General features: G+C 59.4%; 1 protein-coding gene and 1 long non-coding RNA gene across 8 annotated transcripts; one reads left to right on the forward strand and one right to left on the reverse strand.

The window, feature by feature from the left end:
* Positions 1-28,288: 28,288 nt before the first annotated feature.
* Positions 28,289-114,550, reverse strand: TSNARE1 (t-SNARE domain containing 1). Of its 7 annotated transcripts, none has more exons than XM_072949827.1 (13): positions 114,398-114,441; positions 97,475-97,577; positions 81,404-81,529; positions 73,158-73,649; positions 67,224-67,301; positions 66,440-66,509; positions 58,434-58,524; positions 56,288-56,362; positions 55,733-55,792; positions 48,569-48,730; positions 37,552-37,624; positions 35,838-36,296; positions 28,289-29,449 (listed from the first exon to the last, which is right to left on the reverse strand). In XM_072949827.1, the coding sequence occupies exons 3-13, from the start codon at positions 81,489-81,491 to the stop codon at positions 28,869-28,871; spliced, it is 2,229 nt and encodes a 742-aa protein (XP_072805928.1). In that variant the 5' UTR covers positions 81,492-81,529; positions 97,475-97,577; positions 114,398-114,441; the 3' UTR covers positions 28,289-28,868. The 7 variants fall into 7 exon arrangements, with proteins under 7 accessions (XP_072805928.1, XP_072805930.1, XP_072805929.1 ...); XM_072949832.1 differs by lacking the exon at positions 97,475-97,577 and adding an exon at positions 32,328-32,410 and having other exon boundaries at positions 29,108-29,449; positions 48,569-48,727; positions 114,398-114,550; XM_072949831.1 differs by lacking the exon at positions 97,475-97,577 and adding an exon at positions 32,328-32,410 and having other exon boundaries at positions 29,108-29,449; positions 114,398-114,550.
* A 98-nt stretch (positions 114,551-114,648) lies between these two features.
* Positions 114,649-116,924, forward strand: LOC140689330 (uncharacterized). Its single transcript, XR_012064256.1, has 2 exons — positions 114,649-115,774; positions 116,156-116,924. It is a non-coding gene; the product is annotated as an uncharacterized lncRNA (long non-coding RNA).
* The last annotated feature ends 4,972 nt before the right edge of the window (positions 116,925-121,896 follow it).

The following is a 121,896-nucleotide window of genomic DNA, read 5'->3' on the forward strand; positions in this document are numbered from 1 at the left end:
CTCCCCTCCCTGGCTCCAGCACGAGTCCATTACACAACCCAACACGGCTGCTCACAGCTGTCCCGGAGGGAGTGCCAGTTAGACTGCCGTAGCCCCAGAGGCGGCCAGGCCTGTGTGTGGTTCCCAGTCTGCCCTCCTCAAGCTGGGGAGCTTAGCCACATCCCTTCTCGACACCTCGGACTCTTCTGTAAGCACAGGATGAGGCCATGGTCTCCAGGGGGCACCTGAAAGCCTTTATCAAGACGATTCCTGCAAAGCATGTAGCCTGGGGTCTGCAAATACCAGACATGAAGTCCTCACCAGATGTTCTTACTCCGTATGTCACTGTGGTTATTGTTAACACCTTGTGGGCCCACCATCAAAGGCCTCAAGGAGGAGAAGACGTGCAGATCTGCCCCGGGGAGCTCATTAGGGAGGGTTTGGTGTCTTCATGAAGAAGTGGCCCCTCATCCAGGTCTTGAGGGGAGGGGGTGTGACTCCCCAGGCCAGCCAGGAAGCGGGCAGCAAGGGGCCAAAGGAGAACTTGGGGCAAACACGGGTTTAAAATAATCTGCTGGGTAATCAAGTGGCCTTCATGGGGTGGGGAGGAGGAAGGGGAAGAAAGATGGATGGGGCAGGCCTGCAGACCACAGAGGGGTTTGAACAGCACCCCTGAGATAGCACTTAAAACAACAGGAAAGTGCTCTCTGGGTCAACTCCCAGGAAAGACAGTGAGGGCTTTTAAGCAGGGGAGTGACATGTTCAAGAGAGTTACTGAAGAGGCCACTTAAAAAGCAAACAGGAGGGTCCCTAGTATCCCCATTAATACACAAATAAACCTAATTACCACCCTCGCTGCCCAAAAAAAGCAAACAGTAGGATGGGTGGGGAAGGGGGGGGAAACAAGCAGAAACGGGGGGGCCAGAGGAGGTGGAGGCAAGGCTGGGAGGGGAACCCTCAGAACCTGGTTTAGCCAGATATTTGAGGGAAGCGAAGTAGAAAGCCCAGGGATGCGTCCCCAGGTTGCCAGCCTGAGTCGTCGGGTGGCTGTCGGGGCTGCTCATCCGTTCAGCTACTCATTGTTCCATTCAGCCATCCATCCGCTCACCCACACACCCTCCTGAAGACCAGCCGTCAGCAGAAGAGCCCTGCCCCCCAGGCCTGGGAACAGGTATGGCCACCCTGTGTTCTGGGCCTGGGCGCTGGGCTCAGAGAGGTTAACCGACTGGCGCCAGGCTTCACAGATGGTGTGGGGCAGATCTGAGGTTCAGGCTTCCATGACCTCCTCCCCAGCTATTGTCACAAGTCACGCTGCTGCCCAGACGTGCCAGGAGTGTATGGGCGTGGGTAGGGAGGCCCCGAGTGAGTCAGGCACAGCCCTCAGGGAATTCACAGCTTGGGGTGGGAGGGAGGTCAGAAATCCACGGCCCTCCTGGCAGGGAGAAGTCTCAGGGTGCAGCTACAGGGAAGGGCCTCGGAGCCAGGGGGCACTTCAGGACCCTGGACAGCACCCGCAGTCCGCGTCCTGGGCTTCGCGGCTCAGCACAGCCTCACCGCCCGTCCCGCTCAGCGGGACAGCAGCCCTCCCCGGCCCTTGTGGGGAGCCAGGGGTCACACTCGGGCTGTGTGGATTGGCTCATGTGACCCTCGCCCAGACCTGACAGCAGGTCCTGTCAACACCCAGTTCTGCAGATGAGGAGGTGGCTCAAGGAGCCAAAGTGACCACCCAAAGCTGCCAGCTCGTGAGCTGGATTCAGCAGGATTTGAACCTGGCACCAGGCAGAAGAGCCCACGCGGAACGCTCCACACTCTCCCAGAAGGGCCGGCGCAGCCGAGCAAGACGTGCCCTGAGTGAGCTCTGCCCTCCTTGCACACCCAGGTCCCCACACGAAGACCAGTGGGGACTGAGTCCCGGCGAACCATCTGCAGAGATCTGGGCCCGTGAGGAACACAGTGGCTGGGGTCAGGCAGGGCTGGCTTCAAATCCATCCTCATGCCACAGCCTGACCATGGGACCTGGGGCACATCGCTGGCCTCCCAGGCTCCGGGTGCTCTCCCAGCAGTACAGCCCAGTGACGGGACCCAGCACTGACCTCGTGCTGGCCGCCTGCCTGGGTGTGCCCATGCCCGCCCAGCCCAGCCCAGATCAAACTTCCTGGGACCCTCAAGATGGCCACGTGCTGGACGGTGGCCAAGTGCCTTTGGGGTGTGATCTGCACTCAGTTCCGTCCCTCCCTGGTCCCCTCACATCTACCCTCCGCCACCTCATCCCACCTCCAGGTTGAACAGAGGATGGGAGGGGAGGCAGGGGAAGCTGAGAGCCACAGAGGCAGCCAAAGGGACCTGACTGAGGCGGAGAATGATCCCAAGAGAAGTAGGAGAGGGCACCTGAAGAGGAAGGGGGGAGGCAGGGGATGTCCTGGACCCTCCAGGAAGGGCCACACCCCGTCTCTGACAAGCCTGGCTCCTTCTCGTCCCTTCTCTCCCCCCAGCAAAATGCGCTGGGCCTCTCAGCTGACTTCAAGGGGAAGAGGCAGGCGGGTGATGACAGGCAGGTCCCAGGGACCAGGAGATGCTCGGGCTAGGACATATGGTGGAGACAGAGGCAGGCCTTTGATGAGGCACTCTCCAGCCCTGGCGCCCAGCTCCCCTCCTGGCACAAGACAGAGTTCCCCCCACCAACCTGTCTGCTTCAGCCCCCAGCATCTGCAGCCTCCCCCACAGGTGGGAGCGCCCCTGCAGAGGAAGCAGTTCCTGAGGGGGCTGGGCTGCCCAGAGCTACCGGCCTCATCCCAGCTCACCCAGCAGTGAGAGCTGGAGTCAGGGAGCAGCCCAGGTCCCTCGGCTGGGCCTGGATGGGGGGCGCAGAGGCCACGCCTCCCTCCAACAGGAGCAGCCAGTGAGGCAGGAGCCCCACCCCGAGCTCCCCAGCAGGCAGCTGTCCCAGCCAGGGCCTGACTGATGGGCTGACCTTTCTGGCTCCCCGATGAAAATGTATCGACCACCTCCATGACCTTCTGGTGAAGCGTGGAGGAGACTTCCTGAAGGAGGCAGGATGGGTTTTCCTGTTAACATTACTGCGTCCGACAAGGGGGAGGGTCCTGAAAAGGCCCCTTGAGGTGCTAAGAGCTGGCACCACTTTTAAAGGCAGGAGGGGCCCAGAGATGTCGGCAGGGGCTGCTGGATGGACGGTCAGGGCCTCGGGCCCCTTGAACCCCCTAATCCCAGAGCTGGGGAGATGCCCTTGTCCACATTAAGGTCTCATGACCCCACACTGGGGGCACTGCCCTGTCCCAGCCAGTGGTCAGAGGGAGAGAGAGCTCTGGAGGACACCAGGACACCAACGTGGGACATCCAGTGGGACATTCACAGACTGAACCGTGTCCCCAGAACCGGTATGTTGACGTCCTCAGCCCAGGACCTCAGAGTGGGGCCTTACTGGAGATGGGGCCTATACAGAGGCCGTCAACTTAAAGCCATCTGACTGGGGCCTTAAAAGACAGGCGGATTTGGACGCAGCTCCACAGGGAGAATGCCGTGTGAACACGCAGGCAGCCGTCTACACGCCGAGGAGAGAGGCCTGGGGCAGATTCTCCCTCACGGCCTCAGAAGGAGCAGCCCTGCCGATCTCAGACGTTCCAGGGCTGGGAGACAGTAAATATTGGCTGTTTGGGCCATGCGCTCTTTGGCGTCGGTTACAGCAGCCCCAGCTAACAGGCCAGGCCCCAGCCCATCCGCCCATCTGGCCCTCGGGAGCAGGGATGCCCAGGGTGCCAGGGTCCTTCTACCGAGAGCTTGTGGGCCAAGCAGAGTCTCGTCCAATCCAGCCCTGGGCGCCCCTCTCCCAACAAGAGCACAGCAGCCCATTCCCCCTCCACCCTGCTCACCCAATGCGCTCTCCGCCCTGGGCACCCTCGTGCCCTGCCCCTGCTCTCCCAGAGCCGGGCACAGGACTCAAGGGCCCAAAGCCAGTGGGGCTGCAGGCCCGTGAGGCCATCACGTCCTACAGTGGAGGCGGTGACCTCACCAAGGATGCTGTGGGGGCTGCAGACGCCTCTGGAGGCGGTGAGCCTGGGCACTGGTCCAGGCAGCAAGGGGCTGTGGGTCACTCTCCGGGCCAAGGCTGAGTAGACGGCCCAGAGTCCTCCTACCCTCTGCCCAGTCCTGCTACCATGGGGCCATCACAGGGTGCCCAGAGACCCTGCTCCGCACAGGGGTTCCTCAGACCCATCTCAGGGGCTGCCCAGCTCAGTCCCTTTGGGGAAGGGCTGAGTACTACATGCTGCCCACAGCCCTAGGTCAGCCCTGTGAGGGACCCAAGTACACTCATTTCAGAGGTGCGAACAGTGAGGCTTGGAAAGGGCAGCTCGCCTGCAGCCCCTTAGTAGTGGCGTCGGGGACCAGACAGGAGGGAACGCACGGCAGAGGACATGGGAACAGGGTGGGCAAGGCCAGTAGGGGGACCAAGCCCTGCCTCCCCACCCAGGAGGGGTCTCCCACCTGCCCCCACACCTGCCGCCCCCTCTCCAGGTCCCCCCAGCTGTCAGCCATCAGCTGGCTAATCAGTCTTAAACGACAGCCCCACGAGGCTGATGGGGGCTGACGGCGGGGAGCCAATTAACCTGAATTACACTCTTGATTGGGGCCCAGTTAGTGTCAGCTGTGTGGGGTCGGAAGCCGTGCCGGTGCAGCAGGCGCTGAATTCACTCGCTGGCTGGGAAGAGCTGTACCCTCCCGGCCCAGGATGGGAGGCCAGCCGGCCCCCTCCCGGCCTGGTCTGCCCCAGCCCCGCTGTGGGAAGAGATGCCTATGGTACGGTTTGGGAAGGGGCTTTGCTCAGCACCTCCTGGCCCGAGGGCCTTCCCACGGGCCCCTCCCCCTGCCCTCCACAGCTCTTCACTTGCAGAACTCCTGCTCACCCTTTAAAACCCAACTCCAGCACCCCCACTGGCAGGACGCCTTCCCAGAGGCTGCCTGGCTGCACCAGAGGCTGTCTCTGGGGGCCTCAGCCCCTGCTTCCCTCTGCATAGAACTTACCTCCTTCCTGCTGCAACTGTTAAAGTTAGGGGGCAGCTGCCCAATTGCTGCCCTGAGCTCGGCAGGGCTTAGAGAAGCAGGGTGACCAAGAGGAGTGACCAGCTGGACTCCAGCTGTGGGTCCAGGGACGAGCCCTACAGACACCACCCTCAGGCGTCCACAGGCTCCATGTCCACAGCGAGAATGGACGGACACTGGCTGGGCAGCCCAATAGGAGCCCACAGGTGCTGCCCTCTGTCTGCTGCCCCTTCCGCTGAGATGAGGGCAAAACAGAAAGTGTGAGGTGGGGGGCTGGAGATTGCTGGGCGTGGGCCAGACTGTGCTGAGCAAGGAGGGGACCCCCGGGGCCTGCAGAGGGGCACGTCCATGGTGAGAAGCAAGGCCCTGACTCCCGCAGCCCAGCACAGCCAGGGTCAGACGCAGGGCAAGGGCAGGAGGGGCTGAGGACGAATGAGGGCACTTGGGCACATTGGGTGCAGGCTTGGGACTCAGCAGGTACCAAGCCCGATGCTCCACTCCCCGCACCACCATCTGCAGGACCCTGGGCGCTGGCCCCGCGGTCCCCGGGAGCACGATGCCCGGGGCTCTCGGTGAGGAGACTCCTGGTGCCGGACGCCTGGGGCCACGCGGCCTCTGTCTTGGCCCCTCTGCGCCCCCAGCCCCTTCCCTCAGCCCACTGCACCCTCGTCCCCTCCTCAGAAGCGGTCCAGCTCCCACCGCATTCCTCAGAAACCGCTTCTCATGCAAATGTATTCAAAATACATGACATTTCAGAAACATCTATTTGTATATATTTAGACTCCATTTCAAAAGAATTATTCAAAATCGGAGCCATTTGGATGGATGGGTGTGGAACGGATTGTTTCTTAAGTGTAGCGTCAAAAATACCACGTTTTCTAAGTGGATTACAAATGCTGTCGTTACTGAGACGGGCACATTCTGCTGGGGATGAAACTTCAGAATAATGACTTGATTTAGGGATTCTGTGTCCTAGGACAGGGGCTCAGGGCGGCCGGGAGCTCTCGGCCTGTCAGCTCCATAGCGAAGCTAATGTCCCCGGGGCCTGCTTGTGCGGGCCGGGCAGGGTTCTGCTCCAGACACGAGCCTGTCCCTCCGGGGGCCTGAGTTGTCCTCGCCACTCTCCGGCTGGCTCAAGTCCCAGCCTGAAGGCTGGGTCCCGCACCTCGGGGGACAGGGCATCACCCCGGGCCTGCCACCCTCCTTGACTGGGACAGGCAAGCTTGTCCTCTCCCATCTCCCAGAACACGACTTGCGGCCTCAGGCTGTGGTCGTGCCAGGCCCGGTATCCCATCATGGGCCGTGTTGCTGGTGGGGACAAAGGAGGGCCAGGGAGCCAGACCCTACGCACTGCAGCCCCCACTCACTGGCTGTAAAACAGGCCAGATGACCATCCTCCATGCCGCCCTCTCCGGGTGCCCAGGGGCCCAGTATTTGCCACATCCAGGCCCGAGTCGGGAGCCCTACTGGTCAGCCCCTCAAACGAAGGTCTTGCTGGTGAATTAAGGCCGGACTGTGTCCTCCTGCGGCGTCCACACAGCCAGTCAGCTCGGCTGCAATACAAAAGCGGCGGAAGGAAGCCAGCTGGGCTGGGCGGGGCACTTCCTGCCACGTCAGGGGAGGAGTCCACTGGTGGGACCTCCTCAGGGTTTGAGGGTGCATGACAACAGCCAGAAGTCTCCAAACAGGCTCTTCAGCCCAGCGATCCCTTTCGGGGCTACACGGGAGCTGACGGGCCCTCGCGGCCACGCTTCACACACGTGGAACCGGAGATGCTCCCGAGGCTGCTAAGCAGGTGCTGGGTACGTCTGCCAGGGCACAGCCAATGGCAGAGCCTCCTGCTGCCAGGAGGGCGGCCCGGGGAGTGAAAGGCCAGGGCAGCCGTCCCCGCCGGCAGCTCTCGTCTGTGTAAGCAGACGTGCACATGCGTGTGCGTGATGATCGAATCACTGGAAACATCACGATCATTATGTTGTCAGCAATGTTTCCTCTGGAGGTGGAATCGTGGGGAACATTCTTTCTGTTTGATTTTTGTTTCTGTGCTTTGGCTGCAATGAGCTTCTGTAACAAAGACAAAAGCCCAAACTGGGGAGCCTTTGAAGAGCCCGTTCCTGTGTCTCCAGGCTGCCCTGGGAGGCGGGATGTGAACCCCATGGGAGGGGCTAGAGGAGGCAGGGGTGGGGGTGTCCCGGGCTGGGATTCAAGCCCCAAGAAGGTCGTGGCCAGGATGGCCTCCAGCCCTCCGGCCTCCAGCCTCCAGCACTGACCCCCATTCCCTTGTTCAGAGCTCTCTGGGTGAACTCCCCTAACTCCAACTGAAGACAAGCCATGGACTCGTAACCAAACATCGTCAAAGTAGCCACGTCCAGAAACAGACGAGACCAGCAAAGACTGTAAGAACAGAGGGGGACATGCGGGTAAAATGTCTCAAGAATGAAGAATACGGTCCTAAAGAGGCAGCAGGGGACTGCTGAGAACAAGCAGATGATCTGCAGAAGAAATGAACTTTCAGAAATGAAAACCACAAGGCCCCAAGTGAAAGGCTCGGCTGACAAGTTGGCGGGAGATTTGACCCACCTTTAAGCCGCAAGGCACATCCAAATGAGTCACCGTTATCCCCTCAGACGGACTGGGGCTAGGAGACATTACAACCTCCGGGGACGGGGGACTCTCATGCACGTCCAGTGAGGGCCCCAGGGTGGCAGGGAACGTGGGAGGCAGGGCACAGGCACCCCATAAAGCGGCGACAGCTGTGGTTTTCGAGGACTTATTCACACAGGCACCCACTGACCCAAATAGCACACAAAGCAGAAGAGAAAGACATCCATACCCAGATGCACCTCGGGAAAGCCGTGGAATTCTAAATGCAAAGCCTAGATCTGGAGTCAGCCAGAGGAGAAGAGAGCCCCAACAGCAGGGCAGGTGGACAGTCGCAGACCCCCCAGTGGCAGCAGGGGAGCCAGCCAGCCCTGGAGGGAACTGCGCTCCAGCCAGAGGCCTGCAACATGCAACGCCCCACGTGAGAGACGTGGCAAATGGCATTAAAGACCAACAAAAAGTGTCAACATGATCAGAGGGACTTGTCCCCAAGGATGACCTCCAGGAAGGAGGAAGAGCCCAGAAGATCTAAGGTAAAAGGCGACTAGGGACCGATGACATGACACAGGCTGTGTGGGCCCTCACTGCACCAGCTGCACAACGTCACAGCATCCCCTGTGTGGGGCCCACAAGGACAGCGGCGGGCGGGGGAAGGGAGCGCGGGGAAGGCAGCGATCTGAGCGCGAATGTTCCGAGGCCCCGGAGTTGGTCAGGAAGGGAGGTGATGATGTCTGACTTTAGACTTTGTGGCAACATTTCGAGGGTTGAAATACAGCACAAGGAAAAAATGAACTAAATTTTGAAAGACTCAAGTGGTTAAAGAGACATGACTAAACACAACAAGGGAAACTGGGTTAGAATCCTGGGCGTTAAAGAACGTTCTCGAAACAAGAAGTAGCACCTGAACGGGGTCTGTGAGGCAACAGTCATGTCCGATGGCTGGTAATTTACTGGCTGGATGCGTGCGGGAGAGCATCCTGGCTCTCGGCAAACACGCTGAGGTCGCAAGGAGCGACGGCCAGCATGGCTGTAAGTGACTCCGGGGAGCGTGGCTGAAGAGAGACAGGAACTCGAGTTCTACTTCTGCAACTTTCTGAAAATTTGAAAGTATTTTTCAGTATAAAAAGTTAAAAACTCTAGTACTAAAAAAGGCAGCTTTCAAAAATAAAGATAGGTACAAATCAAAAACTCAGGTGGAATAAACAAATTCCAACATATCCCCAATGTCTGGGGCTCAGCTGGAGGAAGAGTGGAACGGTCACAATCGAGGTCCGAGTCCAGCGCTCTGTTATTTACGAGAGACATGTCGAAAGCATAAAGGCGCAGAAATGCTGGAAATGGCCGAGTAGGAAAAGACACTGTGAAAGCGTTCATCAAAAGAAGGCCGGCACCGGCCCGCTGACAGCAGGACTGGGTTTTAAGACACAAAGCATCACGTGACAAGCGGGGCAGGAAAGGTCGCTTTGTAGCACTGAAAGTTTCAATTTACCAAGATGATACATCCATTCTAAACTTGTATGCAACCTAGAAGAAAACAGTCATTGAATACATACAGCAAACATTTATAGAGCTCCGGGGGGGCATCTGCAAATCCAGCAGGGCAGTAAAAGATTTCAACCTATTTCTCTCAATTTACAACGGGTCAGGGAGACCCCAAGAGGGAAAGATACAGAACATCTGAATCACAAAGTTAACCGGTTGACTTCGTGGGCACTAATAGGACTTTCCATGCATGTGCATTTAAAGAGCGCACATCCTTGTCAAGCACACGTGGAACATTTACAGAAACGGAGAGCTCTAGGCCACAGAGCAAGCCGTAACAAACTTCACGTAAAAGAAATTCTCTAAACAAAATGCAACTGTTAGAAGGTAACCAGAAAGGGTAAATTTAAAATCCCCATGCATTTAGAAACTGTACCATCCATTTCTAAATAACTCCTGGGTCAAATCAGAAACTCAGACTAGACAGATTATTTTAATTGAACACTAATGGAAATATGCCACGTCACACTGCGGGGTGCAGTCAACGTGGGGGCCCTTGAAGGGGGCTCAGAGACTAAGTGCTGGTGTTTAGAAGAGAGAAAGGCTGACATTCCAGGGGCTGAGTTTCCAAGCACTTCAGGGGAAAGGACTACCCTGTAACTCAAAGAAAAAGCGAGGCGATGATAAAAAGAAGAAACCAATCAAAAACCGAAACTAGCATAGAACAGAACAAAGCCAAAGATGCTAATTAAAAGGACAAGCCCCTGGAGAGGCTGACCAAGGCGAAAGGGAGCTGGACGGACAACGTTCACGACGAGCGGTGCAGACAGTGGCTGGAGCAGAGTGGGCAGTGATAACGGACAAGCCACAGCCTGGCCCACATCCCCAGCCGAGGCAAACGTGTGCACTCCTAGAACGCATGGCTTTACCAGAACAGATTCCAGAACAGAGCAGACCCTGAATGTGAGCTCTGAGAATTTACAATGTAGAACAGAGGACGCCGAGGAGAGACTGATCCCTAACTCTATGAGGCCGATAGAAACTTGTTGTCAAGATCAGGGGGGATCGGGGAAAAGTACGGAAGCGTGGAGGCCCCCATAGAAGCAAGAATCCTAGATGAAATATTATCAAGTTGGAACCTTCGGTGAAAATGAATCACCATCATTAGTTATCATTATTTGCTCCGGCGCAAGTAGTTTCACGTGAGAAAATCTAGACACGCCATGCAGCACATTAACAGAGTAAAAGAAAAAAAACTAAACAATTATCTTAAGAGATAAAAAAATACAGATTTGATGTAACTGAACACCCATCCAGGATTTAAAAAAAAAAGAAGCTCCTATCAAACCCTTAGCAAATTTCCTTCACCCGACAGAGTACGATCAACCTAAAACTAACATTCTTAACCGGGTAAGGCTGGCAGCTTCCCTTTCAAAATCAGGAGCCAAACTAGGATGCCCACTGCCCCTCCTTCCAAGTCAGCACCAGGTGCGCTGCCCACACAGCGATCAGGAAAGGAAATTAAAGGCGGAAGTATCTGCGTGGAAGAAACGAAGCTGTTATTGTGGGTAATAACAGGATTATCTTCAAAGGAAACCTAACAGAATTCATAGGCAACGTATGAGAATTAATGAGACATTAACACTGTCTGACTCTACACTCAGTTTATAGAAGTCACACACATTGCTACATGCCAGCAACATGCTTCGTACATACACAACGTATAGAAGCAAATTATGTTTAGGAGTAGATCTTTAAGAAGATACGAGATATATGTGGAGACAGTCGTTGTTTAAATGTATTTAAACCCATTTAAAGACATAAATAAATAGATAAACTACGTCCACAGACGGGAAGTCCCAATATCGTAAGGATGTCAGTTCTTACCAACTTGAGCCATAGAGTCCATGAGATTCCAACCAGAAGCGCTCACAGGGCTGCATATGGAACCCGACCAGGGGATTCTGAAGTACACACAGGCGTACAGGGCCAGGAAGACCCAAGGTGCTGCAGGAAATAACAGGGGGCGGGGCTTCCACCTGCCAGACGGCACCATTCAGCATGAAGGCACAGTGATGCCCACAGGGAAATAACGATGGGGTGGGGGCTCAGCAGGACTGGAAGGGGACCGCGTGTGGAAGCTGCCAGGGGACAGAGGAGCAGGGCAGATGGAAGAGGGGGGTTTTCAGACGCGGCGAGGGTGACTGACCGCCCCACAGAGGAACGTAAGCGGCAAAGTCCGTAGACGAAAACAAAGGAGAATGTCTTCTAGACTTGGGATGTGGGGTGCTCACAAGTGGGCAGCGAGCCTCGGAGTCGTCAGGAGACCCCGCGAGGGGCGGGAGGGAAAGCACCCTCGCCGGGTGCCGTTCGCAGCAGGAGGGGGGTGCCCAGAGCCAGGGCATCTAGATTAGAATGTATGCACGTGTGTGTATGTACCACACGTCATCAAGGAGGAAAAACAAACAATCCAATGTTTTAAACGGGCAAAAGGCATGAACAGACTTTTCATGGCTAGGAAACACAAGCATAAACATGAAAAATTCCAACTGTGTTAGTAATCAGAGAAATGCAAATGAAGACCACAATTAGACACTGACTGGCACTCCCGCCAGGCTGGCAAAGATTAATAAATCTGACGGCATCAAAATGGGACAGGCAGAGCCACATGTCACTGGGTGGGGACGTGGCCACCGACGCCCACTTTGGAAGATAGCCTGGTCTCATTTGGTCAAGTGGCGCCAGCCCTGTGCCCACGACCCCGGAGCCCCAGGGCCAGCTCTAGATCGTGAGAGCCCTCCCGCGCCAGGAGCAGACACAGCGGAGGGGAGGGCGGTGGGCTGGGACACGGGCCGTGCTGTGTGACGCTGTGTATTAGGGAAGGGTGACGCACAGCTGGGCACAGGCACGTGGGCAAGCCTTGGACATGACGCTGGGTTAAAAAAACAAAAAAAACAAACAAATAAAAAACCCAGCAAGTCTTGGGGACGTATGAAGAGCGTAGCTTGATTTTTATGGAGATAAAAAATAAGCACAACTGAACACTCTTGTCCAGCGATCGGCACGTTTTACAAACATCATCTGTATAAAAACCCCGAACTGTCTAGAACCGTGTGAAAGCAAGGGCTTCACAGACACGAAGTCCAGGGCAGAGGCTGCCCGGGGTGACAGCGGGGCCGGGAGGGGGCTGGCCCCTGCAGGGGCTCAGGGACAGCACCGGCTGTCGGGTTAGGAGGCGGCTTGTGGAAGTTCGCTGTGTCGTTACGTGTTGTGTCACGGGTTTGTGATGCGCACAGTCCTCCATAAGACCAAGCGCCGTACCAGCCAAAGACATAAAAACGGCACTATTGAGACTAGCTAGGGCCTATGGATACGCACCTTCAGCCAATAAAGCGACCTTCACTGTCCGTGAGCACAAGTCTAACCCCTCGGCTCTGAGATGCTAACATGCCAGCTCCATGGTTCTCATCCTCCAACGACATGCATCACGGCGCCCAGCGGTCAGGTCCTGGCAGCCCCACGTGACACCCCCCCACCTCAGGCCCCAAGCCCCTGTCCCATACAGGGCCCGGAAGGGTGTGTCTACCTGCCAAGGCCACCCGGGGCCCATCCTTGCTGGCCGGCACTGAGAGGACAGGGCCCTGACTCGCTCACCCACAGCTCACACACCTCTGAGAAGGTGGCCCCCAAAGAGCTGGGCACATGGCCCACGGTCCCCTTTCCACCTCATGCCAGGTCCCACCTCTTGGGTCAAGCCAAAGGTGGCCCAGCTGCTGGGTCCCCCACCCCAGCCCCGGCCTGTCCACAGGGTGGGAGTCAAGAGCCAGCCTCTAAACCTTTGTCCACCAGCTGCCCGTAGGCCCCCCCCCCAGCCCTCCCCAGCTGTGTCCAGAAGTCCTGGCCTCTGTACTCATCCTCAGAGGAGGAAGGCAGCCTGACCAGGCCTCAGCTCAGGCCCAGCAGACGGGGCTCCTGTCAAGCGTAGCCACACCGAGCTTCGGCCCTGTCTTCCACGTGGGGTGGGTGAACCCGCGCTTCTAAGGAGGAGGCGGCGGCGATGCGGCCAGGCTGGAACCTCCCCAGGCAGAGGACGAGGAGGGCCAGGGGGAGGCGGCCTGGGTGCTCCCAACCCCAGGGACTGGCGGCCCTAGGCCAGGGACGCCCTTGCTCGGGGGTGGACTCAGCCGCTGGGAAGAACGGGCCCTGGTGCGGGGAGGAGAGAAAGTCCACACCCAGGGGGGCCACTGAGGTCAGTGTGTGTGTGCTGGGGGCGCTGGGGCAGGGGGAGCCCTGCCAGGAGCAGGCTGCCCCAAGGGATGAGTCTGGGGTGATCCCCCAGACCTCACAGGAGGGCAGGGCCTGGGCAGAGGCCAAAGAGGAGGGGATGATGCAAGTCCAGGTGGAGGGAGCAGCTGGAGATAGGGGTGCAATTCCAAGCAAGAGGCAAGTTGAACGGTCGTTCAAAGATGCCATGGCCCTTATCATGGTGCCTCTGCCTCCCTCTCTCCCTGCAGGACAGAGCGCAGCAGCCCCGCGGCCCCAGGCCTGGCTTGTGAAATGCTTGGTGGGTTCACTGCAGCAGAAAGTCACTTGCTGCTTCCAAGCAGACACTTTCAAAGCAACTGTGAGGTTTTCCACTGCTCTGATCTCTAGCAGGAACCTGGCAATGTCTGGGCAGGGCTGCCCCGTCATTCTGGGCCCCATAGTCAAAGCACAGGAGCTAAAGCACCTCCAACCTGGTATGGGCACATTACACAAGCGAGAACCAGACCTGGACTTGGGCTCACTTGTTACTGCAGCCAAATAGCCTGAGCTGACTGATACAGGGAGGAAGAGGATGATCTCCGCTTAACAGAAGGGTGTGAAATCTTGCTACTAACCTGCTATGGGATCCTTGGTGGCCCTTGTGGCCTCTAGGCCTCTTACTCTCTTCTCCAAAGTGGACGGCAAGGCTCCAGTGGCCACTACCACAGGGGACCGCTGGTGCAGAGGCCAGCAGCTCGGTGGGGAGTGAACACTAATCACTAACGCAGGCAGGCCCCGAGTTAACAAAACCCACACGGAACCGCTCATGCTTACAGCCACGTGCTCCTCTCAGATTTTCACATCTCCTCTCCTGCCAGCGGCAAAAGCATTTTGAAGGAAAAATGCAAATTTGGGGGGCACGGGGGAGCTCTTCACCAGGCTAAAAATGGTGCTGTAATGAGGCCTCCCTCCCCCAGAGCAGAAGCAAGTCGAAATTCCTCGTGTTGCTAATGTTTTGAGTTGGGGAGCAGCAAGGCGTAACCCCCAGACCACTTTCCCAGCGGAGAGCAATGGAGGCTGGCCCAGCGGGTAGGGAAACAGCCATGAAGTCGCAGCCGTCAGCGTGGCAGTGACAGCTTCGAGGACGGCTTAACGACCCCAGGACCACAGCCGTCCCCTTGCTTCTGTTTTCCTTTCAGAGCCTTTTCATCTGCCCTGTTGACAGTGTCATAAGGAGCCGACATCAGGAGTTCCTGGAGCAGCAGTGAAATACCGGGAAGGGGGGAACACGGGGTCAGGGTGCCCCAGAAGCTCACCGATGTCGGAGGGAGGCAAGGTCACGGTTAATGGGCCACCAGGCGCTCATGGTGCGGGGGCCTGACCACCGCCCCCGCTTCTGCACTCAGCTCCTACCCTGGGGCTGCAGGAAGTCTCACCTGGGAAATAGGCAAAGCCTTGCAAGGGGAGGGACGATGCTTGGTGGCTGTCCTTTCCCTCTCAAGCCCACTGCAGAGTGACGAGGGTGAACCACTGGCCCCCAGGTTTGAGGTCTGAGCCTGGCAGCTGAAGGCACCAGGGATTCTGATGGGTCAGCATCCAGCCACCCAGCCGCTGCCTGCGGGCCTGTCCATGGTGCTGACACTCAGCGCCTCGGCTCCTCGCATGGGCCAGAGGGCCCACTGACAGGCCGGAAATGCCGAGGCCCAGGAGCACCCAGATGGCAAGTGATGAGTCGAGCCCAAGGCACCTGGAATCAGCCCGACTCCCCACCCACTCCTTGGTCAGTTCTCCAGGTTCTGGCCCTGGTCACAGGGACTCATCCGACAGTACCCGCTTGGGGCTTCTCGGAGCTTGGGGTTCCCACCGGCTGGCGCTGATGAGGAGAGGCCAACCCCCCCAAAAACCGCAGTCAGAGAGCCGGGCCACCCTAACTCTGAGGGACAAGGAGGTTGAGGGGGCAGAGTGTGGGGAGCGTGGGTCCTGTTCCCACCCCTCCCTGCCCCTGGCCCACGCGTCCCGTGGGCAGCCGCGAGCAGCTCCGGGCAGCCAGGGTTCTTCAGCTGGGGTGCGGCACACACCTGCCCATCTCGCGCCCCTGCCTCCCGAAAGCATCAATTAGGCCCCGAGCGCTCCCGCCCTGGAAACAGGCTTGCGGTTCGCTGGAGCGATTACATCCTTCAGTCACTCGGCCGCCACACCCCGCCCGGCCGCGTTCTTCTATCTGCAAGGCACGCGTTTTTGAGAGAGAGCTTGTTTGATGTCTGGGCGGTTTGTTTGGTTTAATTTTGTTGTTTCCCCTCTCTGCTGTCAAGAGGTAAACAGACACGCTGCTTGTCTCCCAGGGAGGGCAGATTAATCACGCATTGGCAGCAGGGGGAGGGGGCCAGCCAGCACCGGGGCACCGGGGTTTTCATCCAGGCTGGGCCGCCGACTGGCTGTGTGACCCAGACCAATTCTCTGAGCCTCTCTGGGCCTCTTCCCCTCATGTACAAATTGGGGCTGGGACCCTGTCCAACCCTGAAGTCCGACGTGGTGCTGGGTCACAGTGCCCAGTGCCAGAAGGGGCACCTGCACGTGCTGGGCTTCCGAAAGGCAGTCACCCACACAGTTTCTTAACCCCCCAGCCCTGGGGAAGGGGACATTCCTAGACAGGAAAAGTGTGGCTCAGAGACAGCACGTAACTTCAGCAAAGTCTCACAGCAAGTTCTAATGCACCCAGGACTCAGGCTGGAACATTTCCAAGCTCCTTCCCCGGCCGGGAGCTAGTCAGGACCAGACAGCCCTGTGAGGCACCGTGTTTGCTTACTGCCATCACTACTGTCAACTCTCCCACGTGCAACACTTTGAAAGCAGCCCCGGGGGGTGACCTCAGCACTGAGTCCCCATCCTGGCTCCTCCTTGCACTGGGGGTCCCCCAACCACCCCACACTTCGGCCGTTTCATCTGCACGGACACTTACTGCCCTGCCCCTGGTGACGTGTGGGCACTCAGGGCTGGGGTGCAGGCCCCTTCCATCCTGCCCTGCGCCCTCCCACCCTGATCCCTTCTGCAGACAAGGAGCCGCAGACCAGATGCAGCCCCTCCCAGGGCAGGTGGGGTTTTAGGGGGACTGGACAGTCAGGCAGTGCTGACTCTGGAGGAGCAGCCTCGGTGGAAGCCGGACAACTGGGCGCCCGCCCAACCACTACCGGCTATGACCTTGCTCGTGTCACGGGCCAGGGATGGCAGCAGTGACATGAGCAACAGGGATGGTAACCGGACAGGGGGCAAGGGAGGGAGGGGTCTCAGGTCCGGCCACCCTTCATTCGTGTGGCCCCCAGTCTCCTTCAGATCTGAGGCCGGACCAGGGCAGTGGGGCGGCAACAAGACCTGAGCCTTTTCCTGAATCAGAAACCAGTCTCATGCAGATAGCCCTGGCTCCCCGCTGAGCGGGCTAGAAAACGGTCTCTCCCCTTCTCTCTTGGCAGAAAGCACACAGTGGGTCCCAGGCCTGTGGCCCTGGCAGCGCGGAGGTTTTTCAATGAAACCAATCTCTGTATCTGTGTGCAGAAGGCAGGGCTCAGCCAGCCGGATTCCGCTGATTCCAAGCCTCAGGGCTGCAGCTGGTTTCCCAACACCCTGTGTGTTGTGCGTCCTGGCCCAGAGGCCCTCTCCTTCATCCCGGCCTTTCCCCGGCCCACAGTGAGAAGCTGCCCTGCCCAGCCAAGCCCACCACCCTTCTCCAGACTGCCTTCACCAGCTCGAGGCGACAGACAGACCAAATAACCCCTAAGCTTCCAGAGAGCTCAGAATCCCGGTACTGTGCACCATGGGTGGGGTGGGGCTGTCCTGTGGGACCCTCTGCACCACTCTCCTCAGGCTCCTCCCACTGCCGGTCCTTCCAGTAGAACACCTGCCTTTTCCTGACTTCCTGGCTCCATCAGAAACTCTGGGTTGCACAGGAAAGCCTGGGCATCAGAGACCTGGGTTCAAATCCTGGCTCCGCCCCTTGCCAGCGGCAGGATTAGGGGTAAGTAAGTGCTAGCCTTTCTTGAGTTTCAGTCTGGCATCCACAAAATGGGCAGACAATGTCACGAGAGAGGGACAGGGGACCAGCCGCACTCTGGGGCTCTGGGTGCCATAGCTCTGTGCCCCCCGCCCTCCGTCACCCGCACTGCCCCCTGGGGAGTTCCAAGATCACGAGCGGGCCCTCTGGCAGGTCCTGGACACTCACCGTCCACTCAGCCCTGTGCCGATTGGAAGGATGGCAAGGAGAGGCAGGCTTATGCCCCACCTGCCACAGGGGGAGCTGGAGGCCAGGCCCCAAGGCGGTGGGAGGGGCTCTGCTGTAAAGAGCAAGGTGTGGAACCCTGCGGGGCTGCTGTTCAACTGGAAGACAGAGTGCGGCCCTGTGGGGTGGGAGGGCGAGGCCACAGGGGGATGGAGGCTCCTCAAGAGCCCAGACCACGCCTCATCCTCCCGGGGCTCCCCACTTCCACGTGCCTGGTCGCGCAGGGCCTCCAGGAAGGAAGGTCCGGAGACCAATGCCCGAGGCAGGCACACTGTCAGTACTGCCGGGAGGGGTGCCAGCGGAGGGTGTGTGGAACCTGGAGCTCTTAGGGACCCAGGCTTCCAGTGGTTGGAGGGTAAAGAAACAAGTTAGGACACTGGCCCCACCCTGGGAAGACCTCTGAAGAAGACCTGAGGATCTCAAAGACAGAGATAATTTTTCTTCTCTATTCTCCCAGGGCCTTGTACCACCAAGCCTGTTACGGGGAACTCACTCTTCCCATCATGATCACCACTACATCATGATACCCCCACCACCACCACCACCATCACCACCATCACCACCATCACCACCGTCACCATCACCACCGTCACCATCAGCACCGTCACCACCATCACCATCAGCACCATCACCACCATCACCATCAGCACCATCAGCACCATCACCACCATCACCTTCAGCACCATCAGCACCGTCACCACCGTCACCACCAGCACCATCACCACCATCAGAACCAGTCACTGTGCTAAGTGCTTCCCATGCAACCCTCTGAGGTGTCACTGTTATGTATTTCACAGAAAGGGAAGTGAGGAGCAGAGATAAAGCAAAGTGCTCAGTCACACACAGCAGTCACTGGCGGAGCTGGGATTAGAACCCAGTCTGTCTGACTCCAGGGACCATCCTCATCTGTTAAATAAACAGCAGTGACCTCCCCTACTCAGCACAGCTTCTGAAGAAGCGGATTTTTGCTGTGAATGAAGACAAGATGCTGGGCTGACTCTGGTCCCCCAGAACACTGTTTCTCTGGGCTGCTCACTGGTACTGGAAGGAAAACAGGTTCATTTGCATGCAATTTGCATACAGCTGCTGAAAATGAGCCCAAATTCCCTACCACTTCAAAACTGCATTGTTTCTGCCTTGAAAGGGACCTTCCCACGCACACAGCCATCCCCCAGTCACCCTGCTTTGGGGTGGTGTCCCCTCGTCACCTCTGGCGGAGGCAGTTCCCTGCTCCCAGCCCAGCCCTCACACGGGGGTGACCTCAGCCAGGGAACCTCCTTTCTCTGAAGTAGCCAGGGGTTCCTGCAGCTCTCCCAGCCGAAACCTGTGGAGCAGGGCAGGTTGGGAGGATGAGTCCTGCATGGGAGACACGGAGGAGGGCCACCGCACACAGGCAGGTGCTCTCTGTGAGCCCCGGCACCCTGGACAGCTGGCACGCTCAGTCTTAACATCGGGACTGGGCCAGATGCCAGGTGCTGCTTCTGGGAGCCTCTCCCACTCCCCTCCTCCAGGCCACTGTCCTCCAGCAGGACCCCCAGCCCACTCTCCCACCTACCTGCCCTTTGCCCAGGGCTCAGGAATTCTGGGCAGCTCCCCTGCTGGTACAGCGCTCCGAAGCTCAGTCTGGGACTGCAGCCCAGGACGGGCACCTGGAGGCGGGCCCCACAGGAGCATTCAGGAGCACTGAGAAGGGGGCCTGAGCTCGTTGCAGACCCATCCTGGGGAGGGGCCCATCTGATCAGTGGCCTGGGTAATTGTGAGGTGCAGCGAGATACCTCTTCCTCCTCTAGTGGTGGGGTGGACGGCTGGGGCTGGGGGCCTGGCCCTGACATGTTGCCCTGCCTCTGCCCCGTGCCTGGCTCCCTCACCCTGTCAGTCCTCACCGCCTCCCAGACACGCTCTTCTGCCCACATCGCAACACACCCAGGAAGCGGACCAATCCCAACACTGGCCAGCGGGCAAGCAGGAGCTCAGGTCCACACATGCCCGCACACACGCACACAACACACCCATGCACACACAGAAACTTCATGCACAGCAGGGCAACCTGCCCGAGCACACGCATCATGTGCACACGCGCACACTTCATGCGTACACACATGCACGTGTGCGTGCGCCTCCCCTGAGAGCCTGCCCAAGCCTGTGCCCCCCGGGCTGTGAGCCGTGCTGGCTGCGTGTCCTGGGGTCTTGGCTGAGTCTTCACTGTCCGGCCTCACGTGTCCCATCTGCACCGGGGGACATTCCTCTCACCGCGGGGGCTCGAGGCCCCCGCGGAGGGCAGCGCTTCTGTGTAAGGCGGCCCTATCACCCCTGGCGCCAGGTCCCCTCCCTTCCTTGGGGGCCTTTCCAGATCCATCTGGGCCATGTTGCTTTATCCTCCGCCCTGGTCTGGTCCACGGGGCTGGCATTTAATTACCCACCTCTGTGGCAGTCTCTCCCGGGCCTCAAGGACACCCCGACCCTGGTCTATAAACAGGCAGGTGTGCCAGGCAGCTGGCCACCCCAGCTGCCCCCTCGTCCGGCCACCAGCACCCGGCTGGACCCCCACGCCCACCGTGAGCCCCATGTGCTCGAACAGCACAGCGTGAAGAACCCAGGAGGGGCCAGCAGACAGGGCTGCCGCCCGCTCCCAGGGGTGGGCCTTTCTCCCTCTCAGCACAGGCCTCTTCCCAGGTCAAGGAAGGGCGATGAGGCCTCTGCTGGGAGGGCCAGGGGCGCGCGGGTCTACAACCCTTTCCTCACTCAGCCTCAGTAGGAGCAGCCCGCAGGAGCTCAGGGCTGTGCTCTGCCTGCCTGGGGCCCCGGGGCAGCTCCGGCACAGCCCCACCGGGTCTGCTCTCCCCACCAGCCAGAGAGCAGGCATGTTGTCCCCCGTCGCCCAGGCTTAGCCCAGGGGGCAGCCCGCAGAGTCACGCTGAGGCTGGACCTCAGCTGCACCGGCTCCAAGCAAGATCCCCTGATCTGAAGCTGCTCCAAGTAGCCAAGGACACTGGGGCAGGTGGGGCGCCAAGCGGGGTGCAGGGACCCCAGTCCCTCTGTCACACACCTGTGATCCCTGCCGTCTAAGCTCGGGGCAGAGAGGAGGCCCGCTGTTCAGCCACCGGGACACGGCAAGCCCTGCGTATGTTAACTGAGCGGATTAACTTAAACCTCTGCCCAGGGTGGTTTTCCTGCTGACATCCGCTCCGAGCAGCACTGGCGGAGCACGAGGGCTGCAGTGGGCAGGAAAGGGCACGGCCTGGGGCCCGGGGCTGGGGCCCGAGTGCACACAGGGTCACCCTCCCCGCCCCACCACGTCCCACCAGCTGTCCCTCATGGCGCCCGCAACCCAATTCCCATTTACATTTCTCAGCAGATGGTGGGGAGAATCTGTAACAATCTGATAGTGAAAATGAGATTCTCCGGTGTTCTCTGTACCGGGGACTCCGCTCACTCAGGCCTCAGCAAATCCAATTGCTGCTCATTTACCCAGCTCGGCTCCAAATTAAAAGGCAGCCTCCCCTCCCCCACAAGCAGGTTCCAACATGGCCCCAGTATGGCCGGGACAGCAGGCCCCATGGCCCAAGCAGCCTGGGGTGCGGCCTCTCATGATTAAAACACCCTGTCACTGAGAACGTGGCTGAGGACTCTGACCAGAGAGCCCCACAGCCTGGCGGGGCTGGGCCAGAGCCACCAGCTGGGCACTTAGCTAGTCCAGCCCTTTGCTGGACTCGGATGAGCTCAGAAGCGCAAGCTCCTCAGACCGTCTGACCCTGGGCCCGGCCCTGCTGGAGACCTTCCTTCTTTCCGCAGCTCCGAACCTCCCCTGCCCAGGGCACCGAGCCCCAGTCTTGCGTCCCGGGCGCTTCCGGCGTCCCAGCCTCACCAGCGCCTGGGCAGAGCTGTGCAGGGGCACGGAGCCGTCCAGGGTGTGCTTCCAGAGCACGTACTGCACGCTGCGGGCCCGGCCCTGTGGAGGCAGACGTGTCCAGGAAGACAGGTACTAACGGGGCGCGCGGGCAGGTGCGGAGGGGGCTCAGAGCGGTCAGGGAATCCTCTCTGATGAGCACATACCTGAGTAAAGACCTCGGGGGAAGGAGCAGATGGGATGCAAACAGGATGCAGGAAACGGGGAGGAAAGGAAGCCGGCCTTGGCGGAGCACGTGAGTGGCCCGAGTGGGCACTCACTGCTTTCTGCTGCCTCTTGAAGACAACGACTGTACAGTCCCCTCCACCCAGGGTGTGCCTGCGCGAAAGGGTCTGGACGAGCCCAGCCTGCGCCTGCAAAGCTCAGCGTCCTCCTCATCGCCCCGGCAGCTCCATGGGGGGGAGGGGCATTATTTCCCCCAAAGCCAGTGGTTTTCCGGGCTTCCTGCTAAACCACCAGCTCCCAAAGGCCACGGGTCTCAGCGTGGCTCGCTCGCACTGCGCTAGGGTTACCACCTCTGTGTCCAAGAGACCGAGGGACCGCGATGTCCCCTTCCCACACGTCGTCTGATTTTACCTTGAATTACGTGTTTAGGAACGCCCCCCTTCTCTGGTCTACAGGGGGGCTTGTACAAGACTGGCTTTCTTGCCTGAACGTTGGGCAGAACACACTTAAAAGAACAACAGGGCTCAGTGTTTCTACGGCGGAAGGGTCTGCCCTACCGACGCAGTTCCTTCCGTGGTCGCAGAACCACTGACCTATTCAGTCCTCAGTCAACGCTGGCAAATTGTACTTTTCTAGGAATCTGTCCATTTTTTTTCTAAGTTTCCCAACTTGTTGGCATAAGATGGTTCACAGAATTCTCTTATTATTTGGGAATTTCTGCTCTTTCACTGCTGAATCCATCTTGCTAACGGTTAGTCTGCTTTCATGGTCTTTCCACAGAACCAGCTCTTGCTTCATGCAGACGCTGTTGTAACTTAATCAGTTCTGCTTTGTCTCTATAATCCTCTTCCTTCTAATTTCTCAGGGTTTATTCTATCGTCCTTTTGCTTTTAATTAATGTCTTTTTAATATCTTAATTCATTAATTTCCAGCCTTTCTTCTTTTGTTGTATAAGCATTTAAGGCTGTTAATTTCCTTTGAAGTACCCCACAGATTTTGATATGCAGCATTTTCATTATTATTCGATCATGTCTTTTTTGCATAGCCATTAATGATTTCTTCTTCGACCTCTGAGTTATTTAGAACAGCTTTTAAATTTCCTGACACACAAGGAATTTTTTCTTTTTGTGCCATTGATACCTAATGATTGCATTTTCCTAATGGCATGTTCTAGTAGCTGCAGCTTCTTACAAATTCCTGATTCTCTGAAGTCTAGCGACACTTGCTTCACGACCTAATACGCAATCAAAGTCTGTAGCCGTCCCAGGTGTCCTGGAGAAGATGGTGTCCTTCCCGCGCTCAGCGCAGGGTTCCGTTTTGCTGTCCAGCAAGTCAGGTGCTGATGTTTACTGAGTCTGCGCTGCCTTCATGAATTCCTTACCTGTGTGCCCTGCGCTGAAACCTCCCGCTACAGTGACGGAGCGCCCCTGCAGGTGGGAGGTTTATTTACGTGTTGACGTAGAGCTCTCTCATTGGGTGTGTACAGATTGAGGATTTTCCATCTTCCTGATGAGCTGAACCGGTCACGAAGTAATTCTTGTTATCCTAGTGTATGTTCTTGTATGATTAATACTGGTTTTATATGTATATGTATAATTTGTCTTACTGTCCATCTTGTGCACAGCTGGCCTTGCTGGCCACGCCCTCTCACAGACTCTCTGACTCGAACTTCTGTCTTTACACCTTCACGCTCACCTTCTCCACGTCCTTCTGTTTCACCGAATGTCTTGTAAACGGCAAAGAGAGGTTTTTGCTTGCAGCCTGACGGCCCCTGACGTTTAAGGGGCTCTTTCAATCCGTCCACGTTGATTCGCGTACTAGACAGGATTCCGGAGGTTTGCCTCGGTTTTCTGCTGGTCCTAGTTTTTCCTTCTACATTATTTTAGTGTCTCTCTCTCCCTTTCCTTTTCCTTTTGCTCAGTAAGGGCTTCTGTTGGTTTCCTCATGCTCCTGTCCCACTCTTCCTGGTCTGGAAGTCACAGAGGTCACTGCCGCCTTCTGTTTCACTGTGTTTTCCACTGGAGCCTCGTGCGTGCGTGTAGGTCGTGATAAGTCATCACACAGGCAGGTCTGTGTGCTCACCCTGGCGATCAGACACAGAGTGGGCCCAGCACTTCAGGGGTCCTTCCTGCTGCCCTGGGGTTGCATCCTCCCAGCCCGCCCCCCAAGCCCTGTTTCCATCTCCACCATCATGTCCCTTAGAGGATGTCGCACCCGTGGAATCCCACAGCATGGGACCTGCGAGACAGGCTTCACACTGAGCAGAAATGCCCTCAGAACCTTCCACGCTGTTCGTCCGTTTTGTTGCTGAGTAGTAAGCATTGCATGATGTGGACACACCATAGTTTACCCCCAGAAGACATCTGGATTATTTCTGACTTGCGCTGTTACAAATAAAGATACCCTGAACATTTGTGCACAGGTGTTTGTGTAAACACAACTGTTTATTTCTCTAGGGTAAATGCACAGGAGTGTGACTGCTGAGAAATATGGCTGGTGCAGAGTTAGTTTTTAAGAAACCACCGAAGTGTCTTCAGAGTAGCTGCACCACTTTGCATCCCTGCCAGCAGTATGTGAACGGCCCGCTTTACCTGTGTCGTTGTAGCTCTTATTTCAGCCATTCGAGCAGGTGTGCGGTTGCCTCTCATTATGGTTTTAATTGGCATTTCTCTAATGGCTTTTAAGATACTTATTTGCTATTCATATACCTTCTTCGGTGAAGGGTCTGCTCAAATCTTTTGCCAAATTTCTAATTGCAATGTTTGTTTTCTTTTTTGTTGGATTTAGAGAGCTCTTTATATATTCAGGATACAAGTCCTCTGTCAGACACAGGATATATAAACATTTTCTCCCCATGAGTAGCTTATCTTTTTATTCTCATTTGCAGAGCGTGAGTTTTTAATTTTGATGAAGGAACCCTTGAGTTTTTACCATACATAGTTATAAACAGATGCCAAAATTTATGAGTATTTCATTTCCCTGCAAATAATGAGCTCAGAGTAATTTAATCACTCTTTGCAACTAATAGACTATCATTGTCCAGTTGTTCTCGCCTTTCTACAAACTGAACGTCACAAGTTACAGTCACAGTCATTGTTCAATATGGAATGATTATCTCACACAGTCATTTGCTGGATTTGTCTCCCATCTACCTGTTCCTTGAGCGCTACACTGCAGACCTGGCTTTGAGGATTATTCTCCACCCCGAGTCCATCCTTCAGAAGCTCCTTTAGTGAAAGTCTCTTGGTGGCAACCCGCCAAGCTTTCACTTGTATAAAAACGTCTGTATTTTGTCTTAGCTCTTGAGATGGTTTTGCTGGGGGTCAACTGCAGGGTGACAGTTCCTCTCTCTCGCCCTTGGTATCATCTGACCATTTCCTGGCATCCACTGCTGCTGCTGGGACTGAGCTGGGAGCAGGGCTGTCACCCTCCCTCCCCCAGGGCCCAGGTTTCCCGGGATGCACGTCGCTGCTCCGTGTCAGCCCTGCCTCCCAGGCCAGGCGGGACCTCCTCACGCGCTGCCTGGGACTCCACTCAGACCTGCGAGGATTTCTGACTCTATTCCCCCTACCTCTTCACTGCTGTCCCTGTCTCCACTTTCTCACCTCCCCACAGCACTGTAATGTCTTCAGATACACCTCCTACCCTGCTGCCTCTCACGTCACCTGTGACCAATTGTGTGCCTGGCCCTCCATGGAGTTCCATCACTGATCTTTTCCAGACACACTGGGTCACTTTTGATCATCTCTTATTATTACTAATTTCTGTGATTTCATCTTATTCTAAAAGTATTTCTTAGAAACTCTCTTAGGTGATGCTATCTGGTTAGTTCCTTGGGGGCGGGCATGAGTCAGCTGCAGCTGCCGTAACAGGCAGCACGGGCCGGGCGGCCCACACGTGGAGAAGCCTTCTCCCCCGTCCTGGAGGCCGAAGTCCGAGACGGAGGTGTCGGCAGGGCTGGCTCCTCCCGAGGCCTCTCCTGGGCAGTGGACCACCATTTGCTCCCTGCGTCCTCAATGTGCTCACCCCCCGTGGGAGTCTGCATCCTGATCCCACTGAATCAGGGCACCAGTCACGCTGAATGAGAGTCCACCCCAGAGACACTTCACCTTAATCACCTCTTTGAAGGCCCCATCGTCAAACAGTCACCTTCTGAAGTCCTGGGGTGAGACTTCCAACACACAAATCTGAGGGGAACAGAATTTAGTGGGTGTCGGGCCTCGGGCTGTGGGTTTGTGACTTCTGGGACTGCCGGCTCCCCCCCTGCATCCCACTCAGCGGCCGCCCACTACGGACCGAGTGGCTGCTAGCTGGGCTTACGTGATGCTTCTTACTCTGCGGGTCCCGCAAAGGCCTACACGACTCTCCCACAGAAAGGACCTCCTGCCGGGACCGGGGGTCTCAGGGCCAGCCTCCCACTGCAGCGCTCTTGACCAGGGTGGTAAGGCGGGTGGTGTTGAGGGGACACGCCCGGCTGCTCTGCCTATCCTCTGCAAGCCTGTAAAGCAGCTAACGTGACGGTTTTTTCCACGTTAAGCTGTTTCCTGGCAGGGGAGCCCCCTGGGCTGCCTGCCCCGCTGTTCACCAAGAGCAGATCTGCCCGAATCCTTGTCTGCGGCTCCTCCAGGCCAGGGACCTGGTCTTGCTCATCTGGGCTCAGACGGACGAGGCTCTGGCACTTGGTAAGGCAGCTTGATCTTGGAATCCTGAAACCGGGCCCCAAGCCCACCCCCAGCGCTCTCCACGATCCTGGCCATCACTCACTGCTGTCGCCCCAATGCCACCAGCTCTCGGGTCTGCCACTGGTACAAGGGTATGGTGGGTGGCCTGGGGTCTCTTCTGGCTCTGATGGAAGGCATCAACCCCCCTCCAGCCTGTCCCTCTGGAACACAGAGGACTTGTGAGCAACAAGGCAGGCCAGAGAAAGGTGGTCACTGACGCCTTCCAGATGCCCCAAGTAGCACCCTTGACGTCGCCCCCCTGGGCCCTTCTGCACACAGGTCACTGCTGCCCTGCCCCCTCCCCCTAAGCCCTCCCGGGACCCTGTCACTCAGCCTCCACAGGCTCTCCTCACTGCTGCCCTGTCCTGACTCTCACACTGGAGTCCTCAGAGCCCAGTCCTATGTCCCCTGCCCTCCTGAGGCACACAGCCCCCAGAGCAATGTGGCCCCACACCGCCTTTTGACCCCCAGGCTGCCGGAGCCCCACTGGGCCCCCGGACCTCGCACAGGACAGCAACTGCCCTCACTACCCTCCCCTTCCCACATCCACCATCCTCCAGTCACCCGGCTCAGACTCTGGGCAGAGAGCACGGCCGTGCAGTGGCCAGGGAGGGAAGTCCAGCTGGACCCCACTCAAAACTCAGACATCCTCCCCGCCGCCTTACCTCACATGCTCACTGGGAACCTTCCACCCTCAGAAGCTCTGATTCTGACCGGCTCCTGTTTAAACCAAGAGCACAGCCTCCTTCTTAATGGGTCTCCAGGCCCCTTACCCCACAGCCAGGAGAAGGAGCTTCCAGAACCCCAGGTTGGCCAGCAGCAGAGCTGACCTCTGCCCTCGCTGCCGCCCCCTGCCCCGAGCTCCCTGTTGCACCCTCGGCCCAGCGGCCTGACTGCAGGCACCCCATCCCAGTCACGCTCCTGCCACCCTCCGCACTGGAAGCACAGGACTCTGGCCTCCAAGGGCAAAGGGCGCCGGGGCTGCGGAGGCAGACAATCCCCTGCACCCTCCGTTCTCAGCACAGGCCCAGCCCGGAGGAGACCCCCAATAGGTATTACGGAGCCGTCCAGGGTCAGGGCTCAGAGTGGGACCAGGGTCAGAGGTCAGGGCTCAGCGTGGGACCCCAGTAGGTGCTGACCAGGGTTAGCCTGTAACACAGGAAAGCAGCGTTCACTGCCGGGAGAGAGGTGAGTGTCCACTGCAGCGGCATCTTTAGTGGACGAGCAGGGTCCATCCCTTCCACCTGGAGCAAAGGCCTAGGAAGACTTCTCAGAGGCGGCACCGAGACGGACCTGGGCTTTGCTGGGCAGAAGGACAGGCCACCATGGTGAACACATGGTGCCACATGGACCACAGGGGCAAGGAGGCTGGAAGGGAGCTGGCCGGGCAGCTAATGAGTTCGGGCTTTCTTTTGTGGACAAAGAGTTACTGACAGGCTGCCGGCTCCGTGGTAAACAGCGAAACCAGGAAGCGCCCCTCTCGCCGCGTCAGGCCCACGCTGAGCTCGGCCCCCACAGTGCTGGGCTGCCCCGGGAGCCCTAGACCATCACGCTGCCCAGTTCTTTGGCCTCCCACTTCTGGAAAAGGCTTTTAACATGAGTTCGGAGAAGGAGGCAGAGGGGAGGCGGAGACCCAGGGCGAGGAGGACCTCGAGGGCCGCCCGAGCCGTGTGGCTGCAGGCCTAACGGGGCAGGGTTGGGGCTGGCCCCAAGGGACCGTTCAGGGCCAGGAGGCCACAGGCGGGCGGATCTGAAAACCCAGGGAGGGCCCAGGGCTCTGCGCGGGGCTGAAGGCAGAGGCCCTGCCCACAAGAACAACATGGTTCTGTTTCATCCGCTCGTCAGCATCGCCCTCGTTACCAGCACTGCTGTTTTGTTGTTATTTTATGCTTATATAAGAAAAATACTTTTTTGAAGAAAATCAACAGGTACAAAACGGCATCCTGCCCTGTCCACTACCAAGGAGCAGACGCACACGCGTGTGGGTGTGTGTCCAACTGCAGATACAAAACCAAGAGCCATGACTCCAGCCCAGCCCCCGAGTCCATACACCCATGGAGAAGGAGAGGCTTCCAGGAGTCACTTCAGGGCACACGCTGGGGCCCAGCCAGCCACATTTCCAGGGTCCCAGCACCCAAGGCAGACGTTTGGGGGTGCTGCACCCCACGTGCATCTTCCCGCAGCAACACTAGCGGGCATCTGCGGAGTGGGCCGTGCTCTGTGCTCCAGGGCGCTCGCCCCGCGGGTCAGAGAGCAGCCCAGGAGTAGAGGTGCGCTCTGCCCTGTCCAACCCACCATCCCTGCTGTCCCTGAGCAGACTTCGGCCCGGGCCCCCACACGCTGGCTCTCAGAGGCCCTTCCACGCGCGTGTAGTGAGCCCCACAGACAGGGGCAGCATTGGAAGGGGCTGTCCTGTGTCCTCTCTGGCTGCATGGAGGTGCAGACTCTAGACCTCCTCCTCCACCTTCAGGATCATCCCTGAGAAGACTTCCAGGCCCGTGGGGGTGCCCTGGGGGGCTCCATCCGGCCCACAGGCTGTTCCGCCCCCAAGGGGGCCGTCAGGGATGGGGGGCGAGGCACCCAGGGCCGGGCGGGCCTCCACCAGCCTCTCCAGCGTTCGGTTGAGGGCCTCGACGCCGTCGGCCAGCCTCTGGCTCTGCTCGGCCAGCCTCTGCAGCAGTGCATTCTGCTGGGCCATCAGCGTGCTCTGCTGCTGGGACCAGGAGCGCAGCACGGCACCCTGTCGCCGCTGGGAGTCCAGGAGCCTCCGCTCAAACTCTGAGGCCTCGGCCACCGCGGGCTTCCCCAAGGGCTGGGGTGTTACAGAGGTGGGTGGCGAGGGCCGGGAAGCCCCAGGGAATGCGGCCGCCGGGGGCGCTGAGGCTGGGGAGGCGGGTGGAGAGGGTGAGGAAGTGGCAGCAGGGTAGGCTCCTCGGAGGTCCAGGGGGTCGGCTTCGGGCAGGCTCGGCCCATCCAGTGTCCGCAGGGGCAGCCACAGGCAGCTGGGGGCCTCGTCCTCCTCGTCTGCTAGCAGGGGGAGACAGGAAACGTGAGCCCCACGGCCCAGGACTGGGAGGGCCAGGAGGGGCCACTCGCAGACGGTCCTGCACGTGCAGATATGGGGGTCTCGAGGGGCCCCTCTGTGGTGGCCAGCTGCACCCTCACCAGGACACCAAAGAGAGGGCGAAAGACTTCCTCCAGTAACGCCGAGACTGAAACTCAACCTGGCGGCTCCCAAGCCGGAATGCTACCACCATGCTGCCATCTGTCTGTCCACCAGCCCACCTACACACGTCCACATGCTCATCCGTCCCCTCAGCTCGCTGCCCATCCGTTTGTTCACCAAGCATCCATCCAACCTACCCATCCCCTCCTTCCTTTCATCCTTCCTTACATCCATCCGTCCATCCATCTGTTCATCTCTCAGCCAACCATCCTCAATCCATTCATCCTCATCCACTGTCTATCCATCCTTGATCCACCCATCCATCATTCACCTCTGTCCATCCAGCCACGCGCCCATCCACCTACTTGTGTATATACCTCCCAGCCCTCAGTCCCCCCACCCACCACCCAGCGGACGTCCTGGAGGGATGAGTGGGTGCACATGGAAGCAGAACTTCCCTGGGGCGGCAGGAAGAGCCAGGATTTGTAGTCCGACAAACTGGGCCCCAACGCCAGGCTGTGACCTGGGAAAGCCCTTCTCTTCTCGGGGCCTCAATCCCCTAATCTGCAAATGGACAGTCTGGCTGAGGGGCTGCTAACCTTCCAACTGTCTGCGGGTGAAGGGTAAGCCAGCCCAGGACCGAGGGAGACCTCGCCAGGCCTGAGACACGGGCTGCGCTGGCACCCCATCTCACTAGGCATTTCCCGACGTGCTGCATGGAAGTGGAGGCAGGTCGAGGACTTCACACTGTGGCAGTAACTTTGACTGTACATCCTGGGTCTGAGCCCCCACCCAGCTCATCTATGGCACAGGGGTTCCTGCTTTGGACAGGAAAGGGGTGATGACAGCATCACCCCAGAGGACGGGGCCACAGGCCCCCGGGGAAGCGGGCCAGGGTTCTGAGCCCAATGTGTCCAAGGGCGCAGGTGGCTGCCGGTGCTGCCTCCTCCTCCTTCTCCTCCTCTTCCTCCTCCTGTTCCTCTTCCTCCTCCTCCTCATGGTCACACCCTCCTCTGTGGTCCAGGAATCTGCGGTCCAGGCACCCGCTGATCCTTCGGACTTGGCGGCCCTGGTGCTCTTGGAAGGAGCCACCCAGCCAGTACGTTGCTCCTTCTCGAGGTGAGATGAAGCTTTCTGGAGGTGAGGGCCCTTGGCAGGCACCACCGTTCGGAGAGTTCCCATTAGAGAGGCCGGGCCCTGGGCTTCCCATGAGTCTACCTCGTTCGTCAGTTGCAACCTGTACCTTCACGCTGGGCGGCCCTAGAGGGACCACGCCTGACGCCCTCACATGCTGGCAGGTGGGGGCTGTGGCTAGGGCAGAGAGCCTGCAGCGGGCGTGAACAGACATCCTCCAGCCCTGCTTCTGCCCGATCCTGCAGGCAGGTCCCGCTTCCCCACTGGTGTGGCGTTCACCAGCTGCCAGTGAGGCCAGCCCCTGCCTCAGAAGTCTGATGGCCACCGACAGACAAAAGGGGAGGCCAACAGTGGGCCTAGCCTCCAACCTCAGACGGTCTCGCAGAGTCTTGCGGCTGCCGGTCCCGCGTGCGCACTGCCCACCTGGCTCCCTGAGGGAGGGGAGGTGTGGGAAGGGAGCAGACGCGGTGCCAGGAGGGGGCCTGCCCTTTCCCACTGTTTGCCCCACCTACAGACCCTGCACGGTCCAGACCACCGCCCTGAGACCTCTCCTCCCCCCAGGGCAACTACAGTCCCCTTTGCCAGCACAGCTCTGATGTCCTGAAGCCCCCACAGAACGAGGACCTGGTCCACATCTCTCCCCAGTCTCCACGCCACTCCCAACGGCACAGCCCCCACACTCTGCACTCCAGCCTGCGGTGTCCCGAGCTCACCTGGGCTGCCCCTCCTTTGGCCTCTGTCCTCTCCACCAGGACAACTCCTGCTTGGCGCTCCCCCAGGAAGCCTGCCCTGCCTCAGCCGGGCCAGGGCCCTCGTGTCACTGGACTGGACTGTCCACCCACCCCACCCCTAGGACACACGCTCCCAGAGGAACAGGCTCTGCGGGGTCCATCTCTGCATGTCAGGGCGCAGCACAGAGCAGAGGGCCAGTGAGCAGTAGGGAGCCAGCAGAGGGCGGTTGCTGACCCCTCGATGGACGTAGGCCTGAGCCCACCAGGGGTTCCGGTACTGAACGTGGGTCAAGAGGCCCGTCATCGATCCCTGAGGCTGCCCTTGGCCTCGTATCAAACAAATAAAGGTCTGATCTTGTCCTCACTGAGCCAACTTGTCCCAAGTCAAGTTCTGCCTGCTCCAACCTGGCGGGGAGGCCCCCCCAGCTCCAGCCCAGGGCCAGACCACGGGCAGACATGGAGCCACACCTGGCCCAGTGGCAGGTGGAGGCGCAGGAGGCCAGGCGGCCCTCTCTGCGGCCCTCTCCTCCAGGAAGGCAGCAGACGAGGGTAGACCCACCCAGCCTTCTGAGAAAAACGAGAGAAGCCATGGAACGTCCTGCAGGGGCAGCTTGGGGATGCGGCACAATCCTGGGAGCCCCGGCCACTCCCACAGCTGGCCACGCACCCCTGTCCTCTCGCTTGGCAGAGCCAGCAGGCAGAGACCCCAGGCCGCCCCCTCGGTGGGGGTGCAAACCAGACGGGAGGCGGTGCTGACCGTCCTGGGCCCGCAGCCCCTTCCTGTCCGCTCCCCATAGCAGTCCGCCTGGGCTCAGAGAAGACCCTGCAGACCTGCCCCTCCCGGGCCACGGGCTGTCCCCTCACACTGACTTACTTGGTGCCGGCTGGCTCCGGCCAGGAGCTCGCTGGCCGCCTCTGTGTGTGAGGACACAGCCTCAAGGCCGGCTTCAATACTATCTGCAAATCAAGACAACAGAAGCAGTTACAGAGTGGGGACCCTGGGGTCACCCGAGGGCGAGCCTGGGGAGCCCAGCCTGGGGCCGCGGGGGGCGGAAGCAGACAGCATCTGACCCCCTGGTGGTCACTCGGAGGCCCAGGCAGGAAGCCCAGCCTTCAGAGAAGCAGAGGCGGCAAGGATAGAGCACCGGCTGGGCCGAGCTGTAGGGCAGGGAGCCTGGAAGCGCCCCCTCGGGGCAGCAGCAGCCCACTCAAGACAGGGTGCGGGCCTGGCTCTGCTACAACTCTGCACCCTGGGGGCGACTGCACAGGCTCACAGAGCGGCTGTGAAGACAGCGTGACGGGGTCTGCGAACACCCTCCTCTGCGCGCTGGCCACGGGTGTCCGGGCCCTGATCAGCCGGTTCTGACTACCGTGCGGGGCTGAGTGGGGGACCAGGGAATTCGCCTGGTAGGTGTGTCAACACAGCCCCCAAGATGTCACACCAGCAGCACACCTGAGCTGCTGACGAGGTCCAGGGGCTGCCCGCGGAAACCTGAAGATTTCGCTCAGCGATGCCAGCGGTTAAAAGGCAGCATCATGTAAACCATGCACCAGACCCGTCCCCACCCCACCGCCGAGGGGCATGCAGGGCAGTGGGGAGTTAGGGCTGCGGCACTCGACCCTGCGAGGAACCGGGTTTGAATCCAGGTGAGGACCCCCCTGCGCAGTGTCTTCTGCCAATGAATGGGAAAGAGCCCCGTGCCCGCAGATGAGCAGCTGAGAGCCCGCAGCCAGGGGCGCCGCCCTCAGCACAGACCAGCTGCTGCCGCTGCACCGGACACAGTAACACGTGAAATGAACTCTTCCAGGAAGAGCAGACACGCCTCCAAATTCACACATTTTCAGAGCTCTGGAGGCAGAAATGGCTGGATTCCAATCACTCCTCTTCCTGCAGCTGTGCACCTGGGCGCCGCCCGAGGCCTGAGGCCGGCAAGGTCCCCTCAAAGGCGGGAACCGCCCCGGCTCGGCGTCCTGAGGCCCCGTGGGTGTGCTCCCCACCAGGAGAGGGTGTGGGCGGGCCCTCCTGGAGCTGGGGCCTGCAGGGTGCCTTTGCCGCCTGCCAGGGGCGCAGGCCTCCCGTGGTGCCTCTCCAGCCAGCCTAGATGAGGAAGAAGGAACGCAGCTGCCCCGAGGCAGGACCAGCCCTGCGGGGGGTCGGGGGAGGGCGCCCACCCAGGCCCCCGCCCCTGCCACCACCAACTACTGTGATTAGGAGCTACCTTGTGCTCCAGACTCTGTCGGCAACAACCTGGCGGAGCCCCGACACAGAGAGAGGTGGCTGTGCCTGGCGGGCAGCAGTGTCTGGGCCAGCCGTGAGCTGGGGTCACACTCCTAGCTGGCTTTTTGCTCTGACCTGCAACCACACACGCTCTGGGCTGCGCGGGGACCTGCCCTCAGACTGCCCAGCCCTGGTCTGCACCGAGTCGGCGCCCCGCGGCAGGGAGCCTGACTCTGATGGTAGCGTACATCCCAGAGGCAAGCGCCCCCGGCGGCCAGGGTGCACGCAGCCCAGAGAACAAACGTCCTGTGGCCCCCGGGCTGGATCGCAGATCTGCTCAGCCCCCAGATCACACACGGCTCCACCCTGGGACACCGTACAAGCAGACCCCTGGCTCGTGGCCAGCGACCCTCTCCTGGGCCCTGGGGGCTGCCAGGCAAGCGGGGGCACCCCACCACACGGCCTATGGTGCTGACGCCTCATTGGCCGCGGGCCACCCCCTTCACCTCGTCATAAAGATTCCAGGTTGACCGGGGACAGCCCTGCAAAGCCCAGTCCAAGTGGGGGGAACCCAGGCACAGGCACCCCTGGGGGGCCCTACACGCGGCCAGCGGGCTTTCCTCAGCCCTACAGCCGGGAGATGCCCGTACGCCGGGATCGTGCCTCAGCCCCAGGCCAGTGCCGACCCAGAGGGCAGCGCTGGCGGGGCTGGGCCTCCAGCTGTGGTCTCCACCATCACCCCCAAAACCAGGCGCTGCAGCCACTTCCCTGCTTGGCCTCAGCCTCACCCCACGTTGCTCTCACACATTTAACAAATCTCAGGACCCGTCGGCACGGTGTCGGCCACTCCCCGCAGAGCTCACAGCACTAAGGGACCAGCCGGTTGGCTGCCCTGATGGAGGAGAGCCCGGGAGGGGAGCCATGGGGTCTGGCGGAGGGGGCACTGGCCCACCAGGGTGGACAGGAAGCCTTCCGAGCCAAGCACCACACCCAGGGGACAAGCGCAGTCGCAAGCTCCCACCTCACTCCAGGGCTGGGGGCTCATGGGAAGGTCGGAGCACCCAGGGCCACACCCATGCTGCCCGCTGCCCGCCCTTCAGCACCCCAAAACCAGGTCTGGCTATGCCTGTAGGAGAGCGGGTGGCCTCCCCAGGACTATCAGGCGGGCCCCACCCCACCCCATCATTCAGGCCCACGACCAAGCCCAGCCCAGGGCACGGCCACGTCGGGGTCTGCCTGCATCTCTGACTGGCCCAGGCTTGCTCTGCACAGACCCCCCACTAGAAGGTCTGCTGGGGCCTCTGTTGGTGGCATCTGGGGCCTCTGCTTGTCCCCACGAGGCTGAGTCCTGCTGTCCACTCTGCAGCCCTCAAGAGGGAGGTGGTCCTGCTTCTGGCTTCATCCTCAGTCTTCCCAGCAGCTCCCCAGGAAGGGGTGGGGAAGGGTCCAGCAGGACTCAGCTCTGAGCTGTGGGCGGAGCCGCTGCATGCAGACAGCAGGGGAAGGGCGCTCCTGACGAGGTTCAGAGGTGTCTTGAGGAGGAGGACGAGGAGCAGGCGGAGCGGGCAGGAGGAGGCGCTGCAGGCGGCAGGAGTGAGCCAGCCCTGCCCCGGAGTCAGAGGCACTGTGCCACCCGCGTCTTCTTCACCAGGTACAGACCCTTCTGAAAAGGTGGGCCCTGGAGGTGGGCCCACGGGCTCCGAGGGGATCAGCCTGCCCTAGGAAGCTAAGAGCCTCCAGATAGCGCTCGGGCCTGGCCTGGTCTGGGGGCTGCGACCCGGGGAGAGGGGCCCCCACAATGAGGGGGTCAGAGGGAGGGTGCGGTCACCCCTACTCCCTCCCCTACACCCAAGATAGGGCACACAGCGGGCAGGGAGCTGAGCTGAGCTGGGCTGGTGACGGCTTTCCACGAGCAGTCCAGCGGTTCACCTGCACCTCAGCTCCTGTGGGTTTCTGGAGGCTGGTGGCCGCACTGTCACATGGGACAACCCCAGATGCCCCCAAGCCCGGGCCAGGGCCGACCTGACTCAGCCTCAGCTCCTGCACTCCCTGGTTTTGAGCCTCCATGCCCCCATCTAGATGCCAAGGGGCCTCCGCTCTCCCCTAATCTTGCTCTCGGCGGTCATGCGCTGGAAGCCCCTTGCAGGCGGTGAAGGGGCCACTTACTTGGCAGCAGCTCTGCGGCCTGGCCCTCGCCCGGGGGGCCCGGGACTGCGAAGGTCTCGGCCACCATGCGCTCGACGGGCGTGAGCACAGGGCCAGGGGCCCGGGGCCGCTCGGCCAGCTTCCGGCGCACCACGCCGCGCAGGTCCCGCCACTTGTGCTTGACGTCGCCCAGGTCCCGGCGGCAGTAGCCCAGTGCGTTCACCGCCTGCAGGATGCGGCTCCACACGCGATGCTTCCGGGCGGGCGGGCCCCGCAGCGCCCCGAACAGCAGCGGGTAGTGGCGCGTGACCCTCTGCACCAGCACCTCTGTCTCCTGGGGGCTGAAGTTGGGCTTCCGGGTCTTGGTGCGGGAGTGGGAGCTCGGCCGCAGGGGCACGCAGCCCGGCCCGGACAGCAGGGCCGCCATGGCCGGCTCGGGGCTGGAGCTCCGCTGGCATGTGGCTTGGCTGCTTCTGGACCCTGGAAAGGCACCAGAGGCTGAGTGGGCAGCAGATGGGACGGGCCATGGAGAGCAGGGAACCCCCAGAATCCTGGTCCCAGGCCCCCACTGCTCCCTGGAGAGGGTACAGTGGCCCCAGCCCAACGTCCATCACCCTAGAAACACCCACATCAGGGGGCAGTGGGGTCCTGGCTCCTGGCTACTCTGGTCCCCAGGTGCCCACCCCTCCGCCGGGCCCCTACACGGTTGCAGCAGGTCAGCCCTCTCCACCTCCCCACCGGGAGACGATCCCTTCCTGATCGTCCAGGAGCAGGACTGAGTGACCATCTGTAGACACCGGGGCATCCATCTGGAGTGTACAAAGCATTTTGCATACACCGCCCCAAGACAGCCAGCCAGAGGTGGAGGTGGGGGTCCTGCAAGAGGTGCTGTGAAGGGGTGACGGGGCGGCCCCACTGGAGCTGCCCAGGCTGAGGAGCGGGATCCCGTGGGAGCGAGGACAAGCCTGCCAGCGTCACGGCCCAACCCTGTCCAGTCGCCCTCCTAGGGCAGGGGGGCGGCTGGGCTGCCCGCCAGGGAACAGCACATGCCTGGACCTCAGAAGCTCCACGGCACCCAGGCTGAGAGGCGAGAGGCTTATTCACAGCCGCGGGGCCCCTGGTGAGGCAACAGCTCAGCCGGGGAACAGGTAGAGAGGCTGGGTGGGTGAGCCCTGGGGTCCTGGCCGGGAGCTGACTGTTGGCAAGTGGCTCTGGGGACCAGGAGCCACTCTTCTAGGCCAGAGGGTGGTGAGTTCCTGCTCGGGCGCCCAGGGCGCTCAGGAGAAGCCATATGGCCGCAGGGTGTGGGCACCGGGCTGGTGGGGCGGAGGCTCTCACGTGGAAGGAACAGCAGGGACAACGGCTCGTCCTGCACAGCCCTGTCCCCACCACCCACGTTTCCTGAGAAGTGGCTGACGTGGTGAATCAGCAGCAGGATCGGCACTCCACGGTGGTGCCACGTCCAGCGCCCTCCGCTGGGGCACCCACTGCAGTCTGACGCCCCCCAGACAGCTGGTCCTCACCCTGGGGAGCCCCTGGCTGAGGAGGAAGGCCCAGGGCAGGGGCACACAGGCCAGCGCTCCTCAGTGAGGAGAAGGGGCGGGCCAACCTCTGGCCTGGGTCTCCCTTGCCCGGCCTTCCTGAGGGGCTGGGGAGACACTCAGACCCCAGAAGCCGCCCCAGCCCCACACCGGGGGGAGGGGCAGGTGGCCTGACAGATGGCGTGGGTACCCACCGATGGCGTCTCCTTGCTCTGACACCATGGAGGCCAAGTCCTTGATGATCTGGTTCACATCCAGCAGGTCGCTCTGTGGAAACAAGATAGCAGACATTAGACACCTGGGGTCGGCAGGTACAGAGGTCAAGGGCACGGCCAGCAAGAGTGCTGAGAACCAAGGACCAGAAACGAGCCAGGGTCACCCCACAAGTCAGAGGTAAGGCTAGGGTCTGAAATACTGTCTTCTGACTCCAAGACCAAACCCCACGCTGAGCATCCTGGGGTCATGAGCTCCCTCCCTGGGTACAGAGGACCCAGAGCCGGCCCCCAAGAAGGCTGCAGACCAGAGCAGCGCTGTGTCCCCAACACTGTCCTGCAGGCCTGACTAGAGGAGGGGAGAGGCTGTCCGGAGCAGAGCCCTCAGTCTGCACCCCTACAGGCCCATCGGGCCTGGAGATACCTCACTCCCCTTCCCTCCTGGGACTCCTTGACCTTTTCCTCTCTGAACACCGAGCACTGAGCAGGGGCCAGCACACTGGGGTGGGTGACTGGTGAGGGGTGGATGGATGGCAGCCCCACTGCTGTCTGAACACTGAGTAACTGTGAAGCTAGTGAACGTGCTAAGGAGCAGAAGCTGGATCCAGAGGCCCTGGGGACCCCCCACTCGCACACCACACTGGCGTCTTGCCTCCTCCAAACTGCCCACCCCCATCTTCACTCTACTTGCCCAGCAAAATAGCAGTGATGCTCATGAGGGACATGGCCACCCCACTCACAGATCACACGCCTGGGTCTGGGCTGTGGGCACATCACACGTGGCTGCCTTCACACCTGGTAGCACCCGAGGGGCAGCCAGAGCACCCACCTGGCAGCGGGGGCTGTGGGGCTCCAGAAGATGTGTTACCTCTGCGACCTCTCAGAGAGGCAGGGCTGGGGCTGGCACCAGGGCCCACTGCCTAAAGCCCCCTCCCTTCCTGACTGCCACCCTGCGGGGACGGCTCCGACAGCCAGCCAGGTGGCCCTGGGCAAAGAACCTTGGAGCAGGTTCCCCCACCCACCACTGAGCAGATCCACACCGCCTCCCTCAGCGCCCTGCACGTGGCCTGGGTCGAGCCAGGAGGGAGGCTCCCTCACGCCTGTGAGACGGCGGGTGGGGTGCACCCTGCCCCAGCGCCCTCCACCCTGCAGCCCATCGGGAGCCTGGACTGATTTCCACAAGGGTCACTTCACCCCACTGCAAAATGTTACAGGGAGATTCATTTTCTTTTTAGGAGTGTTCTGGGAAATGAAGCAATTAGCGTGATCTTAAACCGACATGTACTATCAATTTCAATTCAATTACTGGGCTCACTCACGGCCCAGGCGGGCGGCTCTCTGCGGGAACAGGGCCCACGGCCGGGAAGGTGGTGATGGGGGTGGGGCCTTGAGTGGGTGCTGGGTGGCCTCAGCCTGAGGCCCATTTCTGGGATTCCTGTCCCCACAAGCCTTCCCTGGGTGAGGCCACTGGTAGGGAGGCCAAGCTGAGGCTCCACCCGAAGGGCGAGACATCAAGGTCACAGACGCCAGGCCTTGGGCAGACAGGCCCCACCTCCTCCAACTTCCAGATTGAGGCCGGTCAAGCTGAGCACTGGCCAGCCACACACCCACCCTGACTCCGGCCACTGTGCAGGTCCGGGCCTACCGTGGACAGAAGCCTCTCACACGGGGCTTGCCGAGAGTGGGCGCACTGCTGGTGCCCCTTCCCACACAGGGCAGGCAGGGAATTCGAGTCACCAGAGGTTAAGGCTGGTCAGTGCTGGCACCAACATCCACGCTGCCTGGCCCCCCCGACCCTGGGCACCCCCTGACCCTGGGCTCCCCCGGGAGCCACAATGCCGTGCACCCCAGGGAGGTCATGTCTGCAGCCGGCGCTGACACTGACGGGCTTAACACGTGCGCGCTGTTCCCCTTCCCGCGGGCACACAGACACAGCCTCGGCGAAGGGGGGAGGGAGGGAGTTGCTGAGCAGGGGCCATGAGCCCAGTGCCCCTGGGGGCCCGAGACCCCCGGCTGCCTGCTGGGGTAGGGTGGGTGCAGGAGCCGCTGGACGTCACTGTGGCCTGGCCTTGGTGGGGACACATGGCTACTGCAGTAGGTGTTTCTGGTCTGGAGCAGCACTGACCCCAATAACCCAGGACAGCTTGGGATGGAACACGAGGCCCCCAGTCCAGCTCACACTCCGGGCTTTCAGGGGAGGCCCCCGGGGAGACGCAGCGGCCAAGGCAATTCTCCAACTGCTGCAAACACACTGGTGTGTGGCTGCCGACCAGCTTTACAAACTGCTTCCCCCGCCAGCGCCTGGCTCCTCCCCAGTGATGCTTCTGTAGGAAGCAGCCCTCCGAACACAGTCAGGGCTGTGGCCGAGGACGGCCGCCAGGAGCCATTGCTGGCCTGACATCTCGGGCTGGGGGTGTCCACCCAGGGCCTGGCTGCCCTCCCAGCACACAGCAGCGCCTGCCAGGATGAACAGAGAGTGTCGGGAGTGGGACAGACAGAGCCAGGTGGGCCGCAGCGGATGCTGTCCACTTCCGGCTGGCCCAGCAAAGCGGTGACCAGGATCGGCAACGACTCAGTCCAGCTGCCTGAGCTGAGAGACTCGGACGCCCCTCGTGCCCTGGCTCCCAGAGCACTGGGTACACAGTGAAGCAGCACAGAGGAGGCAGGCCCTTACGTGGGTGACCCACCCTGGACGGCGCTCCAAGGGCACCCCCGTCCTAGCTTCCGAAAGCTCCCCTCAGGGCTGCCCCCAGGTCTCCGCTCACTGACCTCTCGGGAGTTCACATAACCTTTGACACGGACCCCATTCTTCACTTCCAGCCTCCCCCTTTTTAAGATGCCTGAGACTCTGACCACTGACCTTCACCGACCTCTCTGCAGATGGTTCAGCTGACTTCCAGGAGCAAGGCCAGCCCCACGCCCCCAGCTGACCATCCTGAGGCCCTGCTTCGCCCGGGGACCCGTGACCACGAGTTGCTCAGTGGTGAACAGATCTCCCTGGTCTGGAACAGACACTCAGGCTGGGCGCCTGGAACCCGGCCCCAACTCCACACACTGCGTTCCAGGAAACATTTTCTGCAGGGGCCCTTTCCCCGTGTGATGAAAGCAAGACTCACCAGGACCAGGCCAAACCCAGGGCCGAGCTCCCGTCCGGTGCCTCACACACGATGAGCCGAACCGCTCATCCCACTGACCAGACAGGACAAAAGGCGAGGTGACCAAATCTGAGCTCAGCCCCCACCCTCACCCTGGGCCCCCTGCAGACAGCCCAAGCCAGTGCCCTTTCGGCCCATTTCTTCCAGTTTTGTTTGCTCTGCAGAAGAGAACCCATGTCCCCGATTCTCAAGCTGCTAGGACAGCTTACGTCACAGTGGTCTCCTTACTCAAGAGCCCCCCACCTCCTGAAACAAGCCCTTGGAATAAAGACTCTCTCTGCCCCAAAAGCAAGGGAGCTGTGTTGGGAGAACAAGGGCCGTGAGGGTGTCCCAGGGCCCCACATGCTCCAGCTGGTCTCCGCCAGGTCTGGTGGCTGGCGGAGTGAGGGCTGGAGGAGGACGATGCTGCTGGGCGCCAGGCTGACACACGGACTTTTGTGGGGCCTAACCCTGACCTCTGGCCACCACGAGGGTGTCAGCAGGGGGCGCCCTCCACCCAGAGCAGACAAGAAGTAGGTGGCAAGCCTGGGGCGGCAAACCCCTCCTGGACCCTCAGACAGCAGCTGCCTGTGATCTCAGGGAACGGACCAGACTGGCTCGGAGGGGCTGCTCAGACCATGGGGACCCCAGGATTCCAGCTCCCAGCCAGATCATCAGCCTGTGGGCTCACAGCCTCTGGCCTGGGGCAGGGAGCCCCACCCAGACTTTCCTAGTAGAGAGAGCAGGCGTGGCCTTGGATGTGGGGTGGGGGAATGTGCGGTACCCACCCCCAGCCCCTGGCCACCTGCCCGTGAACGAGTTTCTGGGCTTGTGCCTCCTCCTCCAAGATCCCTCACGGATGCTGGGACTGGGCTGTGGGGAGACTTGATGGGCCGGGGGCGGGAGGGGCCGGGGGAGGGGGCGCAGAGGGCAGCCTCATTAGCAGGGACAGTGGGCAGAGGAGGAGTGTCTGGGTGCAGGCAACAGCGTGGCCAGGTGTCCTTCTGGTCACCACGCTGGGCATCGAGGCCGGCCTCGGCTCCTGATGGAGGATGCCAAGGGCAGGTGGGGCTTAGGTCCCAGCTCTTCTGGGGGGCTGCACCAGAGACCTGGATCCCACCAGGAGCCAGGGTGGGGACCAAGCTCCGGGCAGAAGTCCAGGCCTTAGTCCCAGGGTGCAGGCTGCAGGCCAGGCTGGTCACTGGGAGGGTGGAGGGGCTGAGAGCCCAGAAGCCCCCCAGAGCTGCCCTGGGATGGAGCTCCCAGGGGCGTCGAGCAGCCCCAGCTGTGGTGCATGAGGGCGGCAGGCATTGGGAGCCGTGTGCCCAGGCGTGGGCACCAGAGAGCGGAGAGACTATAAAAACACCTTCAGTTACTAAATGTTTAAATCATGCAATTATTTTCCTGATTGCTTCTAAAACTAGAACTCATTAAAAGCGCTCACGGAATCTTCTTTCTCTCCTCTACTGGCACTGCAGAATAGCAGCCCTGCGCAAGACACCATAAGCCTCGGTGTGTGTGTGCGCGTGTGCGTCTGCGTTCCCCCCACTTCGAAGAACGGAGGGAAAGAAAGCACCACTGTGCTTTTCTCTATCGTGCAGTCTCTTCTCAAGCTCAGGACCTCGGCAGCCGTCCTCCCACAGAGATGACTCCTCCAGTTCGCGGAACAGCCAAACTTCATCTACTGATGTGTTCACATATTTAGAGCTAAGTATTAACCATAACCACCTCCCCTCTGCATTCCAGCTGCAGGACGCCAGCTGCGGAGAGGGTGGCTGGGACCCGACAGGCTCTGCTCAGCCTGGAGGCCCTTCCTGGCCCCTCCTCACCCCAGCCTCTTCCTTCCCGACCTGCCAGGTAGCCATGGTAACAGGGCAGCTGAGCGCGCACCTGGGTCAGGTGACACACCAGCTCAGGAAGGGAGCGGAGCGCCAGGCCTCACAGGTGAGATCAGGTGAGTCAGGCTGGCGCAGACACGGCCGCCCAGGCCGGTGGGCAGATGCAGCTGGGCAGTGCCAGGCAAGCCCCCTACGTGCTGGCAGCGGCTGGGGGCACGTGCCCATCTCGTTCCACCTCCCCCCAAACCCCTGGGGTGGGCCCTGCCCTGCCCTGCCCTGCCCTGCCCTCCAGGAAGGAAGAGCACACCTCACCCAGGGCTCAGTGGCTGCCCGTGGCTGAATGGAGCTGGGCCTCACGGGCTGGCTCCTGGGCTCCGCCACCGACAGCCTCGTGGGGCGACCTCAGTGACCTGCCATACCCTCACCTCAGGAAGAGGCAGGTGTCAGAGCACCGCCGTCAGAACAGCCCTGCTCTCGAGTCAGGCAGCCTGGGCTCGAGGCCCAGCTCCGCCACAGCCAAGTGATGCGACTCCTCTGAGACGCCACTGCATCTCTGATAAAACTGGAACATGGGGGCGCTCCCTCTCACAGGGCTGCTGTGGGGGCGGATGAGAAGACGCACACAAACAAAGGCGGCAGAGCCCTTTTCTCAAAACACAAGTCTGCGGAGTCCCAACACGTGCCGCTTGTGGTCCATTCACCTGCCATCCCCCAGTGCCCCCCACCCATCCCCACACCCCCACCATCCCTCCATCCGTCCGTCCCCCCCACCATCTGTTTGTCCTAGAGACAGTCACTGAGTGCCCTCTGGGGTGCTAGGAACACTGCAGTGACTAAAACAAAAATCCCTGCCTCCGGAGGGGTTACATTCTCCTGGAGGAAGAGAAGCAACAAGATAACTAATTAAACAGCATGCTAGACGACACAGTGGGGAAACTGAAATTTTAGGCCGCAGAGGTCCCGGGAGGCCGTGGACCCAGAGCTGGCAGGAGGGAAAGCAGGGCAGCGGGAGCGCAGGGAGCACGTGGTGCCCGGCAGAGCTGAGGGGCAGCCTTGCAGCGACGAAAGAGGGGTCAGCTGTGAGCATCTGAAGCCAGACACAGCTGGGGGGACCCCGGGCAAGCCAGCGGCCAGGGGGAGAACATGGGCTCTGAGGGCGGCCTTGTCCCTGGGGAAGGAAGCAACGGAGGCCTCGCCTCCCGCCCCTGGGGAGGACGGGTCTCCCAGGAAGGGGGCCTCGCTGGAGTGTCGTGTGGACCGGCAGGCACCCTTCCTGCCCCTCCAGAGAGGCCACCCCCTGTCACCCAGCCCAGGTCGGCCTGCAGCCCCAGGGGGTCGCCGCAGTGGCACCCAGGGGCGCTCCACTTTCCAGCCTGCCAGGCACCCTGCCGCCCACTGGCTGAGGGCCCCGCCCTTTTGGCCACCCCATGGGGCCACGAGACAGACTCACAGAGGGGCCCTGAGACCATGAGGGGTGCGAGGGGGCGAAGCCAGGGGAGCTGGCTCTGCCCAGGCCGGCCACGGCCTTGCTGTGTGCCCGAAGGGACCCCAGCTTCTTCCTGGGGCCCCACGTGCTCAGCTGCAGAAGGAATAGGGTGGAGGGTACACGGCCAGTGGATGTGGGCAGTGGGCACCCTGCCCTGCGGGCCAGACTCTCAGGGGAGGGCCAAGGCCGAGGAGGAGGTGGGGCCGGTTGGCGGCACCTGAACCGGCCCTGGCACAGCTGGGATGGACGGAGAGACCGCCGAGGGCAGCAGACAGGCCTAGGGACAGAGCTGCCAGTGCCTGGTCACCCAGTGGTCCATGGTGGGGAGGGCAGCACCTCCTGGACACGACTTAACTGGGGGCGCGGACCACTCCTGATGCTGCATCCATGCTGCCCTTCCCACCCGCACCCAGCCTCACGCCGCTGCTCAAACCCGACTAAAGCTCCCGTTCTCGGCAGCGGGAAGGACATGGGCTTTCCCTCCTCTCTGCTCCAGAAGGGCTCCTAGGAGTGCGGGGGCCCTGTGGGCCTGGCCCACCTGGGACCTGTGTCAGGGAACTGCCCTCGGCTGGGAGGCCAGAGACCAGCCACCTCAAATAGGGGAGAAGGAGCCCAGAAAGGAGCGCCAGGCTCGGCGGAGGGGGCCGGTGCCACGAGCACCCCGTCAGGGGGACCTGCCCACAGGCCCGGGTCCTGCACGCGCGGAGCTCACCTCTGCCCGGCACAGTCCCCCTGACACGCCTCACCCGGTGGAGCCAGGGCTGCCTGCAGTGCTAGGATCAGGGTTCAGACCCCGAGAGGCCAGCCATGTGCCCTGCCCGGCGGGAAGTGGGTGCCACGCCGTGGCTCCACGTGAGTGCGTCCTGGGGCTGCGTGCTCCCCCTCATGACTGGCCACTCTGCCCTCTGCAGTCTCCCTGCTCCTCCGGCTGGAGGGGGTGTCTAGAGGGGTCTCCTGCACCCTGGGAGCCTGCAGGCCAAGTACTGCCATCCTCGGGGCAGGGAGCCAGCTCCTGAAACACCAGGGACACAGCCCTCCGTCACCTGGGCCGCCTCTGCAGCTCCAGGCAGATAGCAGGGGAGGCCAGCAGCCAGCAACGTCCAGACCCGGGAGGGCTTCCAGGAGGCAGCAGCCATGGCAGCAGCAGGTGAGGCTCATTCTGGGCATCTCGAGAGCAAGGGGGTGGTATCGTGGGGCAATGGGGATGGGGGCAGGGGCCATCTCAGGGGTCCAGGCCAGGGGAGGGACATGGGATGTCATGCCTACAAGTGGGAAGCCCCGCAAGGGTCTGAAAGGACACTCTGTGCTCAGAGAGGACAGGCTGCCCAGGGAGGCTGGGTGGAGGTGTTCATACCTTCATCTGGAACCTAACTGGGCAGGTTAGGTGGGCCCACTGAGCCTGGGAAGCGCCCAGAATCACAGGCTGGGGCACCCCTCGGTCTCCTGCCCACTCACCGCCTGATCCCTTGCCAGCAAGCCAAGTTGCCCGTTGGCCCCTGAGAGCACCTCATGGGCCATCTGAAATGTCAGGGCCTCGAGAGGATGGCCACCCCTCATCCAGCCCATTTCCCAGATGAAACAACTGAGGTGGGTGGTGGGTTCAAGGTCACCCAGCCAGTTAGGAGAGAGCTGGGCCTGAAGCCAGAACAAGGCACCCTAGTCTGGTACTTTGTTTTGTCCAGTAAGATGAGTCAGGAGGGGGTAGGGGGAAGGGACGGGGACACCGAGTGGACCCATCAGCCCTGCACCCTCAGCACGGGGCTGTGCGGGGCCCAGCACGCACCCCACAAACGCCCATCACCGGCCAGGAAGCAGGAAGGAGAGAGAAGTACGAGGGAATCAGACACGACTCACCTGTCGCTGTGACTTTAATGCCACTTTTGGGGCCTCGGTCTCCCCCTCTGTCCACTCCCCCCACCCCACAGTAGGCAAGTCCTTGAGGGCAGACCAGGGCCTCAAAGGGGCTCCCCGGGACCCCATGTCTCACCCGGTGACACTCTGAATGCATATATCCACACAAGTCCAAAAGGCCTCTGGGCATGTGGGGGACAGTAGGGAGAATGAGACGGGGGGTGCGGTGGGGAACAGTGACGTGTTTCCACATGGAAACACTGCCACTGGCCCAGGTGAGAAACATGTGTCTCCCTGGGGCTGTTCCCAGCCCCCTCCCCAGAACACCTGCCCACTCACCGCAGCCCAGCCCCCGCAGGCCCTGCAGCTCTGGACCCACAACCCCCGAAACCTGAGCAGCCAGGCTCAGGCTGTCCCCGGAGGAACCTGGGGATGCCCACCAGCCCTCGGACTGGGTTTCTGCTGCTGTCACTTGCACGAGCTCCTGGCTGGGCGCCGGTGCCCCTCCCACACCAGTCCTGTTTGAGATGCCTGGTTACCAGGACAGCTGCAAACCTGGGGGAGGGCTTTTTAAAGGCTAATGACAGTTTGCATTTGTTTTTCCCATTTCCAAAGATTGTAAGAGGGAGGGAGGGAGGCGCAGTGCTCACGGCAGGCTGCCTCCCAAGACCATGATGCTGACTCCGGCTCCCACGCCACCGCCCTCTGGCCGGCACCTGCCCGCCCACATCACCCCACACTGCAGATGAAACAGGTGAACAGTGAGGCTGGCCTCGGGTCCTGCCCACGGCCCCCCACAAACCCCCAGCCCGCTGAGGGCCACAGACAAGACTGAATTCAGGCTGGCCCCGTGTTAACCGAGGTCCTAGGTCGGCGCAGAGCCCTGCCCCTCTCTTGCCAGCCCAGGCTCCTCCACCTCAGCTGAGCTAACCCCGGCAGAGCCGCCCTCCCCCGCCGCCCCACCTGCATTCACCGCTCACACGAGGACCAGGACGAGCTGGCAGTGCCTGGGTCTCAGTTCCTCCGAACCCCATCCTGAAGGCCTCTGTACCCGCAGAGCTGTGCGTCTGGCACCTCCCTCAGCCTGTCAGCTGCAGCAGGCTGTCCCAGGCCCCCGCCAGACCCCCAGCACACCCTCAGAGCTGAGCCCCCGGCCTCTCCTGGGGGCTCCCCTGGCCCCCCGCGCCTCGCACCCAGGCAGTCACGAGCAGCCGCTCACCCACCACGCACTCGGCCAGGCCCGGGCGAGCCCGCGCGGTTCTCGGGGGCCCTTCCTGAGAGGGTTTTGGTTCTCGAGCTGAAGGCAGATGCGGGTCCCTCTGCCTCCAGGGCCTCCCAGCCCCCGGGTCACTGGGGCAACATCTCCTGATCTGTTCTCGACTTTCCAGGGAAAGCAGGTCTCCCGTGCCCTCTCTGTGTGTCTGGTCCTGCTCTGGACCATCTCAGCAACAGGAGGGGCCTCCTGCCAGGGCCGGCCAGACGGCCGCCTTCCTCTCTGGGGAGCGAGGTTGGGTGTGAGGAGAGCGGGGGCTCTGCTGAGGCAGAGTCCTCTGACAGGGGCTGGGGAAACAAGCCCTCCCCACCCCCAGGCCCCAGGGGTAAAGCGGTGGGATGCCACCTCCTCACAGGGCTTCAAGAGTCCAGGACCTGCTGGTCAGAGCCACGGCGAGCCAGGGACTCGGTTCACCATCTCGCCAGTTCCCTGATCCTCTAAGAGCAGCTGCTTTTAGGGGACTTTGTTCCAGAAACCCAGCCCCTGGGAGCTTCGGGCGATGAGACAGAGGCACAGAGAGAGGAGGGACACCTGCCTCCCCGGAGGCTCAGGCCCACCGCCCACAGCCACACCCGGGGGCAGGACCCCAACACCCACAGAGCTAGCACGTCTCCACCGGGCGGCCCACCTGCTACAACCTGCGGGCACTTCCAGCGTCAGGAGCGAGAGGCCACTCGCACACTCACTCACCGGCTCGCACACTCACCCGCACCCCTGCTCCCACACCTACACGGCCACCCACGTGCTCACACACACATTCATGCACCCAGCTCAAGGGACTGCAGGCCGCTGGCCGGAGTCACAGACTGTCCGCGGCCAGAGGAGCATTTGGCGGGACGTGTTGCACACGCGCAAGCTTGAGAAGAACAAAGAGCAAGCAGCCCTCACCCAGGCCCCCTCCCCACCCCCGCGCCTCCAACAACATCGCCACCTGCTGGCAGACCGCTTAATTACAGGTTCAGTCTCCTGGCAGTTCATTCCACCACTCAAAACACATCTAATGGGAACTGCCCAAGGTGCTGAACGGCCTCATCAGCGAAACAGCCTCCCGGAAATCCAGGTGTGCAGAGAAGGAAGTGGCCGGGGGATTCCAGGCCAGAGGGCTGAGCCCTGTTAGGAAAATGCCAGGTGGTGGGCATGAGACACAGAGTGCAACCGTCGGGGTCCCTGGACTCTGCTCTCCCCCCCTGGTGGCCAGATGGCCAAGGGGAGGCCGACAGCTCAGGCAAGGCCCTAGGAGCCCAGCTCCAGCCCCCCCAGCCTCAGACGGGGGACGGGTCACGGCCTACTGGTCAGCCTGCAGGGCTGACCGAGCCACCACTCAGAGAGCCAACAGCCACACAGCCAGGAGTCCGAGCACACCGGGCGCCCTCACACACACGCACACACACTGGCACACACCCACAGCCACCCTCACCTCGATCTGCAGGACTGCCTCCTCGCGCAGCCGGATGGCCTCCAGGTCCTCCTCGGTGATCTCCGGAAGCAGCACCTGCTCCTGGCCCTGCCACACGCTGTCGCCCCCATTAAAGATCTTCTCGTCCTCGGCGAGCTCGGCAAGAGGGGTCTGGGAGCTCTGCTGAAGACACGGACCTATGGTTGCCTGAACACAGCTCACCGCCACCAGGAGGGGCTGCATCTTCCTCCGGGCTCCCAGCAGGCAGCTTCAGCCGTGGCTCAGGCACCCAGGAGCCCCATCCCCGGCCCGGACTCTACAGCCCTGAAAGGGTGGGGGCCTGGGACCTCCACCCTGTCACTGGGGGACATCCCCACGGGGCCATGGGGAGCTGGGGCTGCTATGAATGGTGCACAGGGACCAGGGATGGGCAGATGCCAGGCCCCTGCCCTTCAGCTCACGTGCCCACCTCTAGCCATCCCAGGCCTGGCTGCGGGGACCCCACATCCACTTCCCAAGCTAGGGCCACATGGAAGGCCCTGCAGAGCACAGCTGCCATGTTCCCAGCTCTTGGGGGTCACCAGCCTCTTTTGAGAACCCCCAGAAAATGCCCCTACATGCACAAACACAAACCCCAGCTTCTCATCTGGGGGCTGTGAACTCCCCAAAAGCCCATCCTAGAGCGGGTTACAGACTGGGGAGCAGCTGCCAGGCAAGGGCTGTGGAAACCGAGCCATGGATGTCACAAGGCAGGACACAATCCTCCACCACCACCCCGCCCCCAGCTGGGGCGGGACCACGGGGAAGGGAAGCCTGAGGGGGGTTTTCAAGTTGTTTCATTCTTTACTCATTTTTTCAACTTACCAAAATTTAAAGTTCAGTAGTGGCATCTCCCCTGAATAAGCCCTATTCGCTCCCTCATGGGACAGTCTGGGTACAAGCGAGCTGACACCCTTCTGAGGGTCCAGGTCCGAGTTGGGTGCGGGGTGCCTGTGGGGGGCTGCACTGACCCCGGCCCCCTCCAGAGGTGAGCAGGACATGGGGACAGGCCCCCCCAGAGCCGTGACTTCACACACACAACACATTCAAGTTAACCACAAATGTGCAACAACAAAGCCACTGATCTGCACGCCCTCCCCCTCCTCCCGCCAGGCAGCAGGTGACGGCCCCCACACTGCCCCCTCCCAGTCGGGGCGTTTCCTCATGCTGAGTCTGTGTGCACGATCACAGGTGCGTGACCGTGTGTGTTACCACGTGTACATGTATGAGATGACAGGGGCAACGGGAGGGCAGCCCGGCAGCTAGTGCTTCCCACCTCCTGCGTGTCCCTGACGCTCCCGAAAACCTCGTAGGGAGCAGCCAGGAGCCCGTATCACAGACGTGAAGCCGGGACTCCGGGCTCCCACGCAGCCCAGAGGAGCTCCAGGGCGGGAGCCCCAAGCCAGGAGAGAGGACAGTGCCTGGGCAGCGCTGACCATAGTGCCCCCCTCCCAGCCCAGGGGCAGTGCTGTCCTAGAGGCAGAGGTCAGTGCTGGGCACACAGCTGGCGGGCACCCGCAAGTCTAGAACTCCCTTCAGCCCCTCCTACAGTGTCGGGCAACGGGACGGGGCTGAACACAGGGCTGGCATCATCCACAGGACCACCCTCTGCTGGCTCCACATCCCGGGACTCGGCATCAGTCCCCCTGGAGGCGGCTGCAGAGGCCATGACCTGCCTCTCTTCTGCTTTCCTCTTTGTCCCCGGCCCCTGATGTTTGCCTGCGAGGAAGACTAGCTTCCAACCTTCCTGTGCCGCTCAGGCCACAGGGCCACACTGATGCCAGCAGAAGTGACACGTGGGACTCGGGGTGGAAGGGGGGCCTCCAGGTCCCCCCGGCTGGGGCTGTCTCATGGGTGGCAGCTCCAGGACCACGCTTGTTCTTCCAGCAGACCCTGCCTCCTGTGGGCCCGCCACAACCCAGCTCTGGCCCCGCCGTGCCCCCAGGAGGTGCCCCTTGGGTCAGCAGGAGGAGGGCACACATCCACGTTCTGTCCTGCATGTCAGGCCCACAACGGCCCTCCCGGGCCAGGTCTGGGGATGGAGCAGACAGAGCGGGAGAGCCCCGGGCAGACACACTCACCTGCGCGTCGAAAGCAACGAACAGCACCAGCTTGACAGACGCCAGCACAGGACGGCACGTGACACCGTGAAAGCATGTGCTGACTGCATCCAGGGTGGGGGACAGCGGGCACCCTGAGTGGCCCTGCCCATGGGAGGCCCTGGTGGTTAACAGGACCACCACCACCACTGGGGCTGCAGAGGGACACAGTGGGATGCCTGGTGCCTCCTTTTCCTCCAGCTCCGCTCACAGCCCCACAGGATGGGCACGCTGCCCCGTCACAGGGTGACACATCCGCACTCACCCCATCCTCCTCCCAAAGCCACATCCTCCCCACAGACCTCTTCCCCGGGAGTCAGCAGAGGCCTTTAAATAAGTAAATATGTGGATAGATGAATATAAAATAAAAGATCTGAAAAACCTGTTGACAAGCGCTGCTCGTCCAAGGCGGCAATTACCACCTCCCCTTTCCGTGTGGGCGGGAGGAAGTGAGCAGTGCCAGGCGGGCAGGAGCGGGTGGGGGCTGGCCCCACGCCAGGCCCCGCGCCCCCCGCCTCCCCTTCTGCGGCTCCCAGCTCCCCCGCCCCACGCTGCAGCCGGAGCTGAATCAGCCTCTGGCCCAGCACTGGCACCACTGGGAGGCCCGGGCCGGCAGACACCCGCTCAGGGCTCAGTGCTCCCCAGGGAACGGGAACGGTGACCCCCACCCAAGGCCCCTGCTCAGCACACACCAGCTGCGCTGCCTGCCCCATCCCGACCCATCTCCTGTCCACGCGGTGCCGGGCACAACCCTCACTCCCAGCAGCAGTGACGGCGTCTCGTCCCCCTCACTGACCGCACACCCTCGGCAAGGGCAGCGAGCAAACAGGAAAAGCTTGGCTCCATGGCTTCCTAGCTGTGTGGTCCTGGCAAGTCTCTTAACTGCTCCAAGCCTCCACCTTCACCTCCATAAGGCAGGGCTGACACCACCATGTCCCAGAGTCACGGAAAGGGGTGAATGAGACGAAGGTAAAGTCCCAACCAGGAAGCAACGTGAGAACCAGACGCGGCCCGAAAGCCCAGGTGTGACGCTGGGTGCCCCAGCCGCCCATGCAGGCGGAGTCACGGGGCGCCAGGTGCGCACGCCTGCATGGTCGCCAGTGGCACACCCCTCCCAGCAGGTGCAACCCCGGATGCCCCAGCCGCCCGTGCAGGCGGAGTCACGGGGCGCCAGCGGCGCACCCCTCCCAGCAGTGGCTGCTCCATAACAGGGCACCCGGCCCCCCACCTGCCCAATTCCATTGGCCTGAGGGCACCGCCTGAGCAGGGGCTTCTGCAAGTTTCCCCGGTCAATCCAGTAACCTGAGTGGGAAGAGCCCCGGCCGTGCACCTCAGGGCCTAGATGCAGGAGCGCCCCCCACAGCAGTGCTGTGGCAGCACAACGTGGCCAGCAGGACATGGATGGGGCACCAGGGCACAGCCCGTGGTGAGCACCATGGACCAGCTGACCCAGGGAGTCAATAAGCCGGTGAGGAAGTGCATGGGGTGTCACGTTCAGCCTCTGGGAGCCTGGCTTTCAGTGGGAGCCCCGGAAAGCTGAAGCAAAGGGTGCAGGCCTCCCTGCAGACACGGGCGTGCGGCCTGGCCTCCCCAGGTACTGGGCACCCTCCTTGAGCAGCTCCGGACAAGGGACCAGGGAGGGAGAAACGGCTGAGATGCCTAGTCCCAAAACAGCCCTCCTCCTGAAAGGATCAGAAAGCGCCCTTTATCCTCCTCACAAAGGCTCAGCTTGGGTCTCGAGCTCCAAAGCCAGGATTAGGATTTGCTGGCAAGGCCCTGGGGCCAGAGAGAGGGGACAGCCGTGTGATGGTCTTCCAGCTTGCGGGGCCGCCAACAAAGGCAGCTTTCTCTTCCCTCTGAGGCCAAGGGCTTGGGTCCCATCCTGACACGTAGGTTAGAGGCTCCGAATCCAACGTGACTGCGGGAGGGCAGGGCCGAGCGGTTTCCCGTGAGAAGAGATGGAGCCCAGTGGAGGCTCAGGGAGGCCGGGGGTCACGCTGGGGGTGCTCAGCATGGCCCCCACCCGGGGCCAACAAGTAGGGAAGTGGGACCCAGGGCTCTCGGGGCCTCTGGGAACAGGTCACCTCCTCGTGGACTCCGACCCGGGGCTCCACGTGGGAACATCCGTGACCCAGCGGCAGGGCAGGGGTCAGGGCGAGGGCCAGTCACAGGCCTGGGAAACACAGCTTGTCTAGGAGCCTGCGGCTGCTCACTGATTTCTCCAAACAGTGAACGGCCCTGCTTGTCCACAAATGGAAGCCTCTGGAGGCTTGGCAAACCCCGGAACACAGGTGTGGCGCGACGTTCAGTCCTGCCCGGCCGCACATTAAATAAAGAAGCCACGACGGGGCAGGGCCGACCGCCGGTGCCTGGGAACTGCCCGGCAGGCGTGAGGCTGCCTGAGGCGGCGCAGACTGCCGCCCACTCCCCGCGCTGCACAGCGCGGCCCGGCCCCGGGGCAGGAGCCCGGCGCAGCAGCACTGCCCGCGGCTGGGCCTGACCGGGCGGGAGACAGACCCGGCTCCTGGCCGGGACTGTGGCCGACCTGCTGGCAGCCACATCCAGAGCTCAGCTCGGAGGAGAGCCGGTGGGCAGCGGGCACCCCCACTCCTGCCAGGACCCTCTGCCTGCAGACGGTGGCCCCAAAGTCTGGGGCATCGACACAGCTACACCCCGGGGTTGAACCCTGCAGTGTGTCAGCTCGTGGACGTCAGCCCACAACGTTCCCGGAAATGACCTAATCTTTCTCAGTCTCTCAGGGGCACCGGTGGCCACCCTCCTCCTCTAAGAAACATCCAACCGAAACAGAGCACCAACAGTCCAATGTACACATCACAAATGCACAGGCACGTCAGCCAGAGCAAGGGAAAGACTCTCGGGTCAGGTATGGACACTCCAGGACCCCAGAAGTGGCCCTCCAGACCCCCACTCATTACACTGTCCCCATCCAAGGAAAACCATCTGGCTTCTAACTCTGCCTGTTAGTTTGGCCCAGTTTCGACCTCCGTCCTCTTCAGTCTTGCTCCTTGGGCTCAGCACGTGTCCAAGCTGCCACCGGGACCTTGCTGGCCACAGAGCAAGGAGTGTCTTCCACTTACGGACTTGGCACAAGTGCCTGTCCATCCTGCTGCATGTCCCACGGTGCCGAGTGCTTCCATGACACGTGTGTGCGTTCCTACAGGGTACACACCTCGGGTGGAGCTGCAAGGTCACAGGTAGGAAGATGACACCCTCTGGCCAATATCACCAGGGTTCCCATCAAGTGAGCGAGATCTCTGGGTGCCCTGTGGCCTCGCTGACATGTGGCATTCCCCCGCGCTTCTATCTGCAGTTTTAGCTGTTTTGGCAGCTGTGAGGTGTGCAGTGATGAGGCGTGGTGGTTCACCCTGCCTTGTGATGTTCACCCTTGTGTGTTTTTGAATTGAGTTGCCTGCCTGTTCCTATTGATTTGTAGGAGATCTTTATATATCACGGACATAACTGTTTTCAGAGATGTGTTGTGCAAACGCCTTCTCTCACTGTGGGGTGTCTCTTCATTCTCTTATGGGTGTACAGATTTTACAAAGTCAAGTCTACCATCTCTTTCTAGTCAGTACATTTTCATCTGTGTAAGGAATGTCTGCTCACCATGTAGATGTGAAGACAGCCTCCCATGGTGGCTTCTAGAAGCTTCGTTGCCTTTCCGATCACAATATGGGTCAAGGATCCAGTGAAGTGACCTGTGGGTGGGCTAGCTGAGGTAAAGAGTCTGCTGGGAGCGGCAGTGTTGTGCCCCAGCCCTCAGCGCCCCCAGCCACGCGGCCGGCACCGGGCCTGGGCCAGGTCCTCACTGAGTCTCCAACTGCTACACTTTCGTCTTTGTTCAGTTCAAGATGATTTCTAATTTCCACTGCGGTTTCTTCTTTGATCCGTGGGTTATTTCAAATTGTGTTCTTTAAATTCTCAGCCCCCCAGTGACTTCTTTGTTAGCAGATTCTCCTTTAATTGCACTCTGGTTAGAGAACACACTCAACCCTTTAGAATCTGCTGAGACTGGCTTTAATGTCCGGTGTACACATACGTGCGCTTGAAAGGAACACACGGTCTCTCGCGGTGGAACAGTGTCATAAATACCAATTAGGTCAGGTTATTATTTGAATCTCTCATAACCTCGCTGAATCTTTCTGGTCTATTTTATTACTCACTTAGGGAAGTGTGTCCCAATTCCCAACTGTGATTGTAGATTTACGAGTTTTCCCTTTTACTACTGTCAGTTTTGCTTTGTATTTATATTATTTGATGCTCAATTATTACGCACATACAGTTACACGTAAATTTAGACGCCTTTTGTCCCTGCACAACGCACCTCCGTGTCGCCACCACCCCCTCCACGTACCGCCTACCTATTCAGATGCTGATACGGCCATGCCCGTTTTCTTTTGCTTTATGGTTGCGTAATGTATCTTTCTTCCATCCTTTTACTTTCAACACTTTTCTAGATTCACATTTCAGGTTCACCTCTTGTAAGCACTACATAGTATTTTCCTTCTAACCGAGGCTGACAGTCTGCTCCCTGTAGCTGGAGGGATTCGCTCGTTTTAACTCAACGTAAGTAGTGTTAAGTCCACCATCTCACAACTTGTTGCCTATTTTTCCTGTTTTTTGCTTATTTCTCTTTTGTTGCTTTTAAATTAATCCAGGTTTGTTCTATTCCGCATGTTCCCCTCTGTTAACTCATCTTACAGGGACGCTCTTGTGCCCTCAGTGTCGCCCACAGCGTAACACGCAGCCTTGCTTTACTGCAGTTTATCTTAAGTTAGTTCTTTCTGTCACTTCTCTGATGATCTAGGGACATTTCAACACATCAACACCATCGACCTTCCTCATCAAGCCCGCGCTAGAGCCTTGAGGGAAAAACGCCAATTTCCTCAAAGGTCATTTGTCAAGGTGACGTCCTCAGACAGAGGCCCCTGTCCTTGGTACCCCTTGCTCTTCCCTGCAGCCCAGTGGCACCGGACTCTATGCTGTCCCCGAACAGCCACTGACCATGGTCAACCTCAGTACCCACCTGCCGTCTGCCACCCCTCTGTGCCGTGGGAAGCAGGGCTCTGGACTTCTCTGCAATTTTCTGTTGGACAAAGTACAAGAAGAGGGAGAGAGGAAGAACAGAAAAGGTGAGGAAGAGAGCAGCAGCGTCAGATAAACACGACGTACTGGACCACGGCCGACGGCAGAGCACAGCTCCAGCCCCAAGAAGAGAGCCGCCCCACGTGTCAGGAAAGCTGGGAGCCGGGCCGGGCTCGGCAGGCGCTCTGCTAGACGGCCTCCTCCACACACCCGGGCTCTCTGGGGCTGTTTCCTCACCTGTCAGGACGAGGGATACCTGCTGTCCCCCCTCCCAAGAGGCCGTCGCAAGGACTGTCCTGGGCCGTGCTCCAGAAGTCAAAGAGCCCTCGCTGCATGCGCCGCGGCCGCACCAGCGGGACCCCGGCGGCTGCTATGCGTCTGCAGGGCTGCCCGTCCTCTGCTTCAGGGGATGGGACCATGCCAGGCTGACCGAGCGAGTGCTCAGGGGACCAAGCCCACCCCACCTGCCCGGCAACCTCACCTGCAGGTGCCTCACCTTCTGCACCACTCCATAGCGCTGGACGGCATCTAAGAGCTGAGTTTTCAGGCAGTCCAGCTGCAGGCGCTCCTGCTGCAGAGAGAGGACGGCTTCCACAGGTCTGAGGCCTCGTCCTGCCTCTGCAGCCCCTCTGTCCTCGGGCACTTCAGTCCCTACACTCCTGCGCCCTCCTGCCACTCCTGGCAGCGCCCGCCCCACAGCCCCCGGTCCACCCACCACCAGTCCCACGGCCATCATCACCCCCACATTAGAACCGGGCCCGTCCATGTCTACTGCACCTGCTTCATCCCCTCAAACACCAGCAGGGCTCCGTGAGCACAGACAGCATCGCCCGACGCCAGCCCCGCCCAGCCCCAACACGCAGTCAGCACTGACCGCGGAGCCAGCCGCCCTGGCACAGCATGCCTGTGTGGTCTCCAGTACGACTCAGGTGAGTTCGGAGCCCCTCTGACAGCTCAGGAGATCCTGGGCCCGAGTTCTCAGAGGCCTGTTCCAGTCCACACAGGTGGTGGAGCCAGGCCGCTGGCCCCAGAGCACATGTGCCCAACCACACACGAGGCTGCATCTTGTCCCCGGCATCAGAGCTGCAGTCACCAAGCCGTCCATCAAGCCAGCACCAGCCCCTTGGCTCCCCTCCGTGACCACTGTCCTCCGGCTGGAATGGGACCTCGTCCCCTGTTGGTCTCTGCACCCCACTGTCCAGAATGATGCCTGCACAGAGCCGGCACTCAAGACATACTGTCAAACCAGGGGACGGACAAGCAGGCCCTGGACCCTGGCACCACCCGCTCAGGTGCGTGTGAGCACCACCGGCCATCAGGAGCCCTAAGCCCTCCTCTCTCACCTCGCAGCCTGGCACCGACAGACCACGCCTGTCCCAGTGTCCTTGGACCAGGACGCAGACATGGGCTCCCAGTCCCCTCCTGCCCCCAGCACTTCCCGCCAGCTCCCGGGAGGGCCCCGGCCTCTTCCCAGACCCTGCGTTTCAAGTCACAAAACCCACCCCTCACTGCCACCGTGCACCCCGTGCAAGCCCATGGGTGAGGGCGAGCTGCAGGTGCACCGGTGGGCCGGCCGCGTCTCAGCAAGACCGGCTCTCCAACACAGGCCCCTCAGGCGCACTGGGCAGCACCTGGGCCTCCCAGTCCCTGTGTGGCTGCAGCTCTGTGGCACCTGCTTCAGTGTCCAGGTGAGGCTCTTGTAATTAGCACCATACGTATGCCCCAGGACAGACCTAAGAGCCCAGGGAGTTATTTAGTGCTTTATGGCAGAACCCCTCTAGCTCCAGCTCCAGCCCACATGGTCCACCCTCAGCTCCAGGTGATGGCACAGCCTCACCTCCCTGAGAGAGCAGTGACCCCTTGGCAGTCCGCCCGGACAGCACGTCCTCCCACGGGACTATGAGAGCCGTAATGGGGGACCTCATCTGTATCCCTCTCCCAGCATCTGGCAGAGCAGGTGTTCAGTAAATGTTTGTTGGGTTCTTAGATGATGGATGGGTGGGTAAGTCAGCAGACAGGCAGGTAAGTGGATGGATGGACGGACAGACGAACAAACAGCGAGCTGGTGGATGGGAGGACTGAAAGAAGGAAGGATGTATTCTGCTTTTATAAAAGGGATCCCTCTGAATTCCCAAGGGGCTCAACTCTGCTTTCCTGCCCTGGTGACATACAGCTCTGGACCCAGAAAGACCAGAGCTCAAATCTAGTGCCTCCGCCCTGCCCTCCGTGATGCCTCAGGCAGGCATAAGTGCAAGAATAAAGCACAAAGCCACAGACAAAAAGGTCCCCGAACGCCAAGGCCACGGAACCGCGGCAGACGCTGCCCGGTGCGGTGTGACCCTGGGTGAAAGGCCAGGCCAGGCAGCTGCCTCTGGTCCCACACCCAAGCCATGATGGTTAAATCGCGGGCATGTGGAGCAGCGGAGGGGTCTCAGGCCGGCCGGACGGAGGCACTCCTGTCCAGGAGGGCTGGGAGCCCACAGCACCCACACCACTGCCTGGCCTGTGACACTGCCCAGTGGACGGCTGAACACGCAACCTCTGCCCCAAGCAGCCACGTGGGCCATCCTTTCCCCACGCTGCACCGCCCCCTGGCGCCCCCCCCCCCCCCCCGCCACCGCCCCAGTCCCCAGGGAACATACCCGGGAGCAGCCCCGCAGGAGCTCGGCCATCTGCTTCAGGGCGCTGGTGCTGGCTGCAACGGTTTGGTTGGTCTCCTGCTGTGCCGCATGCCTGGGGCAAGCGTGCGGGGCGGAGGGGAGAGAAGGTGGGGGGGTGGGGTTGGTGGGAGCAGCAGAGCGGGCACGGGTGTGCGAAGAGGACACGGGAGAGGGAAGCCAGCAGGAAGGAAGAAGCAGGCAGAGGAAAGAGGGCCAGATGGGAGTAAGGACACACAGGCAGGCCCAGGGAGGGAGACAGGAGAGGATGCAGGGGTGGGCGGGTGAGGCAGGAGGGAGGGAAGTGCACAGTGAGCTCGAGTCCCTGTCACCACACCCCTCACCCTGTGGACCCCACGGACCCACACACAAGCCATGGGGTTGGCACCTGCACCACCGGCGCCCAGCCCTGAGCCCTCCCGCAGAGGCCCCAGGGGGCAGCACCAGTCAGGCCCAGGGAGCAGGGTGGCCGCAGAGATGGCCCTGGGACCACCGCTGAGGAAACCTTAGCCTGCTGGGCAGGCCTCTGGGGCTGCGGGTGAGACGCCCATCTCCAGACCCAGGCTGGGGGTCTCTCCCAGCACCCTGCTGGTGTGAGGTTGACTGCCGCCCCTGTGGACAGAGTGGTGGGGGACAACCCTGCCCTCAGGCCTCCTGTGGGCTCACACGGCCAAGCCAGGGAAGGACCCTGGCCTGGCTCCAGGCTGCAGACACCAGGGAACCTCCTGGCCTTCCAGCTGCAGCTCAGATGCCCCTCTTTACTCCCCGCAGGACCCCCACACAGCAGCAGAGGGGGTGGGCACCGGGCTGGCCTGGGCTGAACGTGGGAAGCTCCTGAGAGCTTATGAATCACGTGTCAATAAATTTGACAACTAAGATGAAACAGAAATTCCTTGAAAGACAAGAATGATCAAAACTGACTCAAGAAGAAACAGAAAACCTAAATAGCTCTGTATCTATTGACGGGATTAAATTTGTTCTTAAAAAACGTTCCCAAAATACAGATGACTTCACTATCAAATATTTAAAGAAGCAGTAACATCGATACCACAAACTCCTCCAGAAAACAGACAAGAAGGGACACTTCCATTTCACAGCCAGCATCACCCTGACACCAAAATCTAACTGAAGAACCTGAAAGAAAAGAGCAGCACAGGTCGCCCAGGAGCGCAGCGCAAGGCCCCTAACAGGGCGTTAGGGGTGCACGTCCAACCGCCCACAACCAGGGTAACATCCTGCGACCAAGAGGCGTTCCTCCGAGGAAGGCAAGGCTGGTCTGACATCCAAAAACCAGTGACTGTAATCCTCGTGTTAACAGAACAGATTGGAAAGGGGGAATCACCTCAATAAAACCACGCAGAAAAAGCATCCGGCCAAACTCAACGCCCACTCGTGCAAAAGCTAAGAAACTAGGAGAGAAAAGGGAGACGATCAGCTGGAGGGAAAGAGCCTGTGAGGCCCGCCCAGCCCGGGCCCTGCGGGGCGCCCAGCGTCCTGCCTCCACGCCGCGCTTTACGGGTTATGACGTTCTGACTGTGAAAGGACACGCTTACAACAGTGTCACATGGAAAAGAGGTGAGCAGCATGGGCACTGAAAACAAAGACATGAAACTGCCTCTGTCACGGAAGACAGGTTCCCAGACGTGGAAAATCCTAGGGAAGCTGGAATCTAACGAGGGCACAGGGCGCGGCAACCAGCAGGACCCGTCATCTACACGCACAGGCATCTACAAAGGAAAATGAAACTTAAACAATGACACCTCTTATCCTAGAATAAACAGCATGAAAACACGGCCATAAGTTTAACAAAATCCACTGAAGGCCAGTGCACTAAAACCCGCAAGGAACTGCTGAAAGAAATAAAAACAGAAATGAGAGAAGGGCCGGCCACTTTCCCAGCTAGGAAGGCCCAGGCTCCTTCAGACATCAGTCCTCAAATTGATTTGCAGAGTCAAGGTAACCCCAAATAAAATTGTAAAAGGCTTAAGATTATAAAATTATAAATTTTTAAACTACAGATTTAAAATTACAAAATTATCAAAGGCTTTTAAAAAGCAGAAATTGACAAGCAGATTCTAAAATTGATACTGAAATACAACTGCCCAGGAGCATCCCTAACAATTTCAAACAAAGGTGAACAGAGCTGGTGGTCAGACACAACGGATTTCAAGGCTCCGCACGAAACTGTAATTAAGACAACACGGCACCGTCCTGAGAACAGAGAGCAGTGACACAGAATAACCCCGAGGTGCCCCTGTATGTAGACGTTCAAGTAATCACTGAAGAAGGTGCTGAGGTGTTCAAGGCATTCAAAGGACAGTCTTTTCAACAAATGGAGTTGCAGCAACTAGGTAACCATGTTTAAGGAACATCAGGCTGGACTCCCACCTCATACCACCCTCTGTGCCGGACACGTAGGCAGCCCCCAAGCCCTGGCGCCCCCAGCCTGGCAAGTCTGCAGGAGGAGGGGCTGCCCGGCTGAGGCTGGAGGGTGCCTGGGGTCAGCAGGCTGGGCAAGGGGCAGCGTCGCACACAAACGGTCACCAGGGCAGGTGACGGACAGAGGCGGCCGTGGAGGCCCAGCTGGAGGCTCGGGCACAGGAGCTGACCCTGACCTGGAAGGCGAGGGGGACCAGCAGTGGGGAGGCCCAGCCAGGCTGCACTGAGGAGGAACAGGTGGGGACCTGGAGCGTGGCCAGATGTGGTCCAGAGAAGAGGTGGAGTGGCCAGGAGCTGGGGAAGGGAGACACGTTTCAGCAGCACCAGCCGGGCTAGGTGAAGGTGTGGGGTGCCAAGGCCACCCCTCAAGTCTCTGCAGTGGACAACGGGCCCCGGGAGGGCTCTGCTGACGCCTGATCCCCCAGCATGGAGGAAGCAGGAGAAGACACTGGAAGGAGGAGCTGGCGAAGGAGGCCGACAGGTGGCCCAAACCAGGGAGGGCAGAAGCCCAGGAGAGGGCGAGCAGCAGAGCCTGGAAGAAGCTTCCGGAAGGAGGAAGCAAATCAACAATAAAAAGACAAGTAACCTCATTCAAACACGGGCGGAGAACCAAACAGTCCTCACAGAAAACATACCAACGTCAGTAACTCTCCACATGACCGGGCATCGGGATGTGCAGGTCCAATCCACCCTGAGACGCCACTGCGCCCGTGGGAGGACGGCTGGGGTCACAGGCAGCTGACGAGGGTCGGGAGGAGTGGGGAAATCGTAGCCCTCACACTCTGCTGGGGGGGTACAGGTGCAGCCCCTGGGAAACAGTCTGGCGGCTACTCAAAATGTTCAACAGAGTCACCATCTGACCAGCAAGGCCACTCCTAGGGACCCACCCAAGAGAAGGGACAACAAGGGTCCACACAGACGCTCAGAGCATCAGTACACACAGTCGCCAAAGAGAAACCACCAAACCTCCGTGAGCTGATGAGCAGGGCTGGCTTCGTCCGCGCCTGCCACTCTGGCACTGCACCGCACACCGGGGCCCAGGAGCAGGGGGCGCGGTTTCTCACTGTCTGGAGGCTGGATGTCCAAGATCAGTGCGCCAGCGGGTCAAGGTCTGCTGAGAGCCCTCCCTGTTCAGCCGGCCTCAGAGCCCGGCCACGGCGAGGAGTGCATGAATAGGGCTCCGTCCCCAGAATCCCTGGTCTCCAGTCCCCTCATTGTGCCACACCCTTCCAGAGCCTTCCACTGGCTTCCTACTGCTGGGGAATGAAGCCCAAACAATCTACCAGGCCTCCAAGGGCTGGTGTGGTCTGGCCCAGGCCCACCTGACCAACAGACTTGGCCGTAGCCGCCCACTTCTGGCTCCTCAAAGATGCCACGTCTACTGCTGCTTCAGGACTGTGGCAGCTTGAAAAAACTGGCCAAAAAATTCTGCAACATTTCTCCCACCACATGCATGGTGGGTCAAGGTCCCTTGCATCTGGCCACGCTCAGGACCGCCTTAGCCACAGGGGTCGGCAGAGGTGTGGCTACGTGACTTCTGAGCTGGTCATAAGAGGCAATGTCATGTGGTTCGTGACTTCTTTGTCAGAACATTCACCCAAGAGCCCTGAGCCGACACAGAAGTCCAGCTCCCAAGAGGCCCACGCCCCGAGAGCCCAAGCTACCCGAGTGACCCCCACTGAGATCAGTGTCACCCACCCGCAATCACGTGTGAGGGAGGACGCCTCCTGGTGCTTCAGCCCCAGCTGAGAGCGGACAGGCAATGAGGTGAGACACAGCCACACAGGAAAAGACAAGAATGGAGGCAGAGACGAAGGAAAGGCCTCGCAGGGGCTGAGGTGGGGAGAGGGCCAAGCTGAGGACATGCATGGTTGGGGGGAGTGGGAGACAGTGTCTGAGGACACGCGTGGTGGAGGGAACACAGCAGACGATGTCCAGACGGAACTCGTGAGCCCGCCCCCCCACCCCTGCTTGGGTATTTGCCCTTTGGTCTGCCAGGGAGCACCACGCAGCTCTGATGCTACTTCCACAGCCACGTAGGTCCCACCCGGGAGAGGAGGCCATTGGAGTGGTCCCTACCAGTGTAGGGTCACGCTGGAGGCAGGGTCCACTGAGACCTGGGCCAGCACAGACCTCAGCCTGGATGGAAGCTGCAGTCCAGCTCCCTGCATGGTGTCTGCCTTCCCCTGTGCCTCCCTCCACACCGCCAGCTCCCCTTGAGTCCAACCATCACTGGTGACCCCAGCATGTTGTGAGGGGCCAGCAGCATGGGCCAGGGCCCCAGCCTTGCACGCGAGCCCACACACTTGCTCAGAGGAGCTGGGACGACAGAACATCAGGGCCTGCAGGCCCAGTGCAAGGGTCCCCGCTTTGTCCTGGAAAGAGACTCCCCCCCTGACATGGACACAGGCTACGAGAGCTGGGTGTGGGCTCAGCCACGGTTCAGGCCCAGCATCAAGCTACACCATCATCACTGACCCACGCTGGGCCCTGGCCCTATGGATTCAGAGTTGGGCTCCCCGGAGCCTGGTGACAGAGCCCCCACCCACAGGCAGACGTCCTGCCGGGGGCTCCTAAATGACCATCCACTCCTTCAGCTACCATCCCAAGGGGCTCCAGCAGTGCCCCAGGCTGATGCCGACAAGCACGGTCCTGCTGCCGCTAAGTGTCACCTCCATGGACTGGGCCACCTCAGCCAGTCTGGGAGCGTGTGCTGAGAGGGCCGGGACAGGGTCCACTCTCGGGGGCTGAGAGAAATGCAAAGCCCACACCTATCTCACGCAAGATGAGCAAAGCAGGCTGCGCCTTCCCAGGTTCTTAGGAAGCTAAATTCATTCCATTTGAAGGGCTGTCTTCTCTGGAGACTGGATCCCGCCCACCGCAGGGGTACTGAGATGTCTTTTTTTAATAAAATGATAGTAATGATGGATGGCAGTGTACTTTTTTTTATGTCTTTACTTGACAAAATAAAAAAGGAACTGGGAACTATCAACGTGGAGAAAACACAAACTTGGTGACCTTACGGTGGTCTCAAGCTATTTTAAAATGCTGAAGGTCCATGACGTGCAAATTCCCCCAGGGCATGGGGTCGTGGAAGGCTCCAGAAGGCCAGGCAAGCAGGCTAGGCAGCCTGGGCAGCAGCCACCCCGCAGCGAGGAAGGGTAAGAGGGTTGGGGGGCCCTGCGGGGGTTGGGGGAGGCTCTGTGTCGGACGGACAGGAGGGTCCAGAGCCAGCCATCCTCTCCAGACCCGCGCAGGGGACGTCATCCTCCAGCCACCAGGGCCACCGGGCGAGGCAGCCCACCGATTGGCCCTGGGGACGCCACAACAGAGGCTCCCCCCAGACACAGGCGGCACCACAGAGATCGACTGCACAGCCCGGGAGCTGCTCCTAAGGCTGAAGACGGGGCCCGCTGGAGAGCGGCCAGCGTCTCCGCTCAATGATCTCACAGGCTCAGCAGTGTGTCCGCACCTCTGAAGGGCATGTTTTCCACGTGTGAGGGGGGCACATACACCCCCAATCCTAAGTGTAAAAAGCGGGATCCAGAACATGATTCACTTCAATCCAATTCTGCAGAACGCCCGTGGGTCTGAGAAGAGGCTGGCAGGAAACACCGAAACGTTCACGGCGCTGCCTCAGACATCCTGTGTGCCCAACTTCCTACAACAGCGTATGTTACTTTCACAATCAGAAAACAATACACGTTACTTTTAAAAAGAAACATAAAGGCTAATTAAAAATAGAGTTGCACATAAAATCTGCCCAGGGCCCGCTGTTGCCTCGAGCACTGGACCCTGAGACTTCGCAGGGGTGGTCCCAGCCTGCCTGGGATGGACAGAAGGAAACACAGGTGGGCGGGTGGATGGACAGGTGGGTGGGTGGGTTTTGGCTGGACTGTCATTTCAGAGGTGCAGCTTCAGCCACACAGCAACCTCTCTCGGAGCCTCAGGGTCTCCATCAATAAAGCTGGAATCACATTACCTGCCCTCCTTCCCAGGTTGCAGGCAGGACGCCAGGGGCTGAGGGCAGGGTGGAGGCCCGACGAGGAGCCCCATTCTGTTCTGGGCGTGATTCTGTCACAATCTCTAATTCCAAAGCATCAAGAATCATCAGAGTAGAAAACGTTAAGCCCAAAAGTGAACGGCCCAGACCTCAGAGGTGCAGCCGGGTGCCTGGCCTGGGTTTCCAAACCATAAGGCTCCCTGTCGGGGAGGCCGGCCAGGTGCTGCGTTGACAAGGGCTGGGAGGCACGGCTGCTGATGGCCGGGCACTTACTGAGGTCTGACGAGAGACAAGGTGCTGGCCTGACATTGGCAAGCACTGGACCCCCGGGGATTCGGGCCCTGGGGCTCGCCATCAGACTTGTTACCGCAGGACAGCTTCTCTCCTGGGGGCCGCCAACTGCTCCACTTGCCCAGAGCAAAGCTGGGGGTTAGGGACCCACTAGGCCCCCTACCACCTGCTGCACGCTGTGGGCTGTCCCCATCCCAGAAGCACTGCAGTTTACCAAGGACGGGGGTAGGAGAGGGGGCAGCCAGGCTGGGAAGCCCCGACAGGGGACTGGGAAAATCCTAGGGTCCAGGCACAGCACTTGGGGTGGCTCCATGCGGGACACTGGGTTCAATTCTGCCCAGTACCCTGGCGTCCCAGGGAACCCAGTTGCCCCCAGGGTTTCCTCTGGGCTGGATGGTCTAAGGATGGGGGCCGCCTGGGAGAGGAGCCCCAAACTCTCCAATGAACATTTATGCCAGGAAGAGATAGGGACCTTGGCGGCAGCCTGCGCCACCCCCAGAGCATGTGCGGTCCACCACCCACATTACCCCCTTTCCAGGCATAATGGCTCAGGATGAGAGGGCCCCCTCAGGGAGGTGGCAAAGGCGACAGGGGCTCTCAGATGCAGGCCTCGGGCTCCCTCTTGGTGCCCTCCACTCCACACTGTGCTGGGATCGCAGCTGGAAGGGCTGGGGTTCACTGGGGCACCCTGAGAAAGGCCTGGCAGCCTTGGCCTGAACACAGAGCTCCTGCCCCACGCCAGACAGGCTAGGCTCCTGCAGCACCTGCTTTCTCCTCCTGGGGACCCAGCACCTGAGGGGCCTTTCTGTCAGGAGCTGACCTCACCGCAGACCAGCTGCCTTACCCAGCCCGACCCCCGGCAGGCCTCGGGACAACCCTGACACAAGACCCAGTGGGACCCCACGGGGCAGAAGCAAAAGCCCAAAGGCCTGCTCCTGCCCAGCCTGCACGTCCACCGCTGCACACCGGCCGTGCAGACGGCACAGCTGTATTGTGCAGTGTCCCAGAGGTGCACTGCAAGTGCGCAGGCCCTCTGTGAGCTCTGGTGTGTGGCAGGCACATTTGGGGACAGTCAGTGGGGCAGAAAGTGTGCAAGCAGTTGCATGTCCTGCCACCTGAGTGCACTGCATGCAGGTGTCTACAGGAGTGTTACAGGTGCACCTCCGCGCACACCTATGTGCCCTGTGGAGGGCCTCACCCATGTGCAACTGGGGGCAGGGCACACCCCACACACACATGGCACTGCATACATACTCACAGGCTGTCCCGCAGCTCTTGCGTGTCACTCGGCATCCCCAGGGACCGGAGGCTCTGCTCCAAAGAGGTCACTGCCAAGAGAAGGGGGACAGGAGTGAGGAGCAGACGGGGCTCCGCCAGGCAACCCCCCACCCCCAGCAGAGGCCCCGGCCAGGGCCTGTCTCCCCAGCAGTCCTGGGAAAAGCACCCAGGACCATATCGGATCCAAGGACTCTCGGGAGCCACCTCCAGCAGGCTTCACCCTGGGTCTGGGGAGGGGGCGTCTCTCTTCCCCCAGTCATCGCTTTTACTGACCTAGGAGAGCTCAGGGTTCAGGGCATCACCAACCCCTGCCCACTCTGTGTCCCCGTGTCCTGCAGGAGCCGAGGATGAGCCCCGGCCTTACGGGGTGTGGCTCCCACCCCGACCCCCAGCCTCAAGGACCCGTGAGTCTGCCAGCCTTGCCAACCTGAGGAAGGCTCTTACCCGCTCCTCCCCCAGGGCCCGTCCAGGTCACAGGGGTGTGACGGGAGAGAGAGGAATCGAGCTGAAGAGGGTGCCTGCTGGAGCCGGGTGACGTGGGCGGGGAGAGCACCGGGGACACTGCCCGGCCTGAGACAGCAGGCTCATGCCAACCTGGCCCACCTCCCTCACCCCCGCTGTCCTGAGACGCCTGGGCCTGGGCCGCAGGGCACTCGAGTCGGGGAAGGCCACAAGCATCACCCCATTTCACCCTGACGCTGCAATGCGCTCAGCAGCCAGGGTCAGCCAGCTCAGGGAGGGGCAAGGCTGGGGCACAGACTCACCATTGGAGTTGATCCTGAAGACGTTGGCTGACGTCTCCTGGAACAGCTCCTGGAGGTCACTCGGGTCCATCTGGGTGGCTGCGAGGAGACGGGAGGGGGAGGACACACTTTCACTGTGTGGCCTGCAGCAGCCTGGGTCCTCCACCCTTGGACAAAGTCACCCCCCCCAGCTCTGCCCACCAGGGTCGGATGGAGCCTCAGAGATGGAACAGGAACCACCTGCCCCAAGGCGCTCGGCTGGAGAAGGAGAGAAAGGCACAAAGATGGGGGTCCTTGGGCCAAGCCTGGTGCCACCCGCCCTGCTCCCCACAGCCGGGCACAGCCAGGGTACAAGATTGAACACACGTGTTCAAGAGTCACAGGCAGGACCACCCGACGTCCACCAGCTGATGAGGAAGCATGGTCCAGGGAGAGGAAGGACCATGGACATGCCACCACGTGGCTGAGTCTGGAAAACGCTCCTTGGTTAAAAGCCAGATACCGAGGCCTCTGATTCCACTTACATGAAATGTCCACACCCAGAGGCAGGTCCATGGGACAGAAAGCAGACCCGTGGTGGCCAGGGCAGGGGGTGGGGGTGGGCTGACTGCTAACGGGTGTGGGGTCTCCCTTTGGGGTGATGGAATGTTCTGGAATTAGACAGTGGTGATGGTTGCACAACGTGAATATACTAAAAACCACTGAGCCAAACACTTCAGAGCGGTTAAAATGGTGAATTTTATCTCCATTAAACAAACACCTTGAACACGGCGCGGGCACCACCAAGCCCTAGCAAGGAGGGGACGCTTATGATGGCACAGCCACGACGGAGAGGCCTGCTGTCCCACAGAAGGCGGTCCTCGGCCCCCTGGCCCAGAGATGCCACCCTGGTGTTCAGAGAGAGATGCAGGTGCACGCAGGAGAAGCTTCACTCCTGAGCCTGGGGAGGGTCTCGGGGAGACGCAGGGGCACAGCACCCTGCCAGGACGGGGCCACGGACCCCTGGCAGGCGGAGACCAGCTGTCAGTCAGCGCGGCCATCAACCGGGCCAGGGCGACATGTGCAGGACACGCCACCCGAGAGGAGTCGAGCACACGTTCGTGCCAAGCGCACCAGGAGCCCAGAGGACGCCCCGCCTCCGGCCACAGAGCAGGTCTCAAGCTCATAAAAGCTGAAAGTCAAGCAAGACACACCCTCTGGGCACGAGAGGATTAAACCGGAGACCAGCAGCAGGAAGGCACCTGGGGACAGAGAAGTGCTCGGAAGGCAGCCACACGCCTCCGAACAGCCACCAGTGGGACAGCAAGATCACGGAGAAACTTAGAGAGCACTGAACTGAGTGAAACCGCAGCGCACGGACGCGTGTAGGCAGAGCAGTGCGCCGCGGGAAAGCTGCCGTGGCTGCGCCCAGGGACGAGAGGGTCTCAGGTCGGCGACCGACACAGACGGCCCCAAACAGGCCGGAGGAAGGGGCGCAGCGGCCAGCAGAGCGCAACTGACTCGGCAGGGGAAGCAGAGCACGAATGAAACCAGGACCTGGTCCTTTAAAACCGACAGACTAGCAGCCAGACCAGCGGAGAACCAAACGGAAAACACAAACTGGCAACATCAGGAAGGAGAGAGGCGCTCTCGCTACGGACCCCACAGGCGTTCGGACGTTAGCGACACTTCGTGCCAGTCACTCTGATGACTCTGATGAAACATGCAAGTTCCCTGAAGACACCAAACAGCAGCAAAGCTCACTGGAGAAGAATGGGCAGCGCGGGCGGCTCAGAACAGAGACTGGGCGACGGGCCTCCCCAGAGAGAACGCCGGCTCGGGCGGCTGCCTTGGTGACGCCGCCACGTCCGTAAGGGAAGGACAGTGCCGATTCCACACAGACCCTCGCAGAAAACAGGAGGAGGAAGTGCTTCCACGCTCACTCCAAGACTCACCCCACAGCTGCCGCCCCGCACAGCGCGTGCCGCGTAAGCAGGACACAGACGGGCAGACGCGCGTGGCCAGAAGTGCCCAGGCCACTCGGCACGCAACCGCCGGTGTGAACAGCTGCCGTCCACCGAACCGTGACCCCAAATCCGCCAAGCTCAAAAATGCACCCAGCGTGGGCCATGGACTTGAAACTATAAAACTATTTTAAAATACACACAACCCACAGCTCTGGGACCTTGCAGCCCCGGGGCAGAGGTTTACTGGGTCGGGTATGGAGGGCACAGGCTGGACAAGGACGCGCGGGCGTCAAAACGCCCTGCTCTGACCTTCAGGAAGACAGTGAAGGAACACAAGCCGCCAGAGCCCGAGAGACTCGCGGGGGTCTGACGGGTCCCTTATATCCAGAACCAAGACCGAGCTCATGTGACAGGACAGGCCAGCAGCCCAACAGGGGACGGGCGTGGACTGAGCACCAAGGAAGATGGACAAGCGGACAGGAAGCACGGGACAAGAGTCTGGGCACGGGTGGCGGCTGAAACAGGGGGCGGTCCCTCAGCTCGTCAGCTGAGCGGCCAAAACCAGCGGGACCACGGCAGCAGTGCGGCAGGGGCGCCGAGGGGCCTCGCGGGCCCTACTGTGGGGCCTGAGACCGGCTCAGCCCGGGGATGACAGGTCGGCAGCATCTTGCGAAGTTAACTTACACGCACGCACAAGCAGCAGTTAGACCCCTAGGTATCTGTCCAACCCCCCTCAAGAACGCAAGAACGCGCATCCACACACAGACGTTCGCACACCTTTACGGGGCCAAGGCCGGCAACGAGGGCCCGCTCACCTTGTGGACGGGGCACGAACCGTGGAGGGTCCCCTCCTGAGCAGCGGAAGGATGAGCCACCAACTGCCCAGCACCCCTGGCTGGTCCTCGACACGCGAGGGCAGGAAGGAAGCGGAGCCCGAGGAGGGCGGCCCGCAGACCCCACGCAGGTGAGGCCCTGCAAAGCGCAGCCCAGCCCACCCGGCCGAGGCACTGAGCGCTGCCCCCGGGTAGGCGGGCGGGGGCGCGGGAGACCGCGGGAGCCACAGGACGCCCTGCACTAAGCGTCCCTGTGCTCCTGGGCACGCCTCACTGAACTGGGCCCTCGGGACGTGCTGTCCTGCCCGTTCAGTCAAACTTGGATGAAGCTGTGCCCTGTGTTCAGAACGAGGGGGGAGACCGGAGCACCCGCCTCTGCCCAGCCCCGTGGCCCTGGCCTGTGGCCACCACATAGCCCGTCTTCCCAGCACCAGGTCCCCCGTGGCCCAGGCGGCCTCCCTCAGGGCAAGGGCAGGGCCCATCCACCTCTCCCTCCGCACAGGTGTCCAGAGCACGTGCTGGGCAAAGCACACCCCGGAGGAGCCCAGGGGGCGCCCCCTTCTGCAGCAGCCCCTCACCCCCACCCCAAGAAGGAAGGGGAAGCCCTCTTCACGCCACCTGAACGACTCCACTGCCCTCGGGAAATTAAAATAAAACATCAGCACGGCTTATCGGGCTTGTCCCTGGGCCTCCCCCCACCGTGAGCAGAGATAAGGAGACTTAAAGCCACCGGGCTCCGCATCGCCCACATCTCACCGCGGGCTGCGGGGCCTCATCTGCCCGACGCGGGGACAAGGATGAAGACGTCCCCGTGCGGCTGCCAGTTCGGCTTTGTTACCAGGTCGGCGCCCCATCTGCTGCAGGGGCTGCCCTGCCCTTTGCTGGGTCCTAAGGGTGCCTACAGCAGCCACAGGCCGGGTGGGAGGGGGACCCAGAGGGACCCAGGGTGGCTCGGCTGCACAACACCCTGTGGCCAGCATGGAGAGCCCCGCGGGAGTCAAACGTGGCCCCAGCCTGCCCTGCATATGGCCCGCGGGGAAGCTGACTCAGCCGGGCGTGGCCCCAGCCGGCCCCACAGTGGCCGGGCAGCCTGCATGTGCGTCTGAGGCCAGACCAGAGCACAGCTTTGTTTCCTCTCCTCTCCCGCCTCTGGCTCTTGGTGTTCAGACCCAGCAGCCTACCCGGGGCTCCGGGTCACAGCCTGGACCTCTGCGGCCACCTGCTACTGGCTCTGTGGCTATCAGGCACGGACCCTGCACAGAGGAGGGGCCAGTGACGTGGAAGATGCTGACCAAGGGTCAGAACACGAGAGAACGGCCTCCAGTGACCGCCTGCCCCCCACGCACATCTGGGCATCTTCACAGGTGACAGGACCAGACACTTGTGTCCCGGGAAGGCAGGGGCAGAGGGACTCTCGCTGGGGGGCAGTAAAGGCCAGTCCTGGTGCGCGTGGGTAGGACGCGAGGACAGGGCGGCAGTGGACAGACTGCGAGGAGCTGAGGGCCAGTGAGCAGCAGACTGGGGCCTTGGCCTCAGGCCTGAACACGCCCTCTAGCCCCTGCCCTCTGACCCCACGCCAGAGAACGTGCTCCTGGGGCCCAGTGCAACACAGACAGCCCAGGGGACCAGAGGCCTGGGACACAGGGCTGGATAAGGGGCCCCTCACCTGTCTTCGCCATGTCCCCCAGCATGGCTCCCACCAACGTCACTGCCACCCCGTCAACACCACATCTGTTCGTCCACGGCCTCGTCCACAAGCCTGCACCCAGCCCTCCTGTGGGCCAGCCACGGCCACCAGACACTCCTCACGAGCCCCTGACTCTGACCTCTGAGGACAGCTGCTCCTCATGGAAGCAGAGGTCAAGGAGCCTGGGGCCCCAGGACCACAGCCCCCTGGTCTCCCAGCGTGACCACCACCTCAACACAAGTTGTCTGACCCACTGGGGCACCTGTCCTCACCCCAAATAGCACAGAGGGTGAGGCCGTGGGCTGAGATGGCCTCCAAGCTCCAACACCAGAGGCAGCAGGAGCCCCATGGCCTCAGGAAAGCAGCCTTGCCCAGAGGAGAGGCCACTGGGGGTCTGCATGGTCTGGGGGCTGCCACTTCTGCCTGTCCCTCCTGGGGGCCGAGCAGAGGCTGCAGCTCGGAACATCTCCCAGGCGCCCCACACCGTCTGAGTCATCGCCGCATGCAGGCTCGGAGCAAAAGCAGAGCTGGGCTGGTGTCTTGAGGGGCGGGGACCACCTGCTGCAGCCGCAAACTCAAGGCCAGCCCAGCCCAGTGACAGAAGGGACACCCAAGGCTCATGCAGCAGGGACCCACACAGGGACGGGCACCCTCACCCTCCTCCAGCCCCGTGGCTGCTGCCGCGATGGCCTCACACAGCAGTTGTATAGCCTGCATGCCGCTGGGTCGGCGCCCTTCCACACAACGTGCTGTCCCAGTGCCTGTCTGGGACCCAGCACTGAGCTCCCAGGTGGCAGACCTGCGCCGACCTGCTACGCACGACTGGAGCCCTCATGGAGCAGTCAGGCCCCATGGAGCGATGCTCCCCTGGAAAGAGGCCTGGGAAGGGCTCTGCCTGAGTCTAGAGGCCTGAAGTACCTGGTAACCGGGGCTTGTGTCTCCATCCGCCCATCCTGATACACAGGGTCAGCCCAGCCCGTGTTGAGGCCGCCCCTGGATGTTGAATCAGCAACAGAGACACCAGGCATTCCAAGCCGAGCCCTGACACCAGGTGGGGAAACCAGTTCGGAAAGTTGCCAGGAGCACGTTGCTCAGCGGTGGGACGGGACAGGAAAGACACGCAGCGGGAACAGCGGTGGGGTAAGCACCGCCCTGGAGCCTCTGGGGTTCAGATGCCCCAGGGACGCTGGTGGCAGGAGAAAACGTCTTTCTTACTGCAGGTCTCGGCCCAAAGGCTGGAACTAGATGCCCTTGGAAGAGCACGGTGTCTGTGCCGGCTCGGAGCTCTGCGCAGTGTGGGAGAGGGCTGAGCGCCACTGAGGGGGAAACCAACTGCCCTGAAGTGCCTGGGGTTTAGATGCTGTAGCGGGGGTGAAGGAGGATGAAGGACAGCAAGGGTCCAGAGGTCGCAGGGGGACAGGGGACAGGAGGCACAGGAAGGACAGCCGCCAGCAGTGGCCACCAGTTTCCTGCCGGGCGAGGAACTCACCCCTGGGCGGCTCCAGGTCGAGGCCCTCAGACGGCAGGGCCTGGCAGGAGAAGGTCTCGGCCACCACCTGCTCCACGGGCGTGAGGGCCAGGGCCCGGGGCTCGGCGGGGCCAGGGGCCGCTCTGCGTAGGTCGCCCAGCTTGCGCCGCACAACAGCCCGCAGGTCCCGCCACTTGTGCTTGAGGTCCACGACGTCGCGGCGGCAGTAGCCCAGGGCATTCACGGCCTGCAGGATGCGGCTCCACACGCGGTACCTGCGGGCGGGCTCAGCCTTCAGCAGCCCGGTGCCGAACAGCAGCTGGTGGTGTTTGCTGACCTTGGACACCAGCACCTCCGTCTCCTGCGGGCAGAAGTTGGGCTTCCTCTTCTTGGCCCGGGTGGCGCTGGGCCCCATCCTCCGGCCATGGGCTCTGACAGCCGAGTCCCTCTTCAGGCCGGCAGGCAGCAAGGCAGGCTCCAGGGTCCCGCCACTGTCAGTGGTGAGCCCTGGCCCTGGAAAGGCACCAAAAGGCGGTGTTTAAGGCCCTGGCTGGTGGGTGGCAGCTGTGACACCAGCTCCTGGGGCGCCTTCTCTTTGGCTTCCAATTCAGAACATTGCTGCCAGCCCCCGGCCACTCCCTGCTGGGTGTTCTGGGGCCTGGGTCCAAGTCCTGGCCCTGCCACTGCCTGGCTGGGTGCCATCCAGCCAGGCATTCGGGCCACAGTGCCTGTCTCCAAAAAGGGCCACCCCAGCCCTGCCTGCCTCCTGCAGCTGTCGTCGGGGGGAGCTGTCTCCCGTCCGCAGGGAGAAGGCCCTCCGGGACCAGGGCCAGGGCCTACCTGGGGACAGTCCTCACCAATGACAAGTCAGACGCCCTGACCAAGACCCCACAGGGCACCGCTGACTCCTGCCTTCCTGCCCAGCTGGATGAGTCAAGGCCTCAGCCTCCCCTCCTGCACAGCACCCTCCTAAAGCACACAGAGGACCTCACACGTCTGCGCTAGCCCCCTCTGCAAGGAGGACGCGGGCCCTGGGACCGAGGGGCCATGGGGGCCAGTCCAGACCCTCACTCTTCATCCTGTAGGACTGGCCTCATCCCTGGAGACCAGGTCACCCTGACAGCCGGGCCACATCTCTCCTGCCACCGGTCCAGCCCCACCACGCCATCCATGGTCCTTGAGGAAGGAAAGGGAAGGGCTGGTGGGGGTGAAGGTAGAGACAGGTGGGAATCCCTGCTCCAGCTCCCCTGGCTCAGTACTGCCCAGGGTCCCCCAGCCTGAGCCCCCGGAATCCCAAGGCCTACCTGCTGACTCTCCCTCCTCAGCACAAGGCACCTGTGGGTGCCCTTCCCTGGGGCCCCCCAGCCCCAGCGTCCCAGTGGAAGTACCTCGCTTCTTGGCCCCTCTTGGCCCCTCGCCCACAAAGGGGTCCCACAGGTTGCTCTCAGGTGATGGGCGGGGGAAATGGTGGCTCCCATACTGGGTCCAAAATTTAGCACACTCTACAGACAGCAAGGGATAGTCACAGTTATGCCCAGCCTGTCCACAGAGTGGCTCAGGGTGCTCAGGGTGCTGCTGGTGGAGTGAGGCTTTCATGCAGGACAGCAGGTGCCCCAGGCCCTCCAAGCGTCCATGCTGAGAGCTCCACTCACTCAGACCCACCTCCTCCAGGAAGCCCTCCCTGACCGCCACATCCTGCAGGATACCCCCCATTTGCTGAAAGCCAGCACCAAGTTCAAAACTTCGGATCTTTCAGATCTTTCTCTGTACCCCAATTCTTCTGGAAGGTGATTCCAAACCAGTATGAAACTCCTTAGAGCAGAGCCTCAGGTGAGGCCCACAGACCAGGCCAGGACTTCAACAGGTGTTATCTGTCTGCGATACGCAAAGCGGAGAATAAGGTTTTGGGAAAGCTCATGACCATCTGAAATCGGCACACCACCAGCATGGGGCCATTCCATTGCATTTTATGGAAGAATTGTTCATGGCATATCGGAAGTGGGGGAAAAAAATCGGTTCCCCTGATACGTGTCTGTGGAGCTGAGCAGCGACTGCAGGGCCCTCAACAGGCCCAGGCACAGGACTGGGCCCCAGGGAGGATGCAGTTTCCTCTCTGAGCCTCCGGGACAGACTCGCTGGATTCCCAGACCCTAAGAGGCACACTGTGAAGACATTCGGATGCCTCTGGAGCCAGGCTGCATCCTACCCAGGGCACCTCAGGGTCGGCGGAGGTGGCGGGGCCAGGCCGTGTGCCAGCCCCGCTCCGTCCAGGCTCCAAGGAGGAGGGCGGGTCCCACGAGCGTGCTCCGAAGCTGTCTGGCCACGGCGGCGGCCCGGGGAACTCCCGGGTGACTGACGCCCCGGGCCCATCTCCGCTGAGCCCCTGCCTCAGCAGCTCCTCCTCAGGAAAGGCCTCCACGTCCAGGCGCATCTGGGTCTGAAGGTCCAGGACGGGGCCCATCTCTCAAGAAGGCTAGGCCAGGTGAATTCCCTCTTCCCCAAGGGCTTCACAGGGAGCCTCCAGGCAGGGCCTCCTCCCCAGATGGGAACCCCAGCCCCAGCGACCACTGCCCCGGAACCCAGCAATGGGGTCACCACCTGCTTTGTGGGGAGCAAGGAGACCGCAGGCCACACGTGCCACCCAATGTCCTCGCCACACCGCATCCAGTCACCAGAAGTCCCAGCCCTGCCCACCACCCCCTCAGGTTACTCCATACGATCCCCAGACACCCATGGAGGGGCCAGTCTGGCCTGCCCTCTGGAATCCCACCAGCTTTGAACCCTGGGAAGAGCTGGGACAACTTAAATTTGAAGCAGACAAGTATAAAGAAAACAGTAAAGATCCTTGGTAACCACGCGCCCTGAGGTAAACGCTGCTGTCACTGAGGGGGGAGGGTCTCACACAGCTAGCAACTGTGGACGTGGTCTCGCCTGTTTCATTTCCCCATGTCTGTCATCCTCTCTGGATGCAGATGGGTCACCCGGCAGCTTCCAACAACCGACCCCAAAGACGGCATCACATCCCACCAACGCGAGCTACGGCATTGCTGAACTGTCCTGTGTCCCGCTGCAGCGAACACCTCTGCCTAAATCTCTGGTTACTTCCTAAAAGAGAAGGGGCAGGGCTGGGCCAGGGAACGGAAGGCGGGGTCCGGAGGCAGGGAGCAGCGTGCCCTCTCCTCCGAGGGAGCCCGCCCCGCGCAGCCTGGCCACGGGAGGATGGCCCTGTGCACGTCCGCCTCTCTGGGTACCAGTGCGGCTGAGCACTTCTCACACTGAGCCATCCCTCTCTACACGGATCGGGCCCATCTGGATAAAGATATGGGGGTTTTCCTCCTACTTAAGTGAGTTCTTTATGTGTCAGTAACCTCCCACTTGGCTTTTTGCTGAATTTCTGATGGGATTTTACGGTAACAGCCCACCCTAAGCTCTGCGTCATTAACTCCAGGGCCACCAAGTAACCCATAACCCACAGCGCTGGCACACAGGAGGGACCACTGACGGCAGCTGCTCCCACACCTGGGGCCTGCCTCCTTGGGAGGCCTCCCGGTCACCCCCAGAATCACACCCAGCATCACAGACGCAGTCCGGGTTTCAGCAACTGTCAACAAATCAGGACGATGCACATCCTTTGTTGACAGAGATGTAATTAACTAAGAAATCATTTTTAAAAGACAACTAAGAAAAGTCGTATGTTTGGAAATGATAAACTATGATTCTAAATAAACCCTGGATCAGGGAAGAAATCATAATGGAAATAAAATAATACAATAAACATTAACTTTACAAATATCAGATATTTTTAATGGGTGATATCCAACTAAAACTAATTATTTGGACATTTATATTCTTAAATGCTTTTATTGGAAAAGAATGAAAACTGAGTATGAATGAGGTAAACGTCCAACTTAGGGGTTAGAAAAACAAAACAGCATCAACTCAGAGAGAGGAGGAGGGAAACACTAAACACACTGGCAGAATCCAGCAGCCCTGGGGCAGGGGCTAGCTCAGCGGCAGAGCCTGAGCCTAGCACACACGAGGTTCTGGGTTCAATCCCCAGTAAACCTGACTGCTCTCCCACAAAAAAAAAAGGTAAACAAAAAAAAAAAAAGGAAGAAATCCATCAAATCTTAAAACTAGCATATAATAAAGATCAAGAAAGACAAGTCATCTCTTTGGCGAGGCTTATAAAATTGCCAGTGTCTGTCAACACTGATCACAGAAGAAAAGAGGAGCCATGTGAACAGACAGCTTTAGGAATAAAACGTGGGCGTGGTCCCGACACCTCGGGCGCTAGTGAACAGCGGGAACCCTGGGCCCCTCACCTCCACGCGATGGGAGGGAAGCTCCCCTCTCTACCTGACCCATTTCCGGGGGGTTGGGGCCGGCTGGAACACGGCGACCGGGGGTCGGAACCGGGGCAGCTGCCTCTGAGCTGTGCCCCTAACCACCCAGGACGCTGCCCGGGTCACACCTGACGACGTGGCCACCCACAGCGTTATTTCAGACAACTTGAACATTTTGATGGAGCAGACACACGTCCTGAAAACCACAACTTCACAAACTGACCCAGTAAGAAACAGAGAGCCTGGGCGCCTGTACAGATGGGAAAGTAATCGGCCGTCAAAGGCCTTCCACCAGGAAATCACTCGGCCCGGGCGGCGGTTTCACAGCAGAACCCCAGAAACACGTGAGAAGCACAAAGCCCTGTTCTCGCAACAGCGCACCCGGGGCACAATCACCGCTCGCACTCAGCTTTGTGCTACCGCTTCCGCCAGCTCAGGGCGGCAGGGAGAGCGCGCCAAAGGCGAAGGCGTTGGAACCGAAGAGAAAAACACTGTGATGCTCACAAATGACACTGTCTATACAGGAAACTCAAGATTCTACAAATCACTGCAGTTCATAAAAGGGCCTCAGCAGAACGGCAGTGGACAAAAACCAACCACACTCCAAAGGAAAAGCATGGTCTCCCCAAGAAACAAAGTTTAAGAAAAAAAAGCAGCAGCAGAACTAAAAGATGGAGGGATATCCAGAGAAGCAGAAAGACTTACAAGGCGCATCCACCCACGACAGTGGGCCCGATCAGGGTGCCCACGGGGACGCCGGGCACCTGTGGGCTCCACGGGCGCCCAGAGTCTGACCGCTGGCAGGAAGCCACGGCTACATTCTGGTGGGACATGCGATCACGGAAAGGAGGAGGCACTCTGAAACACTCACACATGGGATGTGCTGGCTTCTGGGACCTCCTTCCAAACGCCCCGCGGTGGGGTTCCTGACGGCACAGGTGAGGCTGGCCCGGCTGCAGGGGACACGCGACAAAGCCAAGTGGACATGCGCCGGGCTCCTTACGTTACTGTGTCTGTTCTTCTATGTCTGAAACTCCCCACGTTTAGTAAGTAAGATAATAATAATTAATAATGTGTGAACGTTAAATAAAACCCCTGGACTTGGCTTCTAGAAGAAACTAATGTGTGTGCATGCACCAGCCACAAAGACTTAGAGCAGGCACTGCTCAGAATGGCAGCAAAAATTAGTTTTTATTTTGTTAAGAGAAGTTTAATAAGGGATATGTAAGATCTTCACAGAGAAAACGATAAACACTTGAAGCCGTTAAAGAAGTTCCATAAACAGAAAGACAAGCACATGTGTGCACCGGAGACTCAGGATGCCAAGGATTCCGACCCTCATGCACCACCGCCGCGGACGCAGAGCAGTCCCAGCCCAGCTGTGACGGGGACTCCGAGGTGTGCACAGCCACAGGCCAAACGCACCCCGGGCGTCTCCGAGGGAAGTAAGCAACTCGCCGTAAAAAATACCAGAGTCACAATAACTATGCCAATGAAGATGGAATTCTGCACAGACACAGACAACCAGCCGAGGGAACCTACACGGAACCGCATTTGTCACAGAGCTGGCGCCGCACGTCTGCAGAAGGGGTGGGGTTCTCAGTAAAGGGTTCAGGACAACTCGCTACACGAGCAGAGAGAAGCGACACCACAGACCACCGTCCCCACCCCACCTCACTCCTCAAACAAACTCAACTCCAAGTGATTCGAAGGCTTAAATATGCACACCAAAGGTAAAGTCGTTATCAGCTTGTGACAAAATTTATTAGATGAAACAGAAAAATGCAAACCGTGACAGGGGATGGCGTCAGTAAGAGCAGGATAAACCCAGGAGAAAAACACAGAGAGGGTTAACCAGAGAAACACAAGTGCCCAACAATCACAGGAAAAACTGATCAACCCCGTTAGTTACTGGGGAAACGCGAATTCAACCCAGAAGACACCCTTCCACACCCAAGACGGGCAAACGGTCAAGGCCGCCGCCGCCTGGTGTCGACAGGACAGGAGCAGGGACAGGTCACAGAAGCACGAGCAACACGTCTGCCCGGCCCTGGCCACCCCTCACGTGCAGGGTGTCCCAACAGCACCAGTGCCCCTGGGTCCTCAGCGCTGCTACGCGACAGGGGCCAAAACGGGCGCCCCAACGGCCCCCCGCCCGTGGACCAGGCGCCCCTGCCATGGCCTCACACATAACCCAGCGCCGCAGAGCAGGAAGCTGCCGGGGCAGCCAGGCAAACAGCAGTGACTCAGGAGCAAGACAGCAAAACCCCAAATCTCAGAACAATACAAACGGACGCCCCATTAAACAGTCCCGAGAGAGCAGGCTCAGCAAGGGTCGGTGTAAGGATGTGACGCGTGGGAGTGAAACCTCGGGGAGAGCGCGGCAGCCGAACCTGCAACCCAGAAGGAGGGACCTGGGAGTTTGTGTCATCAGCCTTTCACCGGTACATTCAAACCGAACGTCACATTCACGTGCTCCCACACTCATGCGCACGTGCACGTGCTCCCACACTCACACGCACGCTGCCTCCCGACAGGACAGGCCTGTTCAGACCCTGGGGGTTCCCTCCTCCCCAGCTCCCCCCCAGGGGGTCCTCCCTGACCTCCTTGGCAACAGAGCCTACACCCTCCTTCCTCCCTCACCTTCTTTATGGCTCCTAAGATGGCTCGGGGAATGTCTCCCTGGTGGCACGGGGCCACCTGTGTCCCCTCCGTGGCCCCAATATCTACAGGGCTGCCTGGATGCACACTCCCAGCAGGAAGGAGAGGGAGGAGGCCCTCGCTCCCAGCTCAAGGAGGGACGGAGGGAAGGCGACAGTGATGGGACTGTGCTGCAGGATGGCGCCTGGCCCTGGGCACCAGTGTGTTCCAGCGCCTCACCTGAGCCTGGGCAGCAGGAAGTGGCAAAGCTCCAAGAGACCGCGGGACAACAGCGACAAGGACGGCCACATGCACGGGCAACTCAGCCCCCTGCCAAGTGCACGCTGCTTCCTCCTTGGGAGGGGGCTGCCTAGGAGCCTGAGATGGCCCCTTGTCCAGACCACCACCCAGTCAGGCACCCCTGGGGAACCGAGCCCTGGAGGAGCCCGAGAAAAGCCAAAAGGGAAGAAACGTGGGCCACCTTCAGAATGTCTCCAAGGGGACGGGGACCCACCCCCACCCCAACCCCTACCGGGACAGCCAGGGCTCTGACCTACCCCAGGTGCTGGGCTGAGCCTCAGGCCAGGGCAAGTGTGGTCCACAGACACAAGCAAAGAGCTCAGGGATCTCAAATTCCGTCCCCTCCCCACTCCCAGACTGCTGCCCATGAAGGCTGCGCTCACCCAGATGCCAGGGGCCAGAGGAGGGAACCGGCGGGTGGAGACCTGCTCTAACACGCCTGCCACCTGGAGCACAGGCGCCTTTCGGGTAGGGGAAAGCGAGGAGGGGCACGGCCCCCAGAGGCCATGTGCGCACACCCAGGGCTCAGCCTGCGGGGCGCGCTGGCTCAGTGGACAGAGCCGGGCTCACACACAGAAGCACAGAAGTGGATTCCCCCCCTGCCCAAACCAGCTGCAAAGCCCCGGGACGCTGTCCATCACCACGGGCCTGTCTCCCCCGTTGCGCACTGAGCAGTAGCACCTGCCCCACGCTACCCTTGGGAAGAACAGGCTGCCATTCACCCACCTGGCCACTCACCACGCACCCACAGGTGCCCCCGGACGACTGCGGAGTGGCCGCGGGCGCCCAGGCCTGCCCCCAGGGCACGGCACCTCCTCTGCTCTGTTCTCTCCTGGTGCTGCCCCAGCACCACCCCTGGTCTCAGGTCACAGGCAGCGCTGGTCAGGACAGAACCCCTCTCTATCCACCAACACGACAGTGGAGACCCGCCCACCACCATGCGCCCTCCTCCCCAACCCACGCTGCCAGCCGTGTCCTCACCTAGGGGCCGATAGCCTTGTCTGGAGGGCCCCCCGAAAGGGCCACGGCTCTCCAGGCCGCTGCTGCCAGCAATGGAGCCATAGGACATCTTCTCAGAGGAGACAGGGCCGCCACTGTCCTGAAGAGCTGGAGGAAACAGAACCGGGTGGGGAGGCAGGAGAGAGTGAGCACATGGATTCAGGATCCAGGGTGCACTCGGGCCGCCCACCCTGCCCACAGCCTTACTCTGCTTAGCGCCACCAGGCAGCCTGCGCCCAGAGCTCAGCTCAGCCAGGCCCCACTGTCCCTCCTTGCAGGGCTCCCTCTCAAAGACCACCATGGTCCCAAAGGAGCCCCACACCCATGACCCCAGGGGCCTGCAGGGCACAGGGCCCCTGCCAAAGCGCCGTCTCCAGCCGGGTCCTCCTGAGCTGCAGGGGGCAGCATGGGGCTGGAGCCAGGCTGCCTGGGGCTCCACCTGACTCGGCCACGTGCTACCTGTGCAGCTGGGGTCCAGCCACCGGCCCTCTCGGGCCTCGTTCCCTCACCTGTAAGTGGACAGTAATACAAGACTGCCTCCCAGGGCTGTCGGGAGTCGTAAACGGACGCACGGAGAGTGCCCAGAACGGGTGACGCGCGGTAGGCACCCCACACGCAGCTGGCTCCTGAGCGTGGGGCCAGGTGCCCCGGCCCGGCTGTCTCAGCACCCTTCCGCCCCTCTGCTCCTCCCACGGACCGCAGCCCCAGGATGGCCTCCCCAGAGGGCACCTCCCCAGCCTGAAAACCGCCACCTGTGACCTTCCAGCGTCCCATGGCCCAGGAAGGGACCATGCAGACACACCAGTTTTCTGAGTGTGCTGCGCCTACACTGCCCTTGGGACACCCGGCTCGTGACCTTCGGGCACAAAGAGGTGTGTGTGGTGTCTGTCTGATCCGCCACATCCCAATGACGTGGGCATGGTTCACGGAGAACCCTGTCGGAACAGGCTCTCCGCTCAGCGCTTTCCAGACACCACCCAACTCACCGGAACAAACCCCCCATGAGCAAGCAAGTTGTGGCCAGAGGGGGCCCTCAGAGGAGCAGCAGCAGCCCACGTCCCCGGGGTCGTCGGGCCTCCAGGGACCCGTCCGCAGGGAGCGGCACGTCCAGCCTTCCTCTGCCCCCACGGTGCCTGAGCCGGCCAGGACAGGGCAGCCGGCAGCCAGCTCGCCCAGCGGGACCCAGAGGTCTCAGTCCAGACACACTGTGCGGCCAGAGCGCGTGAGGAATCCTGGCCCCACACTGGTGGCTGGCAGGGGGTTGGCAGGGAGGACCTGAAAGGGATGTAAAGGCCCGGTGAGAACCCCGGTGGACGGGAAGGGTTTCCTCTCCGTGGGTCTCAGGCCACATGCTGGACGCCTGCCCCATCCCCATGGGAGCAGCCTCCACACTCTCCACTCCCGCGGGGAGATGGGGGACAGAAGCTTGGTGGGGGGGCATCGCTGGCCTAGCCGGAGCCCCCCCGAGCGCACTCACCAGCGCCCAGCGGCCTGGCCCGCATCTGGGGAGACGGCGCGAAGGAGGGGCCCAAGGCAGCGGCGGCCCCGGCCCCGGGGAAGCGGCGCCACCAGAGGAGGAGACACAAAACGCAGGAAGGTCAGCGGCTGGTGCCCCCAGACAGTGGGCGCGCGCCACCACGCTGCAGTGCCTCGCGTGGGTTCCCTCTCGTCCCAAGGACACCATGGGGGACGTCCCAATGCTCTCTCCCTGTGCAGACTGGACACCCCCACTCCCAAGGGCTCCAAAAGGGGCTTTTAGAGACCCCAGGGGCACAGCTGGAGCCCCAGACCACTGGGTCCCCAGAGGAAGCAGCTCAAGCCGGATCTGAGTCAGGAGCAGGGAGCAGGGGCCATAGTTTGAAGCGAGGGGCAGGGCAGCCCTGGGAAGACGGGAGGGACAGCGAGGGCACCTATAAGGCGTGGCGGAGGCTAGGGGCGCACTCAAGACCCCCCAGCCCACTGGCCCACAGCTTGCCTGCATGCAGGCGGGCAGCTGGCGGGGACAGAAGGGCCCAGCCAGCAGCACCTGGTGCTCTGAGGGGCAAATTCAGGCCGAGGGCTCCTGTCGCCGTGCCCTGAGTAGTCAGGGTCTGCGCAGACGGGAAGGCGGAAAGACCCCAGCCTGTCCTCAGCTCACCTGCAGTCCCACTGCTGGGGCCACAAAGAGTTGCCCCAGCCAGAGCCCGCTGGGCTGGGAACTCGAAATGCCAGTGTGTCCTTGGCCTGTTGCTCTGTGCCCACCTGGCCAGGCTCTGGGCCCCGAGGCCCTGGGGACCTGGAGCCCAGCAGGCCCATCCCCCGTGCCTGGGAACGCAGCTGTCCACCGGAACCCCCAGGCTCCCAAGGGCCTCTGGCCAGCCTGCACCCTCAGCACCCTCCCCACCACTCCCACCCATCCACCTGCAGTCTAAGCCCTGATGTCTCCACCAAGGTGTCCCAGCTGGCAAGGGCAGGCCGTGGACAGCGGGAGCCAGATGAGGAAGAGGGAGGGGGCAGCAGACAAGAGACTTCAGGGGCTGCTGGCTGCCGGTGGCAGGTGGAAGTGGCAGCCTGGCCAGGCGGGAGGGCTGCGGTGCCCAGAAAGAGCCCCGGCTGCCTCAAAACTGCTGGACAGAGGCCACCGGAGTGATGCCCGCTCCCAAGGAGGCCTCCTACTGAGCGGCTTCCGTGACCACCACTGCCAGCCTCCTCCGGCCTTGTGCCCCAGGGCTGGCACCAGGCTCTTCCCCGGACATCTGTCTCCCGCCCCCAGTGACTGGAGGGAACCATCCGTCCTCTTACTGCCCAGATCCTGTCCAGAAGGCACCAGAGGAAGTGGGGGTTCCAGGGAACGCCCCAGCAATGCAGCCCTGCTCCCAGGACAAAGGCCCCAGGCCCAGGAGGAGGGGGTGGCCCGCCAGTAGGACGCCACCAGACACCGGGCTGGAGGGAGCGCCTGGACGCAGTTCAGGCTGAGGTCCAATGACCCAGGCTCCAAGGCAAGAGCTGAGGCTGCAGCGCAGCCAGGTCTGCCCCAGAGGGGCTCCCAAGCAGGACATGACCTCTGCCTGAAGCTCTCCTCCCCCAGCCTGGGGCTCTCAGAGGCAGGGGACCCCCAAGACCAGGGCGGACCTCCAGCAGCAGACAAGAAATGGTGCTGTCTAAACTGGGGTGCCCCAGAATGGTCTCTGCCCCATTAAGCTGAAGGGACTCCCCCAAGGATGGAGAGCAAGTCCTTCCTAGGTAGGGTCTGCACAAGGCACTTCACACCCCTAGTCCTCAGTTTTCTCACCTGTAAAAGGGGGCAGCAAGCCCGCCCTGAGCAGATCAGAGTAAGGCACCCATCAGTGACCGTCTGCAGCTCGTTCTGTGAGCCTCTGCCCCTCAGTGGCGCGGGGACACGTGCAACGCTGGACAGCAGCGGCACTGAGCAGCACTGCCCCGCAGAGTGAAGGCCCAGGGCTGGAGGCCAGAGGGACAGAGCCTCACGGGCCAGAGAAGAGGGAGCAGGGCCAGATCTCCGCCTCAGCCTCCTGAAGGCCTGAGCTGACCAGGACCCTGGGAGACTCAGGAGGAGGGCACGGAAAGAGGAGGCCGAGGGCGACAGCACACCTGCCACGTGCAGCCCCCGCGGCAGGACCTCTGGCTTCCCAGGGCCTTCGCTTCCCATGAAGGGCCTCGGCACTGGACGGGTGTTGACGGTGCTCAACACGCAAGGACACACCCCACACTGGGGGACCACACCAGGCCCCAGGCAGGGGAACTGACACACCCACTCGGGGACTCCCCTCCTCCAGAGCTCCGTGTTTCCCATCTGCACCCCTCCCTCAGTCACACCCAGACCTCGTCACTACCGACAGCCCTGGGACCTCATCCCGGCGGCCCGAGATCCGGCCACTCCCCCTCCCATCCCCAACCCCAGGTCACTGTCCTTCAGCCCACTCTATCCCCTTTCCTCTCCATGCCCCGTGCCAACCCCAGGACTCACCCCTGCCACCCCTCCCGTGCCCTTCCTCCCCTGCCCCCACACAACCACAACCCTAGTGAACCCAGCTCTCCAGGTAACATGGGGCCAGGCGGGTGTGGTGGCTGCAGCCCACCTGCCGCCACAGCCCAGCCCTCCCAGACACGCAGCGAGCCTTCCTCTGGCCACACTGCCAGGCCAGGAAAGAGGCGGAGGGCCAGGCTGCGGGGCTGAGATTCCAGGTCCGCTGGCCCTGACTCCAGGGATGCCGTCCTTCTGCTCGGGAACTCTCTGCCCTCCCCGTCCTCTCTCTGCCCCACTGGGCCAGAGCAAGCAGAGGGTCGGGGACAACGGGACTCTGGGGTCTGTGCCTAAACACCTGCCCCGGACCCCAACCAGAAAGGTGCCAGACACAGGGAGCGGCCAGCAGGCCTCGCACGGGCACTCCTCCACGCCCACTCTGTGTGCGGGATGCAGGGGCGACGGGGAGGCTCCCTGAAGGAGGAGGGGCGGAGCGGGAAGGGGATCTGCCAGGCAGGGCAGAGGGAAAGCCAGCCAAGTCCTCCTGCCGTGGCCGCCCTCCGCTCACCTGGCCCCACGCCCACCCGCCAGGAGACCTGCTGGGGGAGGCCCGCCTCGACTCTGCTCTGCACTCTGCTCCACCCTGGGCCCAGCCCCGTGGCTCCGGGGAGGCAGGAGGCCCTGGGCTGCGCTGCTTAGAGACCACAGCACTGCCCCAGGGCGGGCGAGGTGGGAGGCATCAGCGGTACCCAGTCCCACCCACAATGCTCCAGGGGGATGCTGAGCAGCCCGGGCTGCTGCCCACCCGAGGGCCCGGCGGGCAGCACGAGTCAAACCCCAAGCTTGACCTGCACCTCCCTCCACTGACCACCACACATGGGTCCACCTACGTGACTTCAGATGGGGGCACTATGGAAGCCAAACCAGCTTGGAGACCCCGGATGAAGGCCAGGACATCACTGGAAACCAGGATGCTCGGCACACTGGCCCTGGGTCTGGTCGCACCTGGCGCCATGACCCGAGTGTCCTGTAGAGAAGATGTCTGGGACCTTTTAGGGGTCCTGGGGGCCTTGGAGGATGCCGGGTGTCTACCATGGGTCCAGGGGAGGGGGTGGAGGCATCTGCACCAGATATCCCCTGATCCAGCTCAAACCCCAATTAACTGAGCTCAGGGAGGGAACCTGACTCATCCAAAGTCACAGAGAAAGACGGGGTCACGGACAAGGCTGCTAACCCCCTTGGCCCGCCTCCCCCATCCTCACACCAAGACCACAGCTGCAGAGGAAGAGGGTCGTGGGCCCCCCGCCCCCACAGTGCCCGCCAGCACTCCCAGGCGGCCCACTCAACCGGAGCTGGCAGGCATCGTGGGAATCAGTTTCTAGCACGCACAGACGGTGCAGATGCATGTGGGTAGAAGGAAGCACACACAGGTCACTCACTCGCACAGCTGCGTGTGACTGTGACATCCATCTGCTTCCCAGGTTTGTCTAAGCCGGTAAGTCACCCTAGAGCCATGAGCCCGGCACACAGACCTGGGTCACGAAATACCGCTCTTCTCACAACAGAAGTAAGACTGCTTGGAGAGGTGGTTGATTCCAGGACTGCAGCTGAGAACGTAAAAGATAAGCCTAGAGCATTCTACATAAGTGTAAGGAAGTACTCAAAGGAAGGCGGGCCATCTCTAGAGGTCACAAGAACCAGCCTGAGAGGCTTCCACTGGCCCAATCAGGGACAATTCTGAGTATGAAAGTTGAGAACGGTAATAAAGGATCACAACTTTTACTTATTATAGCCTTACCATAAAGAAGTAAAATAAAAATCCACACTGTTATAAACAAATAAACCAGGGGAAGAGGGAGCAGCCCCTCCCTAGAGCAGACACCCGTACCGGGGCGGAGCGCTGGAGTCAGCCCAGCGCCGTGGTGACCGACTCGAGGACGTCCACAAGCGGCAGAGCTCGTGGCCAAAGTCCAGTGAGTGACACACAGTCTCAAAGTACCTTCCCCAGGAACCTTCCTAATTGGAAATGGAAACACAACAAGTTCACAGAGGAGAAACCTAGCAGCCGTCAGCTGAAGCAAAGAACCGGCGTCGCCCGCGAGCCTTGGAGCAAACCCCGCCTGCGTGCTGCGGGGACGCACCTCCCGGTCCACCTGCCAAGAACGATGGCGCGGAGGCACCGCCCGCAAGACAGCTCCGCCGCAACCTTCACCATCGCGAAGTTGCAGGGAACAAAGACAGTCTGAGGAGCTAACCGTCCAGGTTGAAGGAGGCCAAAGAGACGTCATCCCCAAAACCAACCCACGACCAGGGACTGCATTTTGCTGAGATGTGTGCTACTGGGATCTCCCCCAAGGCCTGCCCCATGCACGGGGGTGACAGCCTCAGGCTGCTGTGTCAGTGCAGTGGCCTGACTCTGACAGCGCACGGCGGTGACGCAGGAGATTATGCCTTTGGGGAGCATCACGTGTGCACCTCGGGGAGCGGTTCAGAAGCACAAGCCATGTGCACACGCACACGCAGCAGGGCGTGGAGGAGACACGGGGACAGGGCAACACGTGCAAGCCTGGGGGCAGGAAGGCTTTCTGTTAATCTGGTCACTTTTCTTAAATCTAGAATTACTACGTCCAGAAGTTTCAAGTTCAAAGTAAAAATTCACTAGAGATTTTTTTTTTAATCCTAGGAATAAATTTAAGAAAGGTGCAAGATCTGTATACTGAAAACTAAAAAAAATTCATAAAAGGAAGTAAAGAAAACATAAGTGAGTGCAGGGCATCGAGCTCGTGGGTGGGGCACCAAGGTGGCCAAGCTGCACGGACAGGGACCTGGGGGCCTGGCAGGCACGGGGGCGTGTGCTTCAAACATCTCCTGAAACCAGGACGCTCCTCCCAGCTCAACAGCGATCCATTAAGCAGCTCTTGGAGACAAAAGGGAAACACAAGCTAAAATGAAGAAATTTCTAAAACAAAAAACAGTGAAAACACTGTGTGTGAAAATCAGCAGGCTGCACTGAAAGCAGTGATCAGAAGAAAAATCGCAAACTTCACATGTCCTGAAAAAAAGGGAAACAAAGGGACTTCATTCTTAGCTATAAAGGTTGGAAAAGAGCAAAGAAAGCTAGTCAGATGCAGCCACAAAGAAGGAAACACTATAAATAAAAGCTAACGATATGAATGGGGGAGGAAACAGGAGAACCACGGACCTAATTAATAAATCAAAATCCTGTTTTCTGAACAGCGCTAACCAGACAGCCAGCCAGCCAACGCAGACACGACAGAGGGAGGAGACACAAACACACAGCACAGGGAATGGACGGGAGACAAACCGCTGGGACAGAGAGTCAGGGAGCTCTTAGGTCCCTGCTCCCCAGTCTCCGTGAAGTGTGCAGATGTGTAAAACGGGGTGAAATAGGTCGTGTCTTGGGAAAGGGAGGTTCAGCAACAGAGACCCACTGGAGACAGAAGGCTTTAACAGACAAATCTGGACAAAAGAAACAGAAACAGTTATCATCAAAACTACCCCACAGAAACACCAGGACCAGATGGTTTTGCAGGGGAATTCTGCCATATTTCCAAAGCCAAATACTTCCCCTGCTCCATAAATTATTCCAGAGTGTTGATGATAAAGGAAAACCTGCTGATTGTTTAATGAAGCACGTGTAACACTGATAAGGAAACCTGATAAACACAGTCCAAAAAAAGAGGAAGTTACAAACCGATACTGGCTATGAATACGGATGCCAAAATGCCAAATAAAAGACTAAAAAACAAACATCAAACCCGATTTGTTCATTCTTCTAGGCATGCGCGGCATGTTCACCATTAGGAACCCCACTGACGTAACATATACCGTGTTCACTGATGGGAGGGAAAGGCTGTGAGTCTCTCCGTAGATGCTAAAAATAGCATCAACCAAATTCCCGGTGAAAACACTCAAGAATCTTTCTTAAAATGGAAAAGCAAATCCCCCTTTATCCTAAAGTAAGCATCTCTTTAAAGGGAAAGCCCTGGAGGCAGTTCCCGGAGACCTGGGAGGGGCAGAGATGCCCAGCACCGCCCAGCACCGCCCAGCAAGCTCTGGAGGCGTCGCCAACAGGTCAACAGGCGAGACCCAGAGACCCGGGAAAGGGAGCCGGGATGGGTGCTCAGGCCAGGGCCAGGGCCAGGACGGTGCACTTGGAGAACCCTAGAGATGATGTTAAAATGCCAAGAGGCAAAGGCTTTGGCAAAGCAGCAGGGTATAGAATTCTCATGCAGAAAGCAAAGGCCTTCCATGCACACGCCCGGTTGGAGGGCAGACGGTAAGGGAACTGCCGGTTACCTGAGCAACACAGGAGATGACACGTGGGCGGGAGGTGGAGCTCAGGGGCAGAGCTCGTGCTCAGCATGCACCAGGACCTGGGTGCAATCCCCCGTATCCCCATAAAAAAAAAGTTTTAAAAAATCATTAGAAAGAAAACAAAAAAAAGGCAACGCGTCCACGAAAAAAGTTAACATGAAATGGGAAAAATCTCTGAAAAGAAACTAAAACAAGACAGAAGGCAGAGCTGGCTGCACGGACAGCCATCTGTGTCCTGGGCTAGGACGAGCCTATTTCACAAGGAGATCCGTTCTCCCACCCCCATAACAATACCCACAAGGCCTTTACAGAGCCGGACAGGCCGAAGGGGTTGACACGGGAAAACACCAAACAAGCAAGTAAAAAGGTCGGCTACTGTGTGGGACTTAACAGTCCCAGGGAAAGAAGTGCTGACACCACCACAACACGGATGGTCCTGAAGACGTCACGCTGGCCAGAGACACACAAAGAGGCCACACGTGAACGATCCCACGTGTGTGAAACATCCAGAACAGCAGATCCACGGAAACACACTGCAGACAGGTAGCTGCCAGAGGCCAGGGGAGGGGATGCCAACGGGTATGGGCTTTCCTCTAGGGTGATGAAAATGTCCTGCGCTTGACAGCGGAGACGAACGAACAGCTCCGTGAAGATACAGCAGACCACTGAACTGGGCCCTTCAGAGGGTGAGCCTTAGGGCAGGGGGTTCTGTCTCCAACAAATGCTGAAGTCTCTATAATTAGAACCACATAGGAAAACACAAACAAACCAAGGGACTCGGGGAGTAAGTCTGAAACTGGACCCACAGACAGGGGGGCAGTTAGGGTGGAATTAACGCAGCATCTCAAATCGAAGGGCTTTTTAACAAACGGAGCTGGGACGTCTGGTTAGCCCCGTGGGAAAAGAAAGTGATTCACGCCTAACATAATAAAAAGAGCATGTGCCAAAGAGACCAGGGCCCTGCGAGTAGAAGGTAAGACAAACAGACCTGAAGAAAGGAGAGCTCCCCTCTGACCTGACTGTGGAGACAGTCTCCTAAGTAGGGCTCAAAGTTAAATGCTATAAAAGGAGAGACATGTGACCATCACCTCATCTAAACTCCCCCCTGGGTCCCCTCCTCTGTGAGCGGGGCCCAATGGGTGCGGGGGAGTAAACGGCCCGCACGAGGGCTCCTGTCCCACCGCCAACAGGCCACAGGCACACATGCTCCCAAAGGCCACGCGGCCCCTTCCAAAAGCTTCCTCTGCTCCTCCAGGGCCGCCTCCCCATCCTGACCCCGGCATCTCCCCAGCGCTCCCTTCCCACACCCGTCTGCTGAGATCCTGAGCTGCCTGGGATGTGTCTGTGTGACTTCCTCCCAGAGAAAAGGGGTGCAGGCAGGCGCCCAGGACCAGGCAGGAGGTGCGAGGGCCAGGCTTGGAGCTGAGCACAACTCCCTGGGGGAGAAAACCACCTGGTCTTCGAAGGAGCCTCAGGGTGTAGGCCCAGGGCCCCGGGAGCAGGCTCAGGCCAGGCACAGGCACCTTCAAAGGACAGCTGGACGGTCTTACAGGCCCTGGGAGCCCACACAGATGGGAGACAGGGCACACACCCCGTCCACGAGGGAGGCAGAGACAATGTGACTCTCCCCCAACACCCCGCCCCCAACTCGCCCAAGAATCCAGGACAGGCACGGAAGACAATTTGGTACTGCCATCCTCCGGGAAGGAGGTGCAGGGCTGGTCTCAGGGCTCCAGTCTGCACTGTCCCTCGGCCACAGTCCCCAGGACCTGCCCTAAGCACCGCAGGAGCCTGGGTTGGTGAGAGATGGGGAAACCCAAGAGTAGGAGTCCCTGAGACCACCACACAGCCGAGGAGCCCTGATCCTGGTTCTCTGTGACATGACCCCACCGACCGACCACGCCGGGATCTGCCCCAGGGCCCGGCTCCCGGCAGCAGGCTGGACAGAGCCGACGGACGACGCAGAGGACTAGCCCAGGGACCCGCCGGCTCCAGAGATGGAGAACCCAGGCGGAGCCCACGGCTGTCAGCACAGTGGCGACTGCACTCTCCGGCCAGGGACGGGGGGAGGCCGCGACGCAGGCGGGAAAGGAGGGAGGACTCCGCACACGGGCAGAGGAACACAGCCCTGGGAGGGGGAAGCAAAACGAAACGGCCATCCGGCCCCTACTGACGTGCGAAGGAGGAGGCCTCCATGAGATGTTAGTTATAAAACTCAGGGAAACCGAAGACTGAAGGTCATTCACTGGGGACTTGGCTTCCAAGCACATCACTTTACAAGTGTGAAAACCATGAATTACAGGCCCCTGGAGGGATCTCGCAAATGAAAACAGTTTGGAGTGGGGGCAAGGCACCGAGACAGGAACTGGTGAGGCAGGGAGAGGCCTGCGGCGGAGGGAGGGGTCCCCTGGGAAGGTTCCCCAAGGCTCAGCCCCATCAGACTGCTCAGCGAGACAAACCACGTAGGACAGAACCTGCGGGGACCCAGCACCTGGGCAGGTGCCCAAACACGGAGCGCTCCTGGCCCCTGCCCCCAGGGAGGCGACAGGCTGAGTAGAAAGACAACGTCAAAATTCAGGAGCTCCGCCTCCAGAGCCATGCAGGAGTGGTCCCCCACCCGAGAGCGCGCCCCCTGTGCCCGGGGTCCACCTGCAGAAGGACCGGAGCTGGTGCACCGGGGGGAGCGCAGAGGCAGGGCAACTGGCATGGGCCTGACACCCACTCCTCGGGGCTCAGAGCAGCACCAGCCCCTGCAAATGACCGGCAGCAGGCACCTGACCCCAAGAGTTAGGTTCCAAGGAATCAGACAGGGAGTACTCAGAAGCCAGAAACATTACGAAGCAGAAAACAAAAGGCTAGAGACAACCAAAATAGCCAGCAATAAAGAGTCAAATACATCACCCTTGGTATATCTAAATAGACTATGATGCAGTGACCTTGAACAGGGTTAAAAGGATACATTCAGTCGTGGAGGGAAGTGCTCAGACTGGACAGTAAGGTGAAAAGTGACTCCAGAAAAACATGACACACAATGACCCTAAGGAGCACGTGTCCCAGCCCTGGGGACAGAGGAAGCGCCACTCAGCAGAGCTGCTCAGTAGTTCCTTACAGAGACCCGTCCACCCTTGCCCCGGTCACCCCACTGCAGGGTACCTGGTCATCGTCACCCAACCTGAAAATAGCCCAGACACACACCAACAGGAGAAGGGACCTGCTGGCGTCCCTCCGTCCAGCGGGGCTGCTGACACAGGTGACACACACCGGACTCGCAGAACCCTCACGTCAAACACAAGAGGCCAAACAGAGCCGCTGTGTGACGCAAAGCCCCGAACAGGCAGCACTCATGGAGCTCAGGCCGCACAAAGGCGCAGGAGGGACCTGCGGGTGCACATCCCAGTCCCACTGCACAGGAGCAGATAAGGCTGGGAGGAAGCGCAGCACGAGGACCCTGGAGAGACGTGTGGAGGCAAAGAGCCCCCACGGAGCAGCACGTGGGGCGGATCCCAAACACAAGACGTCCAGAGCAGACAAACCCACGGAGATGGGACGGGGACCAGGCGCTGCCAGCCAATCAGAGGTGGGAACGGGGAGTGATCGCCATGGGTGCGGCGTTTCTGCTTGGGTGTGAAAATACTCTGGAATTAAATGATGGTGATGGTTGCAGAACATTGTGAATGTACAAAAAACCACTAAATTGTGCTCTGGAAGTGGTGAGCTGGATGTTTGTGAATTATATCTCAGCAATTACGAAACTGCTCAAGGCACTGGGGCTGGTGGTGGGTCAGAGGAGGCTGCTGGTGCATCAATGACAGCATGGATTTGGTGGGGGGACATGCAGGCCAGTAGGTGGCACTCCACCAGGCCAGCTGTGCATGTCGCCTCCGTCACCTCTGTGCCCCAGCACTGGAAGAGGGGTACAGCAAGCACTCAGGTCTCCTGGCTGACAACCCACAGCACCTCCACTGCTGCACACGGGCCGCCTGGGGCCCCAGGAGCTGCCAGGTGGCAACCCCGTGCCTGCAGAGCAAAGGGCCAGGAATGACCAGCTCACCCAGGTCCTGCTCCTCTCCCACCCCCACCCGGCCAGCCTCTGCATACAGGCACGCCCCATTTGGTTTAAGGTCATCTTGTTAGTTTCTGTTGCCTGGTAGAGGAGGCGAAGAGACCCATCCAGTCCTCTGGGGAGACTTCATCCCTAACCAGCCACAACCTGGCCCAGGGAGAACCAAGGCTGACCCCCGACTCCTCCTGCACAGCTCCCACCTGACACAGGAGCACACGGCCACACAGCAGTGGGGGCCGAGCCGGGACACTCACCCCCGCCTATCCCCCAGCCCCACCCAGGCCCGGGCTGACCGCCTTGGGCATGGCCAGCAGCTTCAGAGGGCTCCCCAAGCAGACTGTCGGCTCCCAGCTAGCCCCCTCCCCATCAGCACCTCTCCCCACTCCCACTGCCCACCCAGCAGATGGCCTTGCCTCCCTCAAGTGAAAAAAGCAAGTCCACTAACAGTTACATGGTGAGGTCGCAACTCCATAAAACATGCAGAATAACAGAAGCTGGAAAGACTCCCGGCCTGGAAAGCCCCGGTGCTTACCCTCCAAGAGGGAAGCTGCTGATTTTTAAACCTTCGCTTTGCTTATCTGGTCTACATCTCCTACCAGGGGTGGGTACTACTTTTTGGAAAGTGAGACAAAGTAAAAGCTTTTCTTTGAAGAGAGGGAGAAAAAGCCTCAAAACCTGTGAATGCCCTTCCCTTCCCACCTTCACACACACACACACACACACACACACACACACACACACACACACCCCGTGGTTCCTCCGGTGGGAGAGTCAGCAGAGGGCTGTGGGCAAGTCCCCACAGAGGATGACCTGGGCAGCCGCCCTCACCTCTCTGAAGCGTGTCTAGACAGGACCCCGAAGCACAGAGCCCGGCTCGGGCCACCACCCCTACAAGTACACCCCAGCCAGATCAGGACCCCACGTGTGCCTGTGTGTGCGCAGAGGCAGAGGAGGGGTGGGGGCTGCCCTGACACGTGTTCACGCGTTAGTAGTGTTGCTACAGCAACTTGGACTCCACGTCAAACAGAGCACCAGCCAGGCACCCCAGGCACCCTGAGAACGACGCCCAGAATGGCCACAGAGAAGCAGGGATCGCTGGCAGCACCACAGGGCGGTGGACCCCGGCCATGAAATGCACGCCCCCCTCACCTGCCACACCGCCCCACTCTGACCCTCCCTCCTCCAGGGGAGGCCAGGCTTCAGGGCCTGGCTCTGCCCACTGCCCTGCTGCCTGCCTGCCTGGGTCAGCCAGGCCCTCTCCCTGCACGGTGGCAGGAGGACTGTGCCTGAGTCATGAGGCGGGGGCAGCCCATCTGCACAGCTGCCCACAGCCAGGAGTCAGGCTCCCATCAGACCCCGAGACTGCCTGGGGTGTAGGGGCAGAGGATCCTGGCCCAAAGATCTCCTGGCACGCCCACCTCGCCAGACTGCCCAGCTTTCCCAGGAGAACGTGGCCTAGCAGGCCTCGGACTGCGAGCCTGCAGCCGTCACTTCATTTAACTGCAGGGAAGGAACCTTGGCTGCCACAGTTCATAGACGGGGAAATGAGGCCCAGAGAGGTCAGCAACTTGCCCAGGAAGCCCAGCTGGTCAGAGGCCAAGGTGGGATCCAGACCCAGCTAGACCTCCAGCCAGAGCCTGCACTGGCCCTGCTGCACGTGGCCGTGGCCCGGTCAGAGCAGCCGCGGCAACAGACTGGAGCTCGAGCCGTGCCTGGTGTCACAGCCCAGCTCTCCCTAGGGAGGCCAGTGAGGGAAGGATGGCCAAGGGCATCCAGTGAGACAGCAGAAGCCCCAGGCCTCTCCCCACCCCTTCGCAGGAAGCCACGGGCAGGGGGAACCCACCTACCTGCGTGTCCCAAGGACAGGCTGGCTGAGGGCACTGCTGAGCCAACTGGTCACAGGGAAAGGGGGCAGACACAGACAGAAAACTCGGTCCTAAGGGCACACCCTTTATGACCCCACACCCAGAGCGCTTTCTCCCTCTGGAGCAGGAGGCTCCGCCCCACAGACCCTCACTCTCCAGGGTGAAGGCAGACCTGCACTCACTACGGGAGCCGCCTGGTGCGGTAAGACCAGGCACAGCGCGGGGGAAGCCCTGTGCAGGGGGAGCAGGGAGACGCGGGGCTGGACGGGCTGATGAGGTGGGCCTTCTGGAAGGTGCCACCACCTGAGTGCCCAGCCGCACCATCACATCACCCTCCTCCACCAGGAGGAGCACCGACAGCAGCAGGACATGACCAGCATCACGACCCGCACCACCACCCCCCAGTCCTCAGCACGGCAGCATCACCAGGCCCACCCACGGTGGCAGCCCTGCCCTCCCACGAGCCACCAGCCCTACTGCCACCACCCAGGCCATCACCACCTCCTCCCCCACAGATGACAGGATGAAGTGATGCTGAGGGGGTGGGGGCTGGTGGGCAGCTTACGGTCTCTCTGCTGCTTTAATGGGAGCAACTTCAGCAAGTTAACCGGCTTAGATGGGCAGGACCCCCTCCTACAGGAGGAGGTGGTGGTGAGAGGAAGGTGGGGGATCCCCTTTTCACAGCTGGTACAGTTGAATTACAGGTGTCACTGCCCAGAGTGACAGGCCAGAGAATGTGGGCTGGACCCCCAAAGCACATGCTCTTTGCCCCAGCACTGAAAGTGCAGACCCAGCTGGAGGGGTCCCTGGGAAAAGGAGAGCTTGTCCTCACCCCAACCCACAGCAACACCCCGACGCCCCTCCCCTGACTGCCCACCCACCTGCTGGTCCTGAGTGCCAGGGCAGGCCAGTGGCTCAAACACCCAGGCAGCCCTGTGCCTTCAGCCGCTCATCCAGGGCCTGCGGGGAGGAGGTGTCCAGGGCAGGACGGGCTGCCTTACAGAGGCACCGCTGGAGCTGTCCGCGGTGCTGAGCACGGTGGCCCAGCGCCAGTGGCTGGCCTTGCCCATGCCCCTGCTCAGAGCCCTATGGGTCTATCCTTCCCCCAGCTTGGAGCTCAACCCTGCAGGGCTGGTGGCTGTCCTGTCATGACAGGTCAGCGCAGGGGTGTGATGACTCCTTACTAAGTACCTACTAAGTCCTTCTCAAGTGCAGACACTAGAACAGGCATTTGAACGACATTATCCTCCTTTTTCATCCCCACAGTTCTAGGAGATTGACTACAAGGAAACTGACATCAGGCATAAATGGGGCCACCTATGTTAGCATATTTTTTCCCCTCTCCTTCTAGAAATCACATTAAGACAATGAGGAGAATGACGACACCAAAATAATGAAACAAAAACTTTAAAGCTCACACTTCATATTTAGAGAAAGCAGGAAGTGAGCATGATGTGCAGGCCCCAGGGCACAGGTAAGGGCAGCCACAAGCAGGTGGAAGTGCGCCGAGTCCTCCCAGGCGGACATAAAGTGCAGGTCAGGAGGGGCAGGGAATGCAGAGCAGATCTCAGGAAGCACCACAGGAGTACATTCCCAAGCATCATGGGCTGACCCTGAACTCAAAAGCTATTTTTAACCACCAAGCAACAGAACTGGGCTGGGGGCGGCCCCAGCACCTCCTGAGATGTCCATGAGGCTCAAGCAGCAGAGAAGGTGGGGCCAGAGGAAGAATTACCCAAGAGCCATGTGTGCAGGAAGCAGCCTGCCTCTACAGCAGCACTGAAGCCCCTGAAAGCCACTCCCCTCGAGGTCCCCATCCCTACCTCTCCGAGAAAGGGTGAGTGGGCCACTCTTACTAGAAGCGGATCCAGAAAAAAATAGCTCATCCCAAAATGATCAATAAAATTCTGAATAGCTAAAACAATTCTGAAAAAGAAGAACAAAGTTGGAGGCGTCACACTTCCTGATTTTAAAATTTACTAAAAGCTACAGTAATCAGACCAGTGTGGCACTGGCATACAGACAGACACACAGACCAATGGAGCAGAACAGAGAGCCCAGAAATAAACCGTCACGTATGTGGTCAAACGATTTTCAACCAGGGTACTAAGACCTCACAACAGGGAGAAGACAGTCTTTTCAATAAACAGCACTGGGAAAACTGGGTGTCAACACGCAAAGAAATGCACCTGGATGTTCACCTCACACTGCACACAAAAATAAATGCAAAACTGGATCCAAGACCTAAATATGAGAGGTAAAACCAAAACACTCTTAGAAGAAAACCTGGGGGAAAGCTTCATGACACTGAATCTGACAATGATTTTTTTTAACATTTTTTATTGAGTTATAGTCATTTTACAATGTTGTGCCAAATTCCAGTGTAGAGCACAATTTTTCAGTTATACATGAATATATATATATTCATTGTCACATTTTTTTTCGCTGTGAGCTACCACAAGATCTTGTATATATTTCCCTGTGCTACGTGGTATAATCTTGTTTATCTAGTCTGCATATGCCTGTCAGTATCTACAAATACTGAAATCCCAGTCTGTCCCTTCCCATCCCCCAACCCCTTGGCAACCACAAGTTTGTATTCTACTTCTATGAGTCTGTTTCTGTTTTGTATTTATGTTCCTTTTTTTTTTTTTTTTTAGATTCCACATATAAGCGATCTCATATGGTATTTTTCTTTCTCTTTCTGGCTTATTTCACTTAGAATGATGTTCTCCAGGGACATCCATGTTGCTGCAAATGGCGTTACGTTGTCATTTTTATGACTGAATAGTATTCCATTGTATAAATATACCACATCTTCTTTATCTAGTCATCTGTTGATGGACATTTAGGCCGTTTCCATGTCTTGGCTATTGTAAATAGTGCTGACAATGATTTTTTAGATATGACATTAAAAGCATAGGGAAGAAAAAGTTGATAAATTGGACTTTATCAAAATTTATAACTTTTGTGGATCAAACAGACTGAAAGGGCAACTCACAGGATGGGAAAGAATATTTGCAAAGGATATCCGATCAGGGATTAGTATCCAGCATACACAGAGAACCCCTAAAACTCAACAGCCTACCAAAAGACGGGCAAAGGATCTGAAAAGACGTTTCTCAAAAAAAGATATGCCAGTAAGCACAAGAAAACCTGCTCCATGTGACTTACTATCAGGGAAATGCAAATGTGCAAACCATCATGAGAACACCTCACACAATTAGGATGGCTACTATCAAAAAAAACAGAAAAGAAAGTTTTGGTGAAGACGTGGAAAAACCAGAACCCTTGTGCACTGCTGGTGAGAATGTAAAATGGTGCTGCTGCAGTGGAAAACAGTACCGTGGTTCCCCCAAAAAAAGTGAAAATAAAATAACCACATGATCCAGCAATCCCACTTGGAGGTACACACCCAAAGGAACTGAAGGCAGGGCCGTTTTCTCCGTCTTTACTGAAGCACAGTCAGTTACACTGGGTCCATTTCTGGCGGACAGCACAGTGTCTGAAGGCAGGGACTTGAGAAGATACTTGTACACCGCGTTCAGAGCAGCATTATTCACAACAGCTAAAAAGCAGACACAACCCAAGTGTCTATGGACAGAAGATAAACAAGCAAACTGTGGTCTACTCATACAGTGGAACATTAACCAGCCTTGAAAGGAAGGAAGTTCCGACACCTGCTACAACATGGATGAGACTTGAGGACATTCTGCTCAGTGAAATGAGCCAGTCACAAAAGCACAAAGGCCTACATTCCCACTTATGTGAGGTCCCTAGAGCCGTCAAATTCTCAGAGACCAGAAGCAGAACGGTGGGGGCCGGGGGCTGGGGGAGGGAATGAGGAGTCAGAGTCTAACAGGACAGAGATCCAGTTTGGGAAGATGAAAATGCTCCAGAGATGGACGGCGCAGGCAGTGGGTGGGAAATACTGCACCATAATGTGAATGCACTAAAGGCCACAGAACTGGGCATGTAAACATGTCTAAAATGGTCCACTTTATGTTATGTATTTTATCACAATAAAAAAAAAGATGTTAAGTTTTTTACAAATAACACTGAAAGCAGAACTGGCCCAGTACGGAAACAGAGACACTACAAGGTGGGGGTGGGGGCCCAGAACAGAGCAGTCACCGGACAGCCACACACCCTACCACAAAGCAGATCAAAAACAGTTCGTCCCGAACCGAAAAAGCAATCAAGCAATTGTCCCAGAACTGCATGAACTCAGAAAGAAGATGGAAACACAACAGAGGATAAACTTGAGCTGGCAGAGTTCACAATAAACAAAAGAACCCGTGTCACAGACATGAAGACAAAGCTGCAAAGAGTGTGAGGGAGAAAAGGCATTTTGGGGGGAAAATATCACAAAGGATAGAAACAAAAAACGCAAACAAACTGAAGTGAGAAGAAAGATGTTAAATCACTCATGAAGGGAAGGATAATCAGGCAGGCCTCCGATTTCTTCAAAGCAAGACTCAAAGTCAGAAGACAGCATTTACAAGACATTCAAGAAATGATGGTCTAGCCAAGGACTTCATCCACATTCAAACGGCCCTTCAAGCCCAGAAGCAGTTTGAACACGCAACTTCAGGGACCACCGCTCCCATCAGCCATTCTGAGAAAGCACCTGCAGAGCAGACCTCAGCCTGTCAAAGGTGACAAAGGAAAGTCGATCCCAAGGTTGTCGGTGAGCCCTGAAGACACCCGCCTGCAGATGCAAGACTGAAACGTGGGACTGGAGTGACAGACACAGCAAGTAACAGCATGTTCTGACCACAGAGAAATGACTCAGCTGATAAAAATCAAGTGGGAAAGGAGAAAAGGAAAGGAAGAGTAATTAGCTCCTCGCCTCATCAGTAGGAACTCAGAGTCGAAGGATACAATTCACCGCTGACATTTCAGTAACGGAAACACACACAGATTTCACAGTACAAAGGTAACCACTGAGAAAGGTACTATTTGACTAAAATTAGGTGAGGGAAGGTGAAAAACAAAGCACGTTACTTTCACAATTACTCACAGGAGGGATATTCATTTCTCGTTGCTGCCATATCAAATCACCACAAATTTGGCAGCAACGCCACACAGATCTGCCGTCTCACAGTTTCCGCAGATCAGAATTTCCGCGGGGTCGCCTCCCTTGCTGGAGGCTCTGGGAGGTAGCTTGGGCTGCTGGCAGAATCCAGGTCCTGGTGGTCGCAGGGTAAGGTCGCTGCTCCCTCGCGGGTGGTCAGCTGGTCAGCCCTGAGCTCCCAGAGGCCCCTCTCCTGTCCCTGTATGGGACCCCTACGTCTCAGATCCTTCTCACTCTTAGGTCTCTCTGCCATCCCCTCCGGCCACATCTCTCCCGCCTGTTGCTGAAGGAAGCTCTCTGCTCCCAAGGGCTCACGTAACTATACTGAGTCCACCAAGACAAATCCGAGAGAACCCTTTACGCTTCATAACCTTAAGTCCCGCTGCAACGTCCCTTTCTGCCATGCAGCGTAACAGTCACGGTTGCAGGATTAGGGTGTGGCTCTCCCGGGAGAAGAGGGCGGGGGCAACATCATTTTGTCGGACACAGAAGGTACTTAATAAGCGGTCCCTGAAGACACGGCATAACCTGCAAAAGTATTACAAAGGCAACCACTCAGACCAGGACACAGACTCCACAAATCTCAAGAACTATACTGACTTTTTTAAAAGGCAAAGAAAACACACCACAGAGTAAAAGACTTTAAAAATATCCACACACGTAACAAAACATGACAGAACTAAAATCAAATATATCTGACCTATCAATTAGAGCAAACTAGTTTAACTCTCCAATGAAAGAAAAAATGATACTCCGATGGGATCACAAAGCAAAGCCAACCTCACTGTACGTAAGAGACACATGTGCAGGCGCACAGGGGTGGGGACAGAAGGTGTGGAGGCTGCCAGGCGAGCGGGCAGGACAGGGGCCGGGCTGCGGTCCTGATGTCGGCAGCACAGAGATGACGGGAAGGGCCAGTTCAGCACAGAGGCTCTGGCTGTGCAGCCAGACTCACAGGAGCCCGGGGACGAGGCAGACGTGGACCCGCGGCAGGACTGCCGTTCACCCCCATGGTCCACAGCAGAGCCAGAGGACAAGAACCATGACACACGTGACCCAAAGGACGTGGCTCAGATGGTGCAACTGACCAGCACAGCCATCAACCGCTGCTCACCCGAGAGAAAACAGCTCCCTGTCAAGCGCATGTGGAACAATGAAAACTGACTCCACATTAGAACCACAGGCAAAACCTCACAAAACCCCAAAAGATCCAAAGAGGAGAGTCAATATTCTCTAAGTGCAATGAAAACTAGAATAACAACAAAACTGAGAAATCAAAAGGTGCTTTATTTGGAAATTTGAAAACTTGCTCCTGAACAGCTCTTGGCCTGAAAAAGAGGCTACAAACCCAAATCACACAGCATCCGGGCAGTGCTGGTAAGGAAAATACATTCTGCCAGAAAGTTGGGACCAGCCTGTAGATACTACACTCTTTTTTGAAAAGAATGTAGACAAATTAATCGAGCACATAAACACGTAGAGAAAAGAATGATAAGATCAACTAAAAAAAGCAAAAGAAATTATTAACTATGAGCAAAAAATGTTTTAAGAAGCAAAAAAAGGATAATAAATTTAATTAAAATATGCAAAAGGTGAATCTTTGAAGAAAAATGTTTAAATAAAATGGAAACAACTAGCTAATCCAATCAAGAAAAAGAGGGAGCAAATGAGAGGGAGATAGCCACAGAAACCAAGGAAATTAGAGCATGGAAGAGACAGCTGCACTCCAGTCCACATGGATAAATCTGACAGCCTGGGTAAGACGAACAATCTTCTAGGAAAATGTAATTTATAAAACTGGCCCCCAAAAAAGAAAGAAAAATTTTAAAGGACTTTCTTCCTCAAAACAAAAACAAAACTAACATGCAAGCACCAGTTCCCAATAGTTTCACAAACTCTACCAGGGCTTCAAAGACCAGGCAATTCAACACTGTTAAACTGCTCTAGAAAATGCATCAGGAAGAAAACGTCTCAATTATTTTTGTGAAGCAAGTGCAACACTGATATCAGACCTTTGAAAAAAAAAAAAGTGCCCACCAAAAAGGAGACGACAGACAAGCTTACTTGTGAAGAGCAACTCGGACACTAGATTCAACAGCACAGGGTGTCCAGCAGCACCTTCCAGGAACCACGTGTCAGACCGAATGAAGCGCCTTTCAGGATTCAAGCCTTCACTATCCGCAACTCCATTAGCATAACTCATCACATTAAAACAGCGAAGAAGGAAAGTCGTAAGATCATCCCATAGGCGATCGTTAAAAAAGGAACTGACCAAAGTCAACAACGATTCTTGATTTTTTTTAAACGAGGCACAGTAAAATGAGAAGGACAGACTCTTCCTGGGCACATGGAGCACGTCCTCCTCAGCCCGCCCAAGCGGGGACCCCTGGAGCCCTCCCCAGAGCAGCCCATCACAAGCACGATTACTTGTCAGTCCACACAGCTGGGTAACAAAAGGAACCCGGGATGTAAAAACTGGAAAGGGGAAGGTTAAATACCACTGTTTGCAGCTACTAGGACTGGGTACCTGGAGAACCCACGATAATCAACTGAAAAATAACAGAATCAGCAAGGTAGCAAAGGACAAAGTTCCACACAGAAATCAAGTGTGCTTGCACGTGGACATACGAAGGACGATATGGAAGAAAAGGCTCCTAGCGATGTCGACAAGGAGGAAAGGTCTGCAAATAAAGAAAACCGGAAGGCACTACGGCAGAGGAGCCCGAAGCGACCGGGGAATGAGCGCGCTCCTGGGAAGGACGGCCCGACGCCACACAGACGTCACTGCCCCTAAGTTACCTGAGCACAGTTCCAACCCCAGCCAGTCGGGTTTGGGGGATGTGAGGATGTGTGCGTTTGGGGGGGTCTGAGTGAAGAACAGGCAAGCTAGTTCAAAGTTCACAGGTCAGGACAACCTAGAATAGGTGAAAAAAATTATGACAAAAGAGCAATGAGTTCTTTGAGATTCACTCACTAAAACAGTGGTTACAGCTGCACACACGGACAATGGGGCAGCTCATAAGAAAACAAACAGAATTAGTTTTGAGAAAGAACAATAAAGTTGGACGCATCCCACATCCTGATTTTGAAATACACCACAAAGCGACAGCAATTACAGCCATGTGAGACTGGCATAAAGTCAAAGACAAAGAACAGTCGATCAAATAGAGTCCAGAAAGAAAGTGACACATACACCATCTACAGGTCTGCAACAAGGGTGCCAAGAACACCCCATGAGGAGAGGACGGTCTGCCCAACAGACGAGGCTGGAAACTGAAGCCAAACCTGCAAATGAATGAACTTGGACCCTATCGCACACAAGCCAACTCAAAACTGATTAAAGACTTAAGCAGAAGACCCCAAATGGTAAAACTCCTCGAAGTAAGCACAGGGGAAAACCTTCGCGAGGCTGGTTTTGCCAACGACTTCATGGCTACGACACCAAGAGCACCAAGTAAGAGAAACGAAAAGAGCTCAGCGGGACGACATCAAACCAGACAGCAAAGGAAGTAACCGACCAAGCAGACCAGCACCCAGGGAACAGGAGAAGATGCGTGCAGAAAGACCTTCCTCTGCTCACACTGGGGTGCGCCCCCACAAGTCCATCAAGAGTTGAAAATACCTTAAGTTGAAAGTGCATTTAAGACGTGGGACCTACGGAACATCACAGCTCAGCCTGGCCTTCCTGAAACGTGCTCAGAACACTCACATCGGCCTACAGTTGGGCAAGACCATCTAACACAAAGCCCATTTTATACTGAAGTGTGGAATGTCCCCTATAACTGACTGAACACTATGCGGAAGGTGAAAAACAGAATGGCTGGCTATGCACTGGCTGCTCACCCTCGTGATCGTGGGGCTGGCGGGAGCTATAGTGGCCACAGTCCAGGATCCCAAGACAGTATACGCCCCACATCGCTAGCCCAGAGGGTCAAAATTCAAAGTATGGTTTCTACTGAAAGTGTATCACTTTTGCACCATGCAAAGGTGAAAACCTGTAAAACTGTGAGGTTGAACCATCTTTTAAGTCAAGGGCCGTGTGTATCTGAGAAGGGGTTCATCTCCAAAACATATAAGGAACTCCTACAATTCAGCAGTGAAAAACAAAGCCAAAAACTGAGAGCCTAATCATAAAATGGGCTAAGGACCTGAACAGACATTTTGCCAAAGAGGACACACAGATGGCCAACAGGCACGTGAGAAGGTGCTCAGCATCACTAACCATCAGAGAAATGCACACAAAATCCCCAGCAAGATGCCACCTCCCTTCTGTCAGGACGGCTGTCATCAAAAAAAAAAAGAAGAAGAAGAAGAAGAAAAAGAATTGCTGGCAAGGACGTGGAGAAACTGGAACCCTGTACACTGGCGGTAACACAAGATGGCACAGCCACTACGGAAAACAGCACAAAGGCGCCTCAAGATGTGAAAAGCAGAACCATCATGTGATCCAGCAGCGCTGCTTCTGGGCATTTATTTGAAAGAATTACAATCAGGACCTCAAAGAGGTATCTGCACCATGTGTCCATGGCAGCATGATTCACGACACCCAAGACACAGAGGCAGCCGAAGGGTTCATCTACAGGTGAGTGGATAAAGAGGACGTGGCACATCCACGTGATGGAACGTTATTCATCCTCCAAAAAAGAAGGAAATTCTGCAGCATGCAACAACTTAGATGGACCTTGAAGGCATCATGCAAAGTGAAAGAAGCCAGCCATAGAGGGACAAACACTGCATGACCCCACTGACACTAGGGATCTAAAACAGTCCGATTCAAAGCACCAAGTGGAATGGTGGCTGCCAGGGGCGGGGGCAGGGGAGACGGGGAGCTGCTACTCAATGGGCAAAAAGTCTCACTGAAACAAGATGAAACAGCTCCAGAGTGCTGCTGGGCAACACCGCACCTGGTGGGCTCAACACAGGGCTGTACTGTGCACATGGTACGCACTGTGCGCACAGTAAGTACTGTGCACACAGTATGCTCCGTGCACACGGTATGCTCCATGTACACGGTACGCACTGTGTACACAGTATGTTCTGTGCACACCGTACGCTCTGTGCACATGGTAAGGACTGTGCACGTGTTAATTACTGTGCACACGGTACTGCACTGTGTACTTCAATCTGCAAAGTGGTAGGTCTCATAAGAAGCATTCTTATCACAATAAATACATTATTTTAAAATCTAAATATAAATGGCAATTTAGGGCACAACAAAGCTAGAACCTAAAACCAGCAGGGAAGAAATGGACCGTTTAATACCTTGGACAGCGCCGAGAGCAGACGGCCCCCGGCAAAGCCAGGGTCAGACCAGAACTCACGGTGCACGCCGGGACAAAGAACAAATGAATAAAAACTTGAGAAGTTAATCAACAACAAGAAGAAAACACAGCCCTTCTTTTTAAACCTGAAGAAAGGAAACCTCTGTGAACTACAACTCGAAGTCCAAACGCCACACGTGCACACGGACAGATCAAACGGCACGGAGGCGGCTACGTGGCCAAACAGCAGGGACAACAAAAGAAGGGAGCACGTGACCTGAATTCATCCAACGTTCAAAGAGCTCGTCTCCGTGATCTAAAGGGAAAAAAATCAACCACACAGTTTTAAAACACGAACAAAGTCGAGCAACAGAAAGCTCACAAGGAACATACGGGTGGCTCTCTGATACATAAAAAGACACCATTAAAAAAAAGGGCACCAACCTCATTCACAATAAAGGAAACGCAGGCGTGTCTCCGCCCCGAAACCCAAAGGTGCCCAGCGTGGGAGCAGCGAGGGGAACGGGGCACACAACTCTCCGTGGGTGTGGAATCGGGACCCCTGCTTTGGGGGCGACCTGGCCATGTGTGTCCGACGGAGGAAAGTCGGGGCCTTCAGAGCCCGTGCCTGCCCTCTGAGCGTACATCCGACGAACATGCACAAGTGACCTGGGAACGGGTCACTCATTCTGTAACAAGCACAGACCGAAATCAGTCTAAACTTCCATCCACAAACGACTATTAAATCGATTCTGACATAACCATACTTGAAAGAGTCTGCCATTGTCAACAAGAAAAAGAGAAGTTCTCTGTACTGATGGAGAAAGACCTCTAGGATATTTTGGTTAGTAGGGGGAGAAAAATAAAAGCTAAGGAGCAGAAACGTGTTACAACATTTGACTTGTAAGAGAAAAAGGAACCTGAATACGGTCGATCTGTCTTTGGTTGAGAAGAGACTAACAGCAGTGTCACAGGTGCGTACAAGGCCGGCCGGCTGGGCTGGGGAGGCTGGTAACTCAACTGCCTGCTTCCCCGTACGTTTTCACTTTTGAACTACATCAACTATTCAAATCACTAAAGTGCAAGGGCAATGGAACTGTTAACGGTGGTCCATTCATTCACACACGGGAACAGGACTCAGCGATGAAAAGAGACAAACTACAGACACATGTGACAACCTTGAGAAACCTCCAGGGAATTAACCAAATGAAAAGAGCTGGTCCCCAAGGGCTACATACTCTGTGATCCCGTTTGTATAACATTGAGACACTGGAAAACAGGAGGACAGACTGACGCCTCCCAGCAGTTAAGGAGGGCAAGCAGCGGAGCGGGGGGGGGGGGGCTACTGAAGGGCAACCACGTGACAGAAACACCCTGCAATCTGACCGCAGCCACAGAGGCATCCTGGGTGTGCCACAGTCCTACATCTCTGCCAGGTGCCACCTTTGGGGAAACTGAGTAAAGGTACTAGGAAGGCTCAGAATTATTTCTTACAATTGTACACATACATGTACAATGTCTCAAAATATAAAGTTTCATAATGTTTTTTCAAAGACACTGGGTTGTCAGTCTCCATGTCTGAGGTCACCGGGTGGACAGAGCAGAGGGCGTAGTCAACCTGATTTGGTTCCCGAGGGCCGGCCTCCTGGAACTCTGGACGAGGTGGGCTACCGCAGGGGACCCTCTCTCCGAGCACAAGGGAACCCCAGGAGGAGAAGGGTGGCCTTCCAAAGGCACAAAGCGGCCTTTGTTGCTTTAAGCTGCTGACACCCAGGGAATGCTTGTTACCGCAGCAAGACCTACCCTGTACCATTAGGACTTCCACCCACCCAGTCAATTCTGTGCCCGCACCTGCCACCTGACTTCATTCCTGCCCAGCAGGCCACCCTGGGCCGTAAGACAAAACGAGGCAACTGCCTGTGGGGCCCCCTCCTCCATGTCCGCCAACCCCTCCGGCAGGGGGGCAGCAGCGCAGGCTGTCAGCCGGCAGGAGGCAGGGCTGGGCTGCACCCCACAGCAGCAGGCAGCTCTGGCCTCTGCCTCCCGGTGAGAAAGGAGGGCTAAACCAGCTTTAGACAGAATCCTTTCTCCCAACACAACAGTCCTCAGAAGGTGCAGGTGAAACGGATGAGGTCGGAGCAGTTCTGAGTAGAGGGAGGGGGTGCGGGCAGCAGGGATGACTAGAGCCCCTCCAGTCCCAGGGCACCCCCTCAAACCACTGGCCTGGCAGCTCTGCACAACCCAGGGTCCATAACGCTCTGGGGCAGCATGGGAAAGGCAGAGCCCAGGTTCTAGGGCCGGGCATGCTGTGTCCTGCTCCCAGCCTGCACTGCACTTCCTTTGTGGCCTGGAGAAAACAATGTCACCTCTCAAGGTCTAAGAGCAAGTGACTCCCGGGCTTCCCTGCTCTGATCAGTGGCACTGAAAGCACCGCGCCCTCAGCTGGGAGCCGCGGCCACGCTCCTCAGGCTCCCCGCAGCATCTCCGCGGCCACCCACCTGCAGGGCCCCGGAAGGCGGTCTCCGGGCAGCCGCACCACCAGACAGCTGTAACCCGCCCTCTGCAAGCTGCCGTCTCCCTTCTGCTCAGTGAGTGGGGGTGCACACGCGAAGCATCCGCTCGTGCCCAGCCCACCACCCATGTTAGAGCCCATCACGGCTTCCTGCTACTTGGAGATGCAGTGGGTGGCCCCGGGCACACGAGACACCCAGAAAATAGCGCTGCTGCCTGAAAAATAGTGCCTTCCAATAGCTAGCTCGTGCTTACATGAGCATTTATTGAGCTCCAACTGTGTGCTCTTCCTGTACTGGGACCACAGAGACAGGAAAGACAGGATCCTGGCCCTAGAGGAGTCCACGGGGAGCCCAACACCAAACAAATGACTGCAAGGCAACGAGGAACTAGCCACGAAAGGCTTTCCATCAGTCTGCAGCCCCCTGCCCTGCCAGGTGCCAGGCCCCCAGGGAAGGGGCAGAGACATCAGCCCAGCAGGTTGAATAGAGAGGCTGGAAAGACTCTGAGCTCAAACTGCCAGAGCTGCAAAGGCCGAGTGCGGGAGGCAGCCTGATGCTGCAGACGGGCCCCTGGAAAGATGCAGCCAGGGAGACAGGCTGAGTGGCCCTGGGCAGGAAGTCGGGATGCTGCGAGGGAATTAGGGGTCCAGGCTGGAGGCGCGGACCAGCTAGAACACTCGTCCCCGCAACTGAAGATTTTCCAGACCCTGGACCCGGAAGACACAGAACCACTCTGCTCCCTGAGCCCAGGCTCGCCTCCTGCCCTCCACGCTCATTAGCACCCTCACTGTGGGTGAGGCAGCAGTGGGGAAGGAGGTCAGACCCAAGGCAGGACTCCAGCTCCTCATTAGCACAGCTACTAAAAGCCTGTGCTGAGAGGGCAGCCAAGCCCAGGAAGGAGGATGCAGCGGGGCGCTGTTTTAACGTGGGAGAGACTGATTCAGGGCTGCTGGTGTGAAAACACGTCCCTTTCCAAATACTTGGCAAGGATGGACTACGGATCCCGGTGGAGGGCAGCCAGAGTTGGCTGGGGCGGGAGGCGGTGGGGGCTGCACCCGGCCACCTCCTGGCCAGCTCTGTCTGGCGCCGATTCCCAGACCAGAGCTCTGCCGTCCCCACCATCGCCCGGGGTGCCTGGTTTTCATCTTCCCCAGATGACACCCCAACCTCCTCCTTCCTCACCACCCCATGCCCCTAATATCCGGCTTCCTACCCAGTGCAGGCTCAGTCTGAGCCCTGCAGACCACACCCAGGGTCAGGCTCGGACAACAGGACAGACAGACATGGGCAGATGGATGCCTGAGCGTGGCACCTCTCCTAAAGCCCTAAAAATGTTTAACTCGATGACTGGACACCTTTCCACAGGCTAGGAGAGCAGCCACAGCAGATGGTGAGCTCCCTCCTCCCTGCCTGTCATCCTGCCCTACTGGGAACAGGAATTCCGAGCTCCATCCTGCCTCCCCCTCCATGAGAAACCCCACACCTCCACACCTGGACTCGTTAGGCGCCCTCAGACCCCTGCCAAGCTCTCCTTCAGAACATCAGTTCAACACGGAGAGAGCCCGGAAGCAAGTCTTTATTTGTGTAGACTTTATTATCGACGTTCTGCAATGCACAGGGCATCTTCCAGTGTGGGAGCATCTTCCAATCTGTTCTCTGAGGAAGCAGCAGAGCAGTGAGTGGGCTCTGGAGCCAGAGAGCTGAGTGGCCACTTACGGACCTATGACCTCCGGATAAGTTACTCAGCCCTGGGAAGTGTCCTGGTCTTAGGAGTATGAGGAACCTAGCAAGTGCCAGCAGATACCAGAGGTCTGTAAATGGTGGTCACTATCGTGATGATGACACAAGTCAGTGACAAAGGTCGGTTCTCCTCAGTTCCTGCTAATCCACCTCAAAAGCAGGCTGGGGCAAGCTCTCTGGAGCAGGGGAGGGCTGCTCAGGAGAGGCCCGGCCACGCCAGCCTCCCAGGCACTCCCTGACTCCCACAGCCCCGCCTGCCCCTCGAGCAGTGTCTCCAAAAGTCTCCAAGCTTCAGTGCCCGTGTCTCTGCAACGGCATAGATGCCACCACCTCCGACCTCCCGGGGCTACAGGCTCAGAAACGGCAGAGTTCGGGCATCCTCACACGCTGATGAGGGACGTGGGTCAGGATCCAAGTCCACAGGACTTCACTGTTCACACCACGACATTGACACAGTCAGGGCTGGGGTTGGGGCCCCACCGTTCTCTCAAGGGACATCAGAGGCAGAAAACAAGGCAATCTTCCACAGCCCAGTTAAGAAAACAACAGAAGTTTATTGAGCAGGAGCTACAAGCAGGGGCTTCCAGGGTCACAGGACTGCCTGGCCTGCTCTCTCGTGTCCACCCGGGGCAGGGTGGCTGGCCTCGTCCAGAGGCGGGAGCCCAGGGCTGCTGGGACAACGAACAGCCTGCCACCCCAGTTCCCGGAAAGACCCAGCTCTCCTGGGCCAGCAGTCACTCCACAGAGGGGGTCTACAGCTCTGCTGCCACCACCGTGGACCCGGCCACACGGTGCTGAGCCAAGGGGCCGACAGCCTGGACGCTGGGGACTGGGCGGGCTGGGCGGGGGTGCACACCTCTCACAGCCAGCGGCAGCCTCCAGCCACAGAGCCCAGACCCCTGGTCCCTGCTCCCCACAACCGTGTCTCCAGTCCTCTTCCGGTCGCCCTCAGTGAGGCTCACGCCGGCCCTCCCCAGCTCAGCACCGAAACCCAGGCCTCCCCTTGCCTTCTGCCTAGGCCCACACAGGCCTGGCCCCAGTCACACCGGCCTGCTGGGCTCCTCGCACCGCTGTGCCCTCCCTCAGGTCCGCCCCTGCTGGAACGGCCTCCCTCCCGTCCTCCCAGACTAATGCTGCTTCCAAGACTCAGTTCAGGTCTCACCAGCACCCAAGGCCCCTTCCCAGATATATACCCATACCCTCAGCCCCACCCACAGCCACCCGTGTGGCAGGAGCCCCTCTCCACACCCATCACTGACCACTCGGTGACCTCACTCTGTAACGTGAGCACCACGGCGTCCGGAAGAGGCCAGGAAAGCCTGCAGGGGCGCCCGGGCCCACTCGCCACCACTCTGAGCCTCTGCACACGCCTGGCCGGAGGAAGTCCTCATGGGATGCTCTGCTCCTCGGACAGCAGCCCTGCCCTCAGAGGCCATGGGGGCCCTGCCGATGACCCTGTCCAGACAGGCACGGCCCTGCAGACCACACCGCATGCCTGTGAAGACACCTGCAGCCCAGGGGGACCGAGGAGGGGAAAGGGCTCCAGGCGGTGGTCTAGCTTTGCAGCCAAGCGTGGAATCCTCTTCCCTTCACTTCATCCCCTCCTGGCCCTCAGCAAGCCCCTGGCCGAGGGCGACAATCATGCAGGTGGGATAAGGCCAGGCGGAACGGCTGGACAGCTTCTGAGGACAGCTGTGGATGGCAGCAGGACGCTGGGAACCAGGGGCCCCCGGAGGCATCACCGCCCCATTGGTCCACGGGCCCGGGCACTCGCACGGCACCTGGCTTGGTGGTGAGTCGTCTTCTCTGCCAGGACTCAGGCCAAGACAACTCCCTTCCCATGGAAGGTTCTGCTGGCTCCACAGGCAGCTCCAACAGGAGGCGTGGTTCAGGTCTGTCATGACCCTGCTCACTTCAACAAACAGCCGCAGGGTGCCACAGGGGCCACAGCTAGGCGTTCAGTGGGAGGGGCTCCCAAGGGGACAGGGCGGGCAGATGGGGCGGGCAAATGGCTGCAGCATCTGCCCTGGAGTCCAGGGCCCGGAGCAGGAGGAGCCTTCCCTGAACACCAAGCGCATCACTGAAAAGCGGGAATGACAATCCCCCTCCGGGCCTCAGTGCGCCCAGACGGGACAAAGGCATGCAAAGTAAAGAGCAGAAACAAGCGCAAGAATTAGCACTGAACACCCAAGGTAATGGCCCTGGAGGAGGCAGAACAGGCCCCTTCACTCTTCAGTTCTGTCCATTCTCCCTCCTCTTTAGTCTTTCGTCACCAACCCCTCCATTCACGGATGCAGCACAGATTCAGGAGCCGGGCAGTGCTGAGTGTCTTGGCAGAAAGCAGATGAATCCGAGAGGTGGTCTGCCTTCATGGCCTAGCAAGTTCGTCGCGATGACATCACACAAATCACAATTTAAAGAACATAAAGAATTACCCAGGCTGCATTCCACTTGTAGCAAAAAAACACAATCAAGACACAACCAGTAGCCACAGATACACCTGTGCACATTGTTCGGCAGTCTAAGCCTTGACCAACAGTTCATGTCTCCCAGACACCAGAGAACAACGAAACTCTCAGTAACACAGAAAGGGTGCTCTGTGCTATGGCCATGAGCATAAATGTGGGTGAGCCAACCCAGAGTCAGAGGACAGGAAAGTATCCATCCAAAGAGGTGTTGGGAGTACAAGGCACTCCAAGTGGAAGGCACGAACATTCTCATGCTGGTGAGAAAAGATAAGAAATGTGCAGGAAACTGGGACCTGTGCACTGCTGGGGCACACGAAGCAAGCTGTTGAAGACATGGCTGGAGCAGGAGTCAGGGACCAGATCCTGACTTTCATCCTGCAAGAAGGGACTTAAGGACCCCTGTGTGCCCACGAGCCCCCAAGCCCCCAAACCCTCAGATGGCAGCACCTGTGCACAGGCACCCACCCCGGGGCCTGGAGAGGAATGCCCAGTGAAGGGTGCCAGGATGCAGTCAGGGCAAGAGGCCAACAAAGGAGGGAAATGTGCAAGTAGCCCTGGAAGCTCTACCTCCTCCAGGAAGCCTTCTCTGCCTGCCCGTCTCCCACTGCCACTGTCATAACTGGGCTCCTGCACTGTCCTGGGTAGGCATTTGCTACACTGGGTTTCTACTGAGGACCTACAATGCATGAGGTTGAGCCATAGGGAGGTACCATTTTAACAGACCAAAACATCCCACTACTGACCAACTGTATCTCGCCCTGACACTGAGCCCACACTCGGGTATAGTGAGGAACCACCTCAGCCCCTGCCTCGTGGCGACCCAAGATAAAATGGAAAACAGGCAATCAACTGGTAAAGACAGAGCGCGCTGGGAAGGAAAGGAGAAGGCGCCAGAAACGCGGTCCTGGCAGCAGAGGGTGGCCAGGAACCTGCGTGGAGACCTCCAGGAGGACGGTGAGCCGCCACACCGCCCGGAACCAAAACAAGGGCAGGATGAGAGCAGGTGAGGAAGAGGTGCCACGTGTGGCCGGAAGGGCAGCAGGCCCATCTGGTCAAACAGCGCAACCCAGAACTTTCTGCCCTGACTGCAGGGTTCCATGCGGGGCCACGCGTGTCTAGTGACCGCCACAGTGGACGGCGCACGCACACCCCAGAGGGCAAGAGTGGAGTGAGAGGTAAGGAGGAGGCCCCTGAAGGGCTTCCGTAGGGGCAGCACAGAGCGTGGCCACCTGGAAGCTGCAAGGGCCAGAGGACCCCAGCCCTCAGTACTCAAGAGACACTTTTTAAGTCAAACGTGGAGGAGGGGCAGGAAGCGGCGAGGGGTGGCGCATCGGGTCCAGCTCTCCTCCAATGGTTCCCACACCGTGGTGACGAGGACGGTCCCTTGAGAGCAACAACTGGGTACCGCGACCTCAAACCGAGCGCTCTGACCGCAGCGGGACTCCCTGACCGCCCCGCCCCTCCCACGGCGCCCCGCCCCTAAGCCCCGCCCCTCCCACGGCGCCCCGTCCCTGGAGCCCCTCCCGCCGCGCCGGCCCCGCCCCGCCCCCAGCCGCCGCGGGCCCCGAGCCCCTCCCAGCCTGGGCCGCGGCTTATCCCGCCTCTGGCCGAGCGCCCTCCCGGCCAGCCCGCCTCGCCCGCCGGCCCGCCCCGGCCGGCCCGGCCCCGCCGCGCGCCGCCATCTCACCTGGGCCTGGGAGCCTCACGGGCACTCTCCGTGCGGTCTCGGCGGGAGGGGTGTTGCGGGGGGCGGAGCCGGCACCCAAACATCACGTGACGGCCCCTCCCGCGCCGGCGAGGACCGCGAGGCCCCCGCCGCCCGTCCCGTCAGGCCTGGCGCTACGCGCCAGCCAATGGCCGCCCGAGCCGTGGACGCGTCGCGGACGGCGAGCGCCTGGGGACTATAAGTCCCAGAGTGCCCCGCGCGGGCGGCGGCAACGGTCTGAGACGGCGGCCGGCTGGGCCACAAAACTCGCTCCGGGCGGGCGCTCCCTCTGGTGCCCAGAGTCGCGGCCCCTCCGTGGCCCCGAGAGCCCCGGAGAACAAGCGGTCCCGGCCTGTCGAGCAGGGCCGAGCCCTTCCCGCCGCCTCCCCGGGCCTGTGAGATGGCCGGCTCTCTCGCCCCCGAGCCTCAGTCTCCCCATCTGTGAAACGGGACCGACTTTGAAGGTGAAGTTAGGCCCGCAGTGCGCGGCCCCGCCTCAGGCCGGACCGGGTCTCACGAGTCAGAGCGGCAGAGCCGGGGCCGGGCAGTGGCCGTGCGGGGCCGGGCAGCCGGCGCGAGGACTCGGGAGGCCTGCACGCCCAAGAGCCGAAGGGCCGGCGCCCGGGGCTAAGGCGGCCGCTGACCGCTGCCGGGAGGGCACCCGTGCCCCGCGGACCCTACGCCTTGGTCCTCGCCTGCAGGGGCGTAGACGCGATCGTCACCACACAGCAAAGCGTTTCCTCGGCGGCGGGGTGTGCTTCAGGGGGCAGGTCTCCAGGACAGACACCTCCCGAGAGCGGGGCAGTCGGGTATGAGGACGCTCCGGCCACGCCGCGCGCTCAGCCGGCCGCGGGGTGTGGAGGGACGGAGGGGAAAGTGAAGAACACCTCTTCTGAGACGACCACCTGCAGAGCCTGCTTCCCGCCTACACAGCGCGGGTGAGTGCTGCCTCGGGCTGCGGACTGGGCGGTCCAGCTGAAGCGAGCGGGGCCCTCCCAGAGGGGATGCTCGGTACCTGCTGCTTCCTCCCGAGTTTGGGGTAACCCCACCTAGCACCTCCCAGAGAAGCAGAAGAGACAGCCCCCTCCACCAGGACTTCCCCTGGAAGAGCCTGGAGCCAACAGGAGAGGGTAAGGAAGATGCCGAGGAGACCCCAGCAGGATGTGCCAGGGGAAGCTGCGACAGCGCTACGGGCACCTATCTGCTCTGCCACACGTGGTCCTGCCTCCGGGGTCCTCAGACGGGGCCTCTGCAGCGCCCACTGAAGCCCACTCCAGAAACGCTGCTCTAACAGGAGCGGTGACGCAGGCTTCTGCGTGGTTGTGCAGGATCTTCTGGTCACTCAACCTGGATTCTGCAGTGAGTGTCCCTCCCCCTAACCTTCCTGTCCATCCCCTGAAGACTGACTCCCAGGTCAGCTTCTCCGGGAAACCAGCCCAGCCCCACCCCGAAAGAGAAGGTGTTTGCACTAACTCAGTCCCCAGCAGTCAACCCTCACTCACTCAACCACAGACTCCCTTATCCACCAAATTCCATGAGCAGGCCATCACTGCCGCCCAGCCCTCCTGTGTCCCTTAACAGTGGAACCCCAGTTTTGCTCAAGTCAGCAAGGTAGTGCGGGCCTGGGGGACGACAGCAGAAGATACAGTAAGTCTTCAGGCCCAGAAGGGACCGATGTGGCCAGCTAGCCACACACACCCCCCACCGCCACCCCACCCTGCTTCGCTTCTCTTGTTCCAGCCTGGAATGCGGGCACAGTGTCCCAGAGCAGCTGCGGGTGGAGCCTACCCTCCGCCCCGGCTGTACCACAGACTCATCATCACAGGAGAAACCAGCCCCTGCTTCCTCCCCCCCCCCGGGGCTGGCACCATTCCTAGCTGGTATGACCCCTGTATGCATCAGGATGGGGCCACCACGTTTTTCAGCTTTTTCCGTGCCCATCAGACCACGGGCTCCTTGAGGCCCATGTATTTATGTTTGCACCCCAGCGCTCCAAGGGACACCTGGTGTGAGCAGAGGGTGCACAGGAGCCTCGCTTACGAGGCTTAGTGTTCACTCAATGTGCACCCGCCCCCACAGGCACCTGGTCTGTTCTAATACCAAACCTTCTGGTGTTGCCATGTGACACTGACCAGTGACACCTTCTCTCGGCATGTTCTCCAAAGCAGCAATGGAGGAGACAAAGGCCGCTGAGTGCTGTGAGCCTGCCCAAGAGCAGATGGGAGGGCGGCACACTGCTGCCTCGTCACCTACATGAGGCAGTGTCACAGGGAGGACGTGTGCTGGGAAGAGGCTGGCAAGGGCCCAGCACCCAGCAGAGATCCGACCAAGATAGGAACATCGCCCACCACCATTCAAGACCAGTCGTGGCGTCACAGCCCCAGGCTCGCCCCAGGCTCTTAGAAAACCGACTCCAGCATGAGACTTGTAACAGCCTCCCAGCCACTTTTGCAGGAGTGGCAAAAAAAGAAAAAAGAAAGAAAAAAGTAAAAGAAAATCCGAGGTGGGAGTGTTTGATTGTTGTCTTTGCTAATCGCATCCTCAGTGAGGGAAGAGGTTGCCCCCCGCCCCACCTCCTGGAAAGTGGCAGGGCCTGCTTGTCCTCCATCTCTGAGGCGGGAGGCATCTCTACACCCCAAGGAGCTGGTCTGTCTGTTCCACACCCATTACCCAGGCCTGCTACCTGGCACAGCATACCCCTCCTCTTGCCAGATCTTATCTGATCTTGTTTGCCATCGTTTATTCATTCCACAACCTTATTTTCAACATCAGGCAACATGCTAGATCCTGGGGATGCTATACAGTTAGATTCGGTTGTTAATGACTGAAAATCCCAATACCAGTGGCTTAAACACAATGTTCGCTTTTAATGCTACACATTCAAGTCTAGATAGACCCAATGGCTGGGAGGACAGGACCTTGGATTTCTTTAATCTCATGGTTCCTCTGGTCCTCAGATGGGCCTTCTGCCTCATGGCACAAGATGGCTGTGTAAGTGCCAGCCATCATGTCTGCTTTCCAACCAGCAGGGTGGAGAACTGGACAGTGGAAAGGCACACAGGCATGCTCTCACGCCCATCCCACCCCTTTAAGGACGCTTCCTAGATATTGCACACCCCATATCTGCTTACACCACCCCCTGCCCCCTTGGCCAGAACTGGGTCCCTTGGGTACTTCTGGTTGCAAGAGAGACTAGGAAATGTCTTCCTCCTGAGGACTGTGTTCCCAGGGGCCATCCAGGCTCTTGTGCCCAGTAAGAAGGTGAGGAGGGGACCGTCAGTCTCTGCATCAGGACACAGCCCTGCCACAGTGCTCACTGTCTAGTGGACTGCGAATCACACAGTGTGCACTAGGAACCTGGGCGGGGGCTGTACAGGGGCATCGGGGACCCAAAGGGGCTGGGGGTCAGGGAAGGCCCCTCTATGAGGAGGCCTGGCATGGCGGAGTCTTGAGGGATAGCGTTTCCCGGAGGTGAGCTGAGTGTGTCCGGCAGGTGCACGAGGAGCCTCTGAACATCCGTGTGGTGCTGTCACACCCTCCTCTGTGGAAGCGTCCTGACATCTCCAGCCAGATGGCCTCAGAGCCCTCACCACTCAGAGCACCTCTTGTGCTCCCTCAGCCACAGTGGGGAACCTGGCCTTGGCAGGGAGGGGCACACACATGTCCACAAGGGGCCACGGCCGTGCCGGGGCCGCCGGCCTGTCCCTGATGCCCAGGCCAGGTCTCTGCCTCCACCTTAAACCACGGCCCCCCTCGGGGCTCTCATCGTGTGGTGGCCACAAGGTCACGGGCCATGGAGTAGTAGACTGGCCACGTGGACTTCAGAGAGGGTCTCGTCCACCTCCTCACTTTACAGCCTCCACCCCAAGAACCCAGCCCCCCCACCCGCTACACACAGGGAACCGGGGTAACGAAATGCTAATGAGTGAAGGTAAAAATGAGAGAGAAAAGCATTTTGCAAAATCACAACACTTTGTAATTCCAGGGGCCCCCTCCCCTTGAGAGCTGCCGAACCTGGAACCTCACGATGTGCTGTGTGTGGGCGGAAAGCACCCGCCAGCCCGGCCTCCCAGAGTTGTTGGTGAAGCAGGCGGGGTCTGCGAGGTGGCGGGAGGATCGCGCCCGCCCCAGGCCTGCCAGGCGGGTGCCCCTATTCTGCCAGGCTTGGGTGCCTGGTCTGCCTTGGGGGCATGAATCGCCACTGGATGCCCTTCCCAGGCCACCATCACAACAGGATCGCAACCAGGCACCTGGGCCAGCATCCCAGGCCCTTCCGGACCCTGTCCCAAGCCCACGACCACCCGCTCTCCAAGTGCAGCCTCTCACCTGAGCCCAGCTGGGCCCCTCTGTCTCGAAGGTGACGGACCCATCTTTCAAGGCTGCCCCTCCCACGCACTCGGCCCCTGGCCTGGGGCTGGGGTCTCCTGCAGGCTCCTCACCCAGCTTGCCTCCTACACAGCACTGATCACTGCACCCCCTCCCCAACCTGAGACCTACTTGTTGGCAGCGAAAGTCACGTGGCTTCTTTCACTGTGTGTTTATTGAAGGAAGGAGTGAGTGAGTGAGTGGATGAGTGGACGAGTAGCTGAGCTGAAGAGAGTCTTGGAGATTTTCTGGACTATTATGGGGAAACCAAGCCCCAGGGCAGGGTCGTGGCCCCCACGACCACCGAGCAGTAGCTGGAGCTTGAGTTCCAATGCCCTTCCCTCCACAGCTGCCTGCGGTTCCCAGGGCTGTGCGCTCTGCCCTCTCTGCGATGGTCTGTCCCCTCCCTTGGGTCCCCATGACTCCTCAGGCTCCATCAGCTCTCTCAGCCAGAGACCGCTGGCTGTTCCTTCTCCAGCTCCATACCTGCCACTTGGTCAAGCTACGAACTGAAAACAGGTGGATGAGGGGTCTTGAGGGCACGGCTGGGGGCTTCTCCCAGGCTCCGTGGTCCAGGGTCCAGGCATTCCTTCATCCTCCGGGCCTCACAGAGCCTGGGTGCTCGAGGTTTCTGGCACCAGAATGAACAGCATCTCTGGCCCCTCAGAGGTCAAGGAGGCCAAGAGGAGGGTAATCCAGGCTGGACCGCAGTGGGCTGCTTCTGCAGGGATCTCCCAGGGCCTACGAGGCCTTGGGATGGGGGTCTCGGAGCCCACCGGGCAGTGCACAGTTACTGGGTTGGCCGTGTAGCAGACCTCCCAGGTGTCTCCCTTGTTTCCATCAAGCTGGGTGGTTAACAAGGTGTGATTACTCAGCCCAGACGAGTGTGGGTCCAGCTTCATCCCCTTGTAACAGGAAGGGCTTGGGGGCAGGGGTAGCACACGGTACCAGAGCGGCTCCGGGCTGAGCCCTGAGCAGGGCCATGGGGACAAGCGCCCAGGCCCTTGCAGGGCCACCCAGCCCCAAGAATGGTGGTCAGTGGCAAGAGGTCAGGGAAGATCAAGGCCCCACCTGACCTTGACTCCCCGTCCTGAGCCACATCAGCATTTCCAGACATTCCTTTCCCACCAAGAAAAAGAGGACATTGGCCTTGATTCCAGTTCTCAGCCCCGGGCACCATCACCTTGCAGGCAGAGCAGCGTCTCCTGGCTGGGGAACACCACACGTGTCGGATTTCTGGTTTTATGAGCCCCCACCCTCTGCCCCTGCCTGGGAACCTCCCACCAGTCCTGCAGGCTCTGAGCTCCAGGCCCCCTCCTCCATCCATGCCTTGACAGATCCAGGGGTGTCTTCCCCTCCGTGAGGGAGGGCTGCCTGGAGGTGGAGGGTGGGGAGAGCCCTAACGAAGTCCAGGGGTCTCACCCTCACCCCCACCCAGCCCCTCATGCTGAGCACTTGAGGGCGGTTATTTCATGCCATCCATCCATCCATCCATATCCATCCACCTATCCATCTATATCCATCCATATCCATCCACCTATCCATCCATCCATCCATCATCCATCCATTCACTCACTCAACAAACATTCACAGAGGGTCCTGGCCCAAACACAGGGGGCAGCAGTGACTGAAACCAGCAAAACCCTGTCCCCGCCAGGAGTAGGCATCAGGGGTGGGGAGACAACCACACACAGCCTCCCCCCTGGTTCCCCCCTCCCCTACTTCTCTAATGGGGAAACTGAGACCCAGAGACTCCAGGGTGAGAAAATAACCTATTTATTTGACGTCATAACCAAGAAGAAAGAAGGGAGGTGCCGGAAAGTCCAGTGGGGAGGGGGACGGGCTCTGTCCCAGGAGTCCCTTCTGAGGATCCACCGTGCCTCCCCAGGAGCCTGTGTGTCTGTCCCTCTGCCCTGGGTCCCAAGCCGTGCGGGTGTGCAGCGCCGGGGCGAGAGGTGTTGGGCACGGTGACTGTATTTGGTTATTGCTGCCGTATTTATAGGGCTTAATGGGGATAAAAATAGCGTGAGGGGGCGTCACGGGCTTCACTGAGCAGCCCCGCACAGCGTGGTCCCCACCTCTCCCGCCAGGAGTCAGGGCCTTGCAGGGAGCGGAGATGAAGCAGTCGCGTGTGGGCTCAGGACAGTGTGCGGACCTGTGGTGGGTGTCAGTGGAGCCACATTCCCAGCTCAGAGCGGGGTCCCCATAAGCATCACCCCTCTGCTTCTCCTACCCAGGCCTCCCTGTGGCCAAGGACAGTGCCAGTGGGATATCCAGGGAGGTAGAGGCTCAGACTGGGACCAGGCTCAGAGCTCAGTGGGTGACCCTGGTCACCGTCCCTCAGCCCTGGCCCACCTGTGCTAGCCAAATCTTCTCTCTGACGTGGGTCCCTGGGTGTCCCTCAGCCCAGCCCAGCCCACCCCACCTGAACAGAGGTGGGAGCTGCACCACCAGGCAGAGTTTTCTAGAACTTGCTGTCCATGCAGTAGGTATTAGACCCCCTCATACTAGAGATGGAGCAACTGAGGCTCCAAGAGGAGACGGGGCTAACAGCCTGTGATGAAGGATCCAGAACTTTCCCCTGCCGCCGTGACCAGGATCCGCCAGGCTCAGGCTGCTGGGGTCCCAAGGGCATGGATTTTTGGGCCAAGGCCTCCGCCAGACCTCCCAGCGCTCACTGCGGGGGGGACCCCAGTGGGAGGGCTCATGTGGACAGCACAAATGGCCACGGTTGTGCAGAGGTGCGGCCACAGCTCCTAGCGGTGTTGGCCACACCTAGGAGGTGAGAACGGGGCTGTGAGGTGAAGATATGGGGCAGGCCACCTTGAAACTCAGAGGAGACCTGGGAGTTAGTGAGTGAGAGGGCAAGGAGGGTGTTGACAGGTCCAAGGGACAGGAGCTGGGGCAGCGGCAGTGGGACTCCAGGTGGGCACAGAGGGAGGGGGACTCGGATGGGTGCCGGGGGAGAAGGCTGCTCAGGCTCTGGTGTGCAGGAAGCAGGCCGTCCACGCCTGGGCGGCCTCAGGGCCAGGACCGGGCCAGGGCTGGAGGGAGAGGCTCTGTCACAGGCCCTCTGCTCCCCCCGCCCTGGGCCCCTCCCCTCCGAGGGGCTCACC

Source organism: Vicugna pacos, chromosome 25 (assembly GCF_048564905.1).
Source record: "Vicugna pacos chromosome 25, VicPac4, whole genome shotgun sequence".
Lineage (NCBI taxonomy): Eukaryota > Metazoa > Chordata > Mammalia > Artiodactyla > Camelidae > Vicugna > Vicugna pacos.

Coding starts and splice junctions, on each gene's coding strand:
- TSNARE1 (XM_072949825.1), bottom strand. CDS start 81,491: ATGTCCTATGGCTCCATTGCTGGCAGCAGCGGCCTGGAGAGCCGTGGC. Junction 48,731..55,732: donor AGAGGGGTGGCAGACGGCAG/GTGGGTACTGAG, acceptor CCGTGTCTTCAG/CAGAGCTCCCAGACCCCTCT. Junction 37,625..48,568: donor AGGCAGTCCTGCAGATCGAG/GTGAGGGTGGCT, acceptor TTGTTTCCACAG/AGCGACCTGCTGGATGTGAA.